The sequence below is a fragment of the Trachypithecus francoisi genome, unplaced genomic scaffold (assembly GCF_009764315.1).
Source record: "Trachypithecus francoisi isolate TF-2019V2 unplaced genomic scaffold, Tfra_2.0 Lachesis_group4, whole genome shotgun sequence".
Lineage (NCBI taxonomy): Eukaryota > Metazoa > Chordata > Mammalia > Primates > Cercopithecidae > Trachypithecus > Trachypithecus francoisi.
In genome coordinates, this window is record NW_022681469.1 from 91,408,388 (window position 1) to 91,552,566 (window position 144,179).

General features: G+C 35.6%; 2 protein-coding genes across 9 annotated transcripts; both read right to left on the bottom strand.

Moving 5' to 3' along the window:
- Positions 1-38,312: 38,312 nt before the first annotated feature.
- Positions 38,313-50,298, bottom strand: TWISTNB (TWIST neighbor). Its single transcript, XM_033192935.1, has 4 exons — positions 49,979-50,298; positions 46,001-46,142; positions 42,883-43,091; positions 38,313-41,573 (listed from the first exon to the last, which is right to left on the bottom strand). Exons 1-4 carry the CDS (start codon positions 50,230-50,232, stop codon positions 41,162-41,164), a joined length of 1,017 nt encoding a protein of 338 aa, XP_033048826.1. The 5' UTR covers positions 50,233-50,298; the 3' UTR covers positions 38,313-41,161.
- A 10,088-nt stretch (positions 50,299-60,386) lies between these two features.
- Positions 60,387-114,688, bottom strand: TMEM196 (transmembrane protein 196). Of its 8 annotated transcripts, none has more exons than XM_033193512.1 (5): positions 113,585-114,688; positions 71,172-71,228; positions 66,954-67,208; positions 65,384-65,457; positions 60,387-63,198 (listed from the first exon to the last, which is right to left on the bottom strand). In XM_033193512.1, the coding sequence occupies exons 1-5, from the start codon at positions 113,729-113,731 to the stop codon at positions 63,192-63,194; spliced, it is 540 nt and encodes a 179-aa protein (XP_033049403.1). In that variant the 5' UTR covers positions 113,732-114,688; the 3' UTR covers positions 60,387-63,191. The 8 variants fall into 8 exon arrangements, with proteins under 8 accessions (XP_033049403.1, XP_033049401.1, XP_033049406.1 ...); XM_033193510.1 differs by having other exon boundaries at positions 113,567-114,688; XM_033193515.1 differs by having other exon boundaries at positions 114,602-114,652.
- Between the last annotated feature and the right edge of the window lie 29,491 nt (positions 114,689-144,179).

The window sequence follows — 144,179 nt, forward strand, 5'->3', positions numbered from 1 at the left end:
GTGAGAGAGAGAAGATTCAAACCTAGATCTTTTTCATTCGAGAGATCAAGATTTTATTCATTTTCCTTAACTATATTGTGATTAGTTACTTAAATATACAAGTTGAAAATACTTTGTTTTGAGAGTAAGATGAAAATTTTAGGTCTAATTTGGGGTCTTTTAAGAATATTTTATTGGGTATTTGGGCAAAATTAGAGTTGAAATTCAGTTAAAAATAACCTGATTGATACAGTTAAGATGTATCTTTTATTTCTCAACATTAAGTAGATCTCCTAATTTTCACAGGCTCAGAAGCCTAGTTAGACAGAATTTGATTTCAGCCTCACATGTTGAACCAGGTTCACAAGTAAACACACAGGTTTAATAGCCAATAAAAAAACTGATGGGGAAAGGATAAACATCATAACAGAAATCACTGTTTGGGAAAATTAAGAGACTAAGAAACAAAACCTGAGTGTGAAACAAAAAACAAACACGATAATCACCACCAAATTCACAGTTATTGCATGATCCAGCTCTCCAGAAAGTACTCATATTTCCCATGAAAGAAAATGTGTTTGATAGAACTGAAAGTATTTTGTCAGAGACTTTAGCTGTATCTTTCAGGGGTCTTGCCCTTGAAGACTAGTTGGCAAAGTTGAAAGAATGGTATCATGTGGACCTAAGAACACTGTGAGACTCAGACCTTCAATGAATGCAGAGATGGTTTCCTGTTATCCAGGAAGAAAGAGATGAGGACAGAGGATGTCAACACAACAGTTATAAATAAATATTCAGTGTCATTGAAAAATAAGAACAGAATCTCATTAAAATTGCAAAGTAAATTTGAAGGTAATTAAATAATTAAATGCAAAATAGCAATCCATAGACAGACTAGAAAAAAATGGTATGGAACATTTGGGAGGAACAATTTAAGCATAAAATAACAGAATAAATAGAAAATGTAGAAATACACAGATATTTGAACTTCTATAAATGCAAAGGAAATGAAGCAACTCAAGATTTAAAAGATTTGGAGTGAAAATTAAAGTTAATATTACTTTCAAAAAGATTCTCAACATAGATGAAAAGATAAAATATCAATAAACTGACAAATAGCATGAATAAGTAATTCATAGAAGAAGACAATAGTAACAAACATGGAGAGTTAAAAACTCAATATCAACTGTAATTAGAGAACTGCAAAGTAAAAAATAAATGACTTTTTTTGCTTATCAAACTATTAGGTTGGTGCAAAAGTGATTGTGGTTTTTGCCATTACTTGCAGAAAAAGCTGCAATTATTTTTGCACCAACCTAATAACAGACAATGAAAAACAATGTTAAAAAGTACAAAGTGAAGTGGGCATAAGTTTTTACAGCAATGTGAATTTATGTAACCTGTTTTTGGAAGATAGCAATATCTACCTGATTTCAAAATTCATGGTGTTTAACCCATTCTTTTCCATTTTCTAACTTATATAAGTAAACCTAAATTAATACAAAATTTTAAATATAAAGCTGTATAAAAATATTACATCAAGATTAAATACAGCACCTTTAGGGAAATTGTTACAAAACCTGAAAATGATAGTTAAAAATACCATGTAATCACATAAGTGAATTTTCATATAATATTAAAAAGTGGTATATGAAATTGCATATATGCTAATTGCCTTAAAAATGCCTACTTTAAAAAAAAGAAACATTTAGCCCAAAATTTGTATTAATTTTACTCTAAATGCTAATTGTGTTATAATGGTGAGAATATGGATTCTTCCTGAGTTTACCACTAAAACTTTAAAACCCTTAAGATATTATACTTACACAATACAGCACAAGAAGAAACATTGAAAAATCATAATAGTATTATTAGAGTAGTGTAAGAATCCATTTTATTTTATTTTCTAAAGTTTCTGTTATATCTCTCTCTCTCTCTCTCTCTCTCTCTCTCTCTCTCTAAAGAACTAGATACTAATAAACCCATTACAAAATGATTTTGTATACTAATTACAAAACCCACTTTGTAATGGGTTTATTAGTGTCTGAATGGAAGAGGCCACAGTGAGTTCATGAAGAAAATAAAGATGGATTGTAATTATTTCTTTTTAGTAGATTCTGGAATGATCAATCTGAAGCTTGTCAGATGTTCTGGAGTACTGAGTTTCTGTTTTAGGAATAATTTTCCTACGATGAAAATGTCCATAAATAAGCTATTACCCGAGCAGTTTGATGAAAACTTTGTTTATGTGAGAAAAAAAAAATGGAAAAGACTAAGAACACTTAGTTCAGACAACCCAGAGAACAACCATTTACAAATATCCATTTCTGTTATGTGGTAGAAGTTCAGGTTTATTTTGTGATTACTTCATAAATAAAGTAGTACCAAAGTAGTGGGGGAAAGTGTCAACTTCATACAGAGTAGATCATTACAGCAATCAAAGGCTCTAAAATATGGACTGGAATAATGTTGATAATAATATAAACTCCAAGCCCTGAGATGTTTAAATAGAAGATTGGTGGGTTCTTGTAGAGGTGATATAAAAAAGAAATGAGGTTGAACCATCAGATTAAAGATTTTTCTTCCTTCCCAGAATATTTAAAGTTTCTTTGGAGCACATGTTACAGACGCAGAGTTTAATATTTGACTATGTTAAAAGGGAAAAATAGAGGTGAGATAATACTTATGGCAAAAAATAAAAAGCCACCCAAGGATTAACTATTTTCATAAAACATCTGACCTAAATTAAAGGAATTTATGTACAACCAGGTATGTGGATTTTTATTGTTATCAGAAAGATAATATATGATCAAATTTGTTAGGATTTCTAGGAGTGATGACACAAAAGATATCAGGGCAGGCAGCTCAGGAATCAGTCCCTCCACCAAAACAACTACTAAGCTCTCAAGACTGTGAGAATCAACTATTTTAGACCTCAAGTTTGGTTGAAAACTTGACACGTCAACAAGAGTGTTTGATGAAAGAAAGGGGCTGGTGAATATGGGTGAATTTCAGCATTTTGTGTTGCAACAACCAGCTCCCAGCCCCAGGGCAAATGGCCATGGAAACAGTGGCCAAAGTTCCTGATGTAGTCTGCCTGTGTCAAGGTGAACAACGAAAACCTTGTCCTCCAATAATTGGAGGTTTAGGTTTGAATCTGCCTGATGGTTCACTGAGAAACCTGCACAGAAGCTGGACTTTGTTTCAACACCCTCAGAGTAAGCTACTTCCCTAGAAGCATCTGTTGAAAGAATTTAGAGTCAGACACCTTTTTTCTTCCCTTGAGTCAAAGCATTCAAGGAAATATCTTAGGTGACAGGTTGACTGCACAGATAACAGAAGAGAGACTTCAGTGACCACAGAGGAAAAAAAGGAACAGTCTTTACAAAAATAGTTTGGAAACGTAATAAACAAATGAATGACTGCAACCTTCAATAAGAAAAGAACAATCCTGGAGAGGGAGAAAAATCTGATTTCTAGAGTTACTATTAATATATTATTACTATTAATACTATTAATACATTAAAATAGTCAGAGGGTACATTTCTAAACAACAACAACCAAATCAATAAAAATAAAAAGAGAACGCTATAGCCTACTTACTTAAAAAGATAAAATGAGAAAAGTTATTTTCAAGGATGTTCTTACATTGGACTTACAAGACAAATACTTTAATATCTTAAATATTAAATATGCTTAAAGAAGTGAAGGGAACCATGGACAAAAAAAAAAGGAAATCAGAAGAATAATGTGTGAACAAGTAGGAAATAACAAATGAAGAGATTATAAAAAGAAACCAACTATAAATTTTGGAGCTAAAAAGTACAACAAACAAAATGAAAAAATCACTAGAAGGGTTAAGCAGAGATTTAACTTCTGAAGAATTGGTTCACTTAAAGATAGGTAAAATAAAATTATCCAGACTGAGGAGAAGAAAGAAAAAAGAATGAAAAATGAGAAGACACAAAGGGACTTATGGGACACTATCAAACATACCAATATGCACATTATAGAATTCACAGAAGACAAGACAGAGAAAGGAAAAGAAAAAAAGCACTTGAGAGGAGCCAAGATGGCTGACTAGAAGCAACTAGTGTGCACTGTTCTTACTGAGAGAAGAAACAATTGTGAGTAAATACAACCTCTTCTACTGGAAAGTCCAAGTGGACTCATTGGGATTAATCAAGGAAACAATTTGACCCGTGGAGAACACAGAGGAGCGAGACAGGACAACTGCACACCCAGGAGTGGCACAAAGCCAGGGTAGGTCCCTCTATAATAGGGAAATTGTAAGTGAGTGAGAGTCCCCTGGGACCCACACTTCTGCCATGGAGCTTTGCAACCCTGGGCTCAGGAGATTCCCGCATGAGTCCCCTCACCAAAGCCTCCAGACTGACATGGAGAGCTACATGGATTCTGGGCAAGGCCACCACTCAGGCACACATGGAGTCCCAGGTGCCTTGGATCCCCAGACATCCCAGCATTAGTAGCTCCAGCTATGGGAGAGGTCAGACTCCCTTGCATACCCTGAAGAAATGAGCCAAATCCTGGGGTCTGAGCCATGACAGACTGCAGAGTGTGCCTCTACTGGCCCTCTTGGGAAAAAGCCCTCTTGACTGGGACCATAGTGTGCCCACTCCTGCCTCACCTGCACTCTCAAACTGGTAGCAGCTCTGAACTTCCTTGAGACAGAGTTCCCAGAGGGAGTGGCAGGCTGCTAGTTTTGCTCTGGCACACCCCTCACCACTGTTGCCCTCAGGCTCAGGAGTGAGCATGGTAATTAGGGATTGGGGTGGATCCCTAGCACAGTGAAGCCACTCCACAGAAAAGTGACCAGACTGTTTTCAATGCAGGTCCCCATTTCTGCTTGTCCTCACTGAGCAGAGCCTCCCAACCTAGGACTCCAGCCATCCCTAGACTTGGCTCTCAGGCTGGTAGCAGCTCTGAACTTCCCTGGGACAGAGTTCCCAGAGAGGCAGGTAGCCATTCTTGCCGTCCTACAACCCTCACCATTGTTGCCCTCAGGCCCTGGATGGAGCACTGTGATTAGGAATTGGCACAGATTCCCCAGCACAGCAAAGCTGTCCCATGGAAAACTGGCCAGACTGTTTTCCACATGGGTCCCTGTTCCCATTTCTCTTCACTGGTCAGGGCTTCCTGATCTAGGACTCTAGCACAACTACCCTGCCCTTACCCAAACACTTTAGTCAGAGATGGCTCTGCATTTTTCTGAGGAGGTAATCACACAGACAACCCATAGCCCCTCTCCCATTGCACCTGCTATAGTACTTCCCTAACCACCCTTGGGCTGGAGAAGGAACAAAAGGCCTAGTTGCTATGCTGGAACCTCCGCCACACTGCAGCTGCCATACAGAGAGGAGTCCAGTCTCTCTTCCCTGTATGCTTCTATACCCAACTCTTCACCATGCAGAGGTCCCAACTTGGGACCACAGAACAGTTCTCTCACCCCTGGCTGAGCTTACCCACTGGTAGTGGCTCTGTGATTCCCTGGGAAGGGGTCCCCAGAGGCAACCAACAGCCTCTCTGCCACTAACATAGCAATGGTTCTGCTCCTGCTGAACCACTTGCAACTGCAAGGACTTCACTTGCACTTCCAGCATGCCACAGTCACTATATGGAGAGGAGCTCTGTCTCTTCTCTCTGAGAGCCATCAACCCCTGGTTCTTCACCAAGCAGAGATCCTGACTCAGGCAGCAATGCAGCCACTCTACCCTCTCGCTGAACATTTCCGTTAGCAGTGACTGCATTTCTCTGAGGTAGAACTCACGGAGACAACTGAAAGCCCCTCTGCCAGTACCACTACAATGGCACTGCTATTGTTACCCTTGGACTGGGGAAGGGGCAAAGATCCTTAGTGCTTTAAGCACACCTCCAGCAAGCTGCAGTGACCATAAGGAGAAGAGGCCAGTTGTCTTCATGACCCCTCTATGCCTCATGTTCATCACCAGACAGAGTCCCCCCAGCTTGGACCCACAGAGAAGGCGTCCCACCCTGGGCCAGCCACAGTCATTTGTAGTGGCTCTGCATTTCTCTGGGGTGGAACCCCAAGAGACAAGTAAAAGACCCTCGGCCACAACCACTACCAACATCCCTTCCCCTACTGCCTCCAAGCTGCGGAGAGAACATAAAGTGTAAGCTCACCCCAGAACTGTAGTGTGCAGCTCAAGAGTGCTAAGCCAAGATGTGCAGAAAGCACTCAAATGAGAGAGGAGCCCATGGTTTCAGAGCATTGAGAGGGAACGTGGCTGCAATCATGAGGTAATACAGAGAACCCAGGTGGCTGAGCCAGAACCTACCTACTAACTATTATGCCTAAACACTGTCTACTGGATTGCAGCCCAAACTTTGACGTCAAAAATGCTTCGCTAATGTGCCCCCCTGTGAAACCAAGGACAAAAATTCAGCTACAAATAAGGACCCTGCACAAAGCCTTGACCGTTTGAAAACATCCAGAAAAAGGATCTACTGACTGTACTCAAATTACATGGCAATTAAAGGAATATCAGCTTACACAAATGAGAAAGAACCAGTGCCAAAACTCTGGCAATGCAAAAAGCCAGAGAGTCTCCTTTCCTCCAAATGACCATACTAGTTATCTAGCAAGTGTCCTTAACCAGGCTGAAATGGTTGAAATGACTGAAACAGAATTCAGAATACAGATAGAAATGGAGATTACTGAGATTCAGGAGAAAGTTAAAACCCAATTCAAGGAATCTGAGAATTACAATAAATTAATATGGGAGTTGATAGACAAAATGGCCATTATAGGAAACAATCAAACTGATCTAATAGAGCTGAAAAAACCACTAGAATAATTTCATAGTGCAACTGCAGTATTATCAGCAGAACAGACCAAGCTGAGCAAAGAATCTCAGATATCAGACAGGTTCTTCAAACTAACCAACTCAGACAAAAATAAAGAAAAAGAACAAATGAATAAACAATACCTCCAAGAAATATGAGATTATGTAAGGAGACAAAATCTAGGACTCATTGGCATCCCTGAAAGGGATGGGGAGAAGATGGAGAGAGATGGGGAGAAGCAAACTGGAAAACATATTTCGGTATATTTTCCATGAACATTTCCACAACTCACTACAGAGGCCAACATTTCAAATTCAAGAAATGCAGGGACACCTCCAAAGTAATACAAATGAAGACTATCCCTAAGACACACAGTCATCAGATTCTCCAATCTAAATAAAAGGAAAAAAATGCTAAAGGCAGCTATAGAGAAGGGGCAGGTCACCTGAATCAGGCTAACAGTAGATCTTTTAGAAGAAACTCTAAAAACTAGAAGAGAATGGAGGCCTATATTAAGCATTATTAAAGAAAAGAATTTCCAACCAAGAATTTCAAATCCAGCAAAACTAAGCTGCATAAGCAAAGAAGAAAAACCCTTTCAAACTAGCAAATACTAAGGGGTTTCATTACCACTAGACAAGAGTGGACTTACAAGAGGTCCTGAAAATAGTGGTAAACATGGAAAGGAAGGACCATTACCAGCCACTACAAAAACACACTTAAGTACATAGGCCAGTGACACTATAAAGCAATCATACGAACAAGTCTGCATAATAACCAGCTGACAATATGATGACAGGAAGAGGTCTGTACATAGGAATATTAATTTTAAATGTAAATAGACTAAATACCCCAATTAAAAGACACAGAGTGGCGAACTGGATAAAGAAGCAAGACCCAAAAAATGGTGTACTGTCTTCAAGACACCCATCTCACATGCAGTGACATCATAGGCTCAAAGTAAAGAGATGGAGAAAAATCTATCAAGCAAATGGAAAAGAGAAATTATCAAGTGTTGCTACTTTAATTTCAGACAAAATAAACTTTAAAGTAATGTATCCAGAGTTGGTTCCTTCTGGTGGGTTCTTTGTCTCACTGACTTCAAGAATGAAGCTGTGGACCTATGCGGTGAGTGTTACAGCTCTTAAAGGTGGTACAGAGCCAAAGAGTAAGCAGCAGCAAGATTTATTGTGAAGAGCAAAAAAATAAAAGCTTCCACAGCATGGAAGGGGACCTGATGGTTTGCCACTGCTGGCTAGGGTGGCCAGCTTTTATTCCCTTATTTGTCCCCACCCATGAACTGCTGATTGGTCCATTTTACAGAGTGCTGATTAGTCCACTTTACAGAATGCTGATTGGTCTATTTTACAGAGCGTTGATTGGTCCATTTTACAGAGTGCTGATTGGTCCATTTTACAAACCTCTAGCTAGTCACAGAGCGTTGATTTGTGTGTTTTACAATCCTAGCTACAGAGTGCTGATTGGTGCATTTTGCAATCCTTTTGTACGACAGGAAAGTTCTCCAAGTCCCCACCCCACCTGGAAGTCTAACTGGCTTCACCTCTCAATGCCTCCTCTAAACATGACACACCAACTGCTGGTGGGAATTGGGCAATGACCACTCTAGCTACTTCCTGCTGGATAGGGGCAAAGAAGGGGCCCTGCAGTGGTGGCGTTCTCCAGAGGGGAACTCTGTAGGACATCCAAAGGGTCAGTGGGTCGGTCCAAGGGTCCTCGGTAGAAGTTGTTAGTTGAGCTCATTCGGGGTTCCATTTGTAAGACAATTCGTAGCTTGATGGTATCGACCCTGGAGGAAACAAATTTGACAAGAAGGTTAAAAATACAGGGCCCAAAGGCGAGTAATAGCAAAATGGCCATCACAGGACCTAGAAAGTGGAGAAGCCATGTCGCCCAACTCCAGAGGTTGGTGTAAGAGTTTGAAAGGTGGTGTCTGATTTCAGAAGCCTTTTCCTGTAAATGCCGGGTGGCACCTCAGTCTATCCTTGACTGGTTAGTGTAAAAACAACATTATTCCCGTAAGAAGGTGCAAAGTCCTCCTTTCTCAGCAGTGAGGAGGTCTAGGCCTCAGCGACTTTGGTAGCAAACTTACTTTTGTTGAAAACCTTGTAAGTTTGGGATTTCAGTTATTCTTCGCTATTAATAAGACCTCATTCAGTCCATATTAACTTAGAATTGGTATAGATGTCTCCTTCCTGATTCTGTAAGTACTTTAAGGTTTGGCTAAGTGCAAACAGCTTGCACATTTGAGCAGACCAATTATTAGGCAATTTTCCTAACTGCTTCTACAAGAGTTTCCTAATCACTTACTGAATACCCATTGTATCTTTTTCCCTTAATCACCCAGGAGGAAACATCTATGTCCTGTCCTGAAGGGAGTTCCTCCTAGGTCTGGTCGGACCTTTGTATGGTAATTGATTAAGATTTAGATCCCCTGTTAGGAAACCTGTTAGGTTAAGGATTTTTGATAGGAAGGCTATGGGTTGTCAGTGGCCTCAGTGCTCAAGCTACGCCCTTGTTTACACTGACAACAAGGTGGTATTTGAGTGTTACAGGGTTATGGAGAAGACCTTCAATTATCAGTTATAGGTTTTTAAATTTACCCTGGCTTTTAAAAAAAGGAATAGGGTACACTGTTTTTTCTTTACTACTTTTATCTGTCTCTCTTTCTCTCTTTCCTTCTCTCTTTGACTTTGTCTCTCTCTTTCTGTCTCTCTGTCTCTTCCTCTGTTTCTCTCTGACTCCCTCTTTGTCTCTCTGTCTCTTCCTCTCTCTCTTTCCTTCTTTCTTTGACTGTCTTTCCCCCCTCTCTCTCTTTCTTTCTCTTTGATTTTCTGTCTCTCTGTTTTCTCTCTGCTGGTCTTTCCCTGCCTCTCCTTCCTGGTTTTGATGGCTTTGGCAGTGTAAGACTGCCACCTCCTTGGGTTTTTGCACTGCGTGCAATAACTCCATGATTTCCTTATGGTATTTAATGGGCATTCCTCTAGAAATTAGGAACTCCCTTTCTTTCCATATTGCATCCATATTGCAGTATGGGCAGGTAGGATTAGATAAGCATACTTGCTATCTGTATACACGTTTATTATTTTTCCCTTTCCCATTTCTAAGGCTTGGGTAAGTGCCACTAGTTGTGCTAACTGGGCGCTGGTCCCTGGGGGAAGAGGCTTACTTTCAAGTACTGTTACGTCACTAACTATGGCATAACCTGCCTTTCGTATCCCATTCTCCACAAATGAACTTCCATCAATATGTAGGTTAAGGTCAGGATTAGCTAAGGGGACTTCTTAGAGATCCTCTCGGCCGGCATAAGTCTAGAATGTAATTTGTTGGCAGTCATACTCCATTCATTCTCCATCCTCTGGGAGAAAAGTGGCAGAGTTAAGGGCCGCACATGTACGTATTTGAAGCACCAGTCCCTCAAGGAGTAGTGCCTGGTATCTGAGCAGGCAGTTGTCTGATAGCCATAAACTTCCTTTGGCACCTAGTTTGCCATTTACATCATGAGTAGTCCAGACTATGAGATCCTTTCCTTGTATTATTTTGATAGCCTCGGACACTAAGACAGCTACCACTGTAAATACCTGTAAAGACTAAGGCCAACCTTTTGCTACTACATCAATTTCCTTACTTAGTTGTGCCCCTGGTTGTAGGGTTGTCCCATGAGTCTGAGTAAGGGCTCTAAGAAACAATTTTGGTAAAGGCAACTTCATAGTTGAATGTAAAAGCCAGTCTTGTAGCTTTTATTTGTAACTGAATATTTGTAGCCTCCATTATTTAACAGAAAACATTCAAAACACTAATTATAAATCTATGTTGATAGACACACGGGTATAAACACGTAAATTGTGAAAATAATAACAAAGGGATCAGAACTGAATATGAGCAGAATTAAGGTATGCTATTAAATATAAATTGGTAATAATTCAAACTAGGTTGTTATAAATTTCTGATATTAACTCTAATCTCCATGGTAACCGTTAAGAAAACAATTTTAGGCTGGGCTCGGTGGCTCATGCCTATAATTCCAGCACTTTGGGAGGCTGAGACGGGTAGATCAGGAGTTCAGGAGATCAAGACCATCCTGGCTAACACGGTGAAACCCCATCTCTACTAAAATTACAAAAAATTAGCTAAGCGTGCTGGTGGGCACCTGTAGTCCCAGCTAGTTGGGAGTCTGAGGCAGTAGAATGGCGTGAATCCCAGAGGCGGAGCTTGCAGTGAGTCAAGATTGCGCCACTGCACTCCAGCCTGGGTGACAGAGCGATACTCCATCTCAGAAAAAAAAAAAAAAAAAAAATTAAAAATATGTGAATAAAAGAAATAAAGAGGAAGTCAAAATGGTACACTAGAAAAATATAGCAAACACCAAAAAAGGGCAGTATTGAATGAAATGAAAAATGAAATAGATATGAAATACAGAAAACAAATGGCAAAATGGCAGAAATAAATATTTCATTTTTAGTAATAACTTTAAATGTAAATAGATTAACCAGTTAAAAGACAAAGATTTGCAGAATGGTGGTGGGGTGCATGATTTAATGTGGCGATGCTTACAGGAAACACTATGGAATCAAAGGCGAACAGAGTGACTTCAGAAAGAACAGAAAATCTTAACACTGCTCCAACAAGTAAAAGATTGAATCAGTAAGTTACCAAAAACCTCACAACAAAGAAAGTGCATAGTCAGATAACTTCTACTGATACATTCTGCCAAATATACAGAGAAGTAACACCCATCCTACTCAAACTCTTCCTAAATAGAAGAGGAAGAAACAACTTTCTAACACATCCTATGATTCCAGACTACTCTGATTCAAAAATGAGACAAAGACATTACAAGAAAATAAAAAAAAATAGACCAATACCCATTAGTAAAAGCCAAAAATCTTCAACAAAACACTAGCAAGCTGAATTTAACAGTACATTAAAATATTTATATACTATCACCAAGTTTGATTTTTCCAAGAAATAAAAGAGTGGTCAGACATATGAAAATCAGCCAACAAAAAGCAGCACATTTATAAAACCAATGTGGAAAAAAACTCCAAAACCTGTGATCATTTCAATAGACACAAAACAGCATTTGACAAAATCTGACACTTCTTAATGATATCAACACTCAGCAAACTAGGACAGAAAGGAACTTCCTCAACATGCTAAAGGCATTTATAAAACCCCACAGCTAACATCATATTCAATGGTGAATGATGGAAAGCTTTTCTTTAAGATTAGAAATAACATCAGGATGTCCACTGTTACCACTGCCCTTCAACATTATACTGGAAGTCTTGGCCAGTCTTGCCAGTTAGGCAAGAAAAAGATATAAAAGATATCTAAGTAAAAAAGAATAAACAAAACTATTGATGATGAAATAAATAGAAAATCCCAAATAACCCATTAAAAACCCTATTAGAGCTAATAAATTCAGCAAAGTTGTATTATAAGATCAATGTGCAAAAATCAGTGTGTTTCTTTCCACCTGCAATAATCAATCTGAGGTCAAATAAAGAAAATAATATTATTTAGCATCCAAAAGAATACCAAAGGAGAAATTTAAACAATGGGATACAAGATTTATATACTGAAAATGACAAAATATTCCTGAAAGAAGTCAAAGACCTAAATAAATGGAAAGACACCCTGTGTTCATGGACTGAAAGACTTAATACTGTTAAGATGGCAACAGATATCCGCAAGTGATATAGAGATTCAATGCAATCTCTATCAAAATTGCTATTGCGTTTTTTGTGCAGAAATGGAAAAGCCAATTCCAAAAATCACATGAAATTTCAAGGGATCCCCAAATAGCCAAAAGATATATAAAGGGAAAAACAGACTTCAAGAATTCACACTTCCCGATTTAAAACTTACTACAAAGTTACAGTATTCAAAACCATGTGATATTGGCATAAGGATGCAAATCTAGATCAATGAAATAGAATTGAAAGTCCCAAAGAAAACCTGAACATCTCCTGGATAACTGATTTTCAACAAAGGTGCCCACATCATTCAATGAGGAAAGGATAGTTCCTTGCCAATGAAAGAGACCAAATGAAATCTACAGGCAGGCAGCCCGGGCGGTGCCTTGAGCCTAGTTAGAAGTTGACCCTACAGGCAGACAGCCCGGGCGGCGCCTTGAGCCTAGTTAAAAGTTGACGCCGGACCTAACCGATAATGTTATCTATAGATTTCAGATGTTGTATAGACAAGCAATGTGAAAGTCCCTGTCTTGTTCTTTTTCTGTTCTAATTACTAGTGCTTGCCATATATCTCTCAACTTCCTGAGCCCAGTATAAACATATCCCACCATATGTCTCCCCTCCATATATCCCTCAACTTCCTGGGCTCATCCCACCATATGTCTCCCTACCATATATCTTTCAATTCAAAGACTACCATATATCTCAACTTTAGAAGGACACCACCTGGAAAATCCCCGATAAGAACACAGCCGTTTGTGAGAGCGCGGGAACCAATAAAAAACTGCTAAATGTATAAACTTAAAATGTTAACCAATTGTAATGCTGTAACCTAGAGAATTCCCTCGTTCCTCTGCAACTTTACAAGTCCTGTTTACATTAGGCTATAAAAGGCAAGCGCACGCATTGTTCAGGGCCCTCCTGTATGTTGTGGAACGGAGGGACCAAGTTCGAACTTGCATTAAAGATCCTTGCCGCTTGGCTTTGACTCTGGACTCTGGTGGTCTTTTTCGGGGAACAAACAGTCTGGGCATAACACCATAAGGTGATGAGACAACAGGGTAACTACATGTTAAAGAATTAAGTTAAATTCCTACCTTACTTCATATGCAAATATTAACTCAAAACGGAAAAACAACCAAAATGTAAGAGCCAAAACTCTAAAACTATTAGAAGAAAACATTGGGAGTAATTATTGATGACCTTGAATTGTCAATGAATTCACAGATTTAATACCAAGAGCACAAGCAACAAGAAAAGGTAAGTTGGATTTTATAAAAATAAAAAATTGTGTGCATCAAAGGACATTTCCAAGAAAGTGAAAAGACAACCTCCAGAATTGCAGAAAATATTTGCAAATCATATACCTAATTAGGGTTTAATATCCAGTATATGCAAAGAATTTCTAACACTCAACAACAAAAAGACAATCTAATTAAAAACAGAACAAATATCTTGAACAGACATTTCTTCAAGGAAGAATACAAATGACCAATAGCACATGAAACAATGTTCTACGTAATTAGTCATTAAGAAAACATAAATCAAAACCATAATGAGATACCACTTCACAACTATTAGGAATGATATAATTTTTTCTAACAGAAGATAAGCATTGACAAGGATACAGAGATATTGGGATCCTCATACGTTGTTGGTAGAAATGTAAAATGAAGCAACCATTGTACAAAATAGTTTGGCTGTTCCTCAAAAATCTGAATATAACATTGCTATATGATCTAGCAATTCCACTTCTAGAACACAGGTTCTTCTTTGCCAATGTTCATTGCAGCATTATTTACAATAGAGAAAAGGTGGAAGCAAGCCAAATGTCCATTAGCAGATGAATATAAACAAAATGTGGTAATATACATACAATGGAATATTATTCAGCCTTAAAAAAGGAATGAAATTCTGGCACATGCTACAACATTCATGAACCTTGAAAACATTATGCTAAATGAAAGAAGCCAGATACGAAAGGTTATATATTATGTCTTTTTAATGAAATATACAGAAGAGGCAAATTCATGCAGACAGAAAGCAGATTACTGGTTGCCAGGGGACAGAGAAAGCAGAGAAAATTGAGTGATTATGTAATGGCTACAACGTGTTTTTTGAGGTGGTAATTTTTGAAACTGAAGGAGGAAGTAGTTGCAAAACATTTTGAATGCACTGAATACCACTGCATTGTACACCGTAAAATGGTTAGCTGTATGTTATATGAACTGCACATCAATGAAAAAATATAGTTTGGTCTAAATATAAAATGTTTGGTGTCTTACTATTCAGGAATTATAAAAAGAAAAATTAAACATCTCTTTGATTTTGAAATAGTGGCTTTAAATGTCATCCTTACCTTTCCAAATTAGAATCTGTCTTTTTACAGTCTTAATCTTAGCTTTATATACATGCTGGAGGTGGGCTGAGGAGCTAGAAAAAGTCCTCTTTTTCTTTTTTACTTGCTTAATCCAGTGTTCAAAAGTTGAAATTTTTTTTAAAAAAAGATATGTGTGAATGAGAATATGAGACATTTTGGCCTGAGTCATGTGCAGCACTTCAAACATTTCATTTGTCTTCTCATAGAGGTCTGAGAGGTGAGCCACTGGATACTACTTAAGCATGCATTCTTCACATTCAGAAATAACTGGTATTTGTGCTTCTGTTATATCTGTGTTGCTACCTATCCTAGCCCCTGCCATTAGCCTGTAGAGTTACAAACAAGAGTGGTAAGGCAGAGAGATGTCAGAAAGATGTAATCTCATGACTGTTAAATCCAAAAAAATTCCTTCAAGTAGCCTTACCTTCTGGGGAGATCATCTGTGCTTGCTCTGAATTAAAAGCAGCATCAAGTGATTGAAGGATTTCCTTTGACTGTACCTCAGCTAGAAATTATGTAGTGTCAATAAAAAATTTGGTCTAGTAAGTTTTCAGCTGAGGATTCTAATGCAATTCAGTAGCACAGCCGTCGTTTCAAAACGATGTAATGGAATTCAATGAATATTCTTCAGCACAGACTACATTATCACAATTAATGCATATATACAAAATAGAAGTAAATTATCTAAGCAGTAGGCTATGGCACTCCTGCCTTTGAGAAAAAAGATATATGAAAGTTAAATATCATTTCAAGACTTATGTCATAAAGTTCCTGCACTGGAATAAATTTCTTTGCTTTCTTCTGTTGGGGACAGTTGAATGCAATATTTATGGTTTTTTTTTTTTTTTTTTTCTTAAAATACCTTAGTAGTAATCAGGTGAATCCTTTAGTGATCAAAATTTTACTGCTCAAAGTTTTGTTAACATTCACCAAAATTTTATTTCACTGTTTACCTACATAATAGAATTAGTCTAGTTAGGAACATATTTAAAGCAATACTCCACCTTGTGGTAGAGTATGAAAGATGCAAATAAATTCCTTCAACAACAAATAAATGATTACAAATCCTTTGACTCTGAAATAGAAGCTTTTCCTTGACTTTCTTTCTTTGAAGAAATACCAGAAAATGTATAGATTTTACATAATGACTTCTCAACTATTGATCACTCAAGAGCAAAATTTCACCTAATTTGAAGAAAAAAAAACTTTTTGAGAATAAAACACTCATACTAGGTAATATCATTGACTAAATTTAATATGCACATTTTGATTACAAATACTACATTATGACAATTAATGTATATAATTAATTATAACAAATGCCAGTTATTTTTGAATGTGAAGAATGAGTGTGAATTTGAAATTAAAAACACAAGTGCTGGCTTAGTTTTCTCTAAGGAAAACCAAGGCATAGACTAGCAGAAATCTTAGAACATTTCAAATTAAAAACTAAAATTAATATATATTTATATACCATATAATATACATAATTTTATATACCATAAGGAAAAACATACTTGATAACAAAAGTATCATGTTTACAATGAAAAGAAATCCAATGTTTAAAAGTGGAAGAAAAATCCTTGAAATGTTGATAGCCATTACAGTTTTAAAATCTGATATTAATCATTTTTAATTTAATAGTAAAAAATATCTAGAAGTTTTAAGGGTGTTTTTATAATTATCAATTAATATTTTGTTTTGTTTTTGCTTTTTTAAGGAATATAATCTCTAAAGTAAATATATATTGCATAAACAAATTTTTCTTGGATGCTAGACCAAAGAAAGAATACCTGTTAAGAGAGCTGAGTTATCTTTCAGGGAAAAAAAATTTAAATCTGTGGGTTGTAGAAGTTATTGGTTTCAAATTATTGCCATTAATTGTGGGCCAATAACTACTGCCGCCCACTGACTGATTCCTTTTCTTATACTATTTCTAGAACTTTAACATCCCTACAAGACAAATATTATTGTCCCCATTTGAGAGATGAGAAAACAGAGGTTCAGAATTAAGTAATCCACCCAAAGGTTTGAACCTAATTCTGCCAAAGTTCACACCCATGCACTCCTTCATACAATCTTTCCATTTGCATGGCAAGGACAAACTGTCTTATTCACAAAACTAAGCAAATTTTAAAAATTATCTGAGAAGGACTAATTTTTTTAACAAATGAGAAATTACATATTATTTAAAATGAATGATTAAGCTGATATTGCTGTTATTGAAGTTTTAAAAACACTTGGACTATATATGCATTTATGTAAATGTCTGAGTCTAACAATGAGTCTAACAATGCAAGAATTAAAAGGTAAGCTTTATCTTAGGTCAGTATAAATTAGCCTTGTAAAAAATATTAGGTCTGATTTTAAATGTCATAATGAAAATCAAGATGAACAAATTGAGTAAGATCCAATGGGAGTCTCCTGGGCTAAAAATACTTCATTATTACACCCTGACTTACCTGCCAAGTACTTGCTTAATCTAAATGGACTATCTTGAAAATCCCCTTAGAGGAAAAGCTGAAGGGTGGAAAACAACTTTACTTAACAGATCAGTTAATGACATTTATCAAAATTTTCAAACATGTCTGAAAGGTGTGATATGGAATGTAGAATATCTCCTTTTAGGAAAGCATCATAATTTCACAATATCCCTAAAGTTGTTATTTTTAGGAAAACTGAAAATTGCTTTGGAGATCATCTAAATAGTTTGTAAAAACAAACAAAAAAACATCAAAATTGCCACCTCTACTCTAAAGTAGCTTGTCCAAGTAGAAAGTATCTTGCTATAAATGAGGAAAGCTACAACCAGTAAGCTTGGGGTTTTCTGGGTCCCATCTCAAAGAGCTGGTATCAAGTCCTCTTTTAATTAACAATGCATTCATACAGAGTATGGTACATAAGACATTTTGTTAGGAAAACATCCTTACATTTAAAATTCAAACTGGGCCAGGCATGGTGGCTCACACCTGTAATGCCAGCACTTTGGAAGGCCGAGGCAGGTAGATGACCTGAGGTCAGAAGTTTGAGACCAGCCTGGCCAACCCTGTCTCTAATAAAAATACAAAAATTAGCCAAGACTGGTGGCACAGGCACGTAATCCCAACTACTTGGGAGGCTGAGGCAGGAGAATCACCTGAACCCGGGAGGCAGAGGATGCAGTGAGCCGAGATCGCACCACTGTACTCCAGCCTGGGCAAGACAGTGAGACTCCATCTCAAAAAAAGTAAAAAAATAAAATTCAAACTAAAGGAAAAATTAAATGGCATTTTGTAAGAGTTCAAACTAAACATAAGGAAAGCAATAATGACTGAATCATTTTGAAAAACTTTTTGAAATGCAGGAAGAGTGAAGATTTTCCTAATCTAGATGAATTTAAGACCATTTGATAGGGTTTTGATCTGGGTCCTCGCCCAAATCTCATGTGGAATTATAATCCTCAGTGTTGGCGGTGAGACCTGGTGGGAGGTGATTGGTTCATGGGGGCGGTTTCTCATGAATGATTTAATACTATCCTGCTTAGTGCTGTTCTCCTGATAGTGAGTTCTCATGAGATCTGGTTGTTTAAAAGTGTGTAGCATCTTATCCCATCTCTCTCTTCCTTTTGCTCCAGCCTCTTCCTTCTGAAGTGCCTTGCTCCCCGCTTTGCCTTTCACCATGATTAGAAGCTTCCTCCAGCCTCCGCAGAAGCAGAAACCACAATGCTTCCTGTACAGCCTACAGAACTGTGAGCCAATTAAACCTCTTTTCTTTATAAATTACCCAGTCTAAGGTATTTCTTTATAACAGTGCAAGAAAGAACTAATATAATATTGTACTATTTAAAAAGTGATTTCAGAGCTTGAAGGAAGTGCGCTTGAACCTGTAAAATTAGGCACTAGACTTAGCTACATTTCTTTGAGTACCTAATAGTGCAGAAAATGGTCACGAGAACTGGGGAGAAGTTACCAAAATTTTCTTTATTGTACATATATATGCACAACATACATTCATTCATTTTCTCACTGATGAAGAATTTGGATGTGTTAAAACACTGTGTATTATATTTCTTTTTTAAAATAGTGCATGAGAAAAGAGAAAGAATAAAACTTATCAGAAGAATATATTGAATTTAATTTTTCTAACAATTGAATGTTTATGGCCTCCATATTTTTAAATTAAATACTGTGAAAAGGATTTTTTTGGTGCACAATTGTATTTTAATGCATTTATACTGATATAACACCACAATCAAAATACAGACTAGTTCCATTACACCACAAAACTTTTTCTTCTGCTTTTTTTTTTGTAATTAAACCGTCTCTCCATTAGTCAACCCAGTAACTACTGATCTTGTCCCTGTCTTTATAGATTTCTCTTTCCCAGAATGTTATTAAGTAAAGTCATATAGTATGTAACTGTTTGAGACTGGCTCCTTCATTCAACACAAACTGCTTTTGAGATTCATCTGTATTGTTGCATGTGTTAATGATTTTTTTTTATAGCTACACAGTATTCTATTGTATGGATATATCTATGGATCAGAGTTGGTACCATGCACTTATCCATTGAGATACATTTGGACTGTTTTTAATTTTTAGTGATTATTAATAGAGTTGCTATAAACATTCATGTACAGGTTTTCAAACCTAAGTTTTTGTATCTCCAGGGTAAATAAGGAATGGAACTGTTGACTCAAATGGTAAGTATAATTTTAAGTTTACCTAAAGCCACCAATCAGTTTTCCTGAATGGCTGTACATTTTCCGTTTGCACTAGCAATGTATGAAATATCTATCTGTTCTGAATCCTTGCTATCACTTGGTTTTGTCCATTCATTTTGTTTGTTTGTTTTAGCGGTGCTACTAGGTATGTCATAGGACTTGTTCTGTCATTGTGCTTTTAACTGGCATTACTCTAATGCTAATATAATATTGAGCATCTTTTCATGTCCTTATTTGCCATCCCTATATCTCTTTTGGTAAATTGTTGAATATGTTTGCCTGCTCCCCATTTTTTATTACATGTTATTTTTACTGTGGAGTTTGACGGTTATTTACATATTCCAAATGTAAGTACTTTGGTGGATATATGATTTTAAAATATACCTGAACATTATTTGCAGATTCCATAATGCACATTTGTCTGCTCACTAAAACTTAATTGTCACCCCAAGTTAATACTCTCACCATCTTTTTGCAGCAATTCACAGGCATGCAGAGAGTGGTAAAACATTTGTGTTGCCTAGCATTCCTCACCAAGGTTGACTAAGGTGACACTCTGCTTTCTTGCTTCAGCCCTCATGGTAAAGCATCCTTTTTGCAACCTACTTAATTACATATTTTTCACTCTTTTTTTTTTGGAATTCAATCGTTTAGAATGGCCCCGAACATAGTGCTGAAGTGCCGCCTAGTGATCCTAAGCACAAGAAGGCTGTGATGTGCCTTACAGAAAAAAATGTATGAGTTAGACAAGGTTCATTCAGGCATGACTTTAGAGCTGTTGGCCATGAATTCAATGTTAATGAGCAAACAATATTTATTAAATAAGGCATATTTAAACAGAAACACACATATAGCAAGGATGTGTATTGATCAGTTAATGAAAATATTGTGACCAGAGAATTAACCATATATTTCCTCTAGAAGCAATTATTCAGTACTCACCAATTCATTGTTCATGGTACTTTATAGAACATAACCACTGCGAAAAACAAGAAGCAACTGTGCTTTCTCCCAGTCTGTGACTTGTCTTATCATTCTCTCAACAATGTCTTTCAGAAAGCAAATTTTACAATTTACAAGAAAGTTTAAATTCTCATAAATTTCAGCTTAGGTTTTATTTTCTCTGTGGATCAAGCTTTTAGTGCCACATATAAAAACACTTAGCCTAAATCAATCTCAGGAAAATTTTCAGTTATGTTTTATTCAAAAAATTTATAGTTTGAAATTTTTTGTTTAGATGTAGTATCTATTTTGAGTTAGTATTTTGTATAGGGTGTGAGATTTAGGTTGAGGTGTTTTGATTGATTAATATAAAATTGTTCTGATACCATGTGTTCAAAGGACAGTCCTTACTTTATTGAAATGTCTTTGCAACTTAAAGAAATCAACTAGGAGATTTCCAGTTTCAGCCCTGACATATATAGAGCTTGAAAGGTGTCACTCCTATCCTTACATCATGAAAAGGAAGGATAAACTGAAAATCAAGACTTGCCTTGTACCCGTCAGAGAACTGAGGTTGTAGGGCAAACCTCTACCCCGAAATCTGGAGAGACAGACACATCCAGAGAGACAAAGCCAGGATCTACATTTTACTTTGTAAAGTCATAATTTGGTAGAAATATTTTATGGTGATTTTGATGAACTGCTGGAGCTGGAGTGTGGACTTGTGTGATAAGGGAAACTACTGGAGGCCATAGTCATAGGGCAGCCTCCAGGAATCACAGCATGTTTATGTGATGAAGATCCAAGAAAGATTCCTTGTAGCTCTAGCAGAGAAAGGAAGGATTGATCATTCTGAAGTATTCCCAGAACCTTCTCCATAATAAAGGCCTAATCTGTAGGAGAAAAGACTGGCCTGGAGCTTTACCCCAGGGTATTCTTCCCACTTCGGCCCTCCTTCCAGGCTTCCTGTCTCACCAAAGAGAGGGGAGAGGACGTAGTCAATAGGGGTCAGGTCTTCAAGAAAATTGTTTGAGAATGCTGCAATTAGTCTCAGAAATGAAAGAAGGGTCACCACTACAGATTTCACTGACATTAAAATTATAACAAAGTTATACTATGAACACTCTATGCCCATACATTTGATAGCTTAAATGAAATGAATAAATTTCTTGAAAACCATACTCGAAGAGAAAGCGATAACCTCAGTAGCCCTAAATATATTAAGTAAATTTAACCAATAATTAATAACCTTCCAAAATAAAACACCAGGCCCAGTTGGTTTCACTGGTGAATCTTAACAAACATTTAAGTAAAAAATAATACTAATTCTCCACAATGTCTTCCATAAAAAAATAAGCATAAAGAATACTCTTATCTATGAGGCCAGAGTTACCATAATTTCAAATCCAGAAAAAGACCTAACATAATAGAAAAACTAGAGACCAATATCTCTAATGAACATATACTCAAAAATCTTCAACTAAATATTAGCAAGTTGAATCTAATAATTTAAAAAGATACACCTAGATGAAGTGGGATTTAGTCAATGTAGACAAGGCTTGGTCAACATTAAAAACCATTCAACATAATCTGACATATCAGAGGATATAAAAGAAAAAGGATATAATCATACATTGATGCAGGAAAATTGTTTGAAAAAAATCCAATTCATAATAAAATTTTTAAACAAACTAAGAATAGAGAAAATTTTCTTAAAAATTTTGCTAGAAAAAGTAAGAGTTGTTATACAAAAAAAAAAATCTGCATACCACCATTCTGAAACAAGCCTCTGTTTGAAACAATTGATACTTAATGTTGAAAGACTGAATGCTTTTTCCCTAAACTTGGGAAAAGCTAAGGATGTCCTTTCACAGTAGTCATATTCAGCGTCATAATGGAAGCTCTATTTAGAGCACTAAAATAAGAAAAAAAAAAAGTATGCATTTTGAAAAAAAGCTGTTTTTATTTTGAAATGACATGATCGCCTATGCAGAAATTTCAAATAATCTACACAATAATTTCTTCAACCAATAGGTGAATACAGCAAGGTTACAGATTATAAATTGAATATATATAAGCTACTTTCTTATCTATACACCACCAATGAACATTGGAACTTAAAATTAAACAATACATTTACAATAGTGCCAAAAAAGGAATTTTTGTAGATGTAATTCTAAGTATGAATACCATCTGAATGCAGAAACTGCAAAACATTGAATGAAGAAATCAAAGATATAAGTAAATTGAGAGATATTCTATATTAATGAATTTGAAGGTGTAATATTACTAAGATGTTAAATCTTCATTTAATGGAATTCTAATAAAATTCTCAACAAGTTAAGATTTTTTTAAAAGCCTCTCAATGAACAAATTGGGAAAAATATCTAAGCGGACACCTCTCCAAAGAGATAGACAGATGGCAAATAAGCTTATGAAAAGATACTCAATATACATTAGGGATATGCAAATTAAAGCAACCATGAGATATGACTACATACATTAGAATGTCTAAAATAAAATAAAATGAAAACCCTGACAATACTAATTGCTGATAAGGTTACAGAGCAACAGAAAGTCCATTGCTGATGTAAATGTAAAATGGTACAACAAATCTGGAAGACAGCTTGACAGTTTCTTACAAAGTAAAATGTAGTCTTACTATGCAGTTAAGCAGTTTTCTCCTAGGTATTTAGTCAATTGATTTGAAATGTTGTTAGGAACTTTATTCATAATTGCCAAAACTGAAAGGAGCCAAATCTCCTTCAAAAGGTGAAATAAACTGTGATGTGTCCATTCAGTGGAATCGTACTCAGCGATAAAAAGGAATGAGCTATCAAGCCATGAAAATACATGTATGCATGTTAAATGCATATTGCTAAATAAAAGAAAGCATTCTGAAAGGCTACATATTGTATGACTTAGTTATTTGCTATTCATGAACTGTTAAAACTGTAGAGATGACAAAAATATTAGCAGCTAGGAGAGGCTTAGAACAAGAAGAAGAGTTAAATAAGTGAAGTACCATGCATTTTTTTGAGCAATGTCACTATTTTTATGACACCATAATGATGTATACAAAATACTATGTATTTGTCAAAACTCATAGAACTTTGCAGCAAAAAGAGAAGCTTAAATATGCAAATTTCTTTAAAAATTATTTAAGAAGTCATAGGACTCCTAGGATGAAATTTAGAATGTAACAGTAGCTCTGTCATTTTATTATTTCTTTACCATTTGTTCTCTTTATTCTTTGTTTCTCTGTTTCCTAGCTTCTGCCTTATTTTGGATTATTTGAATAATTTTTAATATTCCACTTAAGCTGTATCTCTTTGAATAGTTTTTCATAGTGGTTCTCTAGGAATTAAAATAGACATGGTTAACTTTTCATCATCTACTCTGAATTAATATTTTAATTTAAAGGGAATGTAGAAACCTTATCATAAAGATAGGTCCCTTTAGTCTGCCTCATTTGTCTTGCAGGTATCATAAGTGTTGCACATATATACACTGAAACACCATCATATATATTTTATAGAACTTTAGAGGAGAAATATTATCTATCATATTTTACTCAGATGTTTGCCATTTACATTGCTTTTCCTTTATTGTTAAAATTCTGTTTCTCTCTAGTAGCAATTCTTTTTCATCTAAAGACCTTTTAGTATTTAAGATTAAGTCTGCTATTAACAAATACCCTCAGCTTTTCTCAGTCTCAGAAGGTATTTACTTATCTTTCAATATTTTAAAATATTTTTCTTCATGTTCAGATTAGATCATTTATATTGATCCATCTTTAAGTATACTGATTTCTTGTGTCATCTTCATTCTGCTATCAAGCATACAGTGAAACTGTTTTCACTTGTAATTTCCAATTCAAAAATGTCCATTTGGTTTCTTTTTATATCTTCTCTTTCTCTGCTGAGACTTTTGAGCTGTCCATTCATTTCAGTTGTGTTCAATGTGCTTACTTTTTGGAGCATGGCTATGATAGCTATTTTACAATCCTAGTCTAATAATTTCAATTGCTGTGTGTTGGTATTTGTTGTATTTCACCTAGCAACATGCAGAGATTTTGCTGGTTCTTATATATTGAATAATTTTAGATTATATCTTGGGTCTTTTGAGTATTATATGACTCTGGGTTTTATTTTAATCCTATGGAAAAATACTCATTTATTTATTTACTTGCTTGTTTGTTTGGACATGAAATTGGCTTGTGAGATTAACGCAGCAAGTTTATACCTGCTTTCTGTGGACTGTAGTTTCAATGTTAGTTCAATTTCAAATGCGACCCAATAGCTACTATGAGACCTGGATGGTAGTCTAAACTCATAGTTCAGTTCTTGAATCCTTTTACACACTGATTAGAGTCAAATTTGAAAATAGTTACAGGGCAAGCACAAAAGCAAATACAAAACTTTAGAATATTGCTTTCTTGAGCTCTCTCCTTTCTATACTCTCCCAGTGGTTTCTAACTCCCAGAGGCCCCTCTCACTGATCCTCTTCATAAAAAGCTGTGGCTTTAGTTTCCTACTGTGTCATGCATTCCTGAAAATGTGTCCAGAGCCAAGTGGTGAGAGAGTAGAGAGAGAAAAATAAATTGTTGGACATTCTCCCCCTCTTGAGATCAGATTCTCTGGTCAATGATAAAACTCCACTCTCTAAGTTTTAGGCTGTTGAATACTCACTGATACTGTTGCTGCCATTGCTACTACAGGATTACTTGGAACATGGTGCCAAAAGTAACAAAAAAATAAAAAATAAAAAATTTTCCCACTCTCATTGACTCACAGGGGCCTCCTTTCCTGCTCATCAGATGGCTTAGAAACAGGTTCCTTTGGAACTCTTTCTGGCTGCACCCAGTGTACATTTCTTGACTGTTTTTAAGTTTAGGTCAGAAGATGCTAGGGGAAAAAATGAGAAACTCACTATTGGTTGTATGGTATATTACTTTCTAGTTTCCTTCCCCAATACACTGGTTCACAATAACCAGAAGCACCTCTAAAAAGTATTAAATGTAATTATTTTTCATGTGATAGCATTTTAGTTAATATATATTGCAAAAGACTTTGGAGTGTACTTCAAGAGGTCCTTTATCTGTGTGATAATTCTAGGGCTAAAATGGAATTAGATAGACATAAGGTGGAAGTGATAATTATTTTCTCAAAAAAATTGCAGTGAATTTCCAAATATATTAAGAACTTAGCAATGAAATATTAATCAACAAAATAAATCAATTGATCTATGATTTATAGGTAGAAACACCAATTGAAACAAAATAGCATCAAACAAATGAAGAACTGAGTTTCCAAATAAAAATAAGAAAGGGTAGGGAGCTCTCATCAAACATATTAGCATTTATATTTGTTGATTTTTAGTTCTTTTGATTATTCTGCTATGAGAATGATTGTTTATATTACATAATATACAAAAGAGGCAAGCAAGAAGAAGAGAAGGTAAAATGGTGCATGTACATGGGAATGATGTGGAAAAGTTAATTTGATTTTAAAAAGACAGTATCATAAATTATTTCAGCCATTGTGGAAGACAGTATGGCTATTCCTTAAAGACCTACAGAAACACCATTTGACCCAGCAATCCTATTAATGGATATATACCCAAAGGAATATAAATAATTCTATTATAAAGACACATGGACATGTATGTTCATTGCAGCACTATTCATAATAGCAAAGACATGGAATCAACTTAAATGTCCATCAATGATAGAACAGATAAAGAAAATGTGATACATATACACCATGGACTGCTATGCAGCCATAAAAAAGAATGACATCATGGCCTTTGCAGCTACATGGATGGAGCTACAGACCATTATCCTTAGCAAACTAATGCAGGAACAGAAAACCAAACACCACATGCTCTCACTTACAAGTGTGAGCTAAATGATGACAACACATAGACACATAGAAGGGAACAGCACTGACAGGGGCCTGTCAGCGGGTGAAGGGTGGAAGGAGAGGGAGGATCAGGAAAAATAACTAATGGGTACTAGGCTGAATACCTGGGTGACAAAATAATCTGAACAACACACCTCCATGACACAAGTTTTCCTGTGTAACAAACCTGCACTCATACCCCTGAACTTAAAAAAGAAGATATGAAAAAGTAAGAGGAGTCAGGAGACAAGAACCATGAGAAAGATGTTATTGCTACTCCCTGTGTAGATTATAAAATTGAAATGTTTATTTCAATTCTCTACAGGAGCAAAAAAATACAATAAAAAATAATGGAATGCATTTTTCTAAATGGGGATATGAGAAATGAAAGTTCCTCATTAATGTTCTCTTATGTCCACTCATTAGTAACATTAAGAGGGCCAGGCCTTGGATACTTTCCTTTCTTTAGTTTCATTCTATTCCTAGAAAACCTGAGCTATTAGAACTTGTTACCTGGTTACCTCTAGAAAAAAATTATATGATGTCTTATTAAATTTATTTCAGATTTTAAAAAGGATAAAAATACAGATGACTTATTACAAATAAAATCACTTCTTCTGTGAGATCACTTTAATCCAATTACGTTTATTCTTGTTTTTATGTAATGATCCATCTAAATTTGTTGCTCAATTTTATACTCTTATAATCAATTTTACTCTGCCTTAATTGTTACATTTTCAAGTTATTCTGAGGTTACTTTGCCATCCACTTAACAGTCATGAAGTCCTATTATTGAGTTATTACGTTACTTTAATCTTGCTTAAATCTCTCTGGTCCTTAATTATTTCTCTTCTCAAAATAATCTTCAATTTGTCAGCTGGGCCCATATTTTTATATATACTGTTATAATTTTTACCATAATAGCGTGGCTTTTACATTTAACTGTAATAAGTACTTGAAAGTTTCAAAGGTATTTTTCTTATTGACTTTTAGGATTAGACATAGTTTGCATTAGAAAAACCATGAACAGAGATACAATTGCCAGAAAACTTTGGCCATAATACCTCTCTCTTCCACATTCATTATATCATACATTTAGAATTTGAACGACAAATAATTAGGACTGAAATATAATAATGTTACAGACCAGCTGTCCTACAGTGTTAAAGAGTGAGGAAGAATGCAACTATAAACACTGTTTCCTCTTTCAAAATAACTCATTTATCCTTCACTTTAGAAAGCATAAAATATAGTAGTCCCCTTTTATCTGCGGTTTTGCTTTATCTGATTTCAGTTACTTGTGGTCAACCAGTCTGAAAAGATTGTATGGAAAATTTCAGTAATAAATACTTCATAAGTTTTAAATTGTACACCCTTTTGAGTAGCTTGATGAAATCTCACACTGTTCTGCTCTGTCTTTTCTTAATCCCAAGAAGTGTAGGCCATGGGCAGTGGCTCATGCTTCTAATTCCAGCACTTTGGGAAGGCAACGCTGCAGGATCACTTGAATCCAGCAGTTCAAGGCTGCAGTGAGCTATGATCACATCCCTGCACTCCAGCCTAGGTAACAGAGCAAGACTCTCTCTCTTAAACAAACAAGGAAACAAACAAAAACAAACCAAAAAACTAAAAGGAAGTACAGTACAATAAGATATTTTGAGGGAGACACCATATTTACATAACTCTTATTACAGTACTCTTATTACAAATTGAACTTTATCATAGGCATGTATGTATAGGAAAATACATAGTATATCTATAGGATTTGGTACTATCCACAATTTTAGGCATTCACTGGGAACTTTGGAATATATCCCTCATGGAAAAGGTGGGGACTACTGTATTTTTATAATATTTACTAACTCAATTGCTGACTAGTTCATAATCAAAACCATTGTTCATCTGCTCCCTGTCCCATATACATACCTGTTTTATGTGGTTTTTGGTTTTGGTATTTAAAAGACTAACCTAAATCTTACTACGGTAGAGTTCCTTAGGTTCTTTGAGAAATGTATTAAGTATTTTATGAAAGTAATGTCATAGTGTTTTCCAGGTTTACTCTAAAAAATCTTGCCCATTTTGTAACAAAGACGACATAATCAGCTGTCCAAAGATGGGTCTCTATCATAAGGGAAAGCAAAATAAACTAACTCTATCATAAGGGAAAGCAAACATAATTTGGCCTTTGTGGTGAGCAAAATGGACCATTGCTCAAAAAATTTTCTTTAGTTCAAGAATTTCTTTATAGAGGAGAGGACAATGTAACGACCATCCGTTAATCATACTTACAGCCTTCTTGGCACTCAACAGAACACCTGCAAATAGTAAGCATTTAATGCACAGTTTTTTTGTTTTTAGTTAGTTTGTTTGAGACGGGATTTTGCTCTTGTTGCCCAGGCTGGAGTGCAATGGTGCGATCTCAGCTCACTGCAACCTCTGCCTCCCAGGTTCAGGTGATTCTCCTGCCTCAGCCTCCCACGTAGCTGGGGATAGAGGTGCCTGCTACCATGCCTGGCTAATTTTTGTATTTTTAGTGGAGACAGGGTTTCACCATGTTGGCCAGGCTGGTCTCAAACTCCTGACCTCAGGTGATTCACCTGCTTCGGCCTCCCAAAGTGCTGGGATTACAGGTGTGAGCCACCGCACCTGGCCAATGCACAGTTTTTAAAGTTTTAAAATAAAATGTAGTATAAAGCTTCTTCTGTCATCAAAGTCATCCATTTACCTTGGCCACTGTGTTACAAAATAGGGAAAAGAAGAAACAAGAGGTAGGAAAAAAGTTATATTTTCAAATTACTGAAGAAATAAGATCCATTCACATATAGAACAAGGTAGGTATAAGTCTAAATATTCTCCTCAAGTAGTGAACGTGCTACATACTCACAAATGTATCTTCACAGTGCCCATATGCAGCTGGGTAATCACTAAATTCAACCTTGTTTAAATGAGGAAGAAGAGTGGTATCTTATTCTATCTATCAGAAATCTGAGCAACTTTCTGTCATACTTAAAACAATGTTTTGAAAGCCTGCTTAAACAATTCAACAAGCTTACTTCATCAACATGTCAAGTCTTTACTATATCCAGTCTTTAACAATAGTAAAGAGCTCTTTGGTTGAAAGAAATGGAACCCCTTCACAAAGGCCCAAGTTAACAAATAGGATGTTTATCGCAAAGAGAAAAATGAGTTCGTGGAATACAACAGCAAGCAATATTGCTAGGCCTTCGATGAAGTAGATGTTTGCCTGGCAGTTAGCCTCTCACACTCTATCCTTGTGAAGAGATACAATGCATCACTTTCTCATAGAAGATACTCTCTTGCAAAGTTCTAGAGTTTACTTTTTGGTAAATTTAGCTTGCACCAGAAAAATCTGGTTGGCTCTTTTTCTGACATTCTCTCTTCTCTCCATAAACTTAAAGTTCCAATTTCAAACAGCAATATAACATGGTGTTTCAGTCTAAGTTTTTATATCCCAACATTTTTGGAAAGAGAACATGGTTGTTCCAGCTTAGGTCATTGTTCATCCAAGATCAAATCAATATGACTAGAAAACTGTAGTTGTATGATACAAAGGTTGCCCTTCTTAGGACTACGGGCCAGAATTGGATTAAAGATGATGTAAATGCTAAGAGAGGAATTTCATTTCTAGTTACATCTAAAGTGCATTTCTCTTGCCACTTACCTGTAATGAGGATTTTAAATTACACACTCATTACCTTATGCTACTAACTCATGTGCTTTTATTGCAATACTGGACTTCCAGGTTAGGTATTTTTAGAGATTTTTTAGTATTATATATGTCTAAGAATAAAAAGAAAGCACACCTGGAATCCATAGTTTAAACTTAGTGGAAGATAAAATAACCAAAAATTAACATCTGGAAACTACTACATCATCTGTCAAACAGGAATAATGTTATTTGATCTCATTATGGCATATGAGTTGAAAACCTATGAATATATTCTTTTGTGTAATTTGAAACCAAAATAGATAAGGCATATTTCATGTGCCACTTAATACACAAACATTTAAAATACTGTTTTCTTATTAAGTCTTCAGTTGTCCTTGATATAATTGATCGTCAAATAATTATTAAGTAAACACCAATAATTCTTTCAAAGTAGTTTCTTTAGATTATTGGACATGGTTAAATAATGTGAAAGTTACAAAACCACAAAATGAAATCAACTTGCTCTGAACTCATCACATCTCATTCTCCGTCTTGCTCTCTCTGCTATAGTCACACAAAAATTATTGTTGCTCTGGTTATCTTTCAGAAATATGAAACCCAGGCCACTCCTCATGTCTTTGAGCCTCTTCATTGACTATGTCTTCACTTTGAAATTCTCTTCCTCTAGAATCTGTTTCTTTCAAGTATTTGCTCTGGTTTCACCTTCTAGTGAGGCCTTTACTCACTACCCTTTTTACAATTGCAATCTTTACCCTCACTACACTGACATATGTTTTGCTTTTTTTTTTTTTTTTTTTTTTTTTGCCTCTGCAACATTGTCATCGTCTGGCATACTACCTATTTAGTTCTTTTTTGTTCTCCTCCTGCTTCTAAAATACATGCTGCATCGACAGGCAATGTTGTCTGTTTTGTTTCCCTAATAAGTACTCAAATCAGAGTTTATCACGTAGTTGGCATCCAATAAATATTGATTGCATGTCTGAATGGCTAAGAAGAAAAAGAACAAACAAACAAACAAACAAAAATCTCCAACAATCACAAAGCAAATGGCTCTTTAATGTGAGGGTACATTCACATTTACTTCACAAAATAACTTGGGGCCACCAGAGACTACTAAGTCCAGGCCTTAATGTACATTATCATGTGACATCAAATACGCTGTGTAGCCTGAAGCCAAAATTAACAGAAAATAAATTTTTAAGTTTTAAAAGCTATGCATATGAACATGATAAATTACAAGCAAAGCTCTTTCATTTTATCAGAATGATAAAGATGTCTCAAAGAAAAATGGATAGAAACTCTTCAGTTATGATTTGTAGAACCATAATGTTCTCTGTTTGAGGTTAGAGCAGTCAGTTTTATGACTTTAGTTGTTTCTGTCTGTAAACTATTTGAGAAAAGTCCAAAGCTCACTTTGGAATGCACGTGAAGAGATTTTACTTACTGCTTCAGTCTTCTCTCTTCTCAAGTCATAGGTGTTCTTACAACTAATAGATTGAAGAAAAAATGCATAGAAAATACATTTTAAAATGTAAGTCTTACTACATGATCACTTTCAAGATATTTTAAAAAATGTCAAAAGTAAAGTTGGTGTTAGTCTTTTCTTTTTCTTCTTCTTTTTATACATTTGTGCTTAGGTCCCCTCTAGTTCCAGTCTGCCTGCCTTTGAAGTGTTAATAATTTTGGACATGTTGGAAACTAAGGAGAAGTTTTTACCATTTGTTTTTTTAAATGTGTTGGCAGTACAGGTTTTTTAAATTTTGAAATAAATCAAACTCAAATGTAGAGACAGTTAACAAAGAAACCCAAATTTAGGCTATGAGCACATATTATTTTTTTTTGCTGTCACGTGGATTGGTAAAATGTACACAATCTCTAATGCTTGTCTAGAGGAAAAAACACCTCAGTTTTTTTAAAGATCTGACTGCACCCACAACTCAGGCACTTTGGCAGCACCCTTTGTTTTCATTTGTTTGTGTTGTATGGAGCAATGAACAGTGTGCCAGTACCCCAAGCTATAGCATCTATGGTGATTTAAACAATAGGATCAGAGACTGGAATAAACTTTGCTGCCTCAGGGCTGGCAATAATTAATCAGTGATTTAAAAAATAAATGACTTCTGGCTGGGCGTGGGGGCTTACACCTGTAATCCCAGCACTTTGGGAGGCTGAGGTGGGCGCATCGTGAGGTCAGAAGTTCAAGATCAGCCTGGCCAACACGGTGAAACCCCATCTCTACTAAAAATATAAAAATTAGCCGGGCATGGTGGCAGGCGCCTGTAGTCCCAGCTACTCGGGAGGCTGAGGCAGGAGAATCACTTGAACTTGGGAAGCGGAGAGATTGCAGTAAGTTGAGATGGCACTACTGCACTCCAGCCTGGGCAACAGTGTGAGACTCTGTCTCTAAATAAATAAATAAATAAATAAATGGCTTCTGATATGGTTTGGCTGTATCCCCACTCAAATCTCATCTTGAATTCCCACTTGTTGTGGGAGGGATGCAGTAGGAGGTAATTGAGTCATAGGGGCAGGTCTTTCCCATACTGTTCTCATGATAGTGAATAAGTCTCATGAAATCTGATGGTTATATAAAAACGGGAGATTCCCTGCACAAACTCTCTCTTTGCCTGCTGCCATCTATGTAAGATGTCACTTGCTCCTCCTTGCCTTCCACCATGATTGTGAGGCCTCCCCATCTATGTGGAACTGTAAGTCCAATAAACAGCTTTCTTTTGTAATTGCATGGTCTCGGTTTGTCTTTATCTGCATCATGAAAACAAACTAATACAGCTTCCTTCCCATTTTTTAAATTTATGATTTTTAAAAGGAGGAAATGGATGACCACGTATTTCATATTATAAAATACAAACTTCTGTTGTTATAGCTAAATAAGTTTATAAATGCTGCTCCCAGTCCTCCCACCAGTTAAGACCCCTTGTACATATTGCCTTTAGGTTATTAAAACAGAACCTACATCTGAAAGTTGATGTTTCCAACTTGACTGATACATTGAGCAGTAGCGTCAGCTTGCAATTTGCTGGTAGAGTCACATGCTCTACGTGGAGTAGGATGACTCTCCATTACTCTGTAATGTTCCTACTACCATCTTGTGCCTTTTCTCACTCAATAGAAGATGTAACTCAGTCAAGAACCGTATGAAGAAAGAAAACACACAAAAAGAAAATTTCATCGTTTCAAAATGCTTGTTAGGATGAAAATAATATGTGTATTTGGTACCTGGGTTAGAAGTCATGTTTTGGAATGTGTTCCAGGTAATAACAATTCCTCTTTTGGGGGGGAATTTTTCTCACCTTTTAACTCCTCTTTCATAAATCTGGATATCAGGCAGTGACATTAGTAATACTAGGAGTGAATCCATCCCCAAGTTGGCCTGAATTCTCCTTCCTGGGAATTTGCAATTGGTACTGAGAGCCAAAGAATTAATCTCCATGTGATGGGAACTGCAAAGGGACTGTGTGGAATACATATGAAAAACTGAGAGAAACTATTGATGCATTCCAATAACTTTTAATCTTTTCTTGAGGTCTAGCTGCATGCTGGTCCCAGAATTCCTTTGGCACCATGAATTTTCATAACATCTCTCATGCTGTTTTTTGTTAGTTCATTAGTTTGGTTTCAGCTTTAGTACATTCTGTAGGTTTTATTTGTTTGGGAACAAATAATTCTAAATTAAAATGTGGTATTAGAGGAAGATAGTTTTTTTTTTTTTTGTGGGAAATTCTTGTTTGCTCCAACAGTGCCTATCCAGTTGAAAATGTTAATTGAATGGAACAAGAAGAGAATGTGGCTCTAAAAAAAAAAAAAAGCAAAACAAAATAGAACAAAAAATAGAGTTGTATATAATTGACATGTAGCCTGAGAGTGAGCAAAATTAGAGCTTATTTAAAATAGATTTGAGTTCTCCTCTCTTCCAAGGGTGGATTGTGCAGACCCTCTGCCTGCATTTGAAAGGGAACATAACAAAGGTTCTACCCACTGGATTCCCTGGACTAAGGAAGTATACTTGTTCCATGGACATCATTTGTACTTCTGTAATAATTCAGCCTTAAAGTGATTAGAAGTTACAGGGAGAATTAGAATGTTTTTAAATTTTATTTATTCAACAAATATTCAACAAGTATCTACTATGTTACCAGCACTGTACCAGCACTGGTATTATTCAGAGGCAGTCTGGATCAATTCTGATCCTACTGTCATGAAGGGAGATGGGCAGAGTTCCTGCTCTCATAGAGGAGAAGAGAGAGGAAAAAGAAGAGGAAGGGGATTTCATGGTTTTTGGACTATAGAAGTTCAAGAAGATGGTTCTGGCTTCAGGTTCTCTGACTGTAGGAATTCAACAAATATTATCCATTGACTTCATCTCTCTGCCTCTGTTGTCCTCTGTGTTTCCATGTTGGGAAAACGTGACAGCCAAAATAGTCACCGGAACCTCTAGATCCTACTAAGAGCCAGTGATCTATGTTAGGTCCTCTGAAAAGCAGACACCTAATGTGATTAAACATGCAAGGATTTTATTAGAGAAAATGCTTGTGGGAGAAAATGGGAAAGGCACTGGAATAGACAGGGTAAGCTGTCAGAACACAGTGTAAGTTTGAACCAGAAGGAAATAGTAAGGTAAAGAAAGGTGGAAGCATTATAGGCTGCTATGTAATCTACAGAAGATTCCAGGCCCGACCATCAGGGAGTCACAAAGTTGGTTACTATAAGAGTCATGTGTCTCCCAGGAATGGGTCTGCCTTTATATGTGTGCTGCATGCCAGCATTGGCTGGGAGCGGCGATAGGAAGCCTGGCTTTGATGCACATGTGGTGAAGGATTTCAGAGTACAGCAGCTAGAGCTCATAGTCAATTAAGCTCCCTGTTTTGAAGGTCTGTGAGGTGCATTCTCATGGTTGTCACATGGTCCAAGAGACAATAAAACCTTCTTTCCTGCAGGATGAAAATTATTCTAAAAACTCACCCTGACATTTATTTATTCACTTGGTTATTTTAGGATACATGATTCATGAATTGAGGTCACAAGGGGACCCAAGACTGGATCCCATAATTGTACTGTCCCATGTGAATCCATGTAGTAGAGAAGAGGTGGATTCCAAGATTCTTATAGGCATCAAATACACCATATTTTGTGTGTATTTATGCATATGTGCGAGGGATCCTGAAAGAACACTACCTCTCTGAAATGAATGATTAAACAAAAATATTTCAGTACCTAGTGTTCTAAGATATTCATACCCAATTTTTTTAGATAGAAAAATTAGCAGATATCCACTAGTATGTGTGAGTGTGTATACATACAAATTGTATGTATATGTGTGTATGTGTGTGTGTGGTATAACAAGATGTTAATAGTGTATTTTACAATGAACATGTTTTAAAAGAAAGAAAAAACACATAATAAGTAACTTGAAGACCATTGTCTAATAAACTCATAAACTAAAACATTAATAGTTTGATATTAAAGTTGAAATAATGGATTTCATAATTATATATGAACATTATTATGTACATTTGCATAGATTATAACAATCTGTAGTTATATTTAGTATACATATGAATTACTGAAAGGATGTTAGCTGACTTTATCCTTTGGGTGAGGTGATGCTGAGACAATATTCCACAAGTCTCTTGAATTTCTGCAAATCTTGTGAACAGAGGTACTCACAGATTTTGTTCCAGACTAACTTTTCAAGAATGTTTAGATAGTTAAAGCCTTGGGAAATAAAAACAGTGGCCCCTCTAGAGCAGAAGACAACAAACAGAAGTAAACAAAAAGATATCTTCCTCTGGGGCAAAGATTGGGCATTTTATATGTATATAAAATGACTGCAGTCCATTTTCTATAAATCACTGGGGTTCCCTAAGCATGGAGTTTCTCAGCTGTGACACGAACTCCCTTCATGCACAGTAGCTCCCTGGGGCTCAGCATTGTTCCTATAGGACTTGGGGTGCAATGGGAACCGGCTGGTACAAACATGGAGCTTATTGAGGTGCAGTGAGTAATAATTAAAGTCCTTTTGTCTCTGATTTAGGAGTCTTTTGTCTTAAGCTAGCATCCATGAAGTTGTGGCAGAGTAACTTATTAGTTTGCAAGTTGGATAAAAGACTCTTCACAGTTCTTTCCTTCAATAGAGAGCAGTATCAATGATACTCAGGATTCTCTAAGTGAAAGGGAACTTTCAGATAATCTGGTTTCCAATTCAGTGGTCTCATTTTATAGGTAAAGAAACACAGCTTAGAGAGGTCAGTAAAATTGTTTAAACAAAAACTCCACCCAATGGGGTTAAATCATTGTCACCTTGTAGAATTTAAAAGTAATAAATAAAAATTGGGTGTGAATATCTTAGAACACTAAGCACTGAAATATTTTTGTTTAATTGTTCATTTCAGAGAGTTAGTATTCTTTCAGGCTCCCTTGCACATAGGTATAATTACACACAAAATATGGCATATTTGATGCCTATAAGAATCTTCTGTAACAGGTGATCTTGTCTATAGACAACCACATTTGAAATACATTAGACTGTAACAAGTTACCGGGGATGCAGAATTAGCAGGAACTTTTCTCCTGTATTAGATACACTGTATTTAGCTCTTTCTTGTCCATAATCTCATAAATTTGTAGGTCATTTTATTTACTAATGCCTTCTAATTTTAAATGCTAAAATTATGGTCCTCTTTGACAGTTCTTTTAGCTTCTATTTCCAGCTGTTTACTAAGGCAAGAATGGACAAAGTATTTCATGTGTCCTTGTTTTTCTGTGAGTCGGTGAGTGCCAGAGGATTTTCTAATTGTAGTCAATGAATGTGAAACTAATTACCTACAACTATACAGACTGCAGCTTATTTGCTATTGAAATCTTGGTTGTAGACTTAGGTTTGTTGATTCTGCCTTTTTTCCCCCTTAATTACTCCAATTTTATAACTTACTAAATTTTTGCCTTACTAAAAATTTTCAAACATATTCAGGACAGGTTATCAAATCAATGTGAATAAGTAGGAACAAGTCTAGCATTCAAATGTCTGAGATAAAACAACTGGATGATTCAGTGTACCAAATATTTATTTGAAAATATAAGACAAAATGATGCCATGAAGTTATTTCCTACTGCCAAAGTGGAGATTTGGATAAGAAAATAGTTTAGACCAAACATCTGAACATCTTTATGTTTAGTAAGGAGAGCCAGTGATATTCTGAGTTGAAGACATTGAACTTTCCCATGAATTGTCCAAGAGAAATACCACAAAAAGTCACATAATGTGCAGAATTATCTATTAGTTTTCAATTTTGTTCTCACTTTGATATATAAAATCTCTTTTAAAAGAGTGCTTTTTCTACCTAAAAAATAACCATTCAAGTGCCTAAAAATATTTTTAAAAACTGAACTGTATACTGGCCCCCTAAAATATCTCCATTTCTAAAGGTAGGAATCAGAGCTTACCTTTGGAGGTCATAATGTACAATACAGCTCCAAATTAGCAATTAAAAGACAGCAATTAAAATAGCAATGAAAGCTTTTAGAAATTTTAACAAGACCCTTTTAAGAGGGAAAATATAAACAACCTAAATATCCATCCTTAGGAAATGAAATAAATTATACCCTGAAATTCTACAAACATTAAAAATAGGAAGACCTCTATATATTCATATGGGAAGATATTTACTATAAAAGAAGGTGGGCCCAAAAAGTACGGGTAGTTTGATTCTATATATGTCTTAAAATATTTTAAAATTCACTACTTAAAAATCTCTAAAACTACACATGCAATTGACAATAGTGGTTATTTCTGGAAGCGGAATTGCCAAGTGGGTGTGTGTGGTGAGGAATAGGGAGGGAGATCAATGACTGGTAGAGTGGGAGGATGTATATACTTTTACTATTTGAATTGTTAAACAAATATATATTGATTTTGTAACATAAAATATCTACTCTTTGGCAAAAAAGGCAAAGATGACCCATGTGGTGAATGTATAAAACAAGTTAAAGAGATCAAATTTCTGTCATGTCATTTGTAAGTATTCTATCCCTGGCACACTGAAGTGATAAAAGCCCTTCAAAACCATATTACATATAGGCAAGAAAAAAAAAATAAAAGGATGCATTTATTGAAACAAGTGAAGAGGTTAACAATATCACATCAGAGGCAAAGTGATACCATTTGAAACTGTGCTTTTTATTGATCACTTTAAAACTATCTGTTGATGCTTTCATTATACAAAGCATTCACTGTTAATACTCTAGATATAGTTAAGGCATAATAATTCCAGTCCTCAGGAAACATTTGGTCAAGACAAATTTGATTAAGAGACGAGCTTTTCAAACAGGTAAACAGTTTGAAGTAATGCAGAGTGTTACAAGTAGAAAAATATTTATTAAAGAAAAATAAGAATTATGGTTATGAAGCATGCACATTTAGCCTTGTCTGGAAAAAGCGTATGCAGAAGGTGGTGCCTGAGGTCTTTTACATTAGATAACTTCTTAGTCCTCTGTCAGGTTCTCCACCTGGAATGCCACAGTTAGTTTTTCTTCTCCCAGGGTCAAAATGCTGCTTATCCAACAACCAGCTTAAACACTAACCATAAAGCATTAAACATTCATTTTCATTTGTACTTATCATGTATACTTAGTTGTGTATCTTATAGACAAAACAGTAAGCCCTTAAGAGCAAAAACTGGTTAAGTCATTTCTGTATCACTGGTGACTAGTGAGGTGTCTTGCACAGTGAAATGGGTGAATGATAGGAACTGGAGAGAGGGTAAGGGATCTAGTCTAGGCTAGAGGGTTTATATGAGCAAATTCCAAGACAGAAAAGATACACGAGGTTAGTGCAGCATGTGACAAATATTTGAAGAATATATGGTAGACACCATCATCAGTCTTTTTGTGTCAGAAAGACGAACAAAAAAAAAATGAACAAAGTTATTATATTCTAGGAAAGACAAATGGCCAGATCTGACTTTTCAAAACTACTCACATTATGAAAAAAGCAGGAACAAATCTAGTTTCAAGTTCAGCATGCCGCTCCCTGTTTAATTCATAAAACACAACTGGCAGAAGTATTACTTGAAGCAAACAAAAATAATGTAGGAACTTGCTTATTTTGCTAAGCCACAGTGTATTTTTCCAGGAATAGCATAAATTTGACATCTTTCTTGGTGTCTATGGAAAAGGGGTTTAGAATTGTTTCACTAAAAATTAAATTTCTCTATTGTCAAACATGATTGTATACTCAAATTTTAAAATGCGAAGGGAACATTTATTAAACATTTCCTGGGTATGCCACTATATTAAGTCCTGGTAATATGATATAGTTTATTTCAAAATTTTTTCAACTCACACTTCCTTTAAAATAGCACTGACCAAAAGAAAGTTAATGTGAGCCTCACGTACAATTTTTAATCTTTGTAGAAAAATAAACTGAGAAAGGCAAAAACTGTTTTATTTAACCCACTATACCAAAACATACTGATTTCACCAGTACAAAAACTGAGATAGTTTACATTTTTTGGTACATCTTCAAAATCTGGTATGTACTTTATACTGACAGCACATCTCAATTTGGACGAGCTATATTTCCAGAGCTCAATACTCACATGGATCTCAATTGTAATCAAAGAGGTTGGTCTGCACCCTTCCATTGTCTAGCACATCTACTTGTAGACAGTTGTCAACATCTGCCACTCTGCCAATTCTGTATCCCATCATTATAAGTTCAGATCAACATATATCACTAGCAGAATTTATTCATTACCAAATATTTAGCTGTAAGATCAGCACTATGTCTGGTACTAAATAAATGGCAACAAAAATGCTGACATGGGAGTTCAACCATTCATCTATTTGCAGATACTAACACAGGTAACAGTGAGTGAACAATCTTCCCTGGTTTTTTTCATTCCACTTAACACAATTATTAATTTTCTTTTGTGTGTATATGCACATCTGTTTCTCTTATGACATGCCACAAGGGAAGGAACTACATCTATCTTGTTTGCCATTACATCCCTGGGCCTTAGCAGAATGTGTTATACAAAGTAGATGGTCAAGTATGTGGAAAATGAATAAATATGGCCATGCATTGATTATCAGCTTCATCCAGCTTATCATTTCATTACACTTTGTCAATTAGTCAAGAGACATTCCACATTTTCTCAATGAACGCAGAGAACAGAACAACTGTTTTCTCTTCAGCACAATATCTTATAGAACATTCCAATCATTAAAAAGTAATCTGAAATTTCCCACAAATCAGAATCACATTTATCCTGTCTTCATTAGACTCTCCTCCAACATACAACAAAATTAGAATGGCTGAGGAACAAATGAACAAGTACAAGAAAACAGTCCTTTCCATCAACCTCTCAGACTTAAGAAGACAAGGACACACATGCACCTGGAAGAAAAAAAATAATGAATAGCATTTACCACCACACAGTCAGTCCAGGCCTGGCTTTTAAGAGCTGTGAAGACTTCAGAAACTTCTTTGGAAAACCATTTTACGTTAAACAATAGAAATACTGTAGAAGCCATGATAGAGGAAAACCTAAAACTAGTTAATGTCCTGAGTTTGTAAAAAAGCAAAATAAAATAGCATGTAATAAGGTGAAGCCTATTAAACACACACAAAATCAAATCATCAAAATCTCAAACTTAACTCATTCTTCAGTAATATAATATTGTATTATAAAGTCCTTTGGCTAGTCTTGACATTGTAGAAATAATTTTATGTAGAGTGCAAAACCTGGAAGAATATGAGAGCCGACAGTGAGAGCAGCTATCTTTTTATTTTGTATAAAATGGTACTTTAATAATACTGATTCTCCCCAAATTAATTTATAGTCAGTTTTATCATTTTTAGCACATAGAGCCTCCTACTCCTAGTTCAGTATTTTCTGTTTTGGAAATTACTGGTATGCTTCACCATTTCATATCACTGAAAACATTTATTCATCAATTGTATGTAGATCAATCTTTTAAAAACTGAATCATATTTAAAATACACTAAAGAAAATTACTTTTCTCTTTTCTTTTTGGTGAGCATTTCAAAGGTGGGGTAAATTCAGCCTCTTCACTGTGTTTTCTTTTCTTTTTTTTCTTTTTATGGTCACTTTGGTAACCACTGGAGTCACTGCCTTGGAAAACAGGGTCCTGGTCCTGAACTTCCTGGTGCTTTTTCTTCCTTTTCTTTTTCTTTGGCTCCTCCTCCCAGAGGCCATTCACATTATTAGTATTCTGCAGGGCTGACTCTTCCATTGGAGTGTCACCTGCATCATCTGCTAGCTTTGTGGTGCCACTGTCCACTTCATATGTCTCTGGGTCTTTCTTCTTTTTCTTCTTATTAGGTTTTTTAGCAGCTTCTTCAGTGCCATTTTCTGTAACTTCTTCAGAAACTTCAGAGCTCTTGAATTGTAAACTATAAATTAACAGTTAAAAAAATTAACAGAGCAATAAGCAAAAAACAAAGAACAAATTGACATCAAGATCCCCTAACAGGCTAAGGTTTTCTAAATAATGACAGCAGTACAAGACACATAACCACAGCATAAATTCCAAATATTCTATCCCGTTATCCCTCAATCCACTAAAATATGCATGGGCTGCTGAATGTTAAATTGAAAAATGTTAAATGTAACATTAAATGTTAAATTCTTTCTTTATGAAGAACTTCTCCCAGACTGTTTCCACACATAAAAATGACATAAGAATCTCGTCAAAACATGTCTTCCAAGTTTTGGGTTGTTTCAGAAAAATTTGGTCACTGAACATTAAACACCACAATACCTAGGCTTATTAACCAAACCACTGACATCTAATAGAAAATAGGATCTGCTATGTATCAAAGTAATGGAGTTTCCAGTCTACTGTTTTAATCCTGTTTCAAATAATAGTCCATTGTTCTACTTAGCTGATACTAAGACAGTGTTACTTTAACATTGTGAATTATTTTATACCACTAAAATAAAACATGGATCAATGAAGTAGCTCTCTCTCCAGAACTTCAGTCTTAGTAGCACTAGGCACATGTACCTAATCAATACCAACAACATAACTTTAGAAATTCAGTTCCTCAGTCAGACTTAGTCACATTTCAATGCTCAATAGTGAGGCTGCTGTATTATGTATATATACTATATTTCTGTCATCACAGAAACCAACAGCTGTTCCAGACTTCAACCCATACTCTTGTAACTTTAAGGTAAAATATAGAAAAAATTATTAGCAATAGCAGCATTCTAAGAGTTATCTCTCTCCTCCTTCCTTTAAACTTGGCTCCCATGGAATCAAGCTCAAGATCAGAGTAATTCTTATAATAATTTCAATACAGAATAATAAAGAAATTAAAATATCTGGCACAGATGACAATAAGCAACACAAATTTTTGTGTGTAAAAACAAAGCAGGCCAATAGGAAGGTAATTGTGCTTTCAGTAGTTTCAAGTTTAGAGGTCAATTTAAAAAAAAAAAAGTTAACAACAAAATAGAAAATACTTAGCAAAATTGAGCTATTGAATATTAAAATACAGACCAGTTAGCTAGTCAGTGTCTTAGAATATTTGATGCACTGTTACAGATTACTTAAGAGTATTGTTTATATTGACTTTATGGTTTGAAAGCATGAATATTCCTATAAACAGATATTTTTAAAGAGAGGCTTATGTTCTCTAAATTCAGAATTAAATAGAAATTAAGTACCTAATGATAATTATGTAATGATAAACTAACCTTGTGATATTTAGTTTTCCCCGAATGCAGAATACTCCAGCAGCATCTGAGTCTAAACGAAATACTTCGAATTCTAGTTCATCACCCATGTTTATCTCCATGGTTAGCCACTGCTCAGCTGACAACTGCTCAGGTTTAGGAATGGAGGCATTGAAACACCCATGTACTAAACAGCCAATGTGGCTAGAAGACACTTTATTAACTATACCCTGGGAAGAAGAAGGAAGAAAGAGCGTAACATAAAGAACAGATCCACAAAGTTAAAAGGTGAACCAAACTTTACAAGCTTCAAATAATCTTCAAAGAGCAAACATCAAGTTAATGGTCTAATTTAATATGGAACAAGTTGACCTCAATTAAAACTTACCCCATGTCATGCCAAAACATCACTTTAGAATACCACTGGGTTTTGAGAAAGCTCAAACTTTATTATATAAGTAACTGCACATTAACTGTCTCACTGGATAAACTAACCTGCCCCTGCCACCCTGTCCAAGAAAAAAACCACCTAAACCCCCCACTGCAGGATTCCTTGGGGAGGAGATTATTACTCTTTAGCTACATTGAAACCATGCAGAAAATACTCCCATATAACCTATAAAAAGACCTCATATATGTTTTATAACTGGGATCTATGTTATGTTTCTGTAAATAGACTGAATTTCAAAGCTTAAAAATGCATTCTTTATTTAATTTAGCATGATGCAAGCATTCCATTAGAAGACAGCTTACCCTTTATATGTAAATATTGACCATGACTATTTTTGGCTAAATCACAAAAGTATTATTAGAAACTTTGAAACTAAAACAAAAATATGTGCTATATGATTTTAAGATGAGACTCTACATAAAACTTATTTTTCTTCTCAGGGTCAATATATACAAAGCATATGAATGAGACCCAGAAATATTAAAAATTCACATTTTCTGAATTACAAAACTGCAAATAATACTGACATGTATACAATGCTGTTTAACATCAGCAACCCTTTACACATGTGACAGAATAAAACTTCCCTATCTGGTATGATCAGAAGTCTAGTGTTCCCACTGGTAGTTTCCAGATGGTCTAGATAAACAAACTGGTACATCCATAAAATAAAAGTTTATTCAGTAACAAAGATAAATAAGTTCTCACCATAAAAAGACATAGCGAAACCTTAAATGCATATTGCTAAGTGAAAGAAATCAATTTGAAAAGGATACATACTCTATTCTTCTTTAAAAAGGCAAAACTATGGAAACAGTAAAAAGATCAGTGGTTGCCAGGGATTAGAGGGAACAGAGGGAAGAAGGGAGAAATGAATAGATGGAGCATAAGGAGTTTTTAGGAGAGGAAAACTATTCTGTATCATACTATAATGGAAGGTAAGTTGTTGGGATTCACTCATGAAAGTGGCAGAAATATTAAAGGGAAATATGAGGGAAAGTTATAGGGAATAGTCACAAACCTTTTTGGAAGGCCAAAAGGTTACATAGCTTGTAATAATTGAACAGGCTGAAGACAGCCGGTTCTTACCTTAGAGCATTAAGTTATAGGGTAAATACTAGGGACAATAGAGGCTTCCCCAGTTAAGTCTGTTTACCCTACCTCCATTAACCTTTAAGTCAGATGGCCCTCTGGGGGTGGGACGGGGGAGGTCACCCAGAGATATTGCCCCCTAATGACATTTACTTTAAACCTCGGTACCTGAGCTTTAATTATTTGTAGAACTACTCTCTTAACCATGTGAATTATCCACAAGTGTGTGGACTCAGAACTTCTGTTGTTAACTGTATACTAAATAAATGCCTGGAGTGTGAACTGCTCAGGGCCAGCGGCAGGGACAAACCTCTCTTGCTGTGTAGGCAGTCGGACACTCAGCAGTACTGGCAAAACAGAGTATCTGTGTGTCAGTGAAGGTTTTATTCATCCGTCTTTTAGGTCAAGGTCTGCAGGCAGACCCTGTATTTTTGGAGACAGGGTCTCACTGTTGCCTAGGCCGGAATGCACTGGCACAATCATAGCTCACTGCAGCCTTGAACCCCTGGGCTCAAGTGATCCTCCTACCCCAGCCTCCTAAGTAACTGGGACTACAGATGCATGCCACCATGCCTCGCTGTTTTATTTTGTGTAGAGATGAGGTCTCACTATGTTGCCCAGGTTGGTCTTGAACTCCTGGCCTCAAGTGATCCTCTTGCTTTAGCTTCCCCAAATGCTGTGACGGTAGGTGAGCCACTGTGCCTGGCCTACATGTTTATATTTAAAATAATAATTTACACAAAGTAGATGAAAGTTAAGTTTCTTAATTTCCAAATACACATCTACTGCCAACTTCAGTAGTCCAGTTATAAGATTCCAGTTTAACAGGCAAAGGATACTATTTGTATTACTTTGATATTGACAAATTTAAAAAATTGGAAGTGCCTTCTAGGTTTTGTCATGGTTAAATTGATCTGTATTTTTATGAATAATATCACGGGTTAGTTAACAGTTCTGATCTATTAGATTAAAATATTTATCAGCTAAAGAAAAGAGAATATACACCCACATATGAGTATACATATGAACATGTGTATACACAGAGAACTGCTGGAGGAAGACTGGAGAAAGTAAAGAGTAAAAAAGGATCTATTTCAGTAGATTTCATATCAATAGCTGCATTTTCAGCTTATGAAAAACTGGAAGACCTTTCCCACAGAGATTCCATTTTCAAGGCACAGACTGGCTGCCCTGTCCTCTGTCATTCACACATTTTCATTACTGCCTGGCCCATTTGAATTCCTGTTTTATATACTGCTATATATTCTTTGAAACCTTTGTAAAGAAATGGTATTTGTGTAGAATTGAGAACTTTTGAAATAATGATAATTGATTTTTTTCCCCTTAAAATCACTCTGTGACTATGAAAATAATAAAGTGGATGGGACATACATTCTGTGCATGCATGTGTTTTAGGAGGATATTAAAAAACTTATCTAGGTTTGGATGATACAAATTATTTTTTCCATAAAAATATGTATTTACTCACAATAGCAATTTATTTGAGTCCCAAGGTATATATTACCTTTTAAAATGTTCCAAGTTACATAATTATAGAATTGTACAAAGGGAGCTAGAAAAAAGGGATACACATACCATAAGCTTTTGCCCCGGTTCAGGGCAGAAAATAACAAAATCAGCTTCAATGTTAAGATGAATGTGTCCTTGATCATCATAAATATCTCCAAGTTCTCCCACAACTTTGATGTTATCATATGCAATAGGGACACCTAAAAGGCTGTAAAAAGAAAAAGTTGAAAATGATATATTTTATCCTCTTTTACTTATTTATTTTTTTTGGAGACAGGGTCTTACTCTGTCACCCAGGATAGGGTGCAGTGACATGAACAGGGCTCACTGCAGCCTCAACCTCCCGGGCTCAAGTGATCCTACTGCCTCAGCCTCCCAAAGTGCTGAGATTATAGGTGTGCACCACTGCACTCTTTTAAACCAGGCCATTTTCATACTGACTAGATATTCTAAGAGTCCAAAGCTTGCACATCTCCTAAATACACCACCCATGTCAAAAACAATAGTATATGATTAGTCTGTAACAACTTTAGTAGTCCTGTTTCACCAATGGATTCTGATGTGTTGGCTAAGTTAAAATGATGATTCAAGATACACAGAAACAAAATGTTCAATTAATGCATGAGCAGTAAATCAACTCTTCTTCCCTTGCCAAGTCCCATTCTTTGTGTCCTAGCATGACTATTTGAATTCTTCAAGTTATACTAGGATAGAAAGAAGGGACTTAGCAAAGAAAATGTGTATCTCTTGAGCATGACTGAAGAAGAGGCAATTTTGGTATTATTCACCATTACTGAATTTCAGTACTTAACGGCACATAGCAAGGGAAGCATTACAGTTAAAGCTGAAGCCCCTGAATTTTAAAGTCAATGACTTAATGGAGAAAATCCCAAATTTAAACTATTGCTAGTAAATGCAAATGTTAATACAACTACATTTAGGAACTGACTCTGACACTTTAGTCTACAAATGTAACAGTCAGGATTAAGGGACAACTATTTTTCAAACTGTGATTTCTTAGTTCTTAAGGAATTATAGCTATTAAGGAGAAAGACCTAGTGGTGGGAGGTGGAGGGTGCAGTGAGCTCAGATCTCACCACTGCACTCCAGCCTGAGCGACAGAGGGAGACTCCATCTCAAACAAAGGAACAAGAAACAACAAAACAAACAAAACCTGGTGGCTTCATTACTTGTTGGAAAAAACTTCCCTGACTCCCCTAGGCAAAGCTGAAATCATTCCTCTACTCCTATAGGCCAGCTTTCTCACTGTTCTTAATCTAATTGTATTGAACCTATCTGTATATATGTTTGAATTTCACACATGACTCTAAGGCCTTTGATAGCAAAGAATATTTTTTGTTGAACTCAATTAAACTTCTAACACAATTCACATAAAATAAGGGAAAGCATTTATCCCTAATAGATGTTGTTTACTAAAACAGCCAGGAGCCACAGAAAATAAACGTTAAGAACTACCAAATTAGGAAAATCCCAGCTCAGAGACTTACTCAGGAAAGCAATCTTCTGAGGTTTTAATTTCCGCATGTGGCATTCCTAAGCTGGAATCATCCTATCACTAAGACAATGTTAGGGACACAGAAAACAGAGTTAGAGAATAGGAAGAAAAATTAACTGCCATACTAGACAGAAAAACAAATATTAGGACTTTATTTCCCCTAATCAAAGCCTTGTCTGGAAGGAGGTCTGTGGTCTCCTGGTGGGAGGGGGGACATTTGGAAATGTGTGATACTAATCATGGTTAACAGAAATTTTGCAGAAGCCAGGGCAGAAAAGAGTCTGTCATGTACAGGACAGTCAGTACAATGAGGAAATATCCTTAGCTCTGACTTTTGAATAAAAGGACAAATCTGTTTACAAATAGCTAAGAACCTAATTTAACTCTTAACGTCAACACACAGTCATCTTTGCATATTTTTAATCTATATTAAATTGTTCAGGAATTTAGCAATATATAAATTCAAGGGGGATTTTGTTAAAAGTCATTAGATATGTGAACACAGGCACTCAACACTATATACTTTTTCCTCCTTCACTTTTGTTTTTCAGATACCATCCTAAATAGGTATCAGGGCAAGATGGTAGCCTCACTTTAGTTCTTTAATACTATATGTTCAATGTTTTGTCCCTCATTAGTAATGCATAGTTCAAAGTGTGGTGCCTGATTTTCACCTGGTGAATAATTTCACCAGGGGTCTTCAGCATATCCAAGTAATATGAAAGGAGCGGTGTCCAGATCTGTTCAGAGTCACTCCGCGTGATTTCGTGATTTCCCGCCCTAGCCTGTCAAGTGCAGGCAATACAAAACGGTTACAGAAAACAAGATGGTTGCTTGTGTTTCCAGATGTTATGACTACTTTGTATATCCTTTAATCTCTCAAATCCATCCTCTCTAATCATGTTCTCTTGGACAATTATAACATGATCTTAATTCCTCTCCTTGTCCACTTTCTCATCCTATTTGGTAGCTAACCATTAAGTAAGGCTAACAAGTACTGTTTCTTAAACTGCAAATCTGATATGCCAGGAACTGCAGATAAGTACTGCTTTCTCAAAAGTGTACCAAGTCTCAGAGTTAAAGGGTACTGAGAGGATGAAGCACTAACCCTGCCTAAGAAAACAGAAACACAAAAGGAAAAACAACAACAACCCCCCCTTACCCCCAAAAGAACAAAAACTGGCAATGACAGGAAGGGAAAAGCAAAATGGCCATCCTCTCTGAGTTACCCCTGCCCTCGTCTCCAGTGGCATCCAATGCCTTTCCCCTGACATAAACCTTATTCTACTTATATAATAGATACGGTTCTCTGGGCAAAGCATACCGGTGCACATCCAGTATCCGTTTGTTGATGCCACTCTTTGCCTGGAATGCTACAATGTGAAAGTACCGTCTTCAATCAAGGTGTTCTCAAAGGTCCCAAGATCCCAATTCAACACTCCTTATCTTATTAGATTTCTGTCAAATTTTAACACCTTACTATTTATTGGCTTGTATTTGTATCTCTACTACAGCTTAAAGCTCCTTGAAATAGGGATTTCATTTTTTGTTTGTTTTTGTATCTCAAGTGTTCGGTATATAATATAAACATACGAGAAGTGTATATTGGTGCTTGGAAGAAGCTGTATATTCTAGAGATGCTTGATTATTAACCTGTGTGTGGAGGTCAAGGATCCCTTAAGAAAGTGATAAAAGCTTCCGATACAGTGCCCAAGGAACTTCACATAAGAATTCCTGAAGGACAGTCATGAATCCCTAAAGAATCCATTCATTCTCGTATTAGAACCTCGCTTTTGAACCAAAGTATGGTCCAGAGGAATACTGAAGCACATGCCCGCGCCCCCCGCCACACACCTCTGTAATTCTGTTTTCAAGGCACTTTTGAATACCGTAATATAAATGCATACATTTTGTTTTTTTCTCTCCCAAAAGAAACAGGCTCACTAGTTCGATTGAATAAATCGTCTTAAAAACAACTCAGGTCCAAAAGAAGAGAAAATGGGGAAATTACCAGATTGAAATCCAATAAGAAAAAAACGTGCTTCACGTTTTACAGGTAGAACGGTTCTACTAATGCTTCATGTGCAATCTTCGATGGAATGAGAATCTACTTAAGCACTGCAAACCAAATTTTTATTGTCAAATGAGAAAACATCATCCGGAACGGGATAAATGAAACGTTGAATGCCAAACAGAACTGGGCCTATTAGGTCTCCAGACCCCTGGTCTGTTCCTACCCCTACACCAGGGTTCTGGAGCGAGAATCTCCACTCCCTCCGCCGACACCTGAACTTCATCTTTAAGTTTTCTTCTCTATCTATGAAAGGGACCCTATAAAGATCTTCACCAGAGTGGTACTGGCCTTGAGGGGCGGATCGCGACTCTAGAAATCCACGGGGCTAAGCTCTGGGGGGGAGGGGGGGGCAATGCGACCTTTACTATTTGCCCCCTTTCTGCTGCGTTGTCAGCATATCCACCTGCTGCTACTTCCAGTGCACAAAAGAAGGAACAGGCAAAGAGATCGGTACCTCTCAGAATAGCGAAGGAGCTCCGCATCAAGCTGTTCTCGAATGCCGGTGCGTTTCCTGTTCAGGTAGCGGGGAGACAGCGCGATGTGCCTTTGGTGCGGCCCAGCCACCAGGCATGAGTAGCGACTGTTCACCAGCGCACAAGCAGCGGCATAAGTCGGCAACTCTAGGCAAGGCAGGACGCCAGCCTGCCCTACCAGAGACCCATCAGAAGCCGCCGTTGGCCGCGGCGACTCGGAACAACCCGCAGCCATGCCGCTTGTCAAGGTTCCCACGGCGCGCGCCACTGACGCAAGCACAATCGCTTGTCCCGGACGCTCTTTTTACGTCATCCACCAACTACCACGCCCCTAGGAATTTCTCCTCCTGACGCTGTATTACGCAGCTCTGACCAGCAGAGGGAACCGTATTTTCGCGCTTCGAGGACGGGAGCTTAGAGCCTCGGATATGCATTGAGCATGCAGGAAAGTCAACCGACTGCTCTTTTAAGGGCAGGCAAATGTGTGTTTTCGCACAGAAGCTTATTGGATTAAGAAGGTAGCTTAAAAAATCCTTATTGGGTTAAGAAGGTAGCTTTCACTTTGATCATTTCCAGTAGTAAGGTGGTTTGGTAGAATTTTGCGAGCTTGGACTATACAATAAAAAAATCAAAATATTTATGGAGTATATTTTATGCAGGACACGAAATCCTAAGAAGCAGGCCTGATAACTCTAATGCAACATATCTGAAAACGAACCTACTAGTTCTCTCCTGTCTTGCTTCTCTCCTCATTATGCACATGCTAAGTCAGGGAATCATGCCACAGCCAACCTGTCAGCCTCAGATCCTCTTTTGTTTCTCCAAATATCAAATCAGCCTGAAGGCCTGTATTGCCCAAAGTGGAAATATCATTCTATTTGGACACTATTCTCTTTCCCTGCCGACAAAACCGCAGGACTCCCTGCCTGTGGAAGCCTAGGTCAATGGTCAGGAGGACACCCTGGGGCAGCCAGATCTTCCCTGAAACACATATGATTGTGTTGTGCCCTGTTTAAGCCCTACATAGGCACCCCACTTTCTCTAGGACAACACAAACTCCTGAAAAATGCTTATACAAGGCCGTTTTGTGATCTGTGTGGGCACACAGCCTCTCTTCAGCTTCATTTGTCACACTCGCCACCCTAATATTATGCTCCTTGATCCACTTTCAGTTCACTCTTTCTGCTGTCTTATGCTGTTCCTTCTACTCTACCAGGGAATATAATATTTTCACAAGGGTAAATTCTACTCACGTATGAATTTTTAGCTTAGATTTTACATTCTGTTCCTTCGCAAAGAGTTTTCAACCACTCCACTCCTCTTTCTCTATAAGGATTAGGTAGTTACCCATGCTTTTTTTTATGTTAATTTTATATTAACTGCCCATTTGCTTGCCTGTTTCGTCAATAGATTCCTACACTCCCTAAAGTGGGGACCATAATATCTGTATTATTCACTACAGTAGCCCCCCACATCTCATCCCTCCTCCAAAGAAAACCAAGAAAAACGCAAACAATACATTCTGAATGAATAACCTGATAGCGAGTTAATAAATAATAAGTGATAAAGAGCTCGCAGCCTAAGTGGAAGTGGGATGTAAACGTAAACATATAACAGGTTATGCTAGGTAAGTGCCAAGAGAAATGTATAGCAGTGATGTGAGTATTAACATACTCCCTCATCTCCTAGACACTGCAAACAGCTTAACCTCTCTAAATCTGATTTCTGACTTGTAAAATAGGAAAAATAATGCTTGCCCTGCTACCTTAGAGAGATGATAGGAGGGTCAAACAAGATAAATAAAAAGTATTTTCTTTAATATTCTTTAAATGACTGCAAACTCAGTATGAGATGATAGCAGGATGAAACTGCCCCCAAAACCTAATAGTAGACATTTTAAGTCCATAAATGGGAAACTTAATGGCCCTTACCTTGATTTTGTTGCAAAGTCCTGTAAAGTCCCTGTGCAGGACCCTTCTGTTCAATGTGCTCAAACTCGGCTAAACAAGGAAGTCACCTAAGGTGAGGAGCTTTAAGAACTCCCAATGCCCAGATGACATCCCAGACCAGTTCAGTCAAAATCTCTCCAGGTGACTACACCTTACAGTCAAGGTGGATCTAGACTGGATGTAAGTGATTTGAATGAAAACTATTTGGCCAAAAAAGAATTTAGTAAAAAAAAAACCTGGGCATCGTGGCAGTTTGACCAAAACAAAACGTTACCTGAAATCAAATATTCCAGTAATAATCTTTCACAATTACTAAATGTAGTGCACCATGGAGTAGTTTTGTAACCCTAGGTGTGTCCAGTGCAGTTAGAAGTTTACTTGTTTAATTTTGAAACTGATTTTGCCATTTTCAGTTTTAAAAATTCTGGCTTGATCGTTAGCTTCTATCCATGCTCTGCATGATTTGGGAGCGAACAAGGTGATTCTGCCTGCATGCCAGTGTTCACCGTTATGGGGTTACTTTACAAATTAACCTGTTCCACCTTCCACACAGGGGAGAAAACAGAAATACCATCAGTTCCTCCTACCCACCCTACCCCACAGACATGTACAAAGTTTATTTCTTCAAGGACCTGTAGTTGAACTGAACCATTTTCTTTTTCCCTAAAATGTGTCCAAGTTCCACAGAAAGTAAGGCAATGGTGTTCCCTGTCTCATGAAAAGCTCTGTCAAGTCAAAGGCAGTGTGCTGAGAAGAGCTTCATTCTATAAGGAGGAGAAAGAAGGTTAGAAATAATTTTGACCCCATGACCAGAGGAAGAGAGAGAGAAAATTTCCTGTGCAACTGTCTGTATTATTTTACCATTGACCTTGCCACCTCCGGCATGCACACACATACACCTTATTATATTAGTGTGTTTCTATTCCTCCCAATCAGATAATCCCTGGAACAACATAAATGTGCAAAAATTGGTGGTTTGCTGAAATAATGGTGGTTACAAAGTAATATGCGCCATATGCTCTGCTTTTTATAGAATACACGCACATATATACACTTAGAAAAAAATCTAGATGCACAAATATAATCATGTGCCCCATAACTATGTTTTGGTCAATAACAGCTGACCTATGTGATGGTGGCACTGTAAGTTTATAATGACATATCTTTTTACTGTATCTTTTCTATGTTTAGATATACTTAGTTGCACAAATACTTGCCACTGTGTTACAGTTTCCTACAGTATTCAGTACAGTAACATGCTGTTCAGGTTTGTTGACCAGGAGCAATAGGCTACAGGCTATTTACCAACCAGCTAAATAGCAATAGGCTCTTTATCAATCAAGGAATCTAATCCAGGTATGACTTATGCCATAACTTATCCTTTCAATTACTAAAGATCTTCACTTTTTCTATGTACATGACCAAAGCTGATACAGAAGGAGATTAGCATAGCACATCGTACAGCATAAGTGTGTAGTAAGGTACGCCATCTGGATTTATGTAAGTACGCTCTATGATGTTCACACAATGATGAAATTGCCTCATGAGGCATTTCTCAGAATGGATCCCTGTCATTAAACGACACATGTCTATACCATATGTTAATGTTAGTTATTTCTGGAGCGTGAGTTTATGGTTTTCTTTTACTTTTGTGAATTTTATATATTATTTTAATGTTTTATACAGAAAAAAATCAGAAACTTAATCAGAAGATTGAAGTTGTTACCGAAAATCCTCTAGTTTTAGATGGTTTAATAGTGTTGGTTGGTGCAAAAGTAATTGTGGGTTTTGCCATTACTCTTAGTGGGAAAAATGACACTTACTTTTGCACCAGCCTAGTGCAAAGTGAAGAGCCTTCCTAGATGCTAAAGTCAATTGCTGGAGTTCAGATCCTGGCTCTGTCACTTACTAGATGTGTGATGTTAGGCAAATTTCTTTCATTTTTCAAAAAGCTAAAATTATTACAGTAGGACTATATGAAGATGGAATCAGACAGTAATTTTTGACTATATGTAATAGTTTGCATTTAAAAAACCTATAAAGAGCATTCCATGAAAAATGTCATTGTATCAGTTAGCTTTTGCTGCAAACTATCCTCAAATTTAGTGCCTTTAAATAAAACTATTAATTTAACTCATAATTCTATAGGGACAAATTTGGGCAAGACTCAGTTGGGTTCACTTGTGCATCTGTCCTTGTATGTGGCGCCATGTGTCTGGTGTTCCAGCAAGCTAGAGTGAGCTTGCTTTCCTGGCAGCTATGCAGGTTTCCAAGATAAAGCAGGAAGCACACAAGACCTCCTGTCTAAACCCTGGAACTTCCACAATGTCAATCCAATGTATGGGGTACATCTGATCTCATGTGCTTTGTTCTTTGCCTCAGAGAGGCTCAGAAGCTTCTTCTCTCATATATCAGGGGTATAGAAGTCCTTAGGAATGCCCACCCTGGATAAAGAGCAATACTAGTACTGACAGGAAGGATTTAATCACGCTTATATGACTGTTTTTATCAAATTGGTAGAATGAGTGATGAGTGTCAACATCACAATGACCAACATTATCATGGGTAAACTTTATTGCAAACCTGCCAGATGCTATGCCCAGTGCCCTAGGCAAATCACTGACAGATAATCTTTATGAATTTATTATAATAATGACATATATGTGCACGTGAGGAGCCTGGATTCTAAAAAAACTGTCGGCCTCATAATGGTAGCTATCCTATCTGTATTGCTAACAGTCACATGCCCAGGTCCTAACGCATACTCCTTGGGTGAATGAACGAATGGCTTTCCCAAGAATATCCAGCTATTTATCAATAAAGGAATCCAACCCAGGCATGACTTATCCCATAACTTATGCTTTCAATTACTAAAGATCTTCACTTTTTCTATGTCTGTAACAAAAACTGATGAAGAAGGGAATTGTAAAAATGGATGGTTTATTTTATTTAGTCTCTGCCTAAAAATGCTAAGGTAAGATATTTGAACACATTGGAAAATATTAACATTTTAGTAGGATTGGAAAGCTGTCAAACAACTACCAGTTTTAGCCAAATATATAAAACACAGGATATATCAACCAAATATTGGTTGATGCAGACCACTTGTATTTCACAAATTTGCCAGCAGATGGCAAAAATGAACTTAAATTTGTAAAGTTTTGCTTTAGCCTAAGGACTATAGAAATGACAAAAATGAAAGGAAACTATTTATCGATGGCTTGTTTTTATCTACAATCCTTCTTCAAAAAAGAACGTAGGATAAATTTTTGACTCTGAAGGCTCCTTCTACTTGCTTATTAGATTGTTGACACTAAATGATACACATGTGCCTACAGAGAATGAGGAAATATATTAACAGAGCACATTATATTACATACACTCACATACACACACATACACACACACACACACACACACACACACACACACACATGGTTTAAACCTGAGCTTTAAAATATGGAACTAAATAAAGTCATGCCAATGTTTTAGCTCCTGATGTTACAATTAGGTAAAAGCCAAGAAGGAACTGCCTAGCACTTTGCATGAAAGATGTCAGCTAAAAAGAACTGGCTTAAATAATAAAATGAATTTGAGGTGTGTGGGTGTGCATGAGTGTGCATCCATGTAGATGTGAGCACTAATGACTGCTTTTAGAGGTTGGGAAGAGGTAAACAAGGTATCTCAAGGGGGTGAGTCTACTTTAGGAGGACAAGATGCCATCTGTATTTATCGTCCTCTTACAAAAACTAGTGTCAGTATCTCTTCTAAGCCCTTTTGCCTATCTCATCAGACTTTTCTGCAATCGAATTTTAACATCCTTCTTTCAAGGTTTTCAAATCCAATGAATTAGGCTAATCTAATTGGCTGTGATGCTTGCAAAGGGGCCTGTGGAAATTCTCATTTACTTCCACCTGTCTTTTGCTCAGTATAGAACAAAAATAGAGAACAGTTTTCTCTTTTATGTTTTGAATATTACTTTAATGCTGTAGTTTAATAAACCACTTGATGACTGCAGAATCTGTGTAGGTGTGAACCCCAAGATTCTTGACATTAAATAATTCCAAAGAATGTGGTATCAAAAGTTTGAGTGTGATAATTTAAAAAATGACATTTAGATGCAGTGCCTTTTGATATACAATTTACTCTGAAGTGACCAAGCACAATTTATGTTCGTGTATCATATTCTAGACTTCCCCTTACAGCTACAGGGTGCTTAATACATCCATGCTTTGGAAATTATTATAGTTATGAATTTATCGTTGTCCAATGGCAAAGTGAACTTGCCCAGTTGTGAAAAAATGCCCTGCAGGAATTTACAAAGTAAGTCATTACTTTAAAGCCACATTTGTTAGTAAAATATCTGAAAGTCCAAAATTTGCGCTGAGTAGGATAGACTAATGAATAAAATGAAAGACTAATGAATGAAAGAAAGCTACTCGATTTCTTTGTGTCTCACTTTGCCTTGACATTTTTTGTTGTGATTTCTGTTGTCTTGTACCGTATTGGCTTTAGGGTGATACTGACAGTATTAACTCCAGCTTGAATAAAACCTTTTCTCCTGAAATCTTTGGCGCAAGTTGAATCAACTAAACTGGATGTTTAAAATAGAAAAAAAAAAAAAAAAAAAAGAGCGTACCAGAAATGAACATGTCTTTAATATAAGGGAATAATTTTGTTCATGACTAAATTAGTTTTCTCTATACCCTACAGGTCCAAGCACCTGATCAATAAAGCCTAGGGGAAAAGTGATCTTGTTTCCGTTTCTCAGTTACAGCTTTCTACCTGTCTCCAATGACTTCCTAGATTTTCCAGCCTCTTTATATTCAAGGTTTACAGAGCTCAAGTTTTCTTTCAGTTGGCTTTCTTTGAAATCCTGTTTTCAGTCTGAGCACATACTTGTTGGCCAGGTGACTAAAACGGTCGCTTCTCTCACTAGCTGCTGCTGCCTCAGTGACTAAAGCTGGATTTTAATTGGCTGATTCAGGAGTAGGGAGTTTTGTTAAAGGAACCCAAGTGTCTAGAATGAAATAACTGAAGGTAGCTGTCAAGGCTTGACAACTGGAGAGATGAAGTCTCAGTTTCAAGTGCAGGGACCGGAAACTGAAATCAAGGCAGCATCAAGAACCAGAAATTTGAATTTAAAATCAGAAGAAGTAGATTAAATAAAGGAGAATGGTTCATATGGGATAGAATTGGTTTGTTTTATGGACCTAAGTATGAGAGTGTGTGTGTGTGTGTGTGTGCATGTGTGTGTGTGTGTATATGCATGTACATGTTATATGATTTGGCGGAATGCCTTTAAGATTCAGGACAGATGACCTCACGTTTCAGGTAAAATGATGTCTACCCACCTTTTTCTTATTTATTCTATTTCTTATTTCTTGTTAAATAAGAGATGTTAATCTAATAAAGGTATATTCACCTTTATAGATAATGTATATTATAATAGCATTTGCTAAATAGAGCTTGACAAATGCTTATTTTCACCTGCTGTGCCACCATCCTCTTTGCCGGTAAATGGCAATAGGCTAATATTACAACTACTAAGTATATTGAGACTTGGAAACTTGACCTTCTCTCCAGCAATTCATTTCATTACAGAGAACATTGAGGCTTTTATTTTGTTTCCTCAGAGGTTGATAGAAGAATACTAATATACTCTGAAGATAGAAAGAGAAGTCTGGCTTTCAAACGCCTTTTTGGATAGTAATGAAAGGAGTGGACATTTAGACCGCTATCTAAACAAGCCCTTAGATTACTTTTATATTACAAAGTTGAGTGTTATTTCATCCTTGAGCTGACTTATAGTTCAGAGTGAGGGGTAGTGTTGGCTAATAGAGCCACCCCCAAAGGTATCAGTAGCTTTTCTTTCCTGGGCAATGACCCTATTATTTCAAGGGATTTCTTTTAGTGCACGACACCCGCCCCCCCCACCCCAACTCCGGGGATGGATGTTATAGAATGATTAAGTGGAGATCAATACCCTGTTGGATACTAAGGAACAGTCATGAGTCCCGATTACTTGCAGCTAATACAACACTTGGTGAAATTTTGACAACATTTTAGATTTTTCTGTGAGATTTCAGGCAAATTCTAGAGCCTTCTTGACAATTTTCAGTGGCATAATAACTTTTGGCTTTGGGGAAAGGCTTGCAATGTATTCTGTGGCTGAAGAAGGTAAAGCCTTTCAGTGAAGAAAATCTTGTGAAAACAATGGTCCCTAGTTGATGTGGAGGAAGGTAAAGATCACAAGATTTCCAACTAAATGAAAGCCTTCTGCCTAAAATGAAGGAGTCTCTTTTCACTATAATTTGTTGATGTAGATAATATTGAAGTGTTAAAATATTAAAATAATTTCATTAAGGCTATAGCTTGATTTTTAAGCAATATATTACTTGTGAAATGCATTTGTATTCCTAGTAAAGGACTCTTGTATTCAATAAATTGTTTTCCTAGCAAAGGGAGTAAAAAAGAAATTCCTGTTTAATTTTGCTAGGCATCCACATTTCCAGCAATTTTGGAATTGGTTTCCCCTGCTATGAGTAACTGACAACCTGTGATTTATGGATTTGGAATAATTGAATTTCTTGGCTGTCATACACTTTGAGTAAGAAATATTACATATGTTTCCAGAAAAAGTGACTAAAAGAAAAGAGTGAAGTGATGCCAACTCCTGACATTTTATGTGGAAACAGTGCGCTAACTGAATAATACTTAAGATGCTCCTCTAAGTTTCTGAAATATGTTCGCTAAATAATCTTTGAAAATGTAGTTTGGGACATAAGGTTTTAAAATACACCATTTTTGAACTAAGTCAAATAATAAAGTGGAAGACCATATATTTATTATTCTCACATCCCCAAGCACAAGAAATGCAGGGTATCTTTTGACACATGTAATAGGTAGAGTAAAATTCTTCAAAAATAGGAGTTACACACCATCTCATTTTGCTTGTCAAACATACAACATTTAGTAATTTAGTGGAATTGTTCTAAGCAGAACTTTTTAAATGTGAAATCTCTAAAAAAATTTTCTACTTGATTATGGGTTGTGCACATTTGCTAGTTTTTACAAGTTGTGTTCAGTTTATGGATTTCTTTTCTTTTCTTTTTTTTTTTTTGTAAGACAGAAACTGACTCTGTCACCAGGCTGGAGTGCAGTGGTGCCATCTTGGCTCACTGCAACCTCCGCCTCCCGGGTTCAAGTGATTCTCCTGCCTCAGCCTCTTGAGTAGGGGGGGCTACAGGTGCGTGCCACCATGCCCAGCTAATTTTTGTATTTTTAGTAGAGACGGGGTTTCACCATGTTGGCCAGGATGGTCTCAATTTCTTGACCTCGTGATCCGCTCGCCTCGGCCTCCCAAAGTGCTGAGATTATAGGCGTGAGCCACCGCCCCCTGCCCAATTCATGGATTTATAATTGGTGCATCACCTTTCAAATTCCATGGAGTATTTACTGACTCTTTTCGTATTTTCGATTGTAATGACAGTTGGTTAATTGTGCAAGAACTTGTACAAGGACTGAAGGAAATGGGAAGTTTCTATGTGCTTTTGACTAGCATTATCCAATGGATCTTTCTGAAATGATGGGGATCTTCTGTAACTGTTGCCCATATATGTCTATTTGACACTTGGAATACGGCTAGTTTGATGGAGAAACTGAAAAACAAAAATATTCTTTTTTTGTTTTAATTAATTGATATTTAGGTTTAAATAGTCACATGTGGATAGTGGCTACCATATTAGACAGTGTAGGTAGACCTTAGAACAGTGAGTTTATGACCTTGAGCAATTCAAAGCTTCGCTTATGGGTGGCATTAAAATTGGCTGCTCTGGATTATGTTCAAAGGATTTCCTCAGTGGTTCTTGACTGGGTAATATCTCCCTACCAAAGAAACAGGTAAGCATTTGTTAGGACATTTTTGGTTATTAAAATGATTAGAGTGTCCTCCTGGGATTTAGTGGGAAGAGACGAAAGATGCTCAATGGCCTGAAATGTGTGGGACAGTCTGCATAATAAGTGATTATCCAGCCCAAATGCCAGTAGCAACCAGTTTGACAAACTCAAGTAGGCCATCAGAGTTCTCTAAATATTGTGGTTTAATTTGTGACATCACATGCAATCTCTGTCCTACCATAGTAAATTCTGTCTCATATGATCTGTGTCTTATTTTCTCATGCCCTTAGGGACTTCACATTCTTATTATAATCATTTTGTTTGATGTCTTCAACCAGTCTCTCCCTATACTTGAACATATTCTAACTTTTGTATCTCAACTAATATTCTTATTTAATTCTATATCCTTCATCTGTGACTATCTCTTTCCCCTCATTCACAGCAGGCTATCCCTTGCCACTCTCAGAACAACACATTTATTCATGTAGCTACTGGGGAAGCTATTTCTGTATTATAATGAAAAGAAAGCCAATACCATATGTAGTTTCAAAGCACATCATTTTATTATAGACATGTCAGTAGAGTTACCATATCATGTTCCATTTCCAAACCATCATGTGTGCGTATATATACATATACATATACACATATGTGAATATATATACACACATACACATATATGTTTAAAATTTCCAAAGAGAGCCCAATTGTATTCTTTTATGCCTATGATACCTCTCCCTATTTGATATGGTCCAAACACACCAGTTTCACATATTTTTTCTAATTTAGTATCACCTTGCTTTCTTCCAAGGGTAGGCTCATACTAAAACTATAATGTAGTCACTTAAAACATTCCAGCATGTGGTTCAATGTATTGTCCAAATTAAATTTTCAAGCACTTAAACAATATCTTTCTAACATCCCCCACTTATCTAAAAAAGAATCACTGCACATCCCAAGTAAATCATTCTAAATTCAACTCTGAAAACACTAGGTAGAAATGATCATATTTAAAAATATATCTATACTTGGTTAAACATACACTGTAAACTATTTGAATAATTGTGATGATTGCATCTCTTTTTAACTATACATCAAAGCAGTGATATGCCTTCTTTTGCCCTTTCATGTGTTATGTTATAAATCAGTTCAAAAGGCATTACAACATTTTTCTGAGTTATTATAATTTTGTATTGTACAAACATGTTTATAGAGAAATGCTACAGAAAATTAGAGTCAGTGTTTATTCTTGCAGTACAAAACTACATTCTTGCATGAATTCAGTAGGACCATACACACACAAACATGTTCATGAAGTAATTTAGATTTTCATTGGCAAAGATCATGCCTGTTTGTGGCACTGAATGAACAGTTATGATGTTGATTCACTATGTGAGGTTGCATTTATGGACAGCTTCTGTAATATACTAGGCAATGAAGTTATCCAAAGGCATTGGGAGACTTCAAAAACTACACCAAAAAACCAGAGTCCCGTTATTTCTGTTGAATAGATGACAGCCAGAATTTTTAGTGCGCTGATTTAAATAGGTTACATGATGATCATGTTGCTATAAATTAAAAGACCTTCAAATTTTCATTAACTTGTATCATTATTACTGTGTTAGCACAATTAAAACTCATGTTTTATTTATAAATCATATTCTCATACTGGGTACTAAATATTTTAATTTACCTATGGTTCAATAAGTAACTCATAAAAAATGACTTGAAAATTGACTAGATTTGGGGAGAAAGAAAAGTATACAATACAGTGAGAGTTATGTATTTAAAAATAATAGATTTCTTTGCCTGTTGCCACAGGTTATATTCTCATAAATATATTCAGATATATGTTGTTTTTTCATGTATATGTGTTGTTCTTGTTTGCTATTTTAACATTCCATTATTACAGGAAAGGAATGAATCTAGCTATATAAATGTTAGCCTATCTTTTTACTTTTGCCACAAAGAATTCTTTCAGGATCTTTGGATATATGCTTTCTTATATATGGACTGCCTATATTATTTCATGAAAATTGTAAAACAAAACACCTAAATTAAATTATAGCAAAGGTAAGTATAACTTCATTGTTGGGGGATTACATCATCTGCCCTTTTGCATCATTTAATTGGACTGCAAGGTGTTTGAAATATCAATACCATCAACAATTTTAAGTCATGATGTCTTTATAAATATGGAAGTATGTCATTAAAATCATGTTCATTCATAAATTAATTTTAATTGCTATACATAAGTACTATAATCATAGTGAAACAGTAAAATAAGTAATCTATATACTACACTATTCAGATCACTCATCTTCATAAATATCAGCCACAATGGTATTTACACAAAACAAACCTAATAAAAAGAAGAAAAATGGGCAAGTTTAGTAGAAATTAAACATGTGATTTTGTGGGCATAGAAGAGCCTTGAGCAATTGCCTTCCCATTTCTATTGGAGTAGAATCTTAATAATACCCCCACAGCATCACAATTGCTTTTCTAAATACCTATTTACATTCATGTATGCTATAATATATGCTGTATACATGTTGTATATTTACAGTATATATACACACATTCACACACATCCTTTATTCTTAGGCTCATTCATGAACATGCAGATCAGTCTGCACAGTATGATCAAAACATGTTTATTTTCTTAAATGATATTCACATATAACTTTTCATTCTTTGTGCAAAAATGCAAAAATACCATATAGATTAGTAGTCTCTCTCTCTAAAAAGTCTCTTTTTTATGCTTGAGGTTTTATGTCCTTTACAAATAAATTATGAAATATATTTCATTCACAAGTTGAAAATAATTACAATGTTTTTATAACAAGGCATTACTGAGGTTTTGAATGGTGGCATCCTTGAAGCCATCTGTCTTTCAAAACAAAGACATCAGTAAGTTATTTTTATTTCTTGATATTTGCACTTTTCAATTACTCATATGAAATATGTCATTACAAATCTAATAATCATGCTAGTCAAATAGTGTTTGTATAGAATATGCATTTTATTTGTTTTATTATTTCTTTTTCCTGAAAAGGAAACAATCTGGAAAGCCTCTTGAAATTATTGTATTAGAATATTTCTGGAAAGTTTTTTACCCCATGAAAAAGGGTGGAGAAACCAGTGAGGCAATATATTTTTTAGGAAGAATAATTTTAGTGGATGCTCAGGAGAAATAAATGCAAATGCAAAAACTGTTTTATTTTCTAGTCCTGTGGTGTCTCATTGCCTCATGAAAATCCTAAAACGTGTTCAATTCTTTAAAACATTGATTATATTCTTCCATTAAATATCAGCTGTGGTCCTCCATTGCTCATGTTGTCTGTCATTTCCTGTTAGAAAAATGACATGATTAATTAAAATTCGCTTTCGGAATAAGACATTGTTTTGGTTAATGAGTTTGCAAAACAGAAATTTTAATCCATTGAAAAACTTGCTAAGTTTTGGGGAAAGACAAGGATATTGATGCTATATTTGAGGAAATAAAATTTCATGGCATCTTGGAGCACATGAAAATGCTGAAGTAAGAGTCGTTTAGACCAAAATATTCTATCCAGAACAACGGTCCATTCTCTCCCCACTTTCCTGAGTTTCCTCTTTCTTTCTTCAACTAAATTTTGGAAAGACCTCGCCTAGAAAGAAGAAGATGGTTAAATGCGCAAGTTTTTCTAATGCATAGACTCTGCTGAGCCTGTCAACAAAGTGCCAATGCATTCTAGAGGTGACCTTTATTCTATAGGAAAATGCGTGGCCTTTTGCTAAGAACAGAAAAAGGCCTACAAGGGAATCATTGCTCATTTGTAACTATGGATCACTAAAAAATCACAGTAGGAAAGATTGTTTTTCATGACACCATCACTCTTCCAGTAAGAAGTAATAACAGCGAAGTCTCTTAACATGTTTTTAATGGATCAGTTACTAAAAAGTTAATAAGTAAAACTATATAGAAAAGCACTGAAAATATAGATGCAAAGGACAAACTAGCATTAAAAGTTTCACTTTCGATTATATGAAATAACATTATGAAAAATTGTGATGCTTTTAATTCATATGTTTTATTAAATATTAAACCCTTCCCAACACAATAAAAAGTGATGGGATGTGAAGCCCATTCATATTTTAATGGTTAGAGCATCATACTAAAAATATGTTGATAAAATTATCTAAAAATAGATTGGCAGCATCTTTCCATGCTTGAACAAGCCTATTTACAACAGAGCAGTAAAAAAAATACATATATATATATACACACACACACACACACACACACACATATATACACACACACACACACACATATATATATATATTCTCAATTTATTTCTATCTGTTGCTATCTAGCTCTGTTTGGAGAATCTGCTAGATATGTACATGGTGAAAGTCTCCTAGAGATGCATGTGATGAAAAATCTGAAAATATATTAGGGTTATTGTGCTGGAGCTAAGTTTATAGCTCAGAAATCTGATTTGAGGCTTCATTGAGGAACTCATCATTGATGGCAAAATAAGTAGAATCACCCCCCACCCCCAATGATCTTCAACAAAATTTACTTTTCCCCTTTTACCTACTAAGAGAAAAATCAAATTTCTAGTAGATTTACATAAACCCATTCGGTGGCTTTTCTTCTTCTACAAGGACTTTGCACTCAAAAACTGCTTAGAAACGATAAAAAGTTAATCCATTATATTAACCTTCAATTGCAGAATTTAGTAAAACAATTTTTAAACGTTTTACAAAGAAAGAGTTTTCTTAACTGAATTCACTCTGCCACGAACACAGCCAAATCACTGACCGGAAAGAAGAGTGAAAATTATTTTTAAAATGAGTGAGTCTCCAGTTTGCAAAAAAATTTGCAAATAGGCATGCTTAATTTAATAGGAAGATTGTAGTTTAAATTTGGGCTGTACCAATGTGACTATTTGCAAATGGGCCATAGTATCCATGTGACTTTCTGTGTGTCCCATTACTTTGTTTCAGCAAACCAAGAAACATTACTATTTATTTTTAACAATTTGAAATAGGGGAACTAAATTTAAAATTTATCACATAAGATAATTTTACTAGAAGAGTCTTTTCATACTGAAATTTTACTGTATTAGTGTCCAACTTTGGCCATCTTCTCATGCAATTTTAGCATGAGGGAAATACACAGTTTGTCTTTATCCAGACATATCTATTATTCAAAACAAAACTCTGGCCCATGAATGATTATACTGAGTCAGTATCATGAAGTAGCAGACAATAAAAGGAGTCGTGAATCATCCAAGCAGAAATGTGATTGGATGCTTATAGGCGGGCTGAGTATTTTAAATACTCAACCAACTTTCAAGCTGCAAGACTCGGCCATGTAGGTTTATGTCAGCTCTGCAAAGTAAGCGCTTATGAAAGCGATACTTTGAGAAACAACATTAAACAACATCAGTTCAGACTGATCTGTTGACATCATGACTTTCTGGAAGGGGGTAATGCTTTCTGCAGTGACATTACAACATGGTAACTCCCTAGAAATCAGCGTACCTTGTAGGTAACTCTGGTGTCGGGGGCACCACCGGGCAGCTGGGCAAGTCGGTTATTTCAATAGCCCTCAATCTCTAATGTAAATATAACAATCATACAATAAATATTGCACAAATATATACAGAAAACTAAATCAGACTAGTATAAAAATAAAGCACAAAAGAGCCACTATTCATATATACGTATAAAATGACCATCTATTTTTAACAATCATTTCTTTAAATTACTGGAGTCTTCCTATGTATATTATTAATTCTTTAATGAAGGACATGCGTAGCTCTGTTTAAAACTGCTTTCTTGAGTCACTTTGAGAACACTTGCTCCCCTTATTTGAATGTATAGATTGTACACAAAATGGAAACACTGCAGAATAAATATTTTTCCTTCAAAATAACATTATAAAGAAACGTGCAGGCCGGGCGCGGTGGCTCAAGCCTGTAATCCCAGCACTTTGGGAGGCCGAGACGGGCGGATCACGAGGTCAGGAGATCGAGACCATCCTGGCTAACACGGTGAAACCCCGTCTCTACTAAAAAAATACAAAAAATTAGCCGGGCGAGATGGCGGGCGCCTGTGGTCCCAGCTACTCGGGAGGCTGAGGCGAGAGAATGGCGTAAACCCGGGAGGCGGAGCTTGCAGTGACCTGAGATCCGGCCACTGCACTCCAGCCTGGGCGACAGAGCGAGACTCCGTCTCAACAAAAAAAAAAAAAAAAAAAAAAAAAAAAAGAAACGTGCAGTAAGTCTTGCTGTTATTACTTCTGCTCTGTGCTTATGCAATTTTATTTCCATGACATAAAGCAAAATATAATGTGGCCATTACCTTAGTGAGTGTATTTTACAAATGTTTCCTCTTTTCTCTACTAGATCCAGTAGCAGGAACTGAATTAAGGAATATGTGCAAAATGTAATAGAAACACAGACATCATACTATACCATTTGTCCTTTTATACAATTAATTTAACTTCCTATTTATATGGGTTTCATGAAACAATTATGCAAGGACAACTGCTTAAAATACAGGCAAAGCTATCCACATATGCATAAGTTTAGATGAGAATTAAATGAAGCTTTATATAGACTGTAATATCTGCACTGATAGGCCAGGCTTTTTGTCACCTTATTAAAAAGCCCCTTTATACTTGAAGATCAAATTTACATAATCAAATGCATCTCCTTACAAGAACAAGGGAAGGGCTAGAAAAGGGAATTCATGCAATTTCTAAAACTGGCATTATTGAGTGGAGAGTGTATTTAGTATCTGTGCTTTTCCTCAGTATAATACATAAAAATTCATATTTATAAAGCATTCAATATTTTATGAAATACTATTTTAGGCACTGTGTTTTTGAATAGACAGATAGACTACAAACTTTTGTCGAAAATAGGTGTACCCATGAACTGCAGAGAAAAAATAAATAAATGTAAAATTTCTATTCTTAACCCAATAGAGCCAAATGTGTAAAATCTGATTCCTCAAAGTGTGATCTAAAGTTTCAAGTTGATTCACCCAGAGTGGACTTCAGTCTTCATCATGTGCTAGCAGTGACAGGAAAAGGTACGAAACTCACTTTCTCAGCCATTTCATGAGAGTGATGCAGGGAATGCTCCCTTTCTGAGAACATCCTCCTCTGTTCATAACTGGCTAGTCGACAAGTGAGCCAGGAAGAGAGAGTGCAGCCCCCGATCCCAATGCACGCGAGAGACATGGAGGCAAGGTGCAGAGGGTATAGGGAGGAAGTTTTCTTTGTGACTGCCCGGAGGAACTGAAAATTCAGGATGCCCCCAATGAGTCCACAGATACAGCAGGCTGAAAAGAGGATCATCTGATAAAAAAAAAAGAAAGAGAGCGTTAAAGTTGAAAAGTCAAACCTGACCAGAACACAGTTGCCCTGTCGGGCTGCACGTCAAGGATGACTAACCTACAATACAGAAGAAAAAGTGGTTTTGGTGCTTCACAGAGGACAGGAGATTTTTTTTTTTTTTTAAGCCAAGTTTCTGTTCACTCTGACTCACTGTAGACAGAGAGAGTATACCACAGTGTTTCAGAAATTGATAGCTGACGATATTAAAGCCAAGAATATAGCTTATGAAAACCCTGAAGCAAACAAAATTTATCTTCTAGGTAGATTCAGATTTAAATATTTATTTAACATCGACTGTGTGCTACTATGCTAGAAACTTTAACAGATATCATCTCAATTAACACTCCCAGCAAGCCTCTGAGATAGTAACATGTGTTTTAGAAAATGAATGGTAAATAGCTAACGCTAAATTTAGGCACCAAACCCAGATTTTTCTGATTCCAAATCTAATTTCACTGTGTCAATCCTTCAAAAATATCTCAATAGCTGCTCTTTGGATTGTCATTGGTTCCACCTAACTTCAAATCTTTATACCTTCCTACCTATGTGAGCTTAGGAAATTTAGTTAAATCTCTTTTTTTAAAAAAAGTTCACTCATATTTCATTGTGCATGTATGTCCTAAACAAGTACTTTAGGGACTCCTATGAACTGACCCCTATATGTTACAAATATTTTATTACTTTGTGGCACTATTGTTGAAGAATATACAATAGGTGTTCCAAAAATACTGTTTGTTTGTTTGTTTTAGAGAAACATGATGTAGCTTTGCTTTTGGTCCTACTATTGGTTGGATCTCGGTGTCTATTAATAGAGCTAGAGGGGTTAATCAACAACTATCATAGGATCCCTAGCAGAACCAAGAATAATGCTTTCTGAGATGTAAATATTTTGTGAATATTTAATAAACTTAATTAACTAGTCAAATAACTTTGATAATTATATTTTCTTTTAGCATCTGGTCTAAATTCTTCCATGGGCTTTCATGATACTTTATAGTATGATACTAATTGAATTATGCAATCTAATTTCCATTCTTCTCTGGAACACAGTCTTATTCCAGTCACCTCTCTTGTCCTTCAATATGGGTTACTTATTCCCACATCAGTGATATTTTTCATTTCCTGGAAATAATTTTGCTTTTTCCTTAGACTCCTGGATGAAAGGCACAAATTAAGTCCTAACTTGGACTTTATTGATCTCCTCCTTTGCTATAATTCCCCAGGTCAAACAGCTTTGTAACTCGCTTTAACATTTAATTTTACTTTATCGGGTATTATTTTTCTTTTTCTTTTTTTTTTTTTTTGAGATGGAGTCCTGCTCTGTCGCCCAGGCTGGAGTGCAGTGGCGCAATCTCGGCTCACTGCAAGCTCTGCCTCCCGGGTTCTAGCCATTCTCCAGCCTCAGCCTCCCGAGCAGTAGCTGGGACCACAAGCGTCCGCCACCATGCCCGGCTAATTTTTTGTAATTTTAGTAGAGACGAGGTTTCACCGTGTTAGCCTCGGTCTCCTGACCTCGTGATCCGCCTGCCTTGGCCTCCCAAAGTGCTGGGATTACAGGCGTGAGCCACCGCGCCCGGCCTTATCAGGTATTATTTTTCATTGACAGTTGAGTTTACCCTGCACTTATTAAGCACCTAGCATCTGTTAGCCCCTGAGTCAGCAGCTGCTGGCATTACAATCAATCATTCATAATTATTCCTCTTGAGAATAGTTAAATCTTGTGAAAGAGAAGATCCAGAATTTTAACATAGCATGATAAATATTAAGAAAGGAATATATGGATTGCCCTAGGAGTAGGGAGGAGAAGAATTTAGCCCAGCCAAGATTTTTGGAGAAGGCTTTCTTGAGAATATGTCATGTCGGTAACTACAGTAACTACAGTAGTTAATTTCATTTCTTCAACTTAATTCAGCATTCCTTATTGCATCTGTAAGTATCATCAGAGCTAAAAATCCAATAATGAATAAAATCTTTTTATACTTGATTAAATATAATACTGAAGATCGGTTACCAATAATAAAATCATCCTACTAAGTGTAAACTTGTAGCTCACGATGCCTAGTAGAATTAACCAATTATATTTTATTTTAAAGTAGGTTTGGATGTCATGCTGTTCTTTGGGGATATATTTTGGTGTTTATTCATTCTCTAAAAATATGGAAAGATATTATAATCAAACTTCAAATAATTAATTATTGTTATAGAGAAAGTAGACAATACCTTTAGTTTTCTATCACAGGAAAGCCCATATCTTTCCTGATGTCATTCTGATTAATTCTTTAAAGGCATGACACCTCATTAACATGTGCTAACAAAGCAATCTTATCCAGGAATTAAAATGTTAAAGTCTGTAACCATATACCATTTTCAAATTTCACCAGGTTGGAGACTCTAGACTGCAGATATATTTGGAGTGAAAAATTTTTTAAAAATTTCATTAAAATGTAGAAAATCTTGATAGTTTTTATCAAGATTTTATCAAGAATTATCAAGATTTATCAATGGGGACTTCAGAAGGTACAGAGGATAATGTACCTTCTAATAGTAGATACAGCTACCACCTGAATGGTAGTTTCTAAAAAAAAATCAGATTTCATTATTTTTTTTTCTTTGTAACTTATAAGAGAAAGACAGAAAAGTGACACTATTGCTTTTGTATAAAACAACAACAACAACAACAACAAAAAGCCTCTTCCTTCCTTTTATATTTTTTCCTTCCCTCCCTCTTCTTTCTCTCTCTCTCTTTTCTCTTTCTTTTCCTTTTTGTCTTGCTTCCTTGTTTGTTTACTTGCTTTCTCCCAAGGAGTTGTTCCTACATAGTCACAAAGAGTCTTGGTAGAGGAAGAGCATAAGAAGAATGAAGGCCATGTCTAAAGAATGATGGGAGAATCATAAATGCAAATTACAAGCCTGAAAAAATACATTTTTTTTCTAAAGGTTTCATTTTTCCCTTTCTGTAATTTTTAAAAATCAAATATAAAATTGCTGTCTAAAGCAGTGAGGGCTTTAGCCTTTTTGTCATAATAGATGTTCTCACAAAGAAAGGTGTGATTAGAAAAAGGAGTCAAATAAAAATAACTGCAATGCTTCCAATTCCCTGATTGCTCACATAACTGGCCTCCCCTTGGAAAACTCTTTTTAGGCTCAAAGGCCACTTCCTAGGGTCCCTATGTAGTATTAATTTTGCTAATTTGTAAGTGTCTATGTTCTTTCCCATAATACTTGGTAAAATAAACCACACTTTTTCCTTATTTCCAAACTCTCATAAAAAATCATGAAAGGCAATGCGGAATCCACACTTCAGCATGCAGTGTGTCTCATCCAGCCAATATCAGAGTTAACTGGGAGTGTGTTCCATACCCCAGAAACCCGCTATAGTACCACAAAACATCTGAAAACACTTATGTGTGCATTCACAGTAATAAAAGAAAATAAAATAAATCTCTGAGAATTAACTGTAACCATAGCAACACAGCTGTCTTGCTGCTTCGCAAAACTTGCTTCACAGTCAAAGAAAGCCAATAATCCTTAGGCCCAGTTCCATATTTAAACCGTTACATTTCTCATGGGCTGAAGCTTTATCTTCTTGAGCTCACTGAAGGATTCAGGCGATTGTCTGGCAGTCTTCAAATTGGAAAACTAGAGACTGCCATCTGCAGCAGTCATTAAAGGTTACATATTCTGGTATTTAAAGAGTTTATTAAAGTGTTTTTATATTGGTGGGCTTTTGTCATGGTTTCTAATAATTTTGATGGTTTTCTTTGAAAACAGAAAAGGCAGGATTTTTTTTGCCAGTTTTTTTTTTTTTTTTTTGTCTCAAACTAGCAATATTCAGTATATGAAAACTGGCTAGTCATCATTTCTATTTTAGAATTTTACATTTCAAACACCTCAATGCATAATACAAACAAATAAAAAACTTACAACAAGTCCTGATTTTTTTTTGGCGCACAATATTCCACAAATGCCACAAAGAAGAAACTGAAAAGGAAAAGAAGAACAATTATGCCTTATCCAAAGACACGAGGACCCCTAGATTTTAGCTTTTAGTTCACTCATGACACTTTCTCCAGGGAAGATAGAACATTTTAAATTTCCTTCAAAACCTGGAAAGGATAAGATCTCATTCTAAAATAGGAAAGGATAAAAGTATAAACCCCAATAAAAATTTATATTTTGCAAGATTGTTAGAGGTAATTGAATCCATTTTAGCACCAGGTAAAATTATTAAGTAAATAAATTTAGAGCTTTGTTTCTCTCATTTCCTTTCACTGTCTGATTCCTTTCCACTTTCTTAGGGAGAAAAGTGGTGTGATACATTCATTCATACTTAACAACGAGAAATCAGTAAGTTATACTACAGGAAAGAATCTGCACAAATCAAAAGATAATGCATCAGACAAGGAGATGATTCTCTATAGAGATACTCTTTGTACCTCTCCAATTGGTACAATGACTACTTCCTTATTCTACCAGAAAGACTGTTCTTGTGGATATGTCAGAAGAACACAAAGGGATAAAGCAATTGATAGCATGTAATTTCTTGTAGATAAAACATTGTTGACATAATTGCTTTGCAAAGGCAGTCACATCAGGTTATCTACCAAGGCGAGACTGTTAGATATTTTGGTGATCATAAAATGATAAATAGTTTAATTTGAATAGAAACAGTTCCATTTGAGTGCAAGTTTTCACATACTTCTAACTCGAACTAAACTATATAAAATATTCATTAATAAGTAAGAAGTCCACTAAAGGACTTCAGATTTGTAAAGAAAATTTTGGGCCGGGCGCGGTGGCTCAAGCCTGTAATCCCAGCACTTTGGGAGGCCAAGACGGGCGGATCACGAGGTCAGGAGAGGGAGACCATCCTGGCTAACCCGGTGAAACCCCGTCTCTACTAAAAAATACAAAAAACTAGCCGGGCGAGGTGGCGGGCGCCTGTAGTCCCAGCTGCTGGGGAGGCTGAGGCAGGAGAATGGCGGGAACCCGGGAGGCGGAGCTTGCAGTGAGCTGAGATCTGGCCACTGCACTCCAGCCTGGGCGACAGAGCGAGACTCCGTCTCAAAAAAAAAAAAAAGAAAAAAAAAGAAAATTTTGATTTGCAAAGAGAACTACTATTCATTGTTGTTGTTTAATTATCTGAAGTCAGAACTAACAATATAGCTTATTTCACTAAATATTTGACACCAGGATAGATTTATTTCCAAATACATATGAAAATATGCTAAAGATTATCTGAGATAATATGCATGTGAGAAGTGCCAAGAAAATTTGTTAAAAAGCAATAAGTAAGGGAAGTTGTTGCAAGGAACCTTTTCCTATAAGGGAGCAAAATGATTATGCAGGCAGTGGTGCAGCAAGAAGGAATAGGGAACACAGAATATATAAGAATTTGGTATATAATTTAGATGACCTTTCATATTAATGGAAATGATTATTTTCCCAATAAATAGAACTAGAATAATGTGTTAACATTCCCTAACATACACCAAAATTAATATAAAATTGAATATTTATACAAAAACAACTAAGTTAAATATTGATGTAATTTTAGAGGACCGGGAAGGATTTTCTAAATGTAGTACCAAAGTAATAAACCAAAGTAGAAAGTACTTATTAATAGAAAAAAATTAATTCTGATGGTCAAAAACATAACACTAAAACGCAAAAAATGTTGGGATTATATTCAGAAAGTACATGATAGCTACATAGTTAACATACTTTAGAAATAGAGCTAACAAAATATTTTTAGTATTATAAAACCATGAGAAGATAGAAACTCAGAACTTTATAAAATCTGAATACTTGCATAATTTTCAGTAGCCTTAAAAAACTATTTCAGAGTGACCATTTCTCACCACCCACTGTGTCCTAAGTGTAGATGATCATGTCCTCTTATGGACTCTTTTTGTTACTAATTTCATCTCACATTTTTCAAGGCTGTGCTCAAGAAATTCCAGTTTGGACCAATTCTGTACCTCTCAGTGCTTCAAGCTTCAGATCAAAGCTCAAGCATACTCTTCTCCTTAAGTTTCCCTGACTACCCTGTTTTCATCCTGAAAGTTCGTTTATCCAGAACTCAATCGAAAAGAATTTGAAAGCAGTGTAGTTTTATGTGCCTTGCATCTGTTCTGAAATCTATAAACACCGCCATTATTCATTTACAGTAAAGCCCAAGGGGTGGTCAGGAGCATAAGCAGAGTTCTCCATTCAACCATCTGGTTGGACCATCTAGGTGCCAATAAATTTGCTATTTTGTATTGTCTCACTTCAATTGGATGGAGCTAAGAAATGGGAATTCGAGGACTGGGAGAGGGAAGGGAGAGTAGTGAAGGAATCAATCAATATTTTTTCTACTTGCAGCAGAAGAATGTAAATACTCTCCAACTGTCACTTCTGTTAGAGTATCCAAAAATCACATTTCCTAGAGAAAAGCTGTAACCTGAGAAAAAGTGGGCACATGTAACGGGAAGTATATGAAATTATGGGATTTATGAGAAGGATCTAAAAGATCTTGGTTGAAATTTAGCCACCACAGTTTATAGAAAAGAGAAAAAGAGGCCCCCAAAGTAGTAAATTGATATTTTATTTCGTTGGCTATCTTTATTTACCCCAAGTCATAATACTGGAAGAGATCTTAAAAGATTATTTAATTTATCCCTCAAAGCTTACATGTGGGGATGTGGGGAACTAGAGGTCCAGAGAGGTTAGTGACTTGCTCAAGGTAACACATAAAGGTCAGCAATCACACATACAATTTAAGACTTTATTAAGTGTCTAATTAATTTGTTTTTAATAATGTAATGGACCAGATGTGGTGGCTCATGCCTGTAATCCCAGCATGTTGAGAGGATGAGGCAGGTGGATCACAAGGTCAGGAGTCTGAGACCAGCCTGGCCAATATGGTGAAACCTCATCTCTACTAAAAATACAAAAATTAGCCAGGCATGGTTGTGGGTGCCTGTAGTCCCAGCTACTCTGGAGGTGGAGGCAGGAGAATCACTTGAACCCAGGAGGTGGAGCTTGCAGTGAGCCAAGATCGAGTCACTGCACTCCAGCCTGGGCAACAGAGCAAGACTCTGTCTCAAAAAAAAAAAAAAAAAAAAAAAGGTAATGGAAGTGATTTTTAAAGAGGGCTTTTTTTGGTGTTAGTTCAGTGTAGATTATACTAGCAAATCCAACTGGAAGTGTTCAATGAATTCCTACTCACCTACAACTGCAAGACCATTGTTAATTTATGATATAACTTTTGATGTAATAAAATAATAAGAACATCAGTCAATTGTGTTACATTCTAAAATTAAATGCATCTTATTTTATAAAGGAATTTGTTATAATATTTCAAGGTACATTTTTTTTGTTCAACATAACTTTATCCAGGATGCAAAGCGCTTACCCACATTATGGAAATTATTAAGCAAGTAAAAAAACAAATTAGCTAAAAAAGTAAAGCTGATAGCTGTATGTATGTGTACATGTGTAAAGCCTGAACAATTTTACATGAGAAAATATAATTTTATTTCTGAGAAGATGGAATGTTTAAATCCAAGGAGGGTTACTTGGGTTGCTCTTACTGTGAAATAATATAAATGCTGCAATCTAATGATAAGACATCAAATGCTACACTATAAAATAAAATTAGTTCATCCTCCAAGTGAACTTCATTTGATTCCAATTTAGATTATATTCAATAGAAAACTAAGATTGTGACTTGTTGGATGAAATGACATGATTATGAAGACAGTATTTTACACTTTGAGTGGGTTTTCTTTATGTTAAGTCCTTGGAGATTTCTGCTTTTGTTTAGGACATAGAAAGATGCAAAGATGTCATTTCCACTCTTACAGCAAGGAAATGATGATATTTTAGAGCCCATCAGAGAGCTGGTTGAGGTTCCAAGACAATGAGATAACCTTAATTCAAAGAGGGACAATCTTCTTCAAGAAAAATCTGATGCTGTGTCACCTGTTGCAGAGTAAGGGAGGAAGAGACAGTGGGCATCACACATTTGTGTGTGTTGAGGGAGGTATAAAGCCCTGCTCCTTCCGTAGACCTTCTTTTTTATGAAGCAAAAGCCTTAGGTTTCTGGCAGAAGGGAAGCAGAACTTCTCATTTCCAGGGTCTATTCAAATATAGATTGCCACGGTAACTGCAGGAAAAGTAGAAGATACTTAAAAAAAAAAAAATACAGAGGGAGAGGCAGAAATTCATCTTGAGCCTAGCATCCTATGCCTATACTAAGTAGAGGACATCGACCACTGGAGAACAGGCAGGAGCCTTCTGCCCAAGGTCAGCCCCAGATATAAGGCTAAGTTTAATTGTCTCAGGGAGCAGGGTACAGAATACTGAGAAAGCCCCACACCTGAGATCAGGTGCACAGGGACTTCTAAACTAAAACTGGTCGACAACAACAAAACACCTTCTCCTTCAGCCCCACCTTCACTTCACCATGAGTTAGCAGTTGGGAGTAACAACTGATAGCAGTCTACCAATGAGGGAGAGACAACAGCATGGGAGGAGACCCTACACCCCGACCCTGTGATGAAGATGAACAGGTACTCCAGCTGAGGGTGGGGCACTCACACCAAAAAAAAAAAGAAAAAAAAAAATATGTCCAGCACATAAGCACAAGGCAACTATATGCCACTACTAGAGGAGTGCGAAGACTATTTTGCACCAAAGATAATCACAGCCACAACATTTAGTTCCGTACACCAGACTGACTCCACTTCTCACGCTAATAGCCTAAAAGTAGATATTAAGATAAAATACAAAATTCTGAAAAAAAAAAATGACTTTCAAACTTTGCACTATATATCCAGCCAAACTCTTATTTAAGCAACAGATTATAAGAACGACATGTTCACTTGGCCAACAGCAATGGTGGTAGACTGAATTGTGGCCCTCCAAATATATCCATCTTCTAACCCCCATAATGCATGAATATTATAGGGTAAAAAAGGCTTTGCCAATGTGATTAAATTAGGTTTCCTGAGATGGGGAGATTATTACAGATTATCCAGGGATTCCTTAAATGTAATCACAAGGGTCATTTAAGAGGGAGGCAAGGTCAAAAGAAGCAGAAGACTATGTGTTGACAGAAACAAAGAGGCAGGGAGGAGAAATTTGAAGATGCTGCACTGTTGGGTTCGAAGAGGGGCAAGGGGGCTATGAGGCAAAGGATGTAGGTGACCTCTGGGTACTGGAGAGGACAAGGAAGCTGATTCCCCCTGAAGCCTCCAGAAGGAATGCAGCCCTAAAGACTAATTTTAGACTTCTGCCCCTCAGAACTGTGAGAAAACGAATTTCCACTGTTTTAAGCCACAAAATTTGCAGAAAGTTGTTAGAGAAGCAACAGGAAACTAATACAGGCTCAAAAACATTATTCCACATAAAACTCTAAAGGAATTACCGGAAGTTGTATTTCAGGACAATAAATAGAGAAAGATATGAGACAGGAAAGGAAAGAAATAACAAAAACACAAAATAAAACACAGTAAATGTTTTAAATGGAAAATACATCATTGAAAAAATTAATATCTGCTAATACCCCAGGCGATTTTGGCATAAGCTATGATGTGTTGAGCAGGAGTAAAGAAGATGTAAGTAAAATGTTCTAACATTCTTATATTACTTAACTGAATAAAGAGATCCTAACTAGATTTAGATAACAATTAAAAAGTTGAACTTTAAATTTGTGCATTAAATTATAGATCAGAAAACTAAAAATAAAGAGAATTTGTTTTAAAAACAAGATAAAATGACAACAAAGATTAAACCAATAGGTATTAGGAAAGTTAGAAAAAAATTTAAAAAGTGACACTATGCAATAAATTGGTGTAAATAATTCTAATAAAGTAAGCAATAAGACTAAATGTGAATGTTTTCAATTTTCTTAGCAAGAGGAAAAATAGAGAACAGAAAAGTACTTTGTTAGAATTTCTCTAAAATGAGTAAAACCCTTTTCTTTCCCTGCTAGTTTGTCTCTCTTCTCTGTCTCCCCCTTTCCTTTTCTCTCTCTCTTTCTCTTGCACTAGCCTAGGTACTAGTTAATGAGTTCCGTATTAGTATTCTTTTCTGTACAAGAAAGTTTATTTCGGGGAAGAGCGACTAAAAGTAAAAAAGGCAATGGTAGAATTTCCCAGTTTGAATTATGTAATGGAAAATTTCGGAACCATGATTACTGTGGAAGCAGATATAACTATTAGCTGGCAGGGGGAGCAGGCAAGGTTGAAGGAGAGCAGGCAAGGCTGAACTGATAAGATTATAAACGATGACGGGCCAATCCTATTTTAACACAGCTTATTAAAAATTTTTCCCACATAATATTTAACTACTTCAGATGAAATAATTTTCACTGAAATTCTCTAGTTATTAGAGGAGATATACTAAATAGAAACAACACTACTTTTTTTTTTACCCACTGAACCACAAATTGAATTTAATACTTTGATAACCTTTAATGACTTATACAATTTCATAAACATTAGTTCATTTCTTTAACATGCATAGAAAAATCATCAGGAAAACACACAGACAGATGTTAAATGTTTAAAAATTGTTTAGAAAGAATCTAGTTCGGGCTAAAAGATGTATTTATCCTGTACCTGGATTAAAAGTTGAAAGACTTATTTTGAGACCACTAGTTCTTGAATATTCTTACTCTACTTCACTCACCTTTTAATTAAGTAATAACTCTGGAAGCTCTTAGAAAGGTTATTTTGTGGTTCAAAACACAAAATGCACATAGAAAGCATTTCATAGTTTTCTTGATATTGTGCTGGTGATTGTGTTTTTCTTACATCATATCCTGGCTCAACTCATAAGGATGCCTCCTCTGTTATGGGCTTCTTTTCGTTTGAGATCCCACTTTTCTAGTGGTTTCTATTATATATATACACACACACTATATATATATAATATGTATTATATATGTATATATAGTGTATATATATAGTAAATTCTCTCTGTAAAATGAAGAAAGCTTATCAAGTTGGAAAGCCTGCCTGAAAGCAGTGGTTTTCAAATTTGGCTGCATATTAGCTTTTAAAATTCCTGACATTTTAACCAATCAAAAATTAGAATCTCCAGGGTAGGACTCATGCATCATTATTTTTAAATCTTCCCAGGTGATTCTAGTATACAGTCAAGATATCGAGTCCATTTCCCTGGGAAACACATGCAGTGTTTTCAGCAGTGCTTTACCAATAGACCTATTCATTTTAGGGCTCTCCATTTCAGCCCTGAAATTCTCCTTAACTACTATCAGTGAGATATCGACAAACATGAAGACTGAATAAACTGCTCTTCAAGGGAGAAACATGGAGTCAACGTTCAAAACATAAGGTCAAAGAGTGAGAGTTGTTTGGTTTGTAATAGGTCTTAGACATAGAGATCATTATTTTATCATCCTTTAATTTATTTCACTCAGAGCCCTTCATCGTTGCTAATACGTATTTTTTTTTTCCTAAGCCTCTAATCTCTTCTAAACTTTTTTCAAACTTTTGTTTTTAGTTAACTAGACCTAGAATTTGGGATGGTACACTATTATCTGGGTAAATCAGGTCAGTTTTTTATTGAGAATTGAGAAATAGGCAAAAGAAAGACACTTATACAAACAAACACCCCTGCAGAAAAATATTGAAGGGAAATAAACTGAAATTAAACAAGATTAAGAATAAGAAAACAAACAACTGAATTAAAATATGGGTGAAAGATCTGAACAGACAACCGACAGAGAAGATACACAGATGGCAAATAAACATATAAAAAGATAGTCAACATTGTTTGTCATTAAAAATTATAAATTTAAACAACAGTGAAATACCAAGACAAATCTGCTAGAATGGCTAAAATTAAACAAACAAATAACTGATGATATCAATTGCTTGTGATGTGAAGCAGCAGGAATTTTCATTTGCTACATATAGGAATGGAAAATGGTGTAGCCACTATGTAAAACAAGATGGCAGTTTCTTACAAAGATAAACATAGTCTTCCCATATGGCCCAACAGTTTTGCTTTTAGGTATTTACCTAACTAATTTGAAATGATTTGTAAAACTAGGAACAATAAAGATTTTTTTTCATAGATGGATAAACTGTGGTATATTCATACAAGGCAATACCATCCACTGATAGAAAAAAAAGCGAGATACCAAGACACTCAAAGGCATGGACAGAATGTAAATGCATACTGCTAAATAAAAAAGCCTGTCTGAGAAGGCTGTTCACTGTCCAATTCTGTAAACTTTTGGAAAAAGTAAATAAGAGAGACAGTAAAAAATAAGCAATTGCTAGGGTTTGAGGGAGGTAAAGGGGGTTGAAAAGGTGACACATGGGGTATATATTTAAGGAAATAAAACTATTCTGTATGATATTGCAATTGTGGACACATGATACTATCCTTTTGCGAAAACACATAGAACTGTACAGCACAAAAAAACCTTAATGTCTAAAAATTTTTTAAAATTAATTTTGTTAAAAATTAAAAAATTAGGGGGTTAGGGAATCCCAGAATAGAATGTAGAATGTAACCAAACAATATAACTATAATAAAATGTGTAAGACAATTTCAGTGAAAGGGGTCAGGGAGAAAATGCTGACCTGAGATATAACTTTAGAAATAAGTGGAATATGTAAAACTGAAAAAAAGACAAAAAGGCAATGGTATATAAGCATTATACTCTATTTCACAAAGTTGTTTCCTACAGGGTTACTGGTTAACAGTTTTGACACCACTATACATGTATACTGAAATTGAACAATTAAATAAATGCACAGATGGTAAAAGCCAGATTTCTTACGGTGAGACTGAGAGTTCAGAGATAAGTCAGGGGAAGAGTCTAGAATGACCCAATGGGAAGGGACTGGAGTTGTAGGTATCAGTATTAAGCAATTTTTAGTTTAATGTAGATACAGACGGTTACATATAGAACTATTTATATGGATGTCTATACACCCACTGGCATATTCTCATACATATACTTCTTTGCTCTGATAACTGACAAGTTCTAGAAGGAGCAACATCCCAGTATCAATGAGCACACCTATCACCCAGATCTTGGTTTTGAATGCCTTCTCCTATGAAAGAAACCATGCATCCTTGGAGAAATGATTGATTTTTGGACTGGGGTAGGAAATATATAAGATGAATGTAGAGCGTACAAACAAACAAAACCCACACTGAGATCTGTCAAAGGGACAAAGGAGCCAACTGAAATAGCTTCCAATGACTAAAGCTGGAGCAATTCAAGCAATAAAATAAAATAGCATGGGATTATGACACCATGTGTACCATAAATATCCTTAAGGCCATGAAAATGAATGATAGACTAATGCAGTAAATGGAGAGAAGAGGAAAATCTACTGTACAGAAAAATTTCACATAACTTATGTAGATACTTTGCTCTCAAAGAAGTGGAGCATAACTTCCCACTATGTAAGTGTGAGCCACACCTAATGATTTTCTTCCAAAAAGTACCATATGGGAATACAAAAAGTGTATTTGGAATGAGAGGGTGGCCCCCCCTTTTTGGGGTGGGCCAAGGAGCTCTGCTAGCATTTTTTCAACCACAACCACTGAGGTCATTGTTTTGCCTGCCTATATCCAAGGCTGGTTTTGCATGTGGAATTGAAATGAATTCAGAATCTGGAGGGTCAGGCATTTCAGAAACAAACCCAAAAGTTCCATGGAATAGAGTACTCTTTTTTCCAAGGAGAACACCACCTCAATCAGGTGACTAAGGTCAATGCCAACAGTGATAAATTGTGTTGATAGCGTGCATCCTTCATTCAATGTGACGAAAATGGCAAGGATGCCCACTATTACCACTTGTGTTATACATTGGAGCAGAGCTACTAGACAATCCAAACAGGCAATAGCAATAACTTAAAAGTATTAAAATTGCAAACGTGGAAGTGAAACTATCATTATTTGCAGACAATATAATTGAAATATGAAATTCCCAAGAGAATCAACTCTACATGGTAATACAGAAAGGTAGCAAGGCACAAATTAGTATTAGAAATTAGTAATATTCATATATGCAAGTGATAAAATTCCTAAAAATAAATTGTGTAATATAAGTATAAATAAGGAGAAAACTTAAAAACATTAATGAAGAAACTATAGTAGATTTGTACAAATGAAAATACATAAAACATAATTGCTGTAGTCTGAATATTTGCGAATGGAATTAGTAACCTTATAAAGGAGACCTCAGAGAGCTTGTCTATCTTTTCAGTTACCTGAAGACACAGCTAAAAGGTGCCATCTTTGAAGCAAAGAGTGAACCCTCAACAGACACTGAATCTTCTGGCAGCCTGGGGAAAATATTTGCAACAATAAGCAAAAGACTAATTTCCCTAATGTAAATGAACTCCTAAAAACTAATAAGGAAAAGATAAACGATTCAATGGAAACATACACAAAGGACATGAACGGATACTTCCCTGAAATACAAATGACTTCTAAATATAAATATGCCCAACCTCATCAGTAATAAGAGAAATGCAACTTCAAACTAACTCAAATATGTTTTTTCATTTATCAGATTGCCAGAAATCCTTTGATTCTGTTCTGTACTGTTTGATAATCTTGGCAAAGATGTAGAGAACCAGGCACACATTGCTTAAAGATACATCGATTACTGAAAGGAATTCAGCAACAATTATTAAAATTATACAGGTGTGTGTTGTGTGTGTGTGTGCGCATACGTATATCTCCTTTGCCTCAGCGGTCCCACAAGTGAGAAGTTATCCAACAGATTCAGCTGCAAGTGTACAAACTGATCCATGTGCCATATTATTTGTTTTAGCACTATTAGTAATAGCACAAGAAGAGCAGTCCCAAATGTCAGTCAGTAGAGAACTGGTTAAACTTAAAGGAGTTCTCTGCATCTATTAAAAATATATGAGAAAGATTACTATTCACTGATGTGGGAAGTTCTCCAACACATATAGTTAAGGGATAAAAGCAGGGTGTAAAGTTGTGTATGTAATATACTACCTTGTGTGTAGAAAGGCAAGAAATATATAATTATCTATATACAAGTTTGCTCATACATGTTTAAAGTAACTCTGGAAAAACAAATAAGAAACAAATGATTATTTGAGTTAGAGGAGTGATGGCAACCTGATCAAGGGGACTGAACTTTTCATTGAATACTTTTGGTTTCATTTACATTTGAACCATTTTCAGGAGTTACTTATTCAAAAAGTTAAATAAGTTGACTCCTATTTGCTCAAGGCAAAATTATGATGTAAATATTAATAAAAAATAGTCCATCAAGATTCATTGTTATTCAGTTTTGTGTTCTCCATAGGTATTTAAAAAATACTAACAAAAACTCCCCAATCTGTACATACTCAGAAAGTGTATTTGGAATGAGAGGGTGGTCCCCCCTTTTTGGGGTGGGCCAAGGAGCTCTGCTAGCATTTTTTCAACCACAACCACTGAGGTCATTGTTTTGTCTGCCTATATCCAAGGCTGGTTTTGCAAGTGGAATTGAAATAAATTCAGAATCTGGGGGGGTCAGACATTTCAGAAACAAACCCAAAAGTTCCATAGAGTAGTTTATAAGAATTGAGCACACTCCTTGAAATAAATTAAGCCTATCATGGAAGATTGAGTTTGAATGTTGAGTATAGTTTTCTTCTTAAATATAATGAAGCATAAACCACTACATGTTGAAGTAGATGCAGTCTCCACCTTCAATAACTAACGTATTTCATCTTTAGTTAGAAAGGATCTTGTAGTTCCACACATTCATAATAGTTGCTGAAATAAAATCTTTATTTTGTAAAGCATTTTGGTAGTCTCTTGACCCTCTAGAAAAAGAAATGGATTGAAAAAGGAATTTTGCTCTGTGATGGGCAAGTTTATGAAGAAAAGAAATTATGGATCTAAGAAACCATTTCAAACCTCATATGAACCTCCATATCAACAATGGAATTAAATGTGTTATTTCATTTGCCATTACTGGCATTGTTAGAGTGATAGATCATCTACTTGTTATATCCACCTTTGCCATAGCCTCTCTGACAAAGCTGTGCTGTTAAAATAATATTTCTAGATGACATAATTGAACTTCAGATGAAATGAATGAATTAGTAAATTCATTGATGAGAATATTTACAGTATCCGTGGGCAGGTACAAAAATTAGTCAATTTCATCCAATTTTAAGGCACATAACTGGGTGCAATTAATCGTCACTGAATCAAATCCAGTTAAACATTGAAAACAGTTATGGTTATTCATGATAGATTAATTCTTTTCTAAATGGTGGCATTTGAAAATAACTTGGATGGTGTTGACCTTTCACATGTCACAGTCATAACACTGTGTGTTTCAGAAAGTTCTTTCTCAGTCCTCAGATGCTGTTGAGATGTCAATACAAATAGACTTTTCTATATAAAAGTCACTGAAAAAGACAGTTTTGCACTGAGTGACAATTGCAAAAATATTTTTTAGGGATGAGAAGTAATTTCCCAAACTAAAAAGACTCTGTTCTTAATTGACAGAAAATGATTTGTGAAATTTACCTATGAGAATATATTCCAGTAGTTGATTCACTTTCTCTCAAACATCAGGTTTGCCTTCAGAATATACACAGAATAGCTTTTCCCTTTTGGTGAAACTAAAAGTTGGACAACGTCTTAGCACTTTCATCTGAATGCTGAGATGCTATTACCTGATATTGACTGGTTCACTGTTCTGAGTGACTGTAGTTCATTCTCCTCTTTAGACCCCTCTTTAGCCTTGACGCACACACTATCCTAATATCATCTAGAAACTTGCAACCGGAAGAAATCCAGATACGTTTCATTCAGTCAAGATCAGATAACATATGAACAGTCAAAATATATTAGAAAATGTTTCAGGACATTAAAATATCAGAATACATTTTTAAATAGGGTCAATTTCTTTGTTATTTTATGGTTATTTTAACCCATCAGGTTAAGATACTTTTCATGTCATGCCTATCTAAAGCACAATTCCTAAAGGAGAGAGGCATCTCACTTTTTGATTGAAAACAATGACTGGTCTTTGAAGGACTATAACCAAAGCTGTTGCCATCTTTTTTGTTGTCCTTTCTGAGGAAAAAGAGTATGCTCTCTCAGGGAGAGTAGGGTGCCCTAAGAGGAACTTCCTTAAATGTCAGGGCTTACATCACATTAATAATAATCCTGACTTTGTGACTCTGCTTGAAATCTTTTGTAAGATATCACTGAAAGTAAAGAGGCATCGCTCCATTTGACGACATACGTTTTATTCAATAATCCTATCTGAATGTGCATCTATCTGGTTTCAACACTCTGGGGAATGAGGCAATGTATAAAAGCTGCCCATGCTATTTGCCTATTTCTTTTCCACGGGTAGTTTGTGAGAACTGGGTTTTGGCTGTCTCAACAACTGGACCCACTTTAGTCTGAATAATCTGAGTTACAAAGCATCCACAAGAATTTTTCAAATAATGACTTCCATAAACCATTATATTGGAATGACATGGGGACACTTATTAGAAATGCAGACTCATGTAAGAGTCCTGAAGGGAGCAACAATTGATGTCTCATATACTCTAAGGACTCCCTCAGCTTTTATGATGGACAAGGTTCTTCTCTTTCCTAAAAGGTATGGACTCTCATACAGAACACTTCTCTCTCCATTCTCAGGTGTTAAGACAGTTGTCAGAAGCACTTTGTGAGGAGTCAGTGTCTTGTTCATACTTATCTCCATTAGCTATGGGGAGAGGAGGTTACTGTTGCTTTCTCTAGATCCTGTTGGAAACCTTTTATGCCTTTGCATGGGAAGTTTTGTGTAGTTTGTCTTTGAAAGGCTCATTTCCCCCATCAAAAAACTGGTGGTATATTTGGGCTTTTAAGTTCTTTTAAGCTTTGTTTGTTTTTCTGTTTCTCATGATGAGGGATCATTTCTGGAGATCAGACTACCTGGTTTGAAGGGAAGGTGGAGCTATCATCCCAGATAGAGTGCCTAAAGAATGAGAGAGTGCCCTCTTCAAGAGGTACTAACGAAAGTAGTTGTCTTACCCAACTTTTTCTGTCTGTCTTTCTCTGTCTGTTTCACTCTCTCTTTTCAGAGCGTCTAGAGCAGTTGATTTGAGGCCTTTGAAATGAACACAGGGAAGAATTTTACTCTCACTCTTTGAGTCAGTATTGTAGTTTATATGACTTAGCCATACTCTCTCTGTTTGTATCAATTTTATAACAACTATTTTGGATCAGGTATAAAAGTATGATTTTTCTTCCTGAATACATTTATGCCAGAGGTCATCAGTATATATAATTGGACTCTGAAAACGAAGGGGTTGGAAATAGTAAACTAGAATGAACTGTTTCCAAACTCTATGGGAAATCAATGAGTTAAAGAGCACTATTTATAACTCACTTGAAATTTCCTGAGGGAGAAGTATCTCATCTCTTCACATACCTAGTTTGTTAACTTCAAAATAGTTTTAAAGGACAGCAAACATGAATTACGTCTTTCCAGTACCTGGTTCGGTTTGATTTGCCACAGAGCCCTAAAATCTTGACAAGGAAAATAGGGAGACTTTTAAATCAAATCTCAAAAGGAAATATTGGAGAATTGTATAATTGAAAAGTAATTATACATTTCTCATTGTCTCAAAAAATCTAAAATAAGATCTTACAAGAACATGAATCAGAATCTGGTCTGATCCAAATCAGATAGAAGATTCTGGTAAATGAATCCGGAGGGTGAGGTTTTTAAGGACTAGACTGTGGAAGAAATCATTGTAATAGAAGTACAATAATGGTCTAGGTGATTTATAAACTTAAGCTAATAAAAGACCCAGGGAAGATGCTGAGTTTCTGAATTATTTAAGAATAGTTATGAATGGTGGTTTCTAAGTCTCGTTGATTTGTGTTATTAATGTAACAGCTTTCAGCTTTCTCTGGGTAAACAGGACCATCATAAAATAATTTTAACTATTTGTCTAGCCTTTCACTGATTCATTTATTCATTACTCAGCAATTTTCTTAGGCCTGTGCAGTTGCATAGAAGATTTAACACTTGTATGTCTTTATAGTATTATAAGATGATGCTACAGAGAATCAAAAATAACTTATTCTCTCAACAGAGCCAGACAATAGGTGCTGGCTCTTAAAGAAGCAAAAAGATTAAGCCTGGCGGATTTTCTATTTCCTGGAGTAACAGTGTGCTTTTACTGAAATACCCACAAAGGTTGCAGCAAGAAATAATAGTGTAGCAAAAATAAATAATTTGGGAACATAAAAAACATGTGGATTTTGGGCTTTGGAGAAAATATTAAACACTGTATTCTCTATCAATATCTCTTAGAGGTACAATTCTTAGCCTTACTAAAAAAAAAAAAATTATAAGATGTCTTAGCAGATGAAACTTTACCCTCATCATCCAGTTCCTTTACTTTGCTGTTAAATCAAGAATGACCCCAAACGGAAACATTTCTGAGGTATTCTTTTGGAATAAATCCTCAAATTTCAGTAGTTTACTTTTTTCAAAAGTTTGTAACACTTACTAACTGAGTTCTCCCAATATTTCTGGGAATACTGAAAAGAACATTCTTTAAGTGTTTTTATTATGTGTGTAGAGAAATAAAGATGCAAAAAAAAAAAAAAAACCAGAAAAAAACTAACAACAACAAAATATAGCAAATCAGTGGCAGAATTTTAATGAGAATTAAAGCTTGGGATTTCCTAGTTATTCCTTTTGCGCCCTATACAGTCATCTCTCCATATATGCAGGAGATTGGTTTTGGGACCACCATAGATCCTCAAACCTGATGATGCACAAGTCACTTATGTAACAAAGCATATTATTTGCATATAATCTTCCCACATGCTTCTATATACTTTAAATTTCTCTAAATTACTTTTAATGCAAAGACAATAAAAATGCTACTATGTAAATAGTTGTATACCATATTGTTTTTCTATGTGTATTATTTTTATTGTTGTACTCATATTTTTATCGTTTTTCCCAGATTTAAAAAAAATCTTCAGTTGGTTGAATTGGTGGATGCAGAACCTGCGCATAGGGAGGGCCAACTATTCTTGGTTTCACATTAGCACTAAGTATATTGGAAACACCTTGTCACAAAATACTCTCTAAAAGATCAATTATAAATTGTTCCCAGTGAAAAGATGTTGAGGAAAATCTGTCTGGAGGGAAGGGTTGCTAATGAGTATGCCTATCACCTTAATTTTCACCTTTCCCTTAAAGAATCCCTTAAGATTCTTTTTTTCCCAATCACTATCACACTTAGGCTTCCCACTGTATCTCTTGCCCAGCTGGGAATAAAGTCTAACACAGCTAGAATAAATTTATTTCCATTTATCTATTAATACACCTAAAATAAGTTGATATTTTCAAAGAGACATGGCTAGAAAATAAAGAAGTACTAAAGGAAAATGAAAGGATTTGCCTTCTTCCTGTTGCATAACTCATTGAACAGGTCAGCCCTGTTCCATCCCACATCCTGTTGGAAGGACCCAGTGACCCAGTACTGGGGACGCTGAGAGGACATCAAACCTTAGGAGACAAAGGGCCAGAGGCCACTTCCGTGGTCATCTGCTCCCAATTGAAAGTATCCATTGGCGTATTCTATGGGTTATTTTAATAAAAATTATGGTATTTTTACATTTTGTTCTGATTTATATCCAGATTTGAAAAAACCAAGTAACTCAGAGGACCTTATTTTATTTATTTTAAAGTGCTAAGGTCATAAAAATACATGATTGCTGAAAGGTGTGATACACAGAAGGACTACATTTTGTGCTGCAGGATATGACAATTCATAGGTTGTAGCTAATACTACTAAAAGTTCTGTTCTTTGACCTACCTGGGAAATTGGGGTAGTCTAAAATGTTACCTATTATTTCTGAATCGAAATGCTAGCTCCAAGAATAATGGAGAGGAGTTATATAGAGGAAGATTTTAACCGATTATCAGTAAATAATTTCTAATCAATAGATCTATCCACAAAGTAGCTTAAGCTTCCTGATAACATAAATGAGGTCCTTTTAATGGGAAATGTTTAGGTAGTAGGTAAATGAGTACCACGTGGGAGTACAGAGGATAAGGTTGGTGCAAATGTGGCAAGAAGTTGAAGTAGAATCCTATGAAAGATACTGACTCTTTTTTTAATCGTAATTTACCACGCGGCTAGATGCTCAATTTTCAAAGATATGTAGACGCTCAATTTTCGAAGAATTGGAGTTCAGTGACATATATGTGGCACTGTGTAATTCATCTCCCATAAAACAAGCCATTTTAGGTTGTTTCAGTGTCCTGGGATATATATAGTTGTGAATATAAATTACTCGTCATAAATATATGCATGAATTGGTTAATTAAGGCTACTGAATCTAGAATTCCAGATAACAGATTACTATAACCAAATAAACGACCACACTATTTTTACTTTTCTTTTGATTTAAAGATACTAGTAGATGACTTTTGGTTTGTATTGTATAAAATTATAATTGACATCCACATACAAATTTTATATTTTGGGCCACCTTCCAAAATAATTAATTGATTTGTATTTTTTATAGCACTGAATGAGTTAAACAAGGTTCAAAGGGGCTTAATTGCCTTGCTCAGAACCTCAGCAGGAAGGAATTATTATTACTGCCTGATCTAGATATAGAATGTATGATATTTCTTCATTTTTGTCTTCTCACTGTAGTTCTTTCTTTGGAATTAGGGAAATCATAGAAAATCCCTATTATGGTTGTGGTGATTTTTACTCTCTTAGGTTAAACCTCTTTACAGTTGAATTGATTCTATATCATAATTTTAATGAACCGAATATGTATTTAGGTTTAGGGAAGAGGAACACAATTTATAGTTATCATAATAAAAAGGAATGGAATAATATTTATCAAGCACTTGCTAGATAACAGCCTCTAGGCTAAACATTTTGCACACATCATCTAAATTAACCTCTATATTTCAGCTGAGAAAACTGATCCTCAGATACATTTTTTTCATATCATAAAGCAGGCAAGTGGCAGAGTTGGTGTTTGAACATCAGTCTTTTTAACTCTAGAGGCTAACCTAATTTAGAATTTTTCAATTATGATTTTACCTGAACTCTCTCAGTATTTGTTATGTTTTCTTTTATTTTCCTCTATTAGAACTAAACTTCGGTTTTTTCTCTTGACAGAAAAACATTTTGTTAGTGTGCTAATAGAAACCAAAGACAGCTGGTTATTTAATGAAGATCAGATCTTGGGTGATTGTGATGTAATGGGATAGGATGGAGTACATTTGGATCCACAGTGTGGTGAGGGAACTTTTCTCCCTACAGGTTATGGGATTCTAGTCTCTGAAGAATTATTTTCTTACCACTTGGTGGCAGTAGCTCCCAAATAATTAACAACTAAACTATTGATCTTTACCTCTAACTGGGGAGTGATTTGTAAAACGGATTACTTCTTTCAATTAATTGTTTTTTTCCATGCAATACATGTATTTCCACTGGTTTCTCCCACGCATATTTATTTATTATGATTATGATTTTCTGGGGCGTTGCTTACAATGCTCTCCTGCATCTCCTAGATTAAAATTCTTGCATTTTCCTTTATAACAGAGTTTATACATAATGACAATATAAAGGTTTCCTTCATTCAACCTTATACATTTAGAGATATTCACTGTGACTGTCCAAAAAAAAGGGTAATGACAGAACTTAGAAAGAATGAGAGCTTATGAAACCAGAATTAGAAGAGACCTTATAATAATAGAGCATTAACTTATTACTATGCATTTACAATAATCGAGGAACTTTTAAGTATGTTGGCCCCATACACACAACCAGTCCATTTTATAGAACAAGAAACAGGCTCAGAGAAATTTAAGTGATTTTGTCCACTTAAATGTAGTGTATACAGCTCATAAATGGCAGAAGCAGGACACAAATCCAGAGTCGTCTGATATAAACATATGCACCCTCCTCTGTGTCATGCTGTCTGATGATGGTAGTACTACGCCGAAGGGAAGACATGTAGAGAAAGACCTCAGAAGGGAATATCAAAATTCTAAGAATGTTCAACTCTTCCATGTGAAGACAAGTAAAAGAAATGAGTTCATAGTGATCAAGATACATTTTGCTTAGCTAAAAGGCAAGTGGAAATTTGGAGTGGTCTACTAGAATGAGATGAGGCAGAAAGTATTTTTTAGGAGGTAGAGATAATATTTGCCTTAAATAATTATATGAAATTGAAAGCAGAAGACTAGACTAAAAAATTACTAAAATTTATTCCTTAAAATCAGTCTTCTTAGAATATGTTAGGTCACAATAAAATGTTTATATGACTATTTTCAATTTGATAAAATATCAGAATATAAAATTTTACGCACATTTTGTTCCTAAACTAGAAAATTATTATGATTCAATGTAAACAGTGATTATCTCTTACTGGTAGGATTATTGGCAATTTTAATGCCATTTTGCTATTTTGTATTTTTCCAATTCTCTACAGTAAACTTGTAAAAAAAAATAGGATACTAAGTATAATATTTCCAGAAATTTGTCCTGATAACTTTATTTAGGCCATTGATCTATGGCTTTTACATTTATAGGAGTTAATATATGAACAAGATAAAAATAAACCAAGAGATGCCACCCTTCTTAGAAGTGGAGGAAGACCTACTTATAACACGTGATATGGAAAGAGCCAATGAAAATATTTCCCTCACTTGGCTTAAAATCCTACTATGTGAATTATTCATTTGAATTAAGTCACAGATTCCCCAAAAGGCATCCATTTAATACACAGCCTATAAAGTGGTTGGGATTTGCATTCACAAAATTAGTATCCAAGTGAGAAAACACCTTCATCTTGCTTTGTCTGCATGTCAGAAACCCTTGGTAATAACCCAGAGCAATGTTAAATGTCCTGGAAAGTTCTGTTTTGTTTTGTTTTTTTTTTTAAATAAATTTTATTGTGTATATTTAAATGTATACAACATGATGTTATGGGATACATATAGATAATAAAATGGTTACCATAGTGAAACAAATGAACCTATCCATCATCTCTTTCAATGCTAGAAAAGAACAAGGCTTTTTGTAAGTTAGCCTTGTTTCAATCAACAGCTCCTCCAGATTTTTCTCATCTATTTTTGTTCTGTCCTTTATTTCCCTTACTCACAATTCCTACCTCCAAATACAAAACACTCACAAACAATTCTCCTACATATTGAGGCTAAGCTCAGCCTGCTGCAGTGGAAATTAGAGTGTCAGTGAGTTATGCAATCATAACTTGCCTGGCATAACTATACTACTCACATTCCTTGCTTGACAAGTTTTCACAGTTTAAGATCAATCTCTTCCATCCACAAAGGCAGCCTTTTTCATCCTAAATGACTTTGATTGTTAGAAAGTTCTTTCTTTCGTTACACCTGAAGATTTTATCCCCAGCATGTCTACCAATTGTCTACACATTAAGACAAGAGCACCATTAACCCTGGATCTTCCCCTAGGAAAAACATGCCCTGGCTTCTCAGCCATTTTCATGATCACTCTCTCCTAAACGTTCTGTTGTCTTTCTCTCTCTTTAAGAGTCAGCAAACCTTCCCATTACTCAAAGAGTAGATGTTAAATGTTCTTGTCACACACACACACAGATAAGTATGCAAAGTGATAGATATCTTACTTAGTTTGATTTAATCACACCACAATGTAAGCATATATCAAAACTACTAAAACATCACATTGTAGCCATAAATATATGCAATTATTATTTGACAGTTAAAACATGCAACTACAATGCAAATGAATAAATTGGAAGATCTTTTTCTGTTAGCCAGAAGAGGATTCTTTTTAGCAAATTTCCAAGTAGTTGAGGTCTTTAATCATCATTATGTCCTTACAGATATTTATATCTCACAAGAACTTCTTAACACCAGCCTTAAGCTGGTGAAAAGTTGCTCTGGGGTTGTAAATACTTTTAAGCAGTGGTCCTCTGGTGCTCTTTACCAAGACCAGGCCATTATCTGCTCCCAAATAGGACAACAGAGATTAAAATATATGAGGCCTACAACGCTTAGCAGTCTATAAACAAGTACCATTCATTATGCAATTTATTTCCTTTGCAGGCAGTTCTATCCTTTTACAGAACTCAATAAAAATAACATCATTCCTTCAGAAATAGAGTGAATCTTGCACAATCTACACCAAAAATACACTTTTAGAGTATCTGAAAAAGAACGATCATATATTATGTCTTTTAAAATATTTGTTTTAAAGGTTGTAATTCCCCAATGCTATTTCCTTGAAAAGTGTTTTGTTTCCAAAGGTATCTGTAAAGGAGTAACTGTAATATGTGGACCAAGATAAGAGGAATGGTTAAAAATGTAATGCATTCAACGTTTTCCCTCATTTCTGAGGAAAGAATAGAAAGACTCTCTGATTAGAAAAAAAAGGATGTCATGATTATTTTTATTTTACATATTTCTTGTTAGAGCAGAAATAGGAAGATGCAGAATGGCATTATTTTTCTACTAAACCATATGAAGAAGAAATACAAATATTGGAAGAGAAAATGATTCATTCCCCTTGACAAGATAGATAGCATGATGATTCTGCATCTGCTAACAGAATGCGACTATATTGGGGAGAAAGGTATCTGCAATGGCTTTTCATTTGAGCTGCTAGTTTCTGAAGCACTAGTGGAACTGTATTTATGCTCCAGGACATTTTTCACTCTGGGAAAGGTTAATTGACAGGTGCTGTCCGCAAAGGTCTGGAATATAAAACCAGCACTGCTGTTTAGAACCAAGGCTTAAAAGAAACCAACGAAGTATGACACAATGGTTAAGAGTACAGACTCTGGTGTCAGACAGACATGTGCTGTAAATTTGGCTGTGTCACACACAAGTGGGACTTATAGCAGCTAATTAAAGTCTCTGACTCTCAATTTTCCCATTGGTAAAATGGATGTACTCCTGCAAGTATGCTGATACTTATCTAAAAGTGCTGTTAAAAATATTAATGTGATAATGCTTACGATATTTTTGGTATATTTCTAATGTTCAATAAACTAGAAATAAATGGAGCTGTTAATAATAATTATTAAAATTTTATAATTTTTAAGCATCTGATGGGTACAGACCAGTGTCAGAATTCCTAACAGAATTATGAAGAATATTTTGTACTTTTCTTTTTCTTATTTACAGAATTTTCCCTTGTACCAAAACTGTGTGTATGTTTGCTTCAGAAAACTCATGTTTCCTCATCCATGGAGGCAGATTTTCCTACATCACACCAATATATATACTCAGGGATTTGAGTACCATTATTCTCTGCAACCTCTGGCCCAGTACACTAAGCTATGATTAAGAAGATTTCAAGGATTGTAAGTGGACTGTCTTCTGGAAAATAATTGTGTATTAATTTCTATTTAATCCAAAGGAAGTCTTTGAAATGCCACCAATCATAATTGTCTCTGAATGTCATGTTGTAAAGCAAAATGTTTTGTTCAGATTGGGCTGATGCTCCAAGAAACTAAAGAATAACACAAAATGTTGGTCATCATAAAAGCTTATGTCTAGTTTTAGCTCAGCCTACAATCATTTTGCAATTCAGTGTGCACATAGCCAGATGCACAGCAGTTAATGAAAGAGATCTAGACTTACATTGTCAGCTTCAGACTCAAAACATGAATCTCAATTCTGTTTCCACTCACCACTTTTCCTATGTCTATTACTCTTATTACTGTTCTCTCAAAACTCAAAGACCCTATTGATTCCCCTCCCTTCCTATATCATTTTCATCAGATTAAATTACTGTGTGCCATTACTTTTATATCCATAGTGAACTTCTTCTTTTATTGAAGGTCTCACCAGTCCTTAACTGGATTATTTAAGGGCTTTTGAGCAAGTCCCCCTGCCTTTAGTTTCTCTAATATCACTCACTCTAAGTTCATTCCTAGCGTAATTTTTGCACCTTATTAGTGTCTTATTTTTTCATTCAATTTTTTAAAATTTAATTTTATGTATTATTATTATTATTATTATTATTAAGACAGAGTCTCGCTCTGTCACCCAGGCTGAAGTGCAGTGGCCCGATCTTGGCTTACTGCAACCTCCACCTCCCAGATTCAAGCGATTCTCCTGCCTCAGCCTCCTGAGTACCTGGGACTCCAGGCGCACATCACTAAGCCTGGCTAATTTTTGTATTTTTAGTAGAGACAGGGTTTCACCATGTTGGTAAGGCTAGTCTCGAACTCCTGACCTGGTGATCCACCCGCCTCGGCCTCCCAAAGTGCTGGGATTACAAGCATGAGCCGCCCGTCCAGCCTTTTCATTCAATTTTTAAAATCAATGTCTCTTCAAATTTCTTGTGCTGGCATCAGGGCCCAAATGGATGGTTCCAACCCAATTTACCGACTGGTCTACTGTGAATCTTCTACAGCCAAAGTGCACTTAAATTATTCTGTACACTCTCAGTTTATCTCTTTTTGCATATTCTACTTCTCTTCTTGGACAGTTTTATTCTTACTATTCTCCAGGGTCCATCTGAAATTCTCTGTTCAGATATAATTCCATCTTGTTTTCTTAATTCTCATAATACCTTTTTTATGGGGCTTATTACGTTTTGACTCGTGTTATAGATATTTATATGTTTATTATCTCTGTTACTACACTTTAAGCACATTAAAGAGAAGTCTATTTTTTATTCTATGTTATAACGACCACCAGCACCCCACTCTCACTCAGAATAAATCAAAGAGGTACAACTTATCTAAATGCATTTTCTTACCCCTTCCCAAACCTACCTTCATTTTTGTTTTTCTGATCTCAGTACACGTTCTCTTTAACCCAGGCAGAAAATCGGACTTAATTGCCAATCTTTTCAACTCATGTTTTTAAAAGCCTGACTCCTATGAAGTCTTGCTGAATCTGCCTCCATAGTTTTCCACATAATTCCATTGCTCCTGGTGTTCCCTTCATTCAGACTCTTAATTTTAATATTAAAAGCATACATAATCTCCCTGCCTCTAATTCTTCACACTACTCCCTAGGTGATTATTCTTAAAATAAATTGATTCTAGTCACCCTTATCCTTAAAACCTTTTAAAACTTTTTGTACCTGTCCATTTCTAAAGAAGCAGGCTTCAAATCCTATAGTCTAATACTCAGGTTCCTCATAGTTGGACCAAGCCTACCTCTTCAAGCTCCCTTCTTTCTGTGCATTCTGTGCTTGGAAACCAACATTCTCTTTGCCATTCTCAAGCTCTCATAGGCCTTGCCTCCACAAGTTTGGAATATCTCTCCTCCTGTCTTTTCAAGCTCTCCCTACTTTGCTTTTCCAGGTTTGCCACCGAAGGCACATCTTTCTTGAAGTCATCTGTGACCCTCTTCACCTTCCTTGTGCGTCCACAGGATTTGCATACACTTAATTGTGCATTGAACTATATTTATGTGGATTGAGTAGGAGGTAGCGTAGCTTAGTGATAAAGAATGACTACTCTGAAGTCATAGTGACTGGGTTTGCATCACGGCTCTGCCATTTTCTGGCTGTGTGGCTTTGAGAAAGTTACTTATTTTTCCACAGTTTCCTCTTTACTGAGATGCATAACAGTGTACACCTCATAGAATAGCTGTAAATGTTAAATGAAATTGTAGGTATAAGTCACTTGGAAGAAATCAAGTGCTTGCTATCTGTTATTGTTTGCAAGTATATTTCTGCTAACAACTCTAAATAGTCATTGGATCCAGAATCCATTGTATTATTTATCTTCAAATTCTCAGCCAAGTGCTTCATTTAATGTTAGCCCAATAATTATGTGTCAAATTGATTCACTAGAGAGCTCTAGGGTCCAGTATATATTGAAGCTTTGTATTACCAAAAGTACCATGATAATATCAGTCCTGTTAAAAAAAATATTTAGAAAGGTAGGTGAAAAAAATTATCAGAATTTCCAAAAAGAGAATATGATTAAATGTTAATATTATAATTACAGCTCTAATCAGTAGAATACAGACAGGAATCTTTTACAAGTAAGCTGAAAGCTTGCAATAAATCATGAGCATGGTTTGAAGTGTGTTGTTATCAGAGTGCAGGTTTTGATGAAATTGTCTTCTGTAGTTATGGGCTAAAACTTTGTCAGCGAACTACTTGTGGCCACGAACGATTAAAAAAAAAAGAAAAAAAGAAAGTTCTGCAATTCAGAACAGAACCTCTAGGTGGCAATTCTGTTCTCCTTTGTTATTTATTTACCTTAAGCAAATCAATTAATTCTCTGGGCTTCATCTTTAAAAAGAGGGACTTGGATCAGATAGAACTGTGAATCTCCTCCAGCTCTGACATTTTCTGATCACTAATCTATGTAGCCCTATTTTTTCCCACTCATTTTTATCAGGCATTTCTTCGGTGTCTACCGTCATGAAAATCACAGCTGATACAGCACATATTATTTATAATGAAATGATTCTCTCCATTCTTTTTATAAGAATAAGGAGACTAATGTTAATATCATGTAATTATGGTCTTAAAGGGACAATTCATGTTAAAGTGCTCAATCTTGGGTTATGGTACATGACAGGTGTTAATAAATATTTATTTTCCTCCTTCCATGGGAAAAATTTCTTTTTGAACATCAAGGTTCAGTGCAATTATTACCTTTATTTGTGATGCTTTCTTTAACCTTTCTACTTATTCTTAGTTAAAATCTAACAAAATATTGTTTTAAAGCATATTTTAACACTGATGCACTGATCATACTTTCTGGTAATTATTAATTATATATCTGTCATTGCAAAAGGTTTTAAACTCCTTCGGGTCGAGTGCTATTAAAATATATATTCAACCTTTATCACTAACATGAGACCTGCACATACAAAAATTTCAGTGAATATTCGGTGATGAATAGATCGATGAGTGAGTGAATTTCAGTTCGGTGGGAGAAGTGGGAAATAGTCTTCCCTTGCCTGGAACACTTTTGGTACTTGCCAGATTATACTATACTTGAAATCCCATGAATAAAAAGTAACAGAGAGACTTTGGTTTTACTCGTAAAAAATAAGATTGAAAGTCCTGTGTCATGGGTACAAGTAATTTAGCGGTTTATTTTGGGAAATGCTGTACTGTAACACCTGTTTCTGGTGTCACTACAAGGCAAATAAGCCAACTCCGCCTTTCCAGTTTATGACTATGCCAAAAAATAACACAAATTGTCTTAAAGACTTTCCTCATTTCTAGTTAATGTCTTAGCAAAACAAAACATAAGGTCAGGCGTGGTGGCTCATGCCTATATTCCAGCACTTTGGGAGCCTGAGGCAGGCAGATCACTTGTGGCCAGTAGTTTGAGACCAGCCTGGCCAACATGGCAAAACCCTGTCTCCACTAAAAATATAAAAATTAACCAGGCATGCTGACATATGCCTGTAATCCCAGCTACTCAGGAGGCTGAGGCACAAGAATCGCTTGAACCTGGTGGGCAGAGGTTGCAGTGAGCCAAGATTGTGCCACTGCACTCCAGCCTCCAGCCTGGAAGACAGAGTGAGAATCTATATATATATTTTAAAAAATGAAGTTTCTTGACTCATTTCTTTTGATCAAAAAAATGTATTCATACAAAAGCTATATGCAATAGAAATCTAATGTAAGCCACAATGCAAACGACATATATAACTATACTTTTTGGTAGTTACATTAAAAGATCAAAAGGGGGAATTAATTTCAATAATATAGTTTATTTAACCTATAAAAAGTATCATCATTTTTCCATGTAATCAACATAAAACGACTTGAGACATTTTACATTGTCTTTTCCATACTCAGTCTTTGAAATCTAGTGTGTATTTTTTTACCTGCAGCACATCTTTGTTTTCTAAACTTTTATTTTAAAAGTTACATGTACAGGGGTACATCTGCAGGTTCGTTACATGAGTAAACTTGTGTCATGGTTGCTTGTGGTATAAATTATTTTCCTCAACCAAGTCTTAAACCTAGACTCGTTAGTTATTTTTCCTGATCCTCTCCCTCCTCCCAACTTCCACCCTCTGAAAGGCCCCAGTGTGTGTTGTTTCCCTGTATGAGTCCATATGTTCTTATCATTTAGCTCTCTTACAAGTGAGCTAATGTCTTATTAGTTCACTTTAAAAGTGAGCTCTTATTAAAAGCTCTTATTAAAAGACATTAGCTCACTTATAAGTGAGAACATGGGGTATTTGGTTTTCTGTTCCTGTGTTAGTTTGCTGAGGATAATGGCCTCCAGCTCCATCCATGTCCAGCAAAAGACATGATCTTGTTCCTTTTAACATCTGCATAGTATCCCAGGTATATATGTAGCACATTTTCTTTATCCAGTCCATCATTGATGGGCAATTAGGTTAATTCCAGGGTTTTGCTATTGTGAATAGTGTGCAGCACATCTTTTTTTTTTTTTTTTTTGAGACGGAGTCTCGCTCTGTCGCCCAGGCTAGAGTGCAGTGGCCAGATCTCAGCTCACTGCAAGCTCCACCTCCCGGGTTTACGCCATTCTCCTGCCTCAGCCTCCCGAGTAGCTGGGACTACAGGCGCCCACCACCTCGCCCAGCTAGTTTTTTGTATTTTTTTTAGTAGAGACGGGGTTTCACCGTGTTAGCCAGGATGGTCTCGATCTCCTGACCTTGTGATCTGCCCGTCTCGGCCTCCCAAAGTGCTGGGATTACAGGCTTGAGCCACCGCGCCCGGCCTGTGCAGCACATCTTAATTCAGACTAGCCACATTTCAGGTGCTCAACAGCCACATGTGGCTAGTGGCTACTACATTTGACCATGCAAGTCTAGATGATGCACAGTTCTGGTAATGGCTACAAGTCAAGAAAAGACAAGTTTCTTCCCAAATATCTTGTCACTCAGAAAATACAATGTTTTCCTAAATTAGCTCTAGAGGCAGTTTACTTTTTACCTGCATAAGTTTTCTGATAACCTATAGCGTAATACCCCCAAAACTTGCGTCTTATATTGCAGTCAATACTTTTTTTCTTTTTTTTTTTTTTTGAGATGAAGTCTCACTTTGTCACCCAGGCTGAAGTACAGTGGCACAATCTTGGCTCACTGCAACCTCCACCTCTGAGGTTCAAGCGATTCTCTCACCTCAGCCACCCAAGCAGCTGGGACTACAGGTGTGCGTCACCATGTCCAGCTATTTTTTTTTTTTTTCTTTTTGTATTTTTAGTTGAGATGGGGTTTCACCATGTTGGCCAGGCTTGTCTCGAACTCCTGACCTCAATTGATCCACCTGCCTTGGCCTCCCGAAGTGCTGGAATTACAAGTGTGAGCCACAACGTCTGGCCAATGCCTTCATCTTAGTGTTTTATAAACCCTCATCTCTCTCTAAAATACTAGTCTGAAGGTCTGAGGGTCTAAGAGGTTTAGTGAGATAGCTTGGCTGGAGCTGAAAAGACATTAGCAAAATCATGAGTTAAAGTTACTCTTTTTCTTTCTCCAAAATAACTGATCCTTTGAGAAAATATTTTGCTTTAATTATAAGTGGTTGGCATATAAAATTAATTAATATTGCTTGTCTTTTATAACGATATTTTAGTTTCTTACTTTTGTATTAGAAAACAGCCCACCCTATCACTAGTAAATATGCTTCACTCTATCCATGGTTAAAAATAAAAGCATTAAAAAAGTTACCTTTTAAAACATATACCATGATTAAAAGGCATTTATCTTTTAATATAGTGTTGGATGAAGCTCTTTTTATATATATGCATATTGTTTTACTAAGAACTCCAGGCAAATGGTGTAGTAAATTTATAAATTTTAATTCCTATATGTTTGAATTAGAAAGAAAATGCTCAGATAGCAAACATTAATAACCAAATGACTTTGACATTTCCAGTCCAAAGTTTTGAATGTTCATTGCTTGATAAATGAGCTTTGGACTCTGTTTTTAAAAAACCTTCTTGAAGGCAATTCACTTACTTATCCAAATTGATCAATAGCTCTTGTGGGTTTGGAAAATATTAGCTTCTAAAAATTAGCTTCCATTTCTCAGTTGGTCTGGAAAAGCACCATGGAAAACATGCCAAAATTGGTGTAGAAAGCCATTTCTTTGAAACTTCCAAACAGTTAGAAACCCCTGAAATCTGTTAACATGCTAATTTTATTTCCATTATGATTTAGCACTGTCAATAATTTGGGATCATTTCTGTTCGGTTTTGGGTAGTGGCCGGATAGCTGCATTTTCCTTTTGGTTGAAAGATTATTTCAAGGATAGTTAATATTTTGAGTCATCTGTAGAAATAATGTTTGAATAAAAAAATAGGTGATTTGGACTCTGATCCTAGTTCTATAGCTAGCCTGATTCTCTGGACTTAAATTTACTTATTTATGAAATGATGAATTTAGAATAAGTTATTTCTAAATCTCTGGTTCATTGCATGACTCAATTATAATTCTCAACCAATAGGAAGAGAAAATATTTTAATGATGCTTTCAGTGCCCACATACTCAGAATTCTATGTCTTGTTTACCCTCAGCTATTGACTGCTAGAGTCTCAGCCTACACAAAAAGGCAGAAGCTGTCCAAGACTCCTGTCTGCATTGGACATTTAATGTGCATCTTCACTCATACTTGACTTACTAATACTTTAACCTGCATCTTCCCTCATACTTGACTTGCTCTCTCTGTTTATACAATAGACAAAGACGAGACTTAACAAAAAAAACTCCCCCTTTAGCTCTTAAAGACTTTTTCTCTTTACATATTTATTTTATCCCTTTGTACCCCATTATTCACATTGGCACATAAACATGTTCCAAAATCTCCCCTAAAAATAGAAAACTTCCTTGACTCCAAAGTCTATTGCTCTGTCTCTATACAGAACCCATCTCCCTTCACCACTAAGCCTCTTGTTTACAATTTCTAGATTCTTATTTCCCATTATATTTTCAGCACACTTTAGCCTGACTTATTTTATATTCCTGTTACCTTACTTTGGCTACTCTTGCAAAAGCAAACAATAACCACCACGTTTCAGCCTTCATCTTACAAGGAAGTCTCTCCTTTGGTCTTTTCTTACACCACTCTTCTGGTCCTCAGCATATCTCTCTGACCAAACTTCTCAGTACCTTTTTTTCTGGTTCCTCATTTCTATCCAGCCTCTAAATATTATAGTAATTAAAGCTTTATTTGGATGGTTTCAACCAAATATATGACCTTAAAAATATTTTGTATTTACTAATTACTCCCACACTGGTATTTCTAGCACAGCCCTTTCTTCTGAACTCTAGACCTATTTATCTAACAGTCCACAGCATCTCTCCATTTTGATATCTCACAAGCATCTCTACTTTCACAGGTCACAAACAGATTCTTGATCTCCCATCCTACATCTACTTTCACAGGTCACAAACAGATTCTTGATCTCCCATCCTACACCAGACACACACACATGCACGCACACACATGCATGCACACACACATGCACACAGAGTTTTTCTCTTTTCTAATCATCTATTTCTCAAAAGAGTAAACAGAAACTCAATTCTATCATTTGCTTGATCTCAAAATCTGGTAGTTATTCTTAATACATCCCTTCTATAATGGCATAAAAACACAAAACACAAAGTCTTATGAAGTAAATATTTGTGCTTCTGTTTTTTACCACCTCCACTTTCACTACAGTAACCATTGAATCATACATCTTAGTAGCCTCCTAACTACACCTGTGACTTCTTGTGTGACATCAATATATTTTCTAAACCGAAAACCAGAGTGACCTTTATAATCTTGTCCATTTCCTGCTCAAACGCTTTCAATAGATCCTTTTATAATTAGGGAAAAATCTAAATGTTGTAGCATGTATATAAAGTTCTAACTTTTACCCCTGTTTGCCTCGTTATCTCACCCAATGCCTTTTACCTCCTCCTCCTCAGGTCATACTTCAGTCACCCTGGACTTCATTCAGTTTCTCGAACACACCAAAGCTTTCCTATCTCAGCATCTTTACTCATGCTATTCCTCTGCATGAAACAATGCTCTTCCCTCTGTATGTCTGGTTAATGCCTCATCATTCTTGAGAAAATATTGCTTCCTTAGAGATGCTTTCCTGATTTCCCCAATGTTAATAAAGTTATTTTATATTCTTCATAAGCCTATATATTTTCCTTTTTTTTTTTTTTTTTTTTTTTTTGAGATGGAGTCTTGCTCTATTGCCCAGGCTGGAGTGCGGTGGCATGTTCTCGGCACACTGCAACCTCTGCCTCCTGGGTTCAAATGATTCTCCTGCCTCAGTCTCCCAAGTAGCTAGGATTACAGACATGTGCCACCATGCCCAGCTAATTTTTGTATTTTTAATAGAGACAAGGTTTCATCATGTTGGCCAGGCTGGTCTCAAACTCCAAACCTCAAGCGATCTGCCTACCTCGGCCTCCCAAAATGCTGGGATTATAGGCATAAGCCACTGCACCCGGCCTATTTTCCTGTTTAACATAGCACAATCTTTAATTTTAATTAGTGTATTATTTAGTCATTGTCTATATTTCTTTTTGAATTAAGCATCAGAAGATCAGGGATTATGGTTATTTTATTTACTGCTAGACTCTCAGGACCAAAATCACAATATAGAACACAGTAGCCATGGAATCAATATTTGTTCACTAAATCTAACAAGAAAGAGAACCGAGGAAAGTAAGCGGGTGGCTCATGAGAGTGACAACAGAAGCTTGCGCTCCTGGAGTCCCGCAGAGCTTTCTTCCACACCACGCTGTCTTGTCCCCTTTTGTCTCATCCCAACCCAATGTGGACTACAGAATTAAGGCCCATCAAATGTTATTGCCATTGACCTCAACGTTGACTTGGCCCCATCTTCATAAGCCTAATCCCTGCGGGTCCCACTCCCTGGGCTCACAATCCAGGTCCCTGGACCTTCCTTGCCTTTATTAGATTTACAGATCTTCTCGGTGGTCTTGGCTTTCAGCTTTCCCCTATCCCAGTTCTTCTGCAATTTTAGCATAGTGTACATCTTCAAAAGAAGCCACTTTCCATCTTCCTATTTATATTTCTTTCTTTTCTTAGTCCATGGAAAACCCTGCTAATTATGCATGTTCTTTTTTCCTTAAACTCAAACTAATTTCTTATTTTTTAAACTATAATGAAGGACCGAAATAATGTAAGGAATATAGTTCCATACACCATGTTTCTTCCACTACAGAAAATTTCACCATCAGTTTAACTGGAAAAGGGTAATGTACATCTCTTATCAAAAGAGATATAACCTCTCACACATATGATCAACTTCATAGAAAAATAAAATCCCAAAATGATAAAATGTACAACAGACATGTTTATGTGATAAGGTGTTCCTCCATTTACACCAGCCATCTTGGTGGCTTAGCAGACCAGGTGAGATAAGATACAACCACAGCAAACAGAAATTAAACCAGAAGCACTCAAGAGAGAGATGGAAAGAATAGTTTCATGGTGTTAAATGAAGATGCACATCAGAGAGTGACAGAAACCTTTTCAGAGACTGAAGTAACTGAAGGAAAGATGAACTTAAGAATAAATTTCAGAAGAAATCACCAGACGTAGCATGTAGGTAACAAGCATGCACATACTTCTAAATAAATCCAAGTCCAAAAAAATCTCAGAAACTTCAAACTGGCCCAGGACCCAAATCTTTCAGTGCACCAAACAAATCAGCCTTAATTCTCAGAATGCAATTTCTTCACATCTCCCCCTCAGTATTCATGTAATGAATCTTTTGTTTTTAATGCATTATGCATTGTGTTCTGTTCCAATTCTGTTTTGTGATAGTTTTTTCTTTTTTTAAAAATGATCTCTTGAATATTTTGAGCATGCTAAATAAATAAGACTTTTAGGTGTTAGAGCTGTTTCTGCTTCAAAAGTGACAGAAAAATCATAACCAAACTTGTGAATTTTATATAAGGGGAACTTTGAATTTGCAGTATATTTAAATGTCATTTTTTTCTAAATAAATCTTAGTTATAGTCATTATTCACATAGGCTCTTAAAAGAAAACCCATCTCATAGATAGTAGTAAAAAAATTCAGAAGAGTTTCTCTTTGGAGTTAAACTTTTTATTATCTTAGTCAAATATAATAAATAAATTTTAAAATTAAATTCATGTAAACCTTTATAATAGTGATTACTTCTAGAGGGTGGTAAAAAGGAATGTGATTAATATTAAGTATCAATGTATGGATAATGTTATCAATAATTTTCTAGTTACTGCAGTAGCTTAAACTTTTTATATACTTGTGCGGAACCTCTGTATTATATAGTTCACAACAATTTAATAAGTGTATTTATGTCACTTAAAGTAGTTTTATATTAATGTAGGTTACTCCAATTTACATGATTTTGCTTATATTTTATGTTTAAGATTCTTTCATATCAAATATGACTAAAATGTACTTGGATATAGCCTAGGACAACATTCAAATAAAAAGCTCACAACTTGAAACATGTGGAAACTATAATAGATTTAAAATGTAGATGATGAATTTAGTGAAGGAGAAAGAAAAAAAAATTACTCCCTTGAGTTGAGCTAGCTTTGAGTCTGATTTGTGACCTGTTCTTACATATTTGAAAATAGCCAATGACCCTAGGGGATTAAAGAATGGAAGTTATGCTCTTCTCAAGAATTGCCAACACAACAGATGAATGTTCATCCAACATGCATGGTGGTTTCTGAAAGCTAGCCAGTAATGGAAACAAACATAGCTGCACAGAAGGTCATGGCATTAGGAACTTGGCCCCACGTCAGAGTAATAGCAGCCTAAAAATGTAGCTTAAATTGCATATCAATGACAATTACCAACTTTTTCTTAGGAATTGCTTATCTTTTTACCTTCTCTGTGCCTGGGTGTGCACACACAGACTCCTACACATATTTCTCTCTTTAGGTGATTTTGATTTTTATCCTACTTCTGTTACTGGTTTCACTTTCTGATCTTAAATCACTAAATCCTATATCCTTTAGTCTCTCATCCCTTAAGTGAAGAAATTTATCTGCTGGGATAAATGGTGTAATGAGAGCAGTTGGATTTCTTAGGCAATATGGTTTATTATAAATGTAAGCTACCACTGCTGTTATTAACATCATTGATATTATTTTAATTCCTCAGAATGATCCATATGGAAAAATAATTGGCAGGGTACAAATTAAAAAAGAAGGCAACTAAGAATTCAAAAAACCCTGCCAAATATAACAAGAAAATCAAACATATGTCTCTGTTTAGTAGAATAAACAAAAATCATACCTTGTTATTCCAACATTGACCTAAAACAATTATTCCTGGGACTCTGGAATATGCACACCAAATCACAACTATTAGTAGGAACAAAATCAGTTATGTAGAGTAAACAGTTTCTAAGAGAGGGTATATGACCTAAATGTTAGCAAGCCTAGAGTCCAAGGTCAATTTAATCAATGGTCTTACAACAAGATCCTCTTCATAAATGTATAAAAATAAAATGTGTCTACAAATGACAAATAGAAACCACATGCAGATTATAGATTTTCCAGAAAAGGGACAAAAACATGCATCCCATTGTTGTGGATCAGACATGGTTAGTAAATATCTAATGTGTATATTGAATACTTTAATATAACTATCACATTTAATTTTTAGAGCAACTCCATGAGATAAGTGGTGGTATTTCTATTTTGCTGATGAATTAACGATTGTCTGTGAGATAATGTAACTCACTCAAGCCTAAACAATAAAAAAGTGCTAGAGGTAGAATATGAACCCAGATCTTAATAGCTCCCAAACCTATTCTCATTTCTTTGTATTATGCCGATATCTCCACTTAAATGCACAAATTTCTACTTTTATATGCCAGCCAGCTGTGAGATTCACTGAACATAAGGAATTTACAAGTTTAAAAATCTACCATCAACAGGAATGACACTTGAAAATGTGGTTAGATTTGTGATGGTAAATTTACATTTTCCTCAATTTCAAGGATTTCCTCAAGTCTTTCTTTTGATCCAGGATGTACATTTCAGAATCCAGCTGGCATTTTGCCTTGAAATTGAGCAGCATTGCCTGGGCTTAACTGCCTTGACCTCATGATTGTCAAGTTCTACCCAACAGAGCTCTCCAAGCCTAGTAGGGTATCAAGAGCAGACTAGTCTTGCCATTCTTTCAGGACCTTTTCAAGACTGGTACCATCTTATTTAGAAGAGGCAGATCTTCATTTCGCAGTTTTTACATGAACATGTCTTGCCCTAACAAGGCTAATATCCTCAGTGCCCCACAAAAACTCCATTTTATTGCCTTTACCTCTCTCCATGACCGTACGAATGTTAATAGTTTTGCTTTGAACACCTTTCCTCCTCTGCCCACTGGAAACCTATTCTGTCTCCAAGGCTTAGATGAAGAGAAAGTGATCTCTTGCTTATACCTTTTATTTTGAACTCTGTTTAAAGTTGTTGTCATGTGCTATACTGACTAGCCCTTATAATATTTAAGGATAGTTTGAGATTCATAATTTAACACTAAGTCTTAAGCCTTGGTGGCAGGAACAATTTAGGTCCAATATCTTAGATGCAAAATTCTGCTAACATGGGGGTTGTGCTTGTTTATTGATTGTGCTAGTCTCTTCTGGAAAACAGATATAAAGAATGATTGAGACTTAGCCTTTAAGGTATCCTGCCTGGTACATATATTCAAGGATGGGGAGCAAATAATGAGTTTGGGCCTCAGTGAAAGACTTTTTCATGAAAATTTCCAAAGTTCCACACAACACGATAGAAAAAGTACAGACTTTGAAACAATATTGCTCTGACTTAAAGTACTGACTCAGCTGATTAAATAACAGTGGACCCTAGGTAAGTTCCTTTTTCCACTTAAACTTTATAGAATGCCATATTTTCACAAAGTTGTTAAAATTAGAAATAATAGTACATATGGAAGCATCTGGACATTAGTTAACTATTAATAAATCATGTCTAGCATTATTTCGATAGGATAAATAGATCAAGGCACTCTATCTCCCAAGCTGATCTATTTATTTAACCATTAATATTTTCTTTTTGCCTTGACCACATAGTTTTATTCAATATTTAACAATAGACTATGAACTAATGGAACTTAGAGTTGCTTCTTGGGAGTTTTACTATTGGTACTAATAAATCATGGGCGCCAGTTAAGGTTATAATAGTCATTGTTGAAATCTACGTATTTAATTGAGGTATCTGTGAATAATACATCATGTAATAAACATAGCTTGTAGAGCTACTCTTCAGGCACTTCAAGTTTCTAAGATATTAAGTATCTTTATTTACTAAATATCTAAGATATTAAGTATCTTTACTAAATATCTAAGATATTAAGTGTCTTTATTTACTAAATATCTAAGATATTAAGTATCTATTAGATGTTTTAATTTGTACTGTGACTTTTCAAAAAGCATTTACATAGTTCTAACTGCTTTTTGAATACTTTGTTTTATGGCATAAATAATGGTCACCATATTCACACTATTCAATTTGTCTAATTTATATAATTGTCTTATGAATCTGATTACCAAATATCTTTATGATAGAGTTTCTACCACCCTCTCTCACTCCAAAAGAAAAACAAAGGTAGAAGTGTTTTATGTTTTCTCATTTGGTTTTACACTAAATATTACAAGACTTTTCTAATATAGGTATTTTGGTACATTTTCATAGTTGCTAATGTAAATATCCTAATTAAATCAAAACCTAACTAAATACATACTGTACAGGAGCAACAAAAACAAAAAGAATGGGTTGAACTAGGGTTGATGAAAGGTGTGGGAGAAATATGGAGAGCCAGAGCACCACTAGTGGACTCTAGGTCCCAGGCAGGCAAGGAGCAGCACCGGCCAAAGGAGAGAAAGCAGCAGCTGATGCTCACTGATCACTAACTCTATGCCAGGCCCAGAACTAACAGCTTTAGAAACATTGTTTTCTGAGATTCACAGGAACTCCATGAAATAGGAACTAATATTTTCCTCCTTTTAGGAATAACGAGACTGATTTGGTGAAGAAATAAAACGTTTCCACTGACACAGTTATACTGAGTGAGATGTATGAATCTAATCTGATTGTCATTTAATTTTAATGAAGTATGTATAGATTAGATCTGCAGTTAAAGGACTGCATGGCTTTGTACATTACAGAGGAAAGTTGTCACACAGTTTCTTCTCTCTTTCTCTTTTCTAGAAATATGCTCAATGAGAGTCTAATTATCAAGGCACTGTCCATTTTGTACGTTGAAACATCTATCTGTAGAGTGGCCACAAGAAAATTTCTCTAGATTACTAAGACAAATTTAAATATTTAGACCAATGCTGGACCTAGTTATTTAGGTACAGAAATTCCATTTGCATGAATAGGATCATATATATATATGATATACATATATATGATATACATAGGATTATATATATCATATATAGGATTATACATATGTATCATATATGTATCTCATATATGATATATATTTTTATTTTGAACTCTGTTTAAATTTGCACTTGCACACACACACACACACACACACACACACACACACATGAAAATCTATTATAGCTTTTATTGAAGCCAAAGAGAGACATTTCATGGTGTATTAATCTACCAGTATGATTAATTGTTGCATAAAGACCAAATGAATATACAAAAAAGTTAGATAGTTTGGTTCTATTCAAAGTACACATTGGATAATCTGGCTTATAATTAAGGCAACGCAGAGACCCAACTAAGATATTTTAGGCAAAAATGTCCAAATTAAAAGGTTTGACTTTGTTCAGATGTTTCTATCAAGCAAACTGTCAATTAGTAGGTGACTGATGCAAATATTATTAGTTATATCTTAATGTTTCTAGGACAAAGACTTCAAGACCAGTTATACCTTTGAATAAAAACAAAAATCTCAAAGCAGATTTTGTCATGGACTTTGGATAGAAATTCCAGTATGTGCCATTTACATGTGAACAGAATCTAGACTATGAAAAATTCATCAAATAAATAAAAATGCGACAAAACTCACCATATTTTCTATTATACCATTATCAACACCAGAAGTGAACACATATTTATATCTCTTTTGATGCATGGTATGGCCCCCTAAGTAATAACTATATTTCCCAGTAGTTTGGCTTGCCTAACTTATCTGATTGTCAATCACCCAACTGCTTATGCCCAGTGGACAATCAGCAGCATTTGAGAATGAGAGTATGAATCATATAAGAAAGAGATTCTTTACCTGGCCTCTACAGAATCCGTTAATGGACTTTATTATATGCAAAACTTTGATGAAAATGGGTTTATATGCCCAGATCAAAACTATTTTTTCTTCATGGAGAAATGTCTGTGAAACTATAAGAATATAATGGTGTCTAATTTTGATAAGGCAGTAGGGAAGAGGACTTTAGTTATAACTTTGAAAAACATTTTGACTGTATTTGTAAATTACTTGTATAATTTAAGTGAATTTTAAAATGGGGCATAAAAATATGTTTGTAATTTTTTGGGGGCATAGGAGCAGCATTTTCATCTTATGCCAAAGGATATGAATCCCTTTTGTTAAGTACTTGATCTGGAAGAAAAAATGGTATATTACCTGGTTGGAGACACACTAGCTTCAAATTGTGTACATTTGCAGTAACTGAGAGGTTTCTTTCACTTTATTTCTTTTTTATTAAATAAATTTTAGAAGCTTAATTTTTTTTTTTTTTGAGACGGAGTCTCGCTCTGTCGCCCAGGCTGGAGTGCAGTGGCCGGATCTCAGCTCACTGCAAGCTCCTTCTCCCGGGTTCACACCATTCTCCTGCCTCAGCCTCCCGAGTAGCTGGGACTACAGGCGCCCGCCACCTCGCCCGGTTAGTTTTTTGTATTTTTTTTTTTAGTAGAGACGGGGTTTCACCGTGTTAGCCAGGATGGTCTCAATCTCCTGATCTCATGATGCGCCCGTCTCGGCCTCCCAAAGTGCTGGGATTACAGGCTTGAGCCACCACGCCCGCCCCTAAAAGCTTAAATATTAAAAATAATACTTTGGAGCAGCTACAATTTATATACAGCACCTCATTTGGATTACTAAAATATAGATCAGAATGTACAGAGGTTTATTTCAACAAAATTCTACAATTGGCTGAGTTGTTGCCATGGTAAACGAAGAGTCTACAGAAAAGGTATGTGCATTGGTTATGCTGTAAATTTTGCTGAAGCAAAACATCAGATTTATTAAGCAGATAAAGATATAATGTATATCAAATATGCTCCAGTAAAATAAGCAATAAAACCTGTAAACATTAAATGATTTAGATAAGAAAACTTTTAAATATTTAAAAATACTACCTTGTGGTTTACACATGGGAGAGCTACGCTTTGAAAAGTTTGTTTGATAAATTAAGTTTTATAAGATATCAGATATGTTAATAGATGGATGGAATTTTAGCATAATATATATAAAATGCAACTTAGCATCATATTTTGTTCTGGATACCACCATTTGAATCTCTAGATTTCCAAATCTCAACCTACAGCAATCCAATTCTCAGGTATTTATAAATCTGTGTGCTACTAAACCCAGTCCATTCCCATTATAGATGATGCACTGGAGGCTGAGAAGAGTGACTTTCACACAGCAACTTGGAAACAGAACTCTGTGCATTTAACTTCCTGTCTATAAATCTTTTACATCAGTTGTAATTTACATGACTATATCTTTTCCAAAGCATTTTACTCAATGTTTATTAGTTGTTATCTAACACGTATGCCTCTGATTTTGTGCTTTCATTGTACATGACCATATCAGCTATAACAAAGAATCAAAAAGAAACAAAAATGCTATAATGACACCTATAGCTTTCGTTCTTTATGAAATTATAGTCAACTGATTTTTCCTTCTAATTGCCCATATTTTTAAAATTTATCATAGGAAGCATCCCTGCCTGATTAATCAGATGAAATAGTGCCTTGAAATAATCTGTGTAAGCATCCATCTCATACATATTAAGCCCTGATCTTTACTTTTAAGCCAACTTTTTTTTTTTTTTTTTGGATTTCCGTGTTCGGGGCCGAATAATCAAAATGCAGCAGTTGCTTAAAGCCTTAGTGCACTTGTCCTAGATAAAAAGCTTACAATTTTAGGGTCTCTCTGTATAAAAATAATCCTTTTATAGTGCAGCTTTTATTTCCACTGCCTTTTAAATTTAATTCAGAAACCTTATAGTAATGATATTAATGTGTTGAAAGGAGTTTTACAGCAGTAATCAAAATGTAGTTTGATTGTAGACTATGTGTATTGTGACAGGTTAATTATTGTAAAATCTTATTTGGCATTCATAAATAATCCAGATTTTTAATTCATAGTTTAGCAAAGAGATGAATAATTTTCTGTATAGCTTTCTTCTGCATTTCCTTAGTATCACTTTGGGAAGGGGAAGTAAGAATGGGTGTTATTATTATTACTCGAAATATGAGGAAGTGAATCTGTTGCCTCCAACTGGTACACAGTCTCCTACAGTCTGGCCCCAATCATTTTTTCTATCCTTATCCTCCTCTTACACACCTAAGCTCCAGAAAAAATAGAAGAGCCTACTCTTCCTGGACCACAACTCAACCTGTCTCAGCTTTTTGCCTTCATGTATGCTGCCTGAAAGACTGTCTTTTCTCACGCCCTCCACTGCCAGTCTGTGCATTCAGTATTATCTGCTCATATTTACTCAGTGCTTACTACATTCCATTAGTTTACTAAGAACATTACAGTCAGCCCTTCGTATTCCCAGGTCCTGCATCCATGAATACAAACCAACCTCTGATTGAAAATATTTGGAAAAAAAAATACAGCAATAACACTAATACAAAGGAAATATAGTATAGCAACTATTTACATAGCATTTACATTGTTTTAGGTATTGTAAGTAATCTAGAGATGATGTAAGGTATATTGGAAGATGTGCCTAGGTTATATGCAAATACTGCACTATTTTACATAAAGGACATCCGCATCCTCAGATTTTGGTAACCAGCAGAGCTCTGGAACCAATCCCCTATGAATAGGGAGGGCCAACTGTATTTAATTTGTTCCTTTTAACGACCCCATTTTATAGATAAGGAAACTTTGGCTAGTTACCCAGCTAAGTAAGTGGTAGATCTGGGATTTGCAACCAGGTAGTATGGCTTCAGATCTTACACTGTGAAGCATTAGTTGGCACTGCAGTACATCGATTCTAAGTCCTGATAAACTTCCAAGATCCAGAATAAAATAATACTTCTTTTGTGGATATTTCATTGACCACCCCAATCTTTCTCCCCCTTTTTTGCCCCTGTATCTCTCTGAAGTCACACTCTAATTTCTCATTGCTGGCAAAGTTACTGATGTACCATTTTGTTTCCTCCACTACGGAGTAGTTTTTTAAGACAGTTCTCTGATTCATCTTTATAGTCTCGGTAGTAAATATGAAAGCCATGTTGCTTGAAGGAAGGAAAAAACTGTTTTTCACAATTAAATTCACATTAGGAATGGTGCTGAGTTATTTTATTGATTATTGGTGGAAGAAATGGGTGTCTAAGGCTTTCTTGGAGATTCAGCCTAATAAAAAAGAAGCTTGTTGAATCCGACATCTGACCTAGAGATAACTATGACAGTTTCTTTGAGCACTTTGGTACTCTGTAAGCAGAATTATTCTCCAATTAGAATGTTGTTACACATCTTACCAGTTGTTTTTCTAACTTACTGTCTAGAACTTACAAAAGAGTTTTCAGAGATGAAATATCAGAAATGTAGCACAGGAAAATTAAGAGCAATGTTTTCTGGAATGAAATGCACCCACAAACTTCCTTTCACACTCACACCACATTTCTCTTTTTGTTATTGGTATTGCCTTTGGTGTACCTTGGGCGTTATTGCCCAGTGATAAATGCATAACTATCTCTGCTTGTTCCTTGATACGGAAAAATGATGGAACACTCTTATTTTGATTTTCCTTGTAGAAGGAAGAATAGATTAAGTGAGCCTGCCCTTGACAGGTGTGACAGCCCCCTTCCCCCCACCTCCCGAACAGCACCACTGGGCAGAGCAGCCCTTTGCAGAATCAGCCAGTGGAAACTAACCCCCCACCCCCACCTTTAAACAAAGCCATTTAATTTGGTCTTAAGCCCAAGTAAGAAAAAAAATAAATAAAAATGAATAAAGGACAATGCAAAGAAGCATAGCCTGTCAGCATGAACCTACATGCAAGCCAGAGATTTACGATTTTGTTTCCCAGGGAGGGAGTGACTAATGCGCGCACCCTGACCATCACCGTAAGGAGGTAAAGAGAGAGTGAAATGGCTCAACGTACACACACCCCGCTCCATACCGGGGACGAGTCTCCGAGCTGCGGCTTGTGCTCTCGGAGGACCAGGCTGAAGCTGACTGCCCCCACGGCCACACTGGACACCCCCAGCCCTATCTCCAGCACGGAAAGCACCAAGAGGCTCCCGATAATCTGACCGCTGGTGCACATCCTTCCTCGGTCATCTTCCTTCCAAATCAGGGAGGGAAACCAACCATCTATCTTTTTTTCTTCCACTATCCTCCTTACCCCTCCACCCCCTACCAGATCCCAAAACTTTTCTTCAAGAGCGAAGCATTATCCACAAGGGCTGAATTTCCAGAAACGAAGACCTTCCCTGGCCGAACCAGAGGCAAAGGAGCTGCTCCACCCCCTGGCACGTTCAGATAGGGATCGTAGAAGGATCTTCCTGGGTTCGGTTCGGTGGTGCGAAGATTGCACACCAGTACCAGGGCTTTTAAGGAGCCGGAAACCTGGAGTAGCCCAGGGAGCTCCGAGCCCTGCTCCCCAGGCGCTGTCCAGAGTTCTGTCGCGTCCCAAACCTCCGCAGGGAAACCGGCCCCCTCCTCAGCCTACCAGACCCTTTCACACGGTCCCTTCCGTTTCACTGCCGAGGAGAGGAGCTTTGCTTCCCGGAGACCCAAAGGGAACTGCTCCGAGCTTCTCTCTCCCTCTCCCTTTCGTCTCCTCGCCTTTGTTTTCGTGGCAATGCAAAGTGCTTCTGCAAGTCTCTGGGTCCCCAGGCAGAGCGGGCGGATGATATTCAGCACCACGCTCCTTGCAGTTGCTATGTCACCAGAAAAAGCGACCTTGTCTGATGGCCTCTTTCCGTCTGGGTTTCTTCTCCCTCGTCGTCGTCCTCTTCCTCCCCCTCTCTCTGGAGCTGATTCTCTCTCATTGCTATGACCTCATTGGGATTTAGGAGGTTGACGGAGGAGGAAAAAGCCTGATGTATTTGTAGATCCAGGACCAATACTCTTGGCTGGCCTTTGATCTGCCCCGCCCCCGGACCGCAGCAACAGGAATCCAGGCGACCCCTACCTCCGCTTCTCCCCGTGGCTCCTTTCTGGGCTTCTATCCAGCGGAGAGGGGAGGCGATGCCTACGTCAACGCAGGCTCATTCTGAGAAAAACTTTCTTTGGCTTGTACGCGGGGTAGGGGGAGCAGTGAGCAAAGAAAGACGGAGAGGGGTGGAAAAAGCCAGATTCCTAATGTCACTAGGACTCTCAAGGCCCCGCACCAAGGAACTCCCCTGTCTAGGAGAGCTAGATTCAAGCCTGCTTACAAGGAATATCCACTCCCGGCTATTATAGCCTGTCGCCTGCCGTGTCGGAGGGCGAAGAAGCAGTTGACTGGGGCCACACCTCCAGGGTGATTTTGTTCCTTTCCAGCTGCAGACCCTTGCTTTCCTCTAGCAGCGTGACCACACGTTCTGGGATGCATAGCTAGATCCAACTGAGCTGGGATCATATATTCTCATCCAAATTCAAGAGACGTGTATGCATTAGAACAGGCATTATTAAAACAAAAACAAAAACAACAAAACAAAACACATCTGGCTTAATGCACAGCTATTTTTGACGGTCTGTTTTCATCAGAATCTTTAGGGCAGAGGCCAGTCCAGCTTGGCCTGGGGTATTTTTGCATTGTCTTTTGATGCCTGTGAGAGTCTAGATGTCTAGGGATCGCTGTATTTAGACCCCATTTTCATTACTCTAGTTTTATGGAAAATCTCAAGGTATTCTATCAAGGAAATCTAAGAAGTGGGATAAAGAGAGGGTTCTGGGTGTGGGTCATCTTTCTCAAAAACTGGGTTCTCCAGTTGCAGATGGACTGAAGGAAAATAGAACAAAGGAAGATGAGGTTAGGGTACATTAACACGAGACTAGGACATCTTGACTTCTATACACGTGCAGATCAGTGCGGTGCAGGCGCCTCTGTGGTTAGAGGCTTCTTAAAGCTCCCATGATGATAACATAAAAGCTCGGTGACCTATAGCATAAGTTCTGTAACATAAATGCCAGTTTTAGTTTTCTTAAATTTGATTAAGGGCTTCTTTTAGAGTTCAAACTCAATTCTACACTATAACTTTTTTCATATGTTTATATTCTATAATTTAAAAATGTAGGTCCTCTTCTCTTAAAAATAAAAACAAATGCAAGGAAGAAGAGTTACAATTTATTAGGCCTTAAAGAGCTTCAGTTACTGTGATATTTGGAGTACAAATAAACATTAGTACTGAATGATAATTAGTGGATTCATTTCTATATTTTAAATCCTCAAAGACATGCTGACATACCTCATTAGTGTATGGCTGTAATGATGTAAAGTTTATTTAAATATTACATTTATTTAAATTTAAAATGATGTAAATTATCGAATTGACATACATAAATAATACAGCATATATGGTGTTGAATTTTTGCTTGGTCTTTAGTCACTTCTTTAGGAAAAAAACACTTCTCTGTTAGGAAGAGAACAACAAATTGTAATATTAAAATGAATTGATTAATGGAGACATTTAGGAAGGTAAATAAACTTTTGTAGAGAACATAGGGATGGTATTAACAATAGTTGAATTTCACAGAGAAAAAGAAACAAACAAAACATGTATTATGGTTAACATTTTATCTCCGAATGTGATGGCTTGGAATATAAGATTGGTTATTATATGCCTGATTAAAACCAATCTTGATTGATTCTGGGTCATTGGTTAGAAATCCAAAACTTTTGAAAATTAAATTGTATATGGAAGAAATGCAACTCATCTTCACATACGTAACTACCAATAATTAACAATAAAGCAAATATTTTTAAAAATAAAAACAATTATTTTATATAGAAGAAACTGCTGTTTTGTGTTTTAAAACATGAGCATCAACGTTAAAATTTTCAAAAAAAATTATGTTATCTTTATTGGGACACAAAGGATATTTTTTGTGCCTTTTAAAAATCACATAACGATCCTCCTAAGATAAACTCAAATACACCTAAAATTTCCTCCTATATACAGAAATCAAGAAAAAAGAGTTCAAACTGACAAACTATTTATGATTCTTGTCATAATTATCCCTCCAAATTATTTGCTAGGCAAATAATTGTAGGATAAAACTATTAATCAAGAAAAAGTCATATAAAGCACAGCACTATCCAAACACCAGTAGCTCCACAATTTCTGAATTTGATTTTTCTAACACCGTAGTACACCAAAAGAGCTATTCATGAGATCCATTGATAGATAATTCAGTATTTCCACAACTTTGACAAGAGCAATAGCACAAAAAATCTCAAGTTTGCCATCTGCTGGCTTATGCGTGATACAAGTGAATGTGAGTAGCCTCAAAATAATTCTTATTAAATGCCTTAATAAAAGAAAACATCTTTATAGTGGCTATCTTTAAGGACCTAAGAAGCACTTCCAATAAATATTCAAGGATTCTGAGGTTCTCTCATTCACCCATTTACCCAAATTAGATTATGGAAATTTTAATATCTGGATGAAGGAAAATCCAGGAATGGGCAGACAGTACACTGATGCCTCCTATGTTAATAAAGTAAGTTGACAAAATTATCAATACTGCCACATTAATATAGAGTTACTGAAAAAGCTAAAAATGTGAAATGATTAATTTTAAGGTCTGATTTAATGTATCTAAGCTATTATAAGCAAAATTTATATGGTGATCGTGGGCACTGGGCTGAATTGCCAATGCAGTACAAAAAATTGGAAAAAAATTATAAAATGATTTCAATCATTTAGCTAGAAGTTCATCTAATATTTAATACTCTTGTCAGTGTAGTTAAAAAATATTGGATCTACCTAGGATTTGATGAAGTAGTTTTGCTAAAAAAGAAAAATAGCCCACATTTGGAGTATTTTTTTTTAATTTAATGGTCAAGAAACAGATATAATAAAACCTGAATTTATCTTCTGCCTTTTCTTGGCTTTTAGTAATAATGCAGCTCAGAAGTCAGTATCCAATAGTAATTTCAGTGCTTGTGGAAATTAATCAAATAAAGTATCATATTTAATACTATATTTAGCACATTTTCTCATTTATGTTTAAAATAGTTTCTCATTATTAATAACCTGTAAACATGTAAACAAACAGATAGTTTATAGTAAATTCTAATGTTTAATGAAATGTATGGGTATTTCCACTCCTGGCCATTATAAAGAAAGCTGGACTGGACTTACTCTTCAACTGCATACACAATATAATAGTGTTCAGATACTGCACAGTAGGCAGCACAGAGCTGTGATCCTTGGTAAGAAAGTAACAAGGTTTGCTGTGCTTGTTTTCTTATTACAGGCCCTTAACATATAATGATCCAAGAAGAAGGGTACCAGGCAGAGAATGGTGGTCTTACAGAATTTCAGAGACAAATGGCAGAGTTATCAGGGGCTGAGTGTTGTGGATTGCATGTTTGTTTCCCTTCCTTCCTCACACTCAGATGTTGAAACCCTAAACCCCAATGTGATGGTATTAGGAGGTGGGGCCTTTGGGAGATAATTAGGTTTGATGAGATCATGAGGAGCTCCCATGACAGAATTAGTTTTCTTAGAAGAGGAGAAAGAGTCTAGTGTTCACTCTCTACCATGTGAGGATACAATGAGAAGACAGCAGACCAGTAAGTGGGCCCTCACCAGATACCAAATCTGCTGGCACCTTGATCTTGAATTTCTCAGTTTCCAGGACTGTGAAAAGTAGGTTTTTGTTAAGTCACCCAGTCCATGGTATGTTGTTATAGCAGCTCCAACTGACTAAGACATTGAGGTAGCCAATATTTTCAGGGAGATGAGGGTGTTTCATAGAGAGATCCATAAATCTCCATAAGGATTTCTCGAGCCTGTTGCTAAATTCCAAGCCACACAATTGTACGGTGCAATTCTACAGGGCTATATGAAAGTATTTGAAGTGATAATAATGGTCAATTATTTTCCAAATTTGGTGAAAACTACAAACCCAATAAGCTCAATACACTACAAGTAGGATATACACAAATTATTTCAGATAGGATAACCTCACCAAGGCATATCACAATTAAATAGCTGGAAACCGATGATAAGGATTAAAACTTAAAAGCAGCCAAAAGAAAAAGGACACACTAGGTGGATAGGAACAAAGGCAACAATTCTAGACTTCTAATCTAAAATTATTCAAGCCAGAGAACAAGTGAATAACATTTTAAAGTAATGAAATATTTTGTAAAACCAAAAAAACCCAGAAACCTATTAAGCTAGAATTATACACCTAGCAAAAATAACTTAAAAATAAAAGGGAAACAGACTTCTTCAGACTAAAAAAAGCTGAGAGAATTTTCTAACATAAGATATTCACCATAAAAGTTGTTGAAGTAGGCTGGGTGTGGTGCCTCATTCCTAGAATTCCAGCACTTTGAGAGGCCAAGGTGAGTGGATCACCTGAGGTCAGGAGTTCAAAACCAGCCTGGCCAACATGGTGAAACCCCTTCTCTACAAAAAGTACAAAAATTAGCTGGGCATAGTGGTGGGCACCTGTAATCCCAGCTACTCGGCAGGCTGAGGCAGGGAGGCAGAGGTTGTAGTTAGCTGAGATCATGCCACTGTACTCCAGCCTGGATGACAGAGCGAGACTCCCTCTAAAAATAAAAAATAAATAAATAATTAAAAAAAAAAAACAGTGTTAAAATAAATATTCTTCAAGCAGAATTAAAAATATACCAGAAGAAAACTTAGACTTACACAAAAGAATGCTGAATATCATAAAGGTACATATGTGGGTAATTGTAAACAATGTTTTCACCTTAGTTATTTAATAAATAATTGGCTACGAAAAGAGAATATAATAACATATTTTGGAGTTTATAACACATTTATAATTTATGACAGCAATAGCATAGTCAATACAAAGAACAAGAATGAGATAGACTGTTGTAAGGTTCTTACATTATATTATGATATTATTTCAAATTAGTTATGGTAAGTTAAAGATGCAATTATCAGTCCTAAGCTAGAGCAACTACTAAGAAATGATGATAAAAAGAAACAGAAAATTAGCTAAAAATGGAGGTGAATACTAGACATTACTACATTGATTTAAAGAAGGGATGAAAAAAGAACAAAGAATAGTTGAGACAAATAAAAAACAAATATCAAGATGATAGGATCAACCCCAACCATATAAATAGTTACAATGAAACAAGTAGTTTTACCATTCTAATTAGAAGGCAGTGATAGTAAAGGGGGAGCTGTACAAGTAACTCCCCAACTCTGTGGTTTTCAGTCTAGGCCTAGATGCAGGCTGCATAATGCATCCAGCCATGGCAGGGCCGTGGCACAGAGTCTTTCTGGCTGAGATAACCAGGAAATTGAATCTGGAAAACTGTCAATGCCTCTAAGAATAGGGAACACTTGTAAAGGAAGAAACCACAGAATAGATCTCCAATCTTTGGTAGACCCCTGCACTACACATGTAGGTAACTGGCTCAAAGATGTAAACAGACCAGAATTTCTATGTAAGAAACAGAATTTGCAGTTCCAGCACAACCAAGAAAATTAGCAGCTAAAACGAAATAAATTATGTTTACTAGAGAAAAATGAGAGAATCAATAATCTTCACCACTTAACATTTATAGTATTCTAGGCATAATAAAACATTGTTCAATGATGAACCAAGAAAATAGACAGTATTCTTAAGAGAAAATATTGATTCTGACCACAAAATAAACCACTTGTTGGAACTAACAAATAAAGATTTTAAGAGAGTAATTATAACTATCCTTAATGAATTAAAACAGAATACTTTTTAACCAGTTAATATTTCAGTAGGGAACTGGGAAATGTTAGCAGGTAATAAAAGCAATAAAAATAGCCAATGGAAATTCTAGAAGTTAAAAATATGTTTGGATATTAAAAAAAAATCAAAGAACAAAAAGCACTGGAAGGGTTTCATACCTAAATGGACATAGCAAAGCAAAAGTAAGTTTAAAAGAAAGGAAAGAGTAAGTTAATTTGAAAATACACATCAGTAAAAATTAACATCTGTAATACACAAGACATTTTAAAAACAATTAGAGTAACTGTAGCTAATTGTAATGAATTATACATTTCAGGATAGCTAGAAGAGAGGATTTTAAATGTTATCAGCAGAAAGAAATGATAAATGTTTACAGTGATGAATGTCCTAGTTAGCTGACTTGATCGTTATATAATAAATACATGTATTAAAACATCACACTGTATTTCATAAATATGAACAATTATTATATATCATTTATGAATAAAATAAAACTTTAGAAAGAGAATGAAGTCTTACAGACCTGTTAAATAATATCAAATGGTCAAATATAAGTATAATTGGGGTAAAAGAAGAAGGGGATAAAAAATTGAACAGAAAAATCAAATTTGAGAAAATTTGGGATGCTAAATGAACACAAAGCAGAGTTAACATAAACAAACAATGAAGCACAAGAAGGCAAAGTTGAGTTTTAAAACCCAAAGATAAAGAACATCTCTTGAAAACAAAGAAAAATGGCATGTTATGTATAGAAATCAATGACTTTTTACCAGGATCAATGGAAAACAGAAAACAGTGGAATGCTGTATTTTAAGTGCTTAAAGAAACAAAAACCCTAAAATTCTACATAGTGCTAAAATATCCTTCAAAAGTAAAGGCAAAACAAAGACATGTTAAGATAGACAAAATTAAGAATTAATGTATATCAGACCTGAACTACAAGAAAATGAGAAAAAAAAATACATGTATTTTAAGAAAAGAATAAAGAACACCAGAAATGGTTAATATCTGGGTTAATTCAATATACTATTTCTTCTTTTTGTCTTTCCTCTTAATTTATTTATAAACCATGAAACTGTTTAAAGCAAAACTTATGACATTTTCTTGTGGGGTTTGTAAGGTATATAGATACACATTCTGTCTATCACCTATCAATCTATATCTATATCTATCATCTATCATTTATCTATCTATATATCTATTTTCTATATATCTATCTATATCTATTTCCTTCTCTGCTTGTATGTTTTAAGACAGCATGCTGTTACATTGTAAAGACCTACAAAACAAGAGGTTGAGGCAGCCTCATACCCACAGGCAGTGAGAAACTAATGCCCTCAATCCAACAACCAATGAGAGAATGAATCCTGCTATTAGTCATATGAGTGATCCTTGAAGCAGATTCTTGAGCAGTCAAGCCTTGAAATGACTACAGACCTAGCCAACACTTTGATTGCAATAAAGGACCTACCTAAGCTGCACCTAGATCCCTGATCTTCAGAGACAGTACAACTGTAAATATTGTTATTCCAAGCCACTTACTTTTGTGTAATTTTCTGTAGAACAATAGATAAATTGATACAAATACATGAGCAACCATAAATGTGGAAACTTATCATAACAGAATTTCAAGGATATGAGGCAAAAATGGATGGAATTACAAAAAGAAATGGAAAATCTCATAGTCATATTTGGAGATTTTAACACTCAATTGATAGAACAAGTAGGAAAAAATCAGCAAAGAAATAGAAGATATGAACAAACACTATCAATCAACTGTCCTAATCTGTTTAACAGTTATACTAATACCTGCCCTTTTTACCTTAGTGAGAATGACATACCTGACTGTTGAGATTCAGTGAAATGAAGTGTTCTGTCCAAATTCTTGCCACCAGAAAAAGACAGGTTTCAGACTTATTTATGCCTTCTGATGCTTCCTTGATCACTTTAAAAATAAGTGTTAAGATATTTAGGCTGGGCGCGGTGGCTCAAGCCTGTAATCCCAGCACTTTGGGAGGCCGAGACGGGTGGATCACGAGGTCAGGAGATCGAGACCATCCTGGCTAACATGGTGAAACCCCGTCTCTACTAAAAATACAAAATAGCCGGGCGAAGTGGCGGGCGCCTGTAGTCCCAGCTACTCGGGATGCTGAGGCAGGAGAATGGCATAAACCCGGGAGGCAGAGCTTGCAGTGAGCTGAGATCTGGCCACTGCATTCCAGCCTGGGCGACAGAGCGAGACTCTGTCTCAAAAAAAAAAAAAAAAAAAAAGATATTTAACAATCAGCTTATTATATATTTATTAACTGAGCAGCATTCACATATTTATTTCAAAGAATAAGAAATTGTTGAGTCCAAACTATTAGATTATATAAACAAAAATGAAAGGTTAATATAGACTGGTAGAGTTGAAAAGTAAGAAAATCTTTCTTGTTAGATTATATCCTATACAGTATTTAAATCCTTTCTACCAGATTCTGACCTCTTCACCTGTTCCAATGACTAGAAACACATTACATTTTAAAAAGGCTAAATATTAAATCAACATCTATATTTTTGTGAATTTTATCCATTACTGTCAGTTCATTCATCTGATATAACAGAATAACTAAAAACTATTTTTGTTACGATAGTGATCAAATATTTAAACATTTTATGCCTTGTACTGAGTCTGACACTTATAAGAGAAATTTCCAAATCCCTTCAAGAGACAGCATCAAATAGTTCAGCTTATTAACACTAGTGAATCTTGCACCTGTGCCTCTAAAGTAAAAACACCAATAACTGTATAGAGTATAAGATGTGTGTCTAATAAGGACCAAGTAATGGAGGATAATTAACTTTGTAATTCTACATTTCTGTAAATGTTTTCTATAGTGATTGTGGTTATCTATATCTATTTATCTATTGTGGTCATTTTTGGCCACACTCTGAACGAGTGATTCATACTGAGTTTTCAATCAATAAAAACCCTAGAGTATTTTTTCTGTAGACTGCCCTGTTTTCCCAATCTTATACTTGTACAGTTAATCTTCCTTTTACCTAAGGGCAGGTTGATTCATTTATCACGATCTGATTTGCTCTTATTAGCTTTGGCTCTTCATTCTTTCCTGTTGAGATCTTTTTGAGTGCTCTTTCTGTCATCCCTTGCATTAACTATTCCTTCCAGAATTATGTCATATGCCCCCAAGCAGTGGGCCTATTCTGGACTCATTCTTCTTGTTCTGAAGGTTTCCAAAAATGTCATTTTCATTGTTTCTGGTATTTTTAACAAGGCACTGCTTATTTATGTCTCTTACTTTCTGTCTTCATATTTCTAGATTTCTGCCACTCTAGGGTTTACCATTGAGTGAAGGTCATATTCCTGACCTTTCATCTTTTCATATCTCCTTCAAACTGTATGCTTATCTTAGGGCAGGAACAAGATTTAATAGATTTTATTCATTTCATTGGTACACAGAGAATTTGTAGTTATCAGAATTTTGGTTTCAATCATCCTCCTATTCAATCGGTTATCTTACAACTAAAACATCTGGCCAGGGATACATCTCACATATTGCAGAGATTTGATGATACATAGCTTGCTGTATCATGTGAAAGCTCCTTTCCCATGTTGTTTAGAATTTTAAGATGACACTAACTTATGGACTCACTGAACAAATACTTAATAAACATTTATTGTATAAATATATGGAAAAATAAAAGGAAAAAGGAAATTGACGAAAACTAAGTGAGCGATGTGTTATTTTTAAAATACTTGATCCACTTCAATTTTATAAACTACTTATATTTAACTACAACACTTCAAATCAGCGTGATTCCCCCCTTGTCTTTTTCACTGATTCATTTAAAGACAAAATGAAAAGGCAAATTATAACCTGAAAAATTTGAAACATTTATGACAAAATCTTATTCTTCACCTGCAAGTAGCTATTTCAAACCCAAAAGAAAGCAACCTGATGAAAAATGTAATGAACAGAAAATTTTCATACTCAAAGAAAATATTAAAAATGGCCAATGAACATGTTAGAAAATGATAAGACTCTGTAGTAAACAAAAAGTGTAATCAGTCACAATTTTTATTGGACCAAAAATATGTATTTTAAAAGAATAATCAGTGTTTTGACAAAGTAAAATGGTTGTTCCCATAAATACTATTGGAAATGTAAATGAGAACAATATTTAAAATATATATTTAGCAATCTTCATCAAGAGTATTAAAAATGTGTATACACTTTGACTCAGTATTTTTCTCATTTTTACTCTAATATACTTTTTCATTTATGATTCAGAGTTTAAATATACAAATGTGTGTAACAGTGTTATTTAAAAAAATAAAAATCAGCTTAATTTTCCAATTAAAGTCTAATGGTGAGATAAAGAATGGTAAAACTATAAAATACAATAATTTAGTCATTAAAATTTACATTTTAAAATCATGTATTATCTAGCTATAACAATTCAAAAATATTTTTAAAGCCATACACATTTTATTTATACATATAAACAAAATAATCTTCATATTCTTTAACAGTATGAATATAAAGAACACTGTAAGAAGTTACACACTCATTATTGCATTAGATGGTTATTATAATTTCCTTCTCTCTTTTATACATTCTGTACTTTTCAACTTGTGAACAAAAAACTTGTAATTTTTAATTAAAATGTCATATAACTGAAACAGAAACTAAAAAGCACAGCAATCTGGAGTCATTTAATGTTGGTGGAAAAATGAATCTCAATATCTCATGAGAACTTCATTATATTAAAATGTAATTAAAAATTTAAGTTAATGATAATGCTTGAAAATTAAAGTTTTTTATTTTTATTTTTAAAATTTTTATTAGTTTTTAATTTTATTTTTATTTATATATTTATTTATTAACTTTTATTACAGGTTCAGGGGTACATGTGCAGGTTTGTTATACGGGCAAATTGCATGTCATGAGAATTTAGTGTATAGATTATTTCATCACCCAAGTAATAAGCATAGTGCCCAATAGGTAGTTTTTTGATTCTCTCCCTCCTCCCACCATCCACCCTCAGTAGGTGCTGGTGTCTGTTGTTCCCTTCTTTGTTTCCATGTGTACTCAATTTTTGTCTTCCATTTGTAAGTGAGAACATACAATATTTGGTTTTGTGTTCCTGTGTTAGTTCACTTAGGATAATGGCTCCTAGCTCCATCTATGTTGATGCAAAGGATGTGATCTCATTGTTTTTCATGGCTGTGTAGTGTGCCATGGTGTGTATGTGCCACATTTGCTTTATCTCGTCCACCACTGATAGGCATATAGGTAGTTCCATGTTTTTAATATTATTAATAGTGTTGTGATAAAGATATGCAGGCTGGTGTATTTGTGGTAGAACAATTTATATTCCTTTGGGCATATACCCAATAATTGGATTGCTGGATCAAACAGTATGTCTGTTTTAAGTTCTTAGAAAAATCTCCACACTGAATTCCACAACGGCTTAACTATTTATATTTCCACCAGCAGTGTATAAACATTCTCTTTTCTCCACAACCTTATCAGCATCAGTTATTTTTTGACTTTTTAGTAATAGCCATTCTGACTGATGTGAGATAGTATCTTATTGTAGTTTTGATATGCATTTCTCTAACGATTTGTATGTTGAGTATTTTTTTCATATGCTTGTTGGCTGCTTATGTCTCTTCTTTTGAAAAGTATCTGTTCATATACTCGGCCCAATTTTTAATGTGATTGTTTGTTTTTTTGCTTCTTCATTTGTATACGTTCCTTATAGATTCTGGATATAAGACCTTTGGCAGATGCATACTTTGCAAATATTTTCTCTCATTCTACAGGTTGTCTGTTTACTCTGTTTATAGTTTCTTTTGTTGTGCAGAAGGTCTTTTGTTAATTAGGTCTCATTTGTCATTTTTTTGTTGTTGTTGAAATTGCTTTTGATGTCTTCATCATGAAATTTTTGCTAGGTTCTATGTCTAGAATAGTATCTCCAGGGTTTTAATAGTTTGAAGTTTTATATTTAAGTTTCTAACCATCTTGTGTTAATTTTATGGTGTAAGGAGCCGTCCAGTTTCAATCTGCATATGTCTAGCTAGTTATCACAGCATCATTTATTGAATAGGGAGTTCTTTCCCCATTGCTTGATTTTGTTAACTTTGTCAAACATTAGATGGTTGTAGGCATGTGGCATTATTTCTGGACTCTCTATTCTGTTCCATTAGTTTATGTTCTGTTTAATATCATGCTGTTTTGGTTACTGAAAACTTAGAGTTGGAAGTTGAGTTACATGATGCCTTTAGCTTTGTTATTTTTGCTTAGGATTGTCTTAGCTATTTGGGCTCATTTTTGGTTCCATATGAATTAATTTTTTTCTAATTCTATAAAGAATGTCATTGACAGTTTAATAGAAATAGCATTAAATCTGTAAATTGATTTGGGCAATATGGCCATTTTAACAATATTTATTATTTCTATGAACATGGAATGTTTTTCTATATTTGTTTGTCATCTCTGATTTCTTTGAGCAGAATTTTGTAGTTCTTGTTTTAAAGATCTTTCACCTCTCTGGTTAACTGTATTCCTAGGTATTTTATTCTTTTTGTGGCTATTGTGAATGGGATTGCATTCTTGATTTGACTCTCAGCTTGGACATTCTTGTTGTATAGGAATGCTACTGATTTTTGTGCATTGATTTTGTATCCTGAGGCTTTGCTGAAGTTGTTTATCAGATCAAGGAACTTTTGGGCAGAGCTATGGAGATTTCTAGGTGTGGAATCATATCATCTGCAAAAAGATAGTTTGATATCCTCTCTTCCTAGCTGAATGTCCTTTATTTCTTCCTCTGGTCTGATTGCTCTGGCTAAGACTGCCAGTATGTTGAATGGGAGTGGTGAGAGAGGAAATCTTTGTCTTGTTCTGGTTTTCAAGGGGAATGCTTCTAGCTTTTGCCCACTCAGGATGATGTTGACCATGGGTATTTCATAGATGGCTCTTATTATTTTGTGGTAGATTCCCTGAATGCCTCGTTTGTTATGAATTTTTAACATGAAGGGACCTAATTATTAAAAGCCTTTTCTTCTTCTATTGAGATGATCATGTGCTCTTTGTTTTTAGTTCTATTTGATGAATCACACTTATTGATTTACATATGTTTACCCAACCTTACATCTAAGGGATAAAGTCCACTTGATCAAGGTGAACTTGTTTTTTAGTGTGCTGCTGGGTTTGGTTTGCTAGTATATTGTTTTTTTTTTTTTTTGAGACGGAGTCTTGCTCTGTCTCCGGGGCTGGAGTGCAGTGGCCGGATCTCAGCTCACTGCAAGCTCCGCCTCCCGGGTTCACGCCATTCTCCTGCCTCAGCCTCCCGAGTAGCTGGGACTACAGACGCCCGCCACCTCGCCCGGCTAGTTTTTTGTATTTTTTTAGTAGAGACGGGGTTTCACAGTGTTCGCCAGGATGGTCTCGATCTCCTGACCTCGTGATCCGCCCGTCTCGGCCTCCCAAAGTGCTGGGATTACAGGCTTGAGCCACCGCGCCCGGCCCGCTAGTATATTGTTAAGGATTTTTGCATTGATATTCATCAAGGATATTGGCCTGAAATTTTCTTTTTTTGTTGTGTTTCTGCCAGATTTTGATATCAGAATGATTTAGGCCTCATAGAATGAGATGGGGAGGAGTCCCTCCTCCTCAATTTTTTGTTATAGTTTCAGTAGTTTCCAGTTCTTTATGCATTTGGTAAAATTCAGCTGTCATTCCATCTGGTTCAGTGCCTTTTCTGTTGGTAGGCTTTTTATTGCTGACTCAGTTTGAAAACTCATATTGGTCTGCTCAAGGATTCAAATTCTTCATGACTCAATCTTGAGAAGTTTTATGTTTCCAGGAATGTATCAATTTCTTCTAGGTTTTATAGCTTGTGTACATATACATGTTTATAGTAGTCTCTGATTTTTTAAAATATTTCGGTAAGGTTAGTGGTAACATCCCTTTGTTATTTCTAATTGTGTTTATTTGGATTTTCCCTCTTTTTTCATTAGTCTAACTCACAGTCTATCTATCTTACTTGTTCTTTCAAAAACAAACTCATAGCTTCATTGATCTTTTGATTCTGAATTTTCTTCAGTTCAAAGATTGAAGGAATATCATCTCACACAGATGAGAAAGAACCAGCAAAAGAGCCCTGGCAACTCAAAAAGCTAGAGTGCCTTCTTACCTCCAAACAACTACCCTAATTCCCCAGCAATGGTTCCTAACTAGGCTACAATGGCTGAAATGATATAGGATTAAGAATATGGATAGGAAGGGAAATCTTAAAGATTCAGGAGAGAGTATAAACCCAGTCCAAACATTCTAAGGAATAAAATAATACAGGAGGTGAAAGGTGAAATGGCCATTTTAAGAAAGAGCCAAACTGATCTGAAAAAGCTGGAAAACTCATTTTAAGAATTTCAGATACAATTGTAAATATTAACAGGAGAACTAATCAAGTTGAGGAAAGAATCTCAGAGCTCAAAGACCCGTTCTCTGAAATAACTCAGTCAGAAAACAAAAGAAATACTAAATAAGAATGAACAAAACCTCTGAAAAGCACGGCATTATATACAGAGATCAAATCTACAACAAATTGGCATCCCTGAAAGAGAAAGAGAGAAAGCAAGTCACTTGGAAAACATATTTCAGGATATTGTACATGAACATTTCCCTAGCCTCAACAGAAAGGCCAACATTCAGATTCAGGAAATGCAGAGAACCTCTGTGAGATACTATACAAGACAATCATCCCCAAGACACATAGCCATCAGATTCTCTGAGTTTAAAGTGAAAGAAAAATGTTAAAGGCAGCTAGAGAGGAGGGACAGGTTACCTACAAAGGGAACCTCATCAAGCTGACAGTAGATCTCTCAGCAGAAACCATACAAACCAGAAGAGATTGTAGGCTTATACTGGGCATTCAGCCTGGGCGACAGAGCGAGACTCCGTCTCAAAAAAAAAAAAAAAAAAAAAAAAGAAATAAGTCCCAACCAAGAATTTCATATCCAAACTAAGCTTCATAATTGAAGGAGAAATAAGGTTCTTTTCAGAAAAGCAAATTCTAAGGGAAGTCTTTCACCAGGAAAGGAAAGATTGTTACTGGCCACTACAAAAAAAAACAAAAACACACAAGTACATAGACCATTGACACTATACAGCAATCACACAAACAAGTCTGCATGATAACCAGCTAATAACATGATGACAAGGTCAAATCTGCATACATCAATATCAACCTTAAATGTAACTAGGCTAAATGCCCCAATTAAAAGGCACAGAGTGGCAAGTTGAAAAAAGAAGAACGACCTGACTGTTTGCTGTCTTCAAGAGACTCATCTGACATGCAATTACACCATAAGCTCAAAGTGAAAGGATAGAGAAAAATCTACCATGTAAATAAAAAAATAGAAAATTCAGGGATTGCTCTTCTAATTTTAGACAAAAGAGACTTTAAACCAACAATGGTCAAAAAAGACAAAAGAAATGCATTACATAATGGCAAATGGTTCAATTCAACAAGAAAACCTAACTATACTAAATATTATACACCCAATGTAGGAGAACCCAGATTCATAAAGCAAGTTTTTAGAAACCTATGAAGAGACTTAGATAACCATAAAATTGTAGTGGGAGACCTCAACATCCTACTGACTATATTACAGATTACACTGAGGCAGAAAACTGACAAAGATATTCAGGACCTGAACTTGACACTTGATTAAATGGACCTAATAGACATCTACAGAACACTCTACCCAAAATTTTGAATACATATTCCTATTAACTGCACATGACACATACTCTAAGATCTACCACATAAAATATAAAACCACCCTCAGCAAATTAAACAACACTAAAATCATACCAACGACACTCGCAGACCACAGTCCAATAGAAATAGAAATCAATACTAAGAAAATTACTCAAAACTATATAATTACATCAAAATTAAACAATCTGCTTCTAAATGATTTTTGAGTAAGCACTGAAACTGAGACAGAAATTAAGAAATTGTTTGAAACTAATGAGAACAGGATATAACATACTAGAATCTTTGGGACACAGCTAAAGCAGTGTAAATAGGAAACTTTTCAGTGCTAAATGCCCACATCAAAAAGTTCAAAAGATCTCAAATTAAAAACCTAATGTTGCAAGTAAAGGAACTAGAGAAACAAGAACAAACCAATCCCAAAGCTAGCAGAAGACATGAAATAAAAATCAGAGCTGAATGGAAATTAAGGTTATACTGTGTTTAATTTCCCTAGTTTAAGAAGCCAGGGAAATAAATGAAAAGTTTTTTTTTAATTTTCTTTATTAGAAATCTTTAAGTTTTGAAAATATGTATTCTTTTGCCATTAAGGAAGGATAAAGAATATGGAAAATCCAATAATGTTTAAAGCTCATTCCTCCACTGATAGGCTGTAACTGTATTAGATCATATGCCATAGGGTTAAATACTCATAAAGTTTCTGCAGATTTCAATGAAAGCTTTTTATCCTCAGCCAATACTAGATTCTCTTAGCACATATGCCAACTACTGGGAGTAAATAAAAAACACAGAAGCACTCTTGACTTTTTTTCAGGTAATTGATACATGATAAAAATAATTATTTTATTTAACTTTCTACATATTCAATCAGCAAAATCCCAAAAAATAAAACTTTTGCATTTCCTTGATAACTTAGGAATACTTCTTAGTCAAGAGCTTTGTACATAGTCAATGGTGATTAAAAGCTGTAGTTTTATTGATGGACTTGATGGTTTATTGTCTATAATGGTAGAAAAATAAGCAGATCAGACTTTATTTGGAGAAGCCTAGGTTAGGAGATAGCTACTATATAATGCAAAAATAAGTTTGATTAAAATATTTTTTCTTTTGAGTTATTCTAGTTAGTAAATGCACACCTACACATCAGATCTTAATAGGGTGATATAGTGGGCTCAGACCCTAAAAAACATATTCTGAGAAGTGCAGGATAAGGCTGATTCATGAAATAATATTGAATATAAGCAACATGTAGTATTTATGGAGTGCTTACTATGTAGCAGATACTATTCTAGCAATGGAGAATAACACGTAAGATAGAATATCTTTCCGAGGCAGTTTTCATTCTGTGGGTGATTCATGAAACAAGTAAAGAAATAATTTATGATATAATTTCAGATAGCAAAGTAAATTAACTCAAAGTATGAGAATGAAGAAGTGATGGGTGATTATTTTACACAGAACATCAAATAGGTGACACATGATCAGAGATAATTCAATGAAGTGAGTGTGTGAACCATAGGAAGAACTGAGGAAAAAAGATGGCAGGCAAAGGACAGAAAGGAGTATTAAGTATTTCTATAATGAGTAAAATGAGTAAAAATTTATGAGTTTGGGGGAAAGTGGTTAAAAATGAGATTGAATGAATAGCCAGAGATTAGATTATTTAAGGCCATTTGACCATGATAATGTTTTAGTTATTTCTCAGTAGATAGATTAGAGGTTTTTGAGAAGAGTAGTAGTACTATTTGATTTACATTTTTAATTAGATCGCTCTGCTAATCTGCTGGCTCTAGATATAACTGTAGCTAGATAGAGTGAGTTTAGATGCTATAGGAGTCTACTACAATTATAAAGCACGTCTTGGCCTACGAATATAGTATTGGAAGTGGTGAGAAGTGCATTTTGACAATATCATACAATGGAGAATCTGAATTTTTTAAAAGATATATAGTATTCAAGTGCAATCTTATTATATAGTGTTGGATTGAAAAAACTGAAATCATGTTAAAGAACTGAACAGGAGATAATTAGGAAAAGTGGCTCTTGTAATAGCCTAAGGCAAAGGTTTGTACTAATGTGTAATTAATTGCTTTGCAGCATGGTAAATGTGTTACACATGTGCCAGCAAATATTTATCTTCTCAGTCTTTAGAGTGGTTTGTGGGGTGTAGTGTAGTGTGAATGAAGACCCTCCTTCATCACCTTATCACCTTTCCCATACCTACTGATGGATACTTCCCACTGTAGGTTGCAATCCACAGTCACCACAGGAGCAGAGTATTCAGTATTACCCAGTACTTACTGCTATCCTTTGTGGTACTGAGCATTGCCAAGAAAGTGCTTTGCTTTGGGGAATCTACTTAAGTAACCAGCTACAAACATACTTCATGGAGAAAAGTGGCCTGTGGAAGAATGCTGAGGGGCCTAAGAATCACTGAAGCACCATAGGTGATAGAGTCAAATGTGTAAAAGGAGGAGGTAGCCAGGTAAAATTATCTGGAGGGTGTGTCTTAGGGGTAGTGCTGAACCGCTGTCTTCCCATTTACTGGAACATTCTTTATGTGACCTTTGTGCCCTTTTAGTGTTACACAAGCCAGTTGCAAGCAGTTTTTCAACTAGAGATCATTATTGGGAAATGTGATACCAAAAAATCAGCTTGAATTTGAAGAGCATTCACATTATCATAAGAAATTTAAAAATTACATTTGTAGGAAGAGTGATGTCAACAAGATGGTGGAATAAGAGGTCCCCATTTCACATGTGTACTTTTAAAGTATGATCTGATAGCCATCCAAAGATAAAAGTGCCGTTGTGGAAGATTTGGGATCTAGGTATCAGGCTGCAAAATCTAGAAGGCTGTGAAGCCAAAACCTGAGGAAAGCTTCTTCTTCTTTTTTTTTTCTTTTTGGTCACAAGAAACAAGGTATTTTACTCTATAATGATACAAAAGCCAATTCAATAGGAAGGCAGAAGATTGTAATTATATTTGCACCTACTATAAAAACACCTAAACACCTAAAGCAAACATTGACAGAACTGAAGAAAGGAATAGATAATAATACAATAATGATAGGGGTCTTTAGTAACTCACTTTCTATGATTAACAGATAATCCAGACACAAAATCAGCAAGAAAATAGCAGGCCTGAACAACACTATACACCAAATGAACCTAACAGACATATACAGAACTTTCCACCCAATAACAAAGAATACACATTTTTCTCAAGTGCACATGGGACATTATCCAGGATAGGTCACATGTTAGTTCCAAAAAAGTCTTAACCAACTGAAGCATCTACATTATCTGGGACAAATACCCGGGTTTCGGCGTCTCTCACCTGGGAAATTTAGGACATAGACACATGAGAAGTTTAGGAGTGGAGGTTTAATGGGCAAAAGAAAGAGAAAGAAAAACAGCTCTCTGTCTAGTGAAAGAGAGGGAACTTACAAAGGAAAACACCAGCCGGAGGTGAATGTGCCAGATTTTAGAGTCAGACTTGAGGAGGTGATGTCTGATTTACACAGGGCTCACAGATTGCTTCTTTACATAGCACAGGGGAAAGACTGGCCACATCATCCTAATCTTATTATGCAAGTGAACTTTCCCCTTGGTTAGTACCATCTTGTCTGCTCCTTACTGCACATGTGACTGACAAAGAGAAGGGAAGATGGAGTTGCCATCTTGAACGTGATTGGCCCAACTGCCAGCATCTATGTCTGCAGCACGATTTTACAGGCTGCTCTTTGTTAGAAAGGAAAATAATTTGGGGCTGCTTTTTACTAAAAGGAAAACCTTACCAAGGGCTTCTTACCCTCACTATCTGCCTAAGTAATTTCTCCTTAACTTCTGTATCACAATGACGCTATATATTCAGATATTTTTTTCTGACCAAAACGGAATGAAATTAGAAATCAGTAACAGTAAGAAAGTGGGAAAAATCACAAATACATGGACTCGAAACAACGCACTCTTGAAGAACCACTGGGTCAAATGGAAAATCAAAAGAGAACCTAAAAAATACCTTGAGACCAACAAAAATGAAAACACTCCATACCAAAACCTATGAGATGCAGTAAAAGTACTACTAAAATGGAAGCTTAGAGCAATAAATATCCACATTAAAAAAGGAGAAAGAGCTCAAATAACCTAACTTTACCCCTCAAAAAACTAGGAAAAAAAGAACAAACTAATCAAAAAGTAACAGAAGAGAGGAAATAATACCGACTTTATTCTTTAGCAGTAATAAATCACAGAGACTAGAAAAACATTAGAAAACATAAATAAAACTAAGAGTTAGTTTTGGAAACAAATAAACAAAATCAACTAGACTAGTTATCTTGACAAAGGAAAAGGGAGAGAAAACTCAAAATAAAATCAGAAATGAGAGGTGGTATTACAATGGCTGTCCCACAACTAAAAAGGACCACAAGGGACTATTATACTTAATTATATGCCAACAAATTGGAAACCAAGAAGGAGTAGATAAATACTTATAAACATATTACCTACAAAAGGGGAATGAAGGATAAATAGCCTGAATTGTACAACAAGAAAAAAGGAGATTGAATCAGTAATCCAAAACCTGCCAACAAAGAAAAGCCTAGGAGATAGCTCTACGGGTGAATTCTACCAAACAGTCAAAGAGTTTATACCAATACTTCCTCAACTCTTCCAAAAGGTAGAAGAGAAGGGAACACTTCAAAACAAATTTCCTTAGTTTTGATACTATTACCCTGATATCAAAACCCGATAAATATACCATTAGAAAAACTGCAAGCCAATATCCTTGATGAACATAGATGCAAAAATGCTAAATCAAATACTAGCAAACCAAACTTTACAGCGCATTTGAAGATTTATAAACCATGACCAGTTGGATTTATCTCTGGGATGCAAGAATGGTTCAATATACACAAATCAATCAATGTGAAAACATTTGTTAAAAGAAAAATTGAGGCACAGTAAACATTTTAAAGAGTTTATTTGAGCACACAATGATTTCTGAATGAGAAAACATAAAACTAAAGGAAGTCAGGCTTTTATGGGATGAGTGCAGAAGTAAAACAAAGATATTTGATTGGTTACAGTTATGCAGTTTCCCTATTTTGTCTTTCCCACTAGAAAGTGCCTAGTTATATTACTGTAAATTTAGTTGGCTGCTTCGGATCGGCTGAGCTAGAAAAGTTTTCTTTTTCTCTAACACAAACATTTATGAAAAGTGGTTGTTATGGTTAATACTGTCAACTTTATTGGACTGAAGGATGCAAAGTATTGTTCCTAGATGTATCTGTGAGGGTATTGCCAAAGGAGATTAACATTTGAATTAGTGGACTAGGAGAGGCAGACCCACCCTCAATGTGGGTGGGCACCATCTAATCAGCTGCCAGCATAGCTAGAATAAACCAGGCAGAAGAAGGCATGAAGAGGAGACTTGCTGAGTCTTCTGGCCTCCATCTTTCTCCCGTGCTGTATGCTTCCTGCCCTCGAACTTCAAACTCCAAGTTCTTCAGCTTTTGCATTCTTGGACTTACATCAGTGGTTTTCCAGGGGTTCTCGGGCCTTCAGCCACAGACTGAAGGCTGCATCGTCCACTTCCCTGTTTTTGAGAGTTTGGAGTTTGGACTGGCTTCCTTGCTCCTCAGCTTGCAGATGGCCTTTTGAGGGACTTCACTTTGTGATCTCCTGTGAGTCAATACTCCTTAATAAACTCTCCTTCATAGATACATTTACCCTATTAGTTCTGTCCTTCTGGGGAACCCTGACTAATATAGTGGTCCAAGTTGTTCTACTTTTGTTTGCAATTTAAACAAAGTTAAGGTTAATTTCAATGCTTAACTGGCTTTGTCTTATCAGCAATTTTTCAAGGTCTGGTTTCCATTTTAATTTGCTTTACACATCACATTAACAAAATGAAAGGGGAAAAAGAAACCCCACAATCATCTTTATTTTTGCAGAAAAAACCTTTGACAAAGTTCAATATTCATTCGTAATTAAAACTCTGAACAAACTAGGCAGGGCACAGGGAGGTGGAAATTATTCAATCCAACAAGGGACTAATATACAAAGAATTCAAACAACTCAACAACAACAACAAAACCCTCAGTTCCACCTCATGGAACTGTTACATATGATTGCTGGTACAGCTCCTTGGAAGTATCAAAAGGTTTCAATGGCTGAGAGATGAACTGATGCTGTGAGCAGTCAGGGAATAGGCTTAAAATAAGCCACATGGATTTAGAGGACCCTTTCTCTACCATTGTTTGGCATCAGAATTAAGCCCCATAGGAAATGAGTATTTTGTCAGTTATCCCAGGGATGGTTTATAGAAAACACTATTTAGAAACTTAGGAGAAAAGTTAACTCATTATATACAATGAATTCCTTAGGCCTTAGGCCTTAACTTTTAGGGAACTCTTGGTTGAGGAGGGCTTATTAGGACAATGACCTTCTCAAAGGAGAACAGGATGAGCCAAGAAAAACCTCATTTTCCAACTTTTTGCATTACAAATGCCTCCTAAACTCTTATACAATTATTTTATTTTTAGTTGACACATAATAATTGTACAAATTTGTGGGATACATAGTGATATTTCAATATGTGTATACAATGTGCAATGATCAAATCAGAGAAATTAGCATATCCATCACCTCATATATTTATAATTTCTTTGTATTGTGACTATCTGGAATCCTCTCTTCCAGCTTTTGGAAAATATATGATAAATTATAGTTAACTATATTCACCCTAGAGTGTTGCAGAACACCAGAAGTTGTTCCTCATCTCTAGCTGTAATTTTGTATTGACTAACCATTCTCTCCCCATTCTCCTATCTCCACATCTTTCCCAGTGACCAGTACCCACAATTCTACTGTCTACTTTCTTGTGCTCAAAATTGTTTTTAGCTCCCAAGTATAAGTAAAATCTTGTAATATTTGTCTTTCTGTGACTGACTTATTTCACTTAACATCCTCCAGTTTCATCCATGTTGCTGTGAGTGACATGATTTTATTCTTTTTGTGGCTAACAGTATTCACTTGTATATAGCTGCCACAATTTCCTTATCCATTTGTCTGTTGATGAACATTTACGTTGATTCCACATATCAGCTATTGTGAATAGTGGTGCAATAGGCATGAGGGTACAGGCATCCCTTTAATACACTGATTTCCTTTCCTATGAATAAATATACAGTACTGGGATTGCTGGATCATATAGCAGTTCTATGTTCAGTTTTTCAAGAAACCTCCATACTATTGTCCATAGTGGCCGTAATAATTTACATTCCCACCAACAGTGTATAAGAGTTCCCTTTTCTCTACATGCCCACCAGCATTTCTTACGTTTTCTCCCTTTTGCTAATAGCCATTCTAGCTGGGGTGAAATGATGTCTCATTTTGGCTTTGATTGTCATCTCCTGTTGACTAGTAATACTGAGTATATTTTTCATAAAATTGTTGGCCATTTGTATTTTTTCTTTGAAATTCTTTTGCCCAGTTTTAAATTGGATTACTGAGGGTTTTGTTATTGTTGTTGAGTTGTTTGAATTCTTTGTATATTCTGGATATTAGTCCCTTGTTGGATTGAATAATTTCCAAATATCTCCTCCCATTCTACAGGTTGTCTCTTCACTCTATTGATTTTCTTCCTTCTTTTTCTTTTTATTTTTTTGCTATGCAGAGATCTTTTAGTTTAATATAGTTCCATTTGCCTCTTTTTATTTTTGTTGCCTGTGTTTGTGTTTGTGGAGTCTTCGCCATAACAATTTTGGGAAGAAAAAAAATGTCTCCCTCTGCCTTCCACTATAATGACTTTGCTTGTAAATCCTGGAAATAATGATTTAGGTTGAAGTATTTGAATTAAAAAACAGTGTGTTGCTTCTTAACATATAAATTTTAGGGAGAATGTTTATACCAATAATATATGGTAGATAATTTATAACCCAGAAGACAGCAAAAGAGTAAACAAATGCTGCTTTCATGAGAATGTAATTATCCCCTAGGGTTTAACATGTTTTTGATGAAATGTGCTTCATCCTTACCATCATGCTTTGCATTACATGTATAACATTCACTTACAGAGGGAGATTGAAGAAGAACCTGGCAAAACAGAGTTCCTCTGTGTGGAAAGTGGTATTCCAACAAAATGGCAACCTATTTTAACTAATATCATTTTTTTTACCATTCTTTATTGTCAATTACATTTACAAAATATTAAGTAGGTAGAAGTTGGTAGAATTTGAAATTATTATTGTAATTTAATTTCCACATAGAATATTTAATACTGTGCTAGTATTTTTCTTTTTTTCTTTTTTTTTTTTTTTGAGACGGAGTCTCGCTCTGTCACCCAGGCTGGAGTTCAGTGGCGCAATCTAGGCTTACTGTAAGCTCTGCCTCCCGGGTTCACGCCATTCTCCTGCCTCAGCCTAATACTGTACTAATATTTAAAAAAAAGCTTCAAAGAGTTTTAAGGAACAAAAAAACAAAAATAACTGATTTCAAAATATATAAAAATTGAGCTTATTCCATAGCATTTAAATACCTTAACAAAAGCTAGGATTCAATATGATGCTGAAAGTTGCATTTGACATGGCATAATAATTTGTTCACTTTATACTGAATAATGAGCCTAATTTAGAAGTGTGTTTTTCTCTAAGTTCAATCTTTTTATCATTTATCCAAAAATATTTATTGTCTATATATGAGATGTCCTGTACTGTTTAAAAGTTGGAAAAAAAACCTGCTTTTTACAAAAAAAAAAAAAAAAAAAAACCACTTTAAAGTAGCATTAGTTTTAATAACACTACAGGGATACATTAACATCTTCCATAAAACAGATCTTTTATCTTTCTTATCCACCTACTCAGATACGAACATTTGTTAACAAGACAGGCTAAAACCAGTCACACAAACCAAAACCAACCCTTAAATTATCTGAAATTAAGAATCTTTTAGTATATGTTTAAATGAGACAAATTTCAGAATTTTAGTTGATAAACCAAACCCACATCTCATTTACAAAGTATTACTGCCTGTAACTCACCCCCAGCTGCTTAGCCTACTTTTGTTTGCATTGTCTTGAGAAATAGAACTCATACTGTCTTCCTTAAATGAATATTCCATAGTCAAACAGTTGTTAGTCTCAGGCTTTTCTTTCTGGTATTTAACCTACATTGATCTTTCCAAGATGCATTCTGCTACTCAGGTATATCTTATTCAATTGATTGTAATTATTTATTCTTCTCTTATTTTAGAATTTACACTTTTCTGATATTTATGGGCTATTACACTCATTCTCATTGACAAAGCATAACTATATGCATTTTTAACCCATCATTTTGTTTATTTCTTACAGGTATGGAACTTCACAGGTTATCTTTCTTTGTACTGCATCCTAAGCCTCCTACCACTTGATGTACTGCTGGAGGCTTCTGAGCTGCCAATTTTTTTTTTTAAGTTCTCCAGGTACAATCTTAACACAGTCATCTTGAAAGTCATAATAATCCTCTCACCATGACACAGTGCCCCAAATAGCATCAGAATCTTTTGACACTATAAGGAAGCAATTTTTATCTTATTTCACCTTACATTCACTTGGCAGTCATACCATGTGGCATGAGTTCATAAATACAGGACTGCATGGATGACTTAGCTTGACATAATCATTCTTTGGATAAAAAAAAATTGGAATGTAGTTGACAATGAATAATATACCACTCATTTCCCCACATCAGTGATACAGTTCAGCAGTCTGAAAGCCATTACATAGTCAGTCATGATTAATACTGATATATTTTTCATACTATGGTTTTATTTAATCCTTACAATAACCCTGTGACATACTGTAAATATCGAAACTCAGTTTCAGAATTGAAGTTGCTTAGGCTCTTGCAGCTACTTGCTGATATCTTCCATACGTGCAATGTTCTTTATATTACCACATAGTGCCTCTCTATGTTTTTATCTTTAAAAAAAACCCATATATAAAAATGCTATTAAGTTTGCCTATTGATAGGGTTTTAAAAATTGAGCACATCCATGTGATCGGCATCCAGACCAAGAGACCCAGAAATCCCCTATGGCTACTTCTAGTCACTATCAATCCCATCAGCCTTCAATAATAACTAGAATAATGAGTTCTAACAACATGCATTCCTGCCTGTTTTTGCATTTTATATCATTGGAATTACATAGTATATTTTCCCCTACATTTGGCCTCTTTAACTTATGTTAGTGAAATTTGTTTGTATTGACCTATCGTTTTATGTTATTCCACAGATTGTGAATATACCACAATTTATTCATACATTCTATTGTTGATGGGCATTTGGATTGTTATAGTTTTGGCCTATTGTAAATAATATTATTATAAACATTCTAATACATGCCATATGATAAAATATGCACATTCGGAAGATTTTGCATCTATATTTAGATTTACCTGGGAATATATATACCTGGGAATAAGATTGCTGAGGTACAGATTATACAAATATTTAGCTTTGGTAGATACAATCAAACAGATTTCCAAGTGGTTCTATAAGTGCCTCTATATCTATTATTATTAAATAATTAATATTAAGGATTATATTTCAAATATGTCACTTATCATCACAAGTATTCCTTTTTTTTGGTAATTATTATGATCCAGGCACGGAGTCAAGGACTGTGTGTCTCTGGGTATATATATACACCAGAGATACACAGATATCTCAGTTATAATATAGTTACACTCGCCTTCTTTGTGGGTGGAGTATCTACATAAATTTTTGAAAATTCTTCTGCACAGAGATTTACTTGTTCTTATTTATATTTATTTATTTAATCATTCATTTATATCAGTATAAATGTATGGATATTTATTTTTAGTTTGGGTTATAGTATAATACTACCTAAAATATTTTGTTTCTTAGCCTCTTTTAGCTTTGGCCATTAAACTCTGTCTTTAGTCTTAGAATCAGTGATTTATGCAAGAAGCCTTGTGTTTTTTTGTTTTTTCTTTTTGGAGTATGGTATTAGAAAGCAAATTCTGTGTGCATTGTGTGCTAGTTGCTATGGGTTATCATTACTTGTGGACCCTCTCAGTTGACAGAAAGGATAACATATGCATGTATACCAACCTGTGTATAAACATATATCTACAAATATATCTATATGTAACCTTCGGTATCTATATTAAGCTAAACCTAAAGTCATACTGGTATGTAACTCTAATCCGTTTCCACATGGATTATCTTAGCCTCCTCCCTATACTTCTAGTACATTCCCATATAACAATAAAAGACATGACTCCCACCATCCACCATACATTTACTTCATTGTTCAGTTTCAGTATATACAGGTATAGCAGTATTAGAATTGCTAACCAGTACCCCTGAACTTGATCACCTAAGGTATAGGGCTTAAGTGCAGTTCCTTTTGCCTTTAGTCTTACAGACTCCACTCACTTCTAAAATTATTTGGGTTAGCACTAACCTTTTACTCCATTCAGTTCTGTGAGATTGTTTCCAACACTTGTAATACAGTTAGATTATCTTGTGACAATCTACATTACTTCCTGGGATTCTCAGCCTCCTAAATTATTTTTATAACATTTGCAAATATTAAGGTTAACTCTCTCTGCTAGAGAGTTCTGGCCGGGCGCGGTGGCTCACGCCTGTAATCCCAGCACATTGGGAGGCCGAGGCAGGCAGATCACAAGGTCAGGAGATCGAGAACATCCTGGCTAACATGGTGGAACCCCGTCTCTACTAAAAATACAAAAAATTGGCCGGGCGTGGTGGCGGGCGCCTGTAGTCCCAGCTACTTGGGAGGCTGAGGCAGGAGAATGGCGGGAACCCAGGAGGCGGAGCTTGCAGTGAGCCAGATCGTGCCACTGCACTCCAGCCTGGGCAACAGCACGAGACTCCGTCTCAAAATAAATAAATAAAAAGAAAGTTCTATGGGTTTTGACATGTTTATAATGCCATGTACGAACCATCAGATAGCATAAAGAAGAGGTTCACTGCTTCCAAAAAAGCCTCATGATTCACCTATCCAAGCTTTCCCTGGAACCCGTATCTTCCCCTGAACTATTTACTTTATCCAGAATGTCATGTAATTGTAATCGTATACTACATTGGTTCTTTCACTCAGCAAAATGCATGTAAAAATTATCCATATCTTTTTGTAGCTTGATAGCTCTTTTGTTTTTACAGCTGCTATTAGTCTGAATGTTGATGTCCTCCCCAAATTCAAATAAAACCTAACACCCAATGCAATAATATTAAAGGTGGGGTCTGAAGGAGGTGACCCTCATAAATGGGATAAATGCCCATATAAAAGAGGTTGAAGGGAGATGCCTTGTCCCTTCTGCCATGTGAGGACATGGCAGCAAAGTGCTTTCTATGGAGCAGACAGTGAGATTTTACCAGACACTGGATCAGCTAGTGCCTTGTCTTAGATTTCCCAGCTTCCAGAGCTGTGAAGAATAAATTTCTGCTATTTGTAAATTACCCTGTTTAAGGTATTTTGTTATAGCACCCAAATAAACTAAGATAATCCCTAAATAATACTCTCTTGTATGAGTGTACTGCAGTTTGTTTATTCATTCATCTCTTGAAGGTTGTTTCTACTTTTTTGCTATTATAAACATTTGTGTTCAGATTTTTGTATGGATGTAATATTTCAAATCAATTGGATCTTTCATTCCATGGTCATGGAATATCTCTTTACTTTTAGAGATCATATATATTTTATTAGATTTATACTTCAATATTACATTTCTGAGGATGCTGTTTTAACTGATATATATTTTGAAAACTTCCAATACTAATTGTTCATTGTTGGCTTATAGTAAAGCAAAATACTCTTGAAACATTACCTTGTATCTTGCAATGTTGCTATTATAGTGTATTAATTCAAGATATTTTTATTGATTCTTGAGATTTTTCTACCTGTAGAACCAAATGATCTGTGAACAAAAATAGTTCTATTTATTCCATCCCAATCTGTATACCTTTTATTTATTTATTTTTATCTCATGACACTAGCTAGGACTTCTGGTATGATGTTGAATAGGAGTGGTGAGTAAAGACAAACTTGCCTTGGTTCTAATCTTAGGGTGAAAGCATTCAATTACTCACCATTAAGTATTATATTAGCTGTCAGCGTTTTGTATATGTTCTTTATCAAGTTGAAACACCACTATATTCTTGGTTTGCTCAGTTTTTTCTTGAATGAAATAGACATCAGATACTGTCAAATGCTTTTTCTGCATCACTAATTTTCCAACATTGAATCAGCTTTGTATGTTGATAATAAATTCTACTTGGTCATGGTGTAAAACATTTGTATACCTTTTTAGATTTAATTTGTTAATATTTTGAGGAGGGTTTTTGTATCTATGTTCATGAGAGATATTGGTCTTTCTTCAGTTTTGGTATTACGGTAATGCTGACCTCATTAAGTTAGCAAGCATTCTTCTGTTTCTATTTTCTGGCATAAATTGTGGAGGACAAGTATCATATTTTTCTGTAAATGCTTGATAAAATTCAGAGAAGCCATCTGGGCCTAATTATTTCCTTTTTGGAGCATTATTAATTGTTGATTCAATCCATTTAATAGATGTAGGCCTATTCGGATGATATATTACTCCCTGTTTGAGGTTTTGGTGGTTTGTGTCTTTCAAGAAATTTGTTAGTTTTATCTAAGTTATAAAATCTGTGAGCATAGAGTTGTTTGTATTATGGGATCAACAGTGATGACCTCACTTTATTTCTGATATTGATACATTGTACTTCTCCCTTCTTATTTCCTGTTTAGCTTGCCTAGAGACTTGTCAATTTTACTGATCTCCCCAAAGAACCAGTTTTTTATTTTATTCATAGCTCTATTGTTTTCCTATTTTTAATTGCACTGACATGTGATCTAATAGTTTTTTTCTATATGTTGCTTTTCTTCTTGGGACATTTTGCAATTCAAGGCTTGAAAAGAGGCTTGTTATGAAAAGCCAACACATTTTAAGAAATCTTACATGACCGAGGAGCCAAAAAGTCGGATATAAGGCTGCAA

Coding starts and splice junctions, on each gene's coding strand:
- TWISTNB (XM_033192935.1), bottom strand. CDS start 50,232: ATGGCTGCGGGTTGTTCCGAGTCGCCGCGGCCAACGGCGGCTTCTGAT. Junction 46,143..49,978: donor CTCCTTCGCTATTCTGAGAG/GTACCGATCTCT, acceptor TTCTTTTTACAG/CCTTTTAGGTGTCCCTATTG. Junction 41,574..42,882: donor GGAAAACTAAATATCACAAG/GTTAGTTTATCA, acceptor GTTAATTTATAG/TTTACAATTCAAGAGCTCTG.
- TMEM196 (XM_033193509.1), bottom strand. CDS start 113,731: ATGTGCACCAGCGGTCAGATTATCGGGAGCCTCTTGGTGCTTTCCGTG. Junction 71,229..113,566: donor CGGTATGGAGCGGGGTGTGT/GTACGTTGAGCC, acceptor TTTCCTTTTCAG/TTTCTTCTTTGTGGCATTTG. Junction 65,458..66,953: donor CTCATGAAATGGCTGAGAAA/GTGAGTTTCGTA, acceptor TATTTACATTAG/AGATTGAGGGCTATTGAAAT.